The following is a 138709-nucleotide window of genomic DNA, read 5'->3' on the forward strand; positions in this document are numbered from 1 at the left end:
AGGTGCTGTAGAGGAGCAACCCACTCCCGAACTCCCCAGCAGGGAGACCAAGGACAGCCGGGGACAGTCACCCAGCCCTGCCTCCTCCCGCTGGTGTTCCTGGTGCAATTGAAGAGGAAACTGAAGAGCAGAATGTTATTACAGCTTTTCCATGACGCAGTGTCATCAGGAAGCCCTGGGCCTCTGGGCAGCACCCTGGCAGGTCCCATCACTCTTCCCAGCTGCACGGAGCCTTGTAGCCCGTTCTGGAAAGGGCAGGAAGCAGTCTCATAAAATAAATGGCAAGGCAGGACCACTCATCAGCAGCTCTTCAAAATGATCTAAACTTCTGACTTTTGATTTAAATCTGCATCCACTGTGGCCGAAAACATAAAACAGAAGACGAGGGAAAGAACTAAAATGAAGGCGTGGGTGCCAAGAACTAGAGGGGAAGGGAGGGAGGGAAAAGCAGCTCTGGGACAAAACCAAGTGGAGCACCGGCCAGGCGGGCTGACTTGCAGCCAGGTTGGGTCCTTTTCATTATGCACCGCTCAGAACTTTCTCCCTTCTGTTACTAGGCTGCCCTGAAATGGGACAGGAGCTTCGAGAGCTAATCCAAGTACCAAATCCGGAAATCTACCCGCTCCTGATTTTGCCCTTCACCTTTCTCCCTCAGACCTCTAGAGAGCAGTGTCTCACAGAGGCAGGTGTTTGATGGGGGGGCGGGGGGGGGGGATGGGAATGGGTAGGTGAGGAAACCCGGGTCCAGACTCTGATGTGGTCTGTTCTCCTCAGATTCATTGAGTGAGAGATGACTCTCTGTCAGGGCCTGCTGTCAGATAGTGACTAGTGTTTTGCAGGGATCCAGAATGGCAGGGCCACTCCTGAAATGGGGGCCAGGGAAGGCCTCTCTGAGGTGACATCAACTAGAGTGAAGGGAGGGAGGCAGGGCCCAGGGCAGATGACAGATGTCTCCACAGAGTGGAGGGGCTTTGGGTACATTGGGCTGCACTTTAGGACCCCATTAGCCTACCCCAGCACACCTTAAACACCTATGAGTCTTGAAAAGCAGCTCACCTCCAGAGAAAGGCAGCAACCTGCTACCAGCCTGCCCCTTCCAGTTCACCTTTACGCAGGGCACGAACTGACTGACTTCTCCCTTGCAAGTCCAGACCCACTTTTTATGGTAACATATCTGGGTATGGCAGCCAATCATTTCCTCCGGTTGAATAAGTTGAAAGAAGAAAAATCAGGCAATCGTGCCCCAAAATACAGCTAAGTATTTAATTCATTTTTAATGTTTACATTATTAACACCAGCATTACAAAACGATATTTTTACTTTCAAGCAATTTAAATGTACAATTAGGTATCTCAATTACTGGGATTGTTATAACTTGAAAAACTGAAGCAGCGCTCCCTCCCTCCTCTCCTCCCGCTCTGGTGCCGGTTTCTATAAAGAGCTACCAGGACTCCACGGAGCCCAAATACCCATTCCAAATGGTTCAGGAGGTACAGCCCTGGTGGGGGCTTGCAAGGAGCCAGGGGAGCTTGCATTCAGTGTGGAATGAGTGACAGTCAGCAGGTGGGTATTAAAATGGTCATCAACTCCCTGAGGACTGGCACTGCCAAGTCACATTCCAGGCGGTACCTATCAATGTGTCCAGAATGGCGCTGGATGACTGACAAGCCAACGGGCCCAGACTCTGGCTCTGACCACGCACAGGCATGAGAAGGTGTGGGGCACAGGTAACACAAGACTGGAGAGGATCCTAGACCCCCTTGGGAACTATAATGCATCCCAAAAGACCCACGCATGCAGCTCCTGATAACGCCGAAGGAGCATCCTGATGGGGAGTGGAGCGGGGACAGCGTGGGCTCTGGAGTCAGTCAGCTGGGGTTCAAGTCCAGGTTCCGCCACTTACCAGCTAGTGACCTTGGCAAGTTCTCATCCTCTCTGTACCTGAGTCTCCACCTCTGTAAAATGGGGATAATAGCAGTACTTATCTCTGAAAGCCATTAGGAGCACTAAATGAGTCACTATTGTATAAGGCATTTAGACCAGTGCCTGACACAGAGCAAACAGTCAGTTAGGTGTTACTTTATCATTAGAATTCCCATTTTAAGATGAAGAACTGAAGCTCAGAGAGATTAAATAACCCACCCAAGGTAGGCTGCTCTGAGGACTTCTGGTGGTCCCCCTGCCGGGAAGCCACTCTTGCCCCTTGTGTGACTCAGGTCGCTCTCCTACACAGGCCTCCTCGACACCACCCAGACCCACCCCTGCCCCAATTGCTGCGGACCCAGCACCCTGCCTTGAATCTCTCCCTAGCACTTACTATATCTGAAATTATCTTGTTCACTTACTACACGACTTAATATATATAAAGCACTATTATTAGCATCATCGTATGTCTATTCGGTTGTTGTCCGTCTCCACTCAATTAAATGTAAAACCCACAGGATCAGGGCCCTCGCCTGTCCTGTCCACCACCGGGAAGGAGCTCAGGGCTGCTTCGTGGGTGTGTGACCTCTGAGGTCACACAGAGCCCTGCACTCCAAAGAGCCTCATACTTGGTTTAATGCTCTGCTGTTACTGTCTTGAAATTCCTCTTTTTTTTTTTCAAAGATTTTATTTGAGAAAGAGAGAGCACTCAAGCAAGCACGAGTCGGGGGGAGGGGCAGAGGGAGAGGGAGAAGCAGACTCCCCACTGATCAGAGAAGCCGACGTGGGGCGCTATCCCAGGACGCCGAGATCATGACCTGAGCTGAAGGCAGGTGCTTGACCAAGCAACCGGGCCATCCAGGCGCCCCTGTCTTGAAATTCTTAGTATTTTAACAAGGAACTTTCTATTTGACCTTGCACTGGGCCTCCACAAATTACACAGATAGTCCTAAATGAATGAATGAATGAATAAATGAATGAATGAATGAATAAATGAAAGAGCAAGCCCACGTTACAACCCAGGTCTGTATGACTCCAAGCCTCACTACTGAACCACCAAACCAAACAAGCCTCCAGTGGGGGTAAGAGAGGTGGGCAAGGCAGCCTGAACGAGGGACAACCACAACCCACCTAGAAGACGTTGTGCTGGGGAAGGGAGAGCCTTAGGAGACACTGGTTTGAGTTCTCTGGATGTCTAGTTGTTCTTCTCAACCTCTCACTCCACTTGTGCCTCAAGTGGGGTGAAAACCATTTGTTGCCACCTCATGCTACTAGTCCTCTCACTGAAGACAGAGGGACCTCAGTCCCTGCGTCCTAGGAACACTGTCAGCCAGCCAGGTGCTCGCGAAAGCCACAGCTGTGGTCAGGCCTCAGGCAGAATGACAAGGCCTCTAGGCACCCAGCACAGCCCTAGGCGCCTGGGACTTGACAGAAAACAGATACAATCCTTGACCTTTAGGCCTCATGGCAGCCATCAAAACTATGTGGCTATAAATACAGCTGATGAGGAGGACAGAGCTGGGAGGTACTGTTGGACTGGGAACAAGATGGGGGTGCCCCTGAAAGCCTCATTTTCCACTCCTCCTGAGCTCTCCTAACCTCAGGCAGGCACTCCCTGAACTCACTTACCTCAAGTGGACACCGCACACCCCAGGTCCCCAGAGGTTCTCATTCAATAGGTCTCTTAAGGCCTTCAGAACAGTTCAAAGCTGTTCCTTGTTAAAACCACCCATTGATCTTTCCTCAGATTAAACACCTCCCTCCTCTTCTCGCTCCCATTCCTGCCCCAGGCCTGGCTCTTGCGGCTCAGGAACATTGCATTCCCACTTATCCAAATCCTAACCATCCTTCAAGGTCCAGCCCAAATGCCATCTCCTTCAGAAGCCATCTCTGATCTTTCTCCCCTTATTCCCCTGAACAGCTAGAAGTAGTATTTCTTTCTCCAAACTCCCCAGCATTCTCTAACATTTCAATTAAAGCCCCTGTCACTTTGAACTTGTGTTCGGGTTGTGTATCCACTACTCAACCGTCTACTCCTTGAAGGCAACAGTCTCCCGGATTTACCTTTACAAAGTAGGCGAGGGAGAAGGAAGAGGCTTGGGGGAAGCTGGGTGTTGTATGCATGGGATGGTCCTGGCTAAATGCAGGACCGTGAAGACAAGAGCCCGGCTCAGCAAAGGCAGGCTGAGGATTTCTTAAGGAAACTGGTGGGGGTATCTTGAAAAGAAAAATTATGACAGTCCACATGATGCTGCAGCTGGAGATGTATAAGAAAAGACTTGGTAAAACAAGTTTCCCAGGCTGAATCAACCCAGCTGACTTTGCTCAAGCTGGGAAATCTGTGCCGCCCAGGGACACGTGCCCCGTTTGGGGAGGGGAGCTCTGAAGGGATACAAACAGGGGCTGGGGAGAGAGCAACAAGAGCTAAAGAGCACTACCAAGTGGTAGTGGCAAGGACAGGGGCTGTGAAAGGAGAGAAGGGGAGGCGAACAACCTGCGCGCGCGTGCTATGTGATTAAATTCATACACATCTTCATCGAATAACCACCTGAATTTACATGCAAATGTATTCGTTTATGCAAATTAGCAGAGGTCTCCGAGGAAGTCTGCTAGTCTGGAGCTTGTGCAGTCATTGAAGAGAAGCAAACCTGTCCCTCGAGTACTCCGCGTCTGACTGGCCCCTGGGAGCTGGGTCCGGTCCAGGAGGAGGACACTGAATTAACCTCGCTCCCAGAGACAGGAGAGCAGCGCCCCTACCTGGAGAGCGCCGGGCCGCCCGCGAACTCGCGCACGCTCATTCCTCCCTCCCTTCCCCCCCCCGCCACCTCCCCGGGAAGCTGGAGAGCCTAAGTGCGCAAGCGCCCTCTGTCGCGCCGACTCCTCCCTCAAGGGCGCGGACAAACGGGGCCCAAAATGGCGGCCAGCCGCTACCGGCGTTTCCTTAAGCTGTGTGAGGAATGGCCAGTGGACGAGACCAAACGGGGCCGGGACTTGGGCGCTTACCTGCGGCAGCGGGTGGCACAGGCCTTTCGGGAGGGAGAGAACACCCAGGTGACCGGATTGTGGGGTCCGCCTGCAGCGGGGTGGCGGTTGGGGCGAGGGGCGGAAAGGACGAGGCACGGGTGGGGCCCACGAGCGGGCGAGCCGTGGGGTCCACGCATGCGCGAGCCTTGCCTCCCTGGCCGCACGTGCGCGCGGACCCTCCTGTACCCCCACCCCTCCCGGAACTGCAGAGAACGACGACCCCAACTTCGCCTTAGTGCTCTCATCTGGCTGCACTTTGGAATTACTGAAGAAACTTTTTGAAAAAATCTAGGTGTCCGGAACCATTCAGCCTTAATTGAATCAGAACCTCTGGGGTTGGGGCCTTGGCCTCGGTATTTTGTAACTTTCACCAGACGATTCTAGGTGCAGCCGGGGTTGAGACGCACAGCAGTCGTAGATGGTGACAGTCTCAGGCTTATAGCTTCCCTGACACGGTGCTGTTACCTCGCAGTGACTGAGCTGAACCTCAAGGACCTCTGCAGGGCCCCAGCTAAGCCTTTGCTACCTGGGCCCCTGTAAGCCCGTGCAGCAGGTTTGGGACCTCAACCCCTGCCCCTGTGTGAGTAGTAGACCTACGTTCTTGCTTTCCTCCAGGTTGGTGCTAGGGCGGCTCTGGGACTCATTCATACACAGCATATATTCACTGAGCATCCACCATGTGCTGGGAACTGTGCTAGGTGCTGGGGAGACAGTAGTGAATTAGACAGCAGAAGTCCTGTCCACCTGAAGTTGAAGTTTACATTCTCGTCTGGGACACAGTAAGCAAGTAGACGTATGTAAGGTAGTCCAGATCAGTCCTGCGCTGGGTGTAAAATAGTAGCATGATACAAGGGTAATACTAGTTCTGAGAAGGCCTGGCTCAGGAGGTGACACATAGACGAGACATAAGGGAAGAAGATGAGCTGACTGTATACTTGGTGGGAAGGGCATTCCAGGCAGAGGTCCTACACAGGAAACAGATTGGCGTGTTGGGGAACAGAAAGGAAGCCAGAGTGGCTGAAGGGGAGTGAGTGAGATGGAGTTTGCTAAGAGTTGAGGTCAGAGGACGACAAGGGCCAGGTGCAGTAGGGTCTTACAGGCTCTGGTTGGGAGTTGGATTTTATCATAAGGCCAGCAAGAAGCCATTGGGGAATTTGTGAAGACTGACGTGACCTATTTTATTTGTCTTATTTATTTTTATTTTATTTACTTATTTGACAGCGAGGGAGAGACAGTGAGAGAGGGAACACAAGCAGGGAGAGTGGGAGAGGGGAGAAGCAGGCTTTTGCTGAGCAGGGAGCCCAGCGCAGGCCTCGATCCCAGGACCCTGGGATGATGGATAACCTCAGCCAAAGGCAGACGCTTAACGACTGAGCCACCCAGGCGCCCCCAATTTACTTGTTTTAAAAGATCATTCTGATTGCATGTGGTGAATGGATTATAGGGGCGAGGATAGGAACAAGGAGGCTGGAGAAAAGGCTACTCTGGCAGGAAATAATGGTTTGGATGAGGGAGGCAGCACAGGAGACGGAGTGGCTAGATTCGGGTTGCACTGTGAAGGTTGCTTCAACGGGACTTGCTAATATAGTGGATGTGACGTAAAGGGAAAAAAAGAAACCAATGAGAACACCTAGATTTTTTTGGCCTGAGCAACTGGGTGGGAGGAGGTGCCGTTTACTGAGATGGGAAAGACTAGATGAGGAGCAGGTGGGGTGTGGGAAGAACATCTTGAGTTCAGTGTTAGACGTGTTAAATTTGAGATGCCAAGTGGACTTACCTCCAAGTGGAAATGTCAAGTAGGCAGTGAGATATTTGAGCCTGGGGCTCAGGCAAGAGGTCAGAGATAGGAAATTGATACATAAACACACAACCTGAAGAAATGACTTTTGCCAGACTTGGCCATGACCCTGTCAAAGCAGGAACATATTTTTTTTTGCAACCTAGCCCAACAAAGAGCCAAGCCAGCCCACCTAATGGAGCAAGAACATGCCCAGGGGTGTCCTGGAAACCAGATTTCAGATGGGGTGGCGGGCATGGATGAAGTGTCTGGCTCGGGGCTTGGGGGATGCAGGGGCTGGGGTGCTACACGTACGCACCTCTTACAGTGGTCTTCACTGGTCCAGCATACCAAGATCTCGAAGGCAGGAATTGCATCTAGTCCCAACTCTACAAACTCCGTAGACTTTTCTAGGGCTCTGCTCCCTACGTATTTTTAGTGTGAGCCTCCTGAGAATAGAGAGGGTGCCATTTATTTTCTCCCCCCAGTGTCTAGCATAGTTCTTGGCACATAAAGGACAACCAGTAAATGTCTGGATGAAGCGATTAAATGATCGGTTATGACTCATGAGACAAAAATCATTTGAATACAGTTGCAGGTGTGGCAGAAGTAGGTGGCGAGAAGTAGCGAAGAGTGAGAAGGAATATTTCTGTGTCCTGAGTGGTGAGAATTTGAGAGCTTGCACTGTGGGGGGAACTTTAGGAACTCCAGAAGAGGGAAATAGCCTTGTCCTTACTGTCAAGAAACTTAACAGTCGGGTAGACGTGCAGTTTAGTCTACTGAAATTCAGGTGGTGAAAGCAGCCAGCGAGGAGGCTGACAGAGGCTGGAGCCTTGGGGAGGTGAGAGAGTGTGACATTCGCCTACTTGGCTTAGCGTAAGAGGGCCCAGAAAAGGAGGGTATAGCTTTCTCTTTTGGAGTTGTCATCCTTTGTCGTCACCTGGGGAGATAGTTCTAATCAGTCGAAGGCCTGCACAGATTTGAGTCGTGGTTTTAGATGCAAGTCATGGCTCTGATGATGGTTCTGGAGCTGCTGATGAATGCATCCCTGGTAGAGTGAACCAGTATATCATGGTGGCAGCAAGCACATTACTCAGGACCACTGTCATGGTGCCTCATCCTGATGGCACCTGAGAATGCCCCTGGGCTTAGTAAATCTTGGTGATAATTTTTAGAGGGAGCATCCCCTTGCTAGAATTGAGAACAGCACTGTGAGTCACTCCCACTGACACCCTGGATCATTTATAAACCTTGAGAAAGGTGGTTCCGGTAGACTCTTCATTAAGCCGGCAGCAGGCAGCGAGCATTAGACCCAGTTGGGTGATGGGTGGGGAGCTCCCCCTTGGTTACGTCAGTGGCCAGAAAGACCCGACTAGACGGAGAGGCAGTTCGGCTCCACAGCCTCCTTGTTCCTGTAGAGGAGAGAGGCAGGCAGTCTTGGCCTCTTGACCTCCTGGATCTTAACAATAACACTGAACAGTGCTCCGGCACGCTTTTGCATGCATACTCTCATTTAGTTTAGTCCTTAGCGCAGCTGAGGAAGGTGGCCATCACTTATTCCCATTTTACAGATGAGGAAACAGAAACCTAAAACAACTTACTTGGGGTCCCCTGGGGAGTCAGTGGTAAGACAAGTAAGCAACAGGCCCAGCTGTCCTGGTCCTGATCTGGCGTTGCCTCCTTGGTGCCTCATCTCTCCTCAGCTGCCATTTCTTCCACGTTCTTTCTTGCTAAAAAGGCCTCTTGTTCCATGAACATCAAGCCACCCCTTTTCCCTCTTGCCCTGCTCAAACGAGTGACAGTTTTGCCAAAGAAGTAAATGTGTGTTTACCCACCTGCTTTTCTTTGCCCCAGCCATGACCCCCTAGTACAGATCGGAAGAAAGATGACCCTCAGGTGGGATACCAGTGCAGAAGGGCCGTACTCACTAGAAAGCAAATCAGGCATTCAGACTTCAAGGCGGAGTACAGAAACCCCTGCCTCCATTGATTCCACTTCAGATTGCCCTTTGGGGAGTCTCATGGTCCACCCAGAACCCACTAAGAGGGAGGTGATGGTGGGAAGCAGGAGCACACTTACCACCTCTTCTACCCTCCATCCTTTTGTGCAGTTTTTTGCAAGTTAATGGTTATGGGTTTTGCCCCCGCTGAATACAGTCTCTTCAAGAAAACACATCTGCAGCACCAAGAGCTTAATAAAAGAATCACATCATGGGGGAAGGTGGCAAAACAACTCTAATTGTTGACTTAAGTACAGGGAAAGGGGCCAGTCCTTCTATTGAGTTCTCTAGGTGCACGAGCAGCTTCCTGAAAGATCCCTGACTGCACACCGGCACCTACTAATCTAGCACAGTCACAGCTCTGAGGAGTAGCCTGGAAACGCGGCCACCCAGGAAGGGGCTCACCCACCAGTGAGTTCTTGCATTATACCCGGGTTTAAATCCTCTCAGCCTCTTTTGAAAATAGTTGAACTGCATCTTGGGTTTGCAGTAATGTAAATGATATTTCCAGTTCTCAGGGGAGAATGTAAGGGTTGTATATAATTCTGTTTTCTCGGTCATCTGGCGGAGCTCCGGTCTTTAGGCTTCCTCACTGTGGCAGGGAGCCACACTGCCTGGCCTGTGCTGATTGCGGGGACACCACCTCAGCGGTGCCCACCACCATATGCGGGCCCCTAGAAGGCCAGTTTCTGAGGCACGGCCTAAGGACAGATTATGCTATTTTTAGCTATAATATTGAACCCGCTGCGAAACAGGAGTTGTGAGGAGAATCATCTCTGAGAGGGAATCTTTCTTTTTTCTTTTTTCTCGTCTCCCAGTTCCAGGCGGACCTAGAGCGAGTTAAGGTAGTGTTTAGACCACGGGATGGCAGCTTTCTGTGCTTGGTTAAAGATTGAAGTGCTCATCCTGCTAGAGTGATAAATTATGGACCACTTTCAGTGGGTCTTCACTTTACTCGGAGCCCTGTGGGTCTGCCTGTTGCCTCCTGGATGAGTGGCAGGCAGGTGTGTGACCGCCCTCCGATCCTTGGTGCCAGCCTGTTTTGCCTCTCACCGCACCGCAGCACGTGCCCTGGCCCCTCATTGCCTCCTAAATTGGCCATAATTAAGTGGTTCTTAACCTTTGAGAATCTAGTGCACTGTGGACACCACCCCGCAGACACACATGGCTTGCCAAGATTTGCTGCCTTCCCAGGCCCTTGAAGCACTCCTCGGCTCAGCTTAAGACCCTGCTTTGCCTAAAACATCCTTGTCCCCTGCTTTTTCATGCATGCTTGCAGCTACTCTGATCCCCATTCTACCCAGGCCCAGCTCCTTGCGGCCGAACTCCCGCAGTGCGGGACTCTGGCTCCCCCTCTCTGTGAACTGTCACTGCAGTGAAACTCAAGACCCCTGCCACGTCTGCCCTGTCAGCCAGGCCTGGTGACCCACTCCCACCCCTGATTTCCTGTAATCTGGCACTCAGTTACACACTGCCCCGGGGCTGTGTTTGATTTTTAATACGCGCCTGTCTTGTCCCCTCGGCTTGATTACCATTTTCTCCAAGGCCGAGGCTGGGTCTTTATGTCCCCTCACAGCCCACTCACAGAGCACTCTGCATAGTAGGTGCTCAAGAAATAGATTTGCAATAGAATTGAAGGGAACAGGCTCCCGTAACGGAATGAACTCATTTCAGAAGTTCATTACCAAGCATGAAAACCTTTTCTCATAGATCCTCCTGGACCGAATCCAGCTCTACCTTAATTAGCAAAGCAATTTGCAACACCCTTCCCCAAAAGTGCTTATGCGTCCCCTTGTGTCCCTTTGTGTGACTAGAATCAGGGCCGCTGTGTGTACCAATTGCAGTCACCACCCAAAATTCAATTTTGAAAATCAAAATCAGTGCCTGCGGCACTGATGTAGATTTGTATGTTTAAAAGTTTAATATGGTAAAGAGAAATTTACTGACGACTGAGCAGGGGAAATGCAAAAGGAGCAAAAATAGGGCCATAAAGGACACTATGTCAGTTGAACATCTATTTTATTCACATTTAGGGAGCAGAGCTGAATTTTTCATAATGTCCTACTGCTGCCTTTTTCAAACCCAGAGCTGCTGTTAGTCCTAAAATGCCTGTAATCTCATTAGGTGTGAATGCAAAATCAGGTAATTTAAAGCTTGTGTATAAGAATATTTCTAAAAGTGCACAGTACGTTTCATCAGGAGAACTGTGTTTTTCCAAATTCAGACACACTTGTGCTGGAATCTGTGAATAAAGTATAGGATATAGGAGTGTGGCAAGGCTTCTGGAATCAGACAGATTTTTTTTTTTTTAAGATTTTATTTATTTATTTGACAGAGATAGAGAGAGCACAAGTAGGCAGAGAGGCAGGCAGAGGAAGAGGGAGAAGCAGGCTCTCTGCCGAGCAGGGAGCCCGATGCGGGACTCGATCCCAGTACCCTGGGATCATGACCCGAGCTGAGGGCAGCTGCCCAACCAACTGAGCCACCCAGGCGCCCCAGACAGATACTTCTATTGATAATCCTTTTAAGTGGTAAGTAAGACTTTTTTCCTTGCGGAGCTTAGGTTGGATGTGCCCCGGACCCAGAATTGGCCCGGACTGCTTCTGCCCTTCGGCAGTCACAACTGGCTAGAAGTTGGCATGCCTGCTTCTCATCACCTCCTCCGAGCTGCTCTTACAGCCTCATACACACACCTTCTGGCCTCAAATAAGAAGTTGGGTGACAAGTTCATTTTTGGGGGATTGGTTCTTGTTAGGTGTTTGGTTCCTTCTCGGATCGTTAGTGGAGCACCAGGCATTATGTAAAATATCTAGGAGGCTGTGTCATTAATACTGGAGGAATTTTAAGAGGTTGAGGGAGCTCGGATGATCCCATTGTTTTTGCATTCAGACCCTATGCTCTTTGCCCTCCTGGGGGCAGTGCTCTGCAAGGTGACCCCGGCCTCGCTCTGGGCCCATCCTCTGCCCTGCTGCCCCTGCAGAGACGGTAAAGACAGGAAGAAAGAGGACTATACCTCGAGGGTAGAGTAGGAGGTGGCTGAGTAGCCCCATGGCAAAGTCTCACCGTTAGAGAAGTCGGAGGAGAGGCAGGAGGGGAACCCGCGTGGGCAAGATTTCCAAGGGTGAGGACCAGGTCACATTGGGGGTTTGGTCAGGAAGCGCCGTTGTCGGTGACCTTCAGCAGCGGTGGGAGCCCAGGAGAGCTGTGAGGAGGGCGTGAACGCCTTTGCTAAGGGCTCAGTTGGGAAGGTGGCCGGATGGTGGGAGGAGGGGAAGGTCCAGATGAGCGGCCATCGGGCAAAGAGGTGCTGCAGATGAGTGCTCACTGGGCGGAGACCAGGGGTCAGTGTCTCATCCCCGCCGAGCTGACCGTGGGGTGCCTGGTGGCCACTGGGAGCCAACAGCGTCAGAGGCGGTGGCATGGTCAGGTGGGGCGATCCTGTCCGCCTTCGATACTTCCATCCCTGGCCACACCCCGGCAGTCACACGGGCAACACTGATCCACTCAGAATGCCCTCGCTCGCTGCCTCTTCCCCGGGCATGTGCTTTAGCTGGCCCTGTGCCTGGAGAGTCCCCACTTCCTTCTGGTAGCCGCTGCTCGTCCTCAGCCATGGCCCTCCGGCCGGCCGGTCTCCCCAGCCAGGGTCCACGGCAGCCCTCGTTGTGCTGTCGCCAGGATTACCCATCTCGGGGGTTGTCCTGAACGCTCTGCTCTTTTCCCTTGTAGTTTGTGAGGTGGAGGCCTGCGTTTCCTGCTACAACTGTTCACTACCAATAATACTAAGAAAAGCAAATCACTCACATTGATCAGTGTTCCAGGCCCCAACTTCAGAGCAATGTCGGCATTACCTCATTTTTCCTCACACCGCCCTCAGAAATAGGGACTATTATTATCTTTTCTTTTTAAAAGAAAGGTTAAGTTGGCGGGTACGCTTCAAAAATGTCAGTGCTTGAAAGACAAAGAAAGGCCAGGGAACTGTCCCAGCTGAAAGGAGAAAGCTACACGACAGATAAATGCCGTAAGTGATCCCAGGCCAAAAGGATTTTTTTTTTTTTAATATAAGGATTATAACTGAGACAATTGACAGAATTGGAATATGGATGATGAACTAGATAAAAGTGTTGCATCAATGTCAGGTGTCCTGAATTTGATCACTGAACCATGGTTATATAAGAGAATGCCCTTATTCTTAGGAAACATACTGAAATATTAAGGCATGAAGGAGCATCACGCTCCAACTTACTCTCAAATGGATCAGAAGGAAAATATGTATATATAGAGAGAGTGATAAAGCAAATGTGGCAAATTTTTTCTGAAGTGTGGGGGACAGGGGGAGATTGCATGATTTGCCCAGCATCCCGTGTCTGATAAGTGAAGGAGCCAGGATTCCGAGCCAGGCAGTGTGACTCCGCCGCTCTCCACAGCCACAGACACCTGCTCACACACAGGGCCAAGCACACTGCAGGTTCTTGGTGCGTGACTTTTTTTTAAAAGGGTTTTATTTATTTATTTGAGAGACAGAGAGAGAACAAGTAGGGGAAGGGGCAGAGGGAGAAGCAGGCTTCCCACTGAGCAGGAAGCCCAATGCGGAGCTTGATCCCAGGACCCCGGGATCGTGACCTGAGCTGAAGGCAGATTCTTCACCAACTGAGCCACTCTGGCGCCCCTCACCCCTTGGTGTGTGATTTTTAAATTTGTAAGTGAACCCATCCACACAAGAATGAAGACCGCAAGCAAAAGATGAAATAGACGATTTTCTTTTGATAATCGACATAATATTTAAAACTTGGTGCTGGTGTTATTCTGTTTCCTTTTGTGTCTCTTAGCCTCTGTTCTCCTACCTTCCATGTTGGCTCGTGGTTATGCATGCTCCGCTGAAGCCATAATGTTGGAAATGCTTTCCTCCGAAGCGCATGCTGCAGAATTCGGTTCCAGCTGGACTTCCCCACCCGCCCCTAGAATGCTGCCCTACAGGGGTCAGAACCCAGTCCTGGTCTTACATTTTTCCATCCCTTCTTTCTGTTCAGCCCTCAGTGCCAGTCCACCCAAGTAATGCCTTTGATTATTATTCAGCGAACACTGGCTACCTCCTCAGCCCAGAATCCTCTCTCTTCTGATGTGGCTACCTGAGCATTCTCGTGATGAGTGGCCTGAACCCAGGGACAGATCAAGTAAGACTACATGACGGGTCGTATTTTTTTTGTTGGCTGTGAAGTGGGGATCTCATTTGACACGCACAGAGGCAGAAGCAGAGCTGCCTTATTAAAACACTTAACTACTGATTTATTTATGCTTTGCCTCCTTCGAGAAAGGATTTAAGTTGGAAAAATCCATCATTTGAATTCTGGGGAAAACATAAAAGAAAGTTTTTTTTCTGGAGAGCTTTCAGAATTCTTGACAGAATCACGCAAGGAACCGTAGACAAGTGATAGCAAGAGCAGAAGGAAGGCATAACTAAAAAGAGGGATGAACGGGGACAAACCACCTCGCATCTGCATGTGTCCAACTTTCCAACAGTTTCCAGCAAGGACACCAGGGTGTGTCTTGATTTCCACCCCCTCTATTCGCAAGACCTCAGTGTTCAGGCCCTGTCCTTTCTAGCAGGACTTAATTGGACTCTTCCCTCTGGATTCTCCCCAAGTCAACCATCTCATCTTAAACCACTGCCTTCTTCATGTTGCTTTCCTTGTGAAATTGTAACTGCTCACCACAGATGAAAGCTCAGCCAATTTATTTTTTGCCTTTCATAAAAGAGTATTTAATACATTTCATATTGAAGGTTTAACTCAAAAGCTCTTGTTCTTTCTCCCACCCAGGCTCTTCCCTGCATATTCAGGCCCTCGGCCAGACTGGTCTGGTCTGAAACATAGACAGCGTCCATGCCTCCTCCTGCTCGCACCGTACCCTGACCGAGAAGGCCTCTCCACTCTCCCTTCTGCTCCCCAACTCCTGCGCATCCTTCAGCACCCAGCTTAGGCTCACTTGCGCCGTATGCTGAGCACGGGAATCCCCCCTCCCCGGTTTCTTGCAGCCCACCCTGCCCTGAGGTTCACCCCTCTGATACTATATTTTCATTGTGGTGGCTTCCACTGCAGCTGGTGTGGTGGTCCACAAGTCACAGATGCTCAGCAAATGTTTGTTTGCCAGTTGATTGATGGAGTTTTTCTGCAGGTTGAGGAGTTAATGAGGTGGAACCATTACAGAAAGGTGATTTCTAGTAGCTTTCTAATAACTGGAGCTGTAGGCCAAGTTTGCTTCCCACGGAGTGGAGAGGCTAGTGCTAAGCTGCAGGCTGCTTCATTTGGATGCCTTGTGTAAGTGGGGTCCTTCCTGGCGGTACAGACAGGCGTGGGAGACGGGCTTGTTTGCTTACTTCCTTGGGGGGTTCTTTGTTTTTCAGATTGCAGAGCCTGAGGCCTGTGATCAGATGTATGAGAGCCTAGCACGACTCCATTCAAACTATTACAAACACAAGGTGAGTGGGCCAGTCTTTTTTATATCCCCAGCCCTTCGACTGGAAATGACCAATGAGAGTGAGTGAAAATCTGATTATACAGTGCTTTGTAAAGAATTGTGGTTTTGCTACTTTCAAATGTAACCAGTAATTTCAACCAAGCCAACAAAGGCTCCTGGTAGAGGCTTTTAGGTCACCTAAATAAAAGCTATTTATGATTTTGAATAAAAGCCATGTGTTTTATAGACCAGTGTGTGCTCGGGGTGTATCTGACAACTCTTGGGCCTTACATGTATTTTCCCATCTACTCTGATGGAGCTGGCATTTCCCCACACTCCGGTGATAAAGATGGGTGCTTTGGGAAAGTCCTGCCAGACAAAGTTGGGCTTTTCCTCAGCCCTGATGTGATTACTGTCAAATTCCATTTAGTGTGGTTTTCCCCAAGTTTGAACAATGTGTTCAATGTGTTCAGTAACTCCAGAGATACAGCCAAATGCCTAGCCTACAGGGAAAAGGGATTTCTTCTAAATCCTCGCAACCCAAAGTGGGGTCCCTGAGCAGCTGAGCGGCCATCCCCCTGGGAGCTGGTTAGAAATGCAGAATGGGGGAGGGGGGCACACCCAGACCTCCTGAATCACAAAGCCTACTTTTTGGGAGTATTCCTGGGTCCCGTCAAGCAAGGCCAAGTCTTTGGCCTCTAGGTGGCACTGCTCTTCTAGCTGGGCCTCTGGCTTGAAGAGGCCTCCCCCCCCCCGCCCCCCGCAACTGGTGAACTGTGCGGGGAGAGCAAGGCTTCTCCAGGATCGTCAGGTGTCTGATGTTATGCTGCAGAACTAATCCCTCCCCATCCTCTCTTGTCCTCTCTGCCCCGTGTGACCAGTACCCTCGCCCCAGAGACACGAGCTTCAGTGGCCTGTCCGTGGAAGAATACAAGCTGATCCTGTCCACAGGTATTGACAGCCCAGCTGCCCTTTCCGGTCAGTTTGCAAATGATTCTTTGAGTTTGAGCAGCCAAGGGGAATTGTCTGCTAACACCGCTCTGCTTGATGGAAAGTCTTGTGGAATAGCCCAGAGGAAATTCTGAAGCTTCGGGGCTCATGCTTTTTGGCCATAGAATATGGAGAAAGTCAAAGGCATTATTTAAAAAAAGAAAATCCATCTTTAGAGCTTTTAAATTCAAGGCTGGGCAGCAGGGAACAGGGGAATACATATTTGCCAAATGGAAGTAGTTGAAATCAGGATGGAAGGAAAATAATTTTATTTTTATGGTCCTAAGGGGGCTTTATAAACAATGAGGGTTTTAAATAAAACAAAAAGCCATTCAATAAACTTGTATGGGGATATCCATCGAAGAGTTATCTGACCCAGGGGACATGGTTTGTGGGTTAGATATCGGTTTAACTAGGTACGTTTGGGAGTTGTTGATGGACCTCAATTAACAGGAAAGGAAATACTCTGCCTAGCCATCCCCTGCCTACTTCCCCATCTCCATTGTCACCAAAGGGGGAGTTGGGGGTACTGGCAAGGGGAGCCTGGGTTGAAGTAGGCAAGTTCTGGAAAATCACTATTTTTATTGCCAAGGATATGGTATACAAAAATAGGCTAACCTTTTCTGCAAGGGCATGGCCCTGAAACATTCGCCTTCTGGTACTCTAGAAATTTCTCTTTCCTATTCCTCTGGCAGCCTTTCAGCAACTAAGTTTTGGAGATTTGGAATCCAGAGAATTCTTACCTTCTGAACAGATTGAAACCTGGTGGTGTCACCGCTATTGTATGTCAACTCTGAACCTATTTTTGTTACAGTACTCTGGAAAACTGGGGTAACGATATTTTGGCGAGGCAGAATTACTTTATCAACAGTTTTTAAAAATATGTATCGAAATGTATTCCCCTGTCCCTAGGCCCATGCAATTACCAGCATTGATGTACCGTGTCACTCTGAGGGCCCCAGAGGGTTTGAACAAAGTTTGAACTTGAAATTAGAATGGAAATACGTTCCAGGGGCCCAGCTTCCACCCTCTTTGTTAGCCCCTGGACACCTCTGCAAGTTGCGGGGGGCGGTGTGTGTGACAGACTGCAGCAAAGCACGGGGAGTTGGAAGACTTCCCACAACTGGCCTGTGGCTGTAGCTTGTTCTGGCCGGGAGCTCAGCTCTGGGAAATTTGCTGATAATTTGTTTTCACAATAAGCCTTGTGTTTTTATTGCGACTCTGTGGCACAAGCTTACGGACTGTTTCCTCTGACAAGGCAAGAATACACACCTTACAGTGTTTGAGGGCCTGGCGAGTCTGACATGTGGCCAAGGTCTGGGGCCCAAGTGTGTTCCCCTGGGCTTAGGGTCATAGGAGACTCTGAAGGAGGCGTCGTGGCTTGCAAGTGGGCGGGGACCCCTCAGCATCCCACTTTGGGGCCCACAAGAAAACCTAGACTTCTGGAAAGGTTTCAGGGTGGGATGTTGGGCTCATGGCTGAAGTAGAGTGTGTGTCCTCATTTAGTCGAGCCCACTGACGATAAATAGAAGTTGCCTTTTTGTTCAGAAAAGCTCTTCTTTTTCTCTAGAAGTTTTGTTAACCAAGGAAAATCTAGGCTATGAAATTTAAACAATACTATGTGAAAATCTAAATTTAAAATACGATAAAATTAGGCAGCATAGAACTCTAGCCCTGGAGAGCCTTTAGACCGGTGGTTCTCCACGCGGAGTGGGGGTGGGGGGGGACTGCCACATTGCCCTGTGACAACGTCTGGAGACATGTTTAGATGTCACAGCTAGGAGCCGGGTAGGAGGGCTGCTACTGACATCTAGTGGGTAGAGGCCAAGTTGCTGCTAAACATCCTACAGTGAGCAGGTCAGCCTCACAACAAGGATTATCTGGCCCAAAATGTCAAGAGTGCCGAGACTGAGGAAGCTGGGTTTGGTTCCTGTGGGGCGTGTGCATGTGTGCGCGTGTGTTCTTAAACAAGGGCCCCACTGGCTCTCACCAGCCGACCCCCTGCTGCCTTCATAGCTACGAAGGTGGCTTTTCTTGAGTGCCAGCCGGGTGCCAAGCAGATTCTTCTATTATTTCCTTTAGTCCACAACTTTGGAGGCAGGCGTTTTGATCTCCACCTTACAGATGAGGAACCTGAGGCTAACAGAGTTAAATCATTTGTTTCCCAGTGAGGAGATTGGTAGGGATCCCAGGTCCCACCGCCGTAAGGCACAGGGTGCTGAGCGTGGGGCCTGCTGCACAGGTGCTCCCTCCACGCGAGCAGTTATTTTTCTGCAAGTGCATCTGATTTGCTCATCAGAAGTTGGGGTCACGCTTCCCTCTCTCAGGCCCACACTGTGTAAAAGTCAAGGTGTGCTCGGATGGCAAAAGCCTGTGGGGCCAATTTACATAGTCAAATTGCCGACTTCAGTCTCTTTATTTATTTATTGTCCTCCCCTCTCGCAGACACCTTGGAAGAGTTTAAGGAAATGAATAAAGGCATGTGGAAGAAGCTGCAGGAGAAGTTTGCCCCCAGGAATCCCGAGGAGAAGCAGAAGGCCTGGGCTCGGTCCTTATCTCGCCCGCGCACCTAAGAGTGGAGTCTTGTACGTTGCCATCATAAATAAAACCGCCCTGATTTCCCCATCCTCACGGTTTGGGAATCTCCTCCAGCCTTCGCAAAAAGGAAGCCCTTGCTTCTCTAAAGGAAGCTTCTGCCTGAGAAAGGGTGCCATCGAGCGTCCACCCCGCCCACCAGTCAGGGTGGGGAAGTGTCCAGAGGAGAGGAAATGCGGGTCTCCATCTGGACCTGGGAAGGGAAGGTGATGGGGCCTCTGGGCAAGGTGCTTCCTGCATAGCCACAGGAGCCCCACCTGCCAGTGGGGGTCTGGCTGGCTCCTGGCAAGATTCTGAGGCTCCCTTTTGTTGTAGGAGCTCCTGGGGGAGAGCCAAAAATAGCGGTAAATATTGAAGAAGGCATCCTGTTGCAAACAGAGAGCAGCAGGAGGTGGTGTGGCGGAGAGATGAGAAGAGACTGCTTGGCCCTCATTCCCACTGACTCAGAAGGACGGAGCCCAGTCCTCTGCCCCTGACCTTGCAGAAAACCCGTGTTCCAGGTTGGCTTAAGGTCCTGAGTAGAGCTACGGACGGGCCTTGGCCAGGCGGGGCCTCGGGTTGCAGTCGGCTTCAGCACGCTGCGCGGGTTGTGTGGGAGGTCACGGGACGAAAGCCCCCTGGCCAGGGCCACACACAGGGTCACCTTCTTATTCCCTGGAACCTTAGCTCTTTTGTAAATGTTCATGTTCCCCACTTGAGCTTTCTTCCAGCAAGCGCAGAACCGAGAGAAGGGGTGGGTAGGGCAGGGGCTGACGGCACCCCTTGTGGGGAAGAAGCGAATGTGAGCTCTTAACCTCATCTGTACCTGGACTCCTCAGTATGTGTTGAAGTACATACAATAAAACAGAAACCACTTCTGTCCAGGCATCGCTGTGAGATGGGACGCACTCAGCCATCTACCAAGAGCCCGAAGCAAGGCCGGGCTGGTGGGCAAGGGCTTGAATTCTGTCCCCCATCCGTGTGCCACAGGAACCCCCACAGCCCCTGGGGAGCATAGGAAACAGCATCCCTTTCTCACGGACTAGAGTTCTATTAATTTATTTAAGGCAATTAACATATTAGTTCTCAGGCCAAAGGATTTGTAAAATGTTACACCAAGAGATCAAACAAGCAGTCAAAAACCAGCCACTCGAACACACCCGGGCCCTGTCATCTGGGCCAGCGACTGTTGTCAGCAGGCCTGCTAGGAAGGGGCAGGTCCCAGGAGCAAGGCTCTTTGTCCTCGGGTCACAGTCTCCCTGGGGCCGAGCCAGAGGGGTGGCCTGGACAGTGAGGTCTCCGTGCTGTCCACAGCAGATCCAAGGCCCGGCGGCGGAGGGGGGTCCGTGCAGCCATGGCCAGGGCTGGGCACTGCACCCTTGAATAAGTTAAGTAACAGAGCACTAAAATCACTAGTAACAACAGCATTACTGCACCTTCCCCGGGCGCGGGCGGAGGCCAAATTGTAGTGCTTAGAAGAGAAAGGCGACCCCACTCCTAACGACCCGCAAGGAGGAACACAGGGGAATGTCAGTTACTGCTGAAGGACAAAGCAATTGTCCTTCAAGATGACGTTTCCTCCTCTAAGGCATTAAGGTAAGCTGAGTCCCAGTGACTTTCTGAGTCCTCGATAACGGCTCTAGGCAGGACTGTCAGCTCTGTGGGTCCCCACGCCACGCTGGCCAGAACCTGGGACGGCTCCGGGGTGTCCGGCAGAGTAGGGGCTGGAGGCCAAGCGGGCCCCTGGCCTAGAGAGGCTGGCGGGCTGGCTGGGCCACCTGACCCACGGGAAGGGGCAGCCTTCCAGTCACAGCTGTCCGTGGTGACCATCCCCTGTTGGGGCCTCCAGTGGCTCTCCTCAGCGGCTCATGCAGTTCTGGACATCCACAAAGCCCAGGCGTTGCCTGCGTTTCCGCTGCTCTGTCATCTAGGATTAAATGGGGGCCCACACGTCCGGTCAGGCCGCCCGGCACCCTCCCTCCGTGGGCACTGGGGAGGGGCTGGTGCCCGCCCCCGGCCCCCTGCCCCATGGGCCCAGCTGCTGTTTAGCGCTGGCAGCAGGCCAAGGCCCCCCAGGGTGCATTGAGGATGTCAGCCCCAAACCCTTGTCCTCGATTAGTGCGTCACAAACCCCTGATGCGGTGCAGCTGGGGAACCACCCCACCTAAAAGAGGGGCTGCCTAACCTCATTTGGCCACTGCCAGATGGCAGAGGAGGATGCTCTGGGCAACAGGGGGACTTGAGAAGTGGAAGGATGCCTTGACCTCCCCTAACACCACTGAACCCCTCAGACAGCCTCCCTAGCAGCTGCTGGGGGGGGGGGAGCGAGGGGGAGGACCCCTCACACCTCTACCAAGGGTCCACTTGGCCCTGTCTTTCGGGGGGCTCACAGACAGGGGCTGCCAACCTCTGTCTAGCTTTCCATGGCAGGGGGAGAGTGTCTCCGGAACCTGTCTTCCACCCCAGACCCAAGAAGGAAAGGAAGGAGCATGAAGGCCCCAGCACCCTCCCCCACTCCCCTGTGGCAGGCTGGGCTGTGACCTCTAGTGACGGTCTGAAGCTGCCCAGTACGGGACCCCAAGGGTGAGGCCAGGATAGGCCTGGGTACACACCTGCTCCTTGAGCTCATTGAGCTGGGCAGTGAGGTGGGACACCAGCTTCATGGTGGAGTTGAGCTTGTCCTGAAGAATCCGGATCTCATTCTGCTCCCCTTCCCCCTCGTTGCTCACTAGGGACATGGCTCTCATCCGGGGGAACCAATCCAGGTTCTTGTTCTGAAAAAGATCCCCGGCGGGATGAGCAAGCTGGGGCCCAGCCTAGGAAGGCCTCATTTAGAAAAGCAGTAAAGGATGGGGAGCCTGCTGTCACAGCCTGGACAGATTACTCCCCAAGGATGTGTCAGGGAAAATCTGAACCGACTGGGGTCCTCCTGGAGCGAGAGGGCGGGCAGTGAACCCTCGGCAGGGCGTCAAGAGGCCAGTGCCCTGGGACAGGCTAACTTCCGTTAGACGGCCTTAAGTCTCACTGATACCAGCACCATCTGTTTACTGTCCTGACACCCTGCGAGAGGTGGAGGGCCTCTGCACCAGACCCTGAAGCTCCTTCCTTCCTTCCTTCTGCCCCGCCCCACACACCCCGCACCCCAGGAAGATGCGAGTCAGACACATGGCGCGTTGGGGGAGGGGAGGCTCTGCTGAGGACGGCTGGGAGCTGATGTGTGTCTGAGAGGCAAGGCCACGTTGCCCGGGACGGGGGCGGGGGGGATCGGGAGGGGGCCACCAGGTTTCTAGCTCCTCGTCACAAGCTGTGAGTTCTCAGACCAACAGATAAACCTGTACTCAAAGATCAGTTCAAATTATAGACTTAAGAAACCAATAGAACTCCCCCTCCCCCCCCCACTAAATAGGTCTTTCCTTTATCCTGCAATTTATCTGTTGTGCAGTAATCTGAAGATGCACTACATTTGATGGAACGGATGGGCTTCTTTTTCCCGAAACACTACAAGACCTTTTTTTTTTTTATTACTATTCACTGCCTTCACTCCCTTCACACTACAGAAATTGGACAGATTAACTCTGATTCCTCCTAAGTCTGACAGTTGCAAGCTTTTCCAGGCCCCCTCTCAGCCTGGGCCATCCAAAGCTTTGGGAAGCTGCCCTTCCTCTTGCCGAGCTGGACAAGGCTCCCTCCGAATGGTCCACTGAGCAGCCACCAGGGGCAGCGTCTGCCCTGCTCTCCCGATTCCTCAGTGTCGTGCGCCCGCAGGCCCCGGGGACACCACGCACGTCCTTGGCTTTTCCTGACAACAGAGCCCACGCAGAAGAGCTGAGAGGCCCCTCCGCAGCTCGGGCAGCTGGCAGGGCTCCGGTGAGGCCGCCCTTTCCACAGGTGTCCACGGGTGTCCCCAGCTGTCCCCCGCTGTCCCTCCCCGGCAGCCACGGCCGCTCCTCCCTGGGGCCACACCTTGATCATCTGGGCCACGTAGCTCTCGGGCCCCGTGTAGTCCGTCTTGTTTTTCACACGGACCAGCACAATGAAGTACAGGTAGTTCCACATGTTGTGTTCGAACTTGATGTGCTCCTCAAAGGACACTGTCTTGTTATCAAACTTGTCCCTCTCCAGACCTGCGGGTGCGGGGGGTGAGGACAAAACCATCAGCCTCCCAGAGCCACCGTGGGGCCACCTGGCCGAGCAGACACGGCCTCTCAGTGCAGTGGGGGCATCTGGTCTCAGGCTGATGGGCCTGGTGAACACGTGTGACAGCCCACCCCGGCCCATTTAGGTCAGTTCTATTTAAGGCGCCCCACCCCTTGGCCATGGAGGCCCTGGCTGCCCGAGCTGCAGCCCTGCACCACGGAGGCTGGGGACCGGCAGCTGGGGACCGCGGCAGCGGCCAGCCTTCCGAGCCCGGGGGAAGCAGGAATCGTTGAGAAGGGTTTTGTCCTGCAGGTGCTGCCTGCTGCTTAGCCTGTGGCGAGGGGACTAGCACCTCATACCGGGAGTGGGAAGAGCTCTGGACGGAGACCGAGAGTTTGGTCTCTCCCCTGTAAACCGAGAGGGTTTGGAGGAATGGTTCTGAGGCTCTTTCCCACTCCCTTCTATTACCCCAAGCTCAGGCAGAGTCCTGTTCTCCCCAAGTGTAGGATGAGCAAACAGCCACAGAGCCGTCAGCCCCAGGGGCCATGGGGACCAGGGAAGGGCCAAATGGCAGCTGCCCCGGCCCCGCCTCGGCCCCTGAGGGGCAAGAATGGTGGCCTCACCGCAGATGAAGCATGTGGTCTTGAGAATCTCTTCCTTCTTCTGCTTCTCGCTGCGCAGGTCGGCAAAGGTGTCGATGATCACCCCAAAGATGAGGTTCAGCACGATGATGATGACAATGAAGAAGAACAGGAGGTCGTAGACCACACGGGCTGGGAAGAGAGACTCCTGCAGGGGTGAGGCAGGGGTGGTGAGGCAGGGAGGCTGGGCCCAGTTCACCCAGGCAGGCCAGACTCAGGCAGGGGTCAGGGCCATGACTGAGGAGGCCTGGCCCTCAGCACAGGGGAAGGACGGCATCTGGCTCCTAGGGCCCTGAGGGCGGCAAAGCCGACCCAGCCTCACTCCGGGCAGGGCAGGCCCTGACTGGGGGTGAGGAAAAGAGTGGACTCAGGACACCAGCTGGGCCTGAGCCCTGTGGGAGGAGTTTGGCGTGGGGCACTAAAGCTGCAGGTGGAAGCTTGTCTCTGCCCCTGACTTTTGGCTGGGGGCACAGCCAGCTCTGCACTCCTCTGCCCTGCCCTGGGGATGCCGGGCCTCACACATCCTAGAAACTTTGGCCAGGAAGCGGCTCCTCGCCCCCATGTGACTGAGAACAGACCGACTACTGGGAACGCCTGGCTGCCTGAGTCAAATCCCAAGGCCTCCTCGTGGAGCCGACTCAGCTTCCGCACCCTGCGCACCCTTACTGTGGGCGAGGGCTCTGCCTCCCAGATGAAGCCGGTGTAGCCGGGGATCCGCCCAACGTCTGACTCACGCCTTCCCTAGCCTGGACAAAGCTTGGTTGCCAAAGTCTTTCCTTAGAGCAACTTACGGTGAGCTGGTGGGGATGTGTGAGCGGAGTGCGGTGGGAAACTCAACAACCACATGACTGCGCGTTGACTTGTGGGAGAGCAGGGGAAGGGGGTGCAGAGTGGGGGCTTGCGACACTGAAGACTGGGTGGGGGGGCAAGCCGCTCTGCCAGGCGGGACCTCACAGTGGCTGACTCGGCCAGGGCCGGGGAGCGAGGCAGGCGATGCTCACGTCTTTGGAGGGCTTGCGGAGAATATCGCCCACGCCACCACCGTTGCGCAGCCCGTGGTTCATGACAGTGACAATGCACATCAGCAGAGTGTCACAGGCCCGCTCCGTGCTCTCCAGTTCTTCGTTCCCTACACGCGGAGTGTGTGCTCAGACCCAGGCCAGGCCCCTGCCTCCACGCCCCCTCTCCCAGGTCCCCGAGACACACTGCCCTCACCTTCCAGGACCTCAGGCACCGAGACCCCTGAGACACAATTCAGCTTGTCCCCACTGCACGTGCCCACGAATGTGGCAGCTCCATGTGGCATCCCCAGGGGGCTGGCTAGAGAGGACACAGAGGAGGTCACCAGAATAAGGACATGGCAGGCCTTATCATTCCCCTGGTTGTGTCCCCAGCATCACATCCCCCACGAAGCCTTCCCCTATCCTGCAAGCTCCCGACTCTGCCGGGCTACAAGTGAGGGGTCTTCGTGCCCTTGCCCCCACCAGGCTGTGCAGGAAGGACAGGAAGGGGGGGTCTGCACCCCTGAGCCTAGCACACAGGCAGCCCCAGCAAATACCGAGTTTAACATGAATGCCGGGGTCTGCAAGCAAGAGGCTCCTTAGGGAGCCAAAGACCAAGGCTCTCCCACCCCCTCAGTCTGTGCCAGGGAAAAGGGAGGCAGATCGGTGTGAGCTGGACCTCCCCGGAACCCAAGAGGAGAAACTGAGGCAGGGAGCACTCCCAGGGCCTGGTCCAGACACAGGTCATCTGTTCAGCACCCCCTCAGCCAAGGAGAGGGGACGCCAGACCTCCAGAGTGATTGCCGGGCAGCCGGTCGACCTCAAGGATGAAGTCATCCTTGAGGAAGAGGAAGCCAACGATGGAGAAGAGGTAGACTAAGATGAGGGCCAGCAGGGCGGTCAGCAGGATGGAGCGGCCGTTGCGAGTCACGCTCTTGATGACGTTGAACAGCGTCTCCTCACGGTAGATGAGGTCAAAGAGCTGCAGGGGAGGGACAGGGCCATGAGGGACCGCAGGTACCACTGGATCCTAGGGCTGCCCCGCTCCCAGTGGTTTCCCACAGGCTCCTCCAGAAGGGTCTGTGTTAGGCACATGGAACCAGCCTAGTGGGCCTGTCGGGGAGGCTGCTCAGAGGAAGCGGAGTTCTAAGGCCAAGAGAAGGGAGTGTGGCCCAGGAGAAGGTGTAAGGGTGAATGGGCAGGCAAATCCACACATGCGGGGGGAGAAAGATGACCAACTCTTAAAGTGTGCTTGCTACCTGCCAGGATGCATTCTACATGATTTTTGTGTATTAAGCTCATGTCAATCTCACAATTATTCTAGAAGGCAGGTGCTGTTAATTATCCTTGTTTCATAGATACAGAAATGGAGGCATGGGGCAGTCAAGAAAACTTGCCCAAAATTACAGAGCTAGTAGTGTCCGAGCTGGGACACAAACCCAGGTAGTCTGGTTCCAGGGGAGATGGGCCAGATGGGGGTCAGGAGTGGCTAGCAGGGCCCTGAAGGTCAGGCTGAGGTCAGGTAGAGGAGGACTCTGGAAATCCATCCCTCCAAGCCCAGCAGCAAGAGGACTGGACAGAGACTGGTGCTGGGAACCACTAGCAGCCTGAGGGGAGCCCCAGTCTTCCCCACACCCCTGCCAGCCCCAGCCCCAGCCCCCACCACGCTCACCAGAATGCTGTAGAAGAGCTCATGGACAAAGAGACCCAGGACACTAGTCAGGATGTAGCCCACATGGTAGAGGAACTCCATGTCCATGACCATGGCCTTATAGCCCCGGATGAAGGTGCCTCGGTTGCCCACGAAGCTCACCACAAAGACGATCTTGTTGGTCAGCTGGGGGCAAGTACAGGGCATGGGGATCAGGGTCCCACCACCCGCCCCGGATCTCCACTCCCTGTTGCTTTGCCTGCCCAGTGCCCAGCTCAGAGGTCAGCCCTTCTGTGGAGCGGATCTGAGCCGGTCCTGCTCAGCCTGGCAGGCTCGGCATTAATGAACATGCTTCCAGAAATGTATCTGAGCTCCTGGGATAGAACGGGGAAAAGCCCCTGGGGTCCCTGGCTCCAGGAAGAAAGTGAGATACAGGTAAAGGAGGATGGAGTGGGACAGACCAACCTTAGCCTTTACGGTGACTTGGTAAGTTAGGGAAAGGTGCCTGCCCCCATTCCCCTTGCTCCAGATACATTTTATTTCCAGCTGTCAGGAACTGTCATAACATACAAATCCTTGACGTCTACAGTGTGGACAGTGCCTCTGGGCAATGCCCCACTACCGCGTACAGAGCAGCCCCGAAGCTGGTGCCCCGAAGTGCCTCCTGGCTGGCTGGCTCTGAGTGCCAGTTGCCCCAGGGTGTCTAGGGAGACAGAGGAGGCACAGAACAGCCCTGAGCGCTGGTCTTTAACAAGCTTTGCCCCATCACAAGGACAAGGGGGATAGGGCAGAGCAGTGGCTGCTGGGAGGTGGCCGGCCAGTGTGAGGTCCTACCGCGCCACAAGCGCAGGGGTGGCATGGGGGCTCCCTCCGGCACTCACGTTGAGGGCGCCCAGGATGTTGAGTGTGGGCCCAATGCCCAGGTAGTAGATGGAGCGCAGGATGAGTGCCACAATGAGGGGGCGGATGCTGTAGCGCTTGGTGAACAGGGCCGCAATGGAGAAGCAGATGAGGATCCAGAAGAGCAGGGAGATGAGTGGGGAGCCCAGCACGCCTGGGGGCCAGGGTGCAGGGGTGAGCACTGGTCAGCGAAGCCCACCACAGCCCCAGCCCCTACACACCCCAAGAAGCCACCCCCTCCTGGAAACCTTCCCTATAAAGTTCTCAGTCACCTGGTATTAGGGCCCCTCCTGCACCATCACACCTGCTGTCTAGGCTTAAGGCAGGAGGCCCTATTCAGCTGCTGCTACCATATCTGACCTCTGGCTCATGTTTGTGTGTGAGAGAGAGAGAGACAGAGAGGCAGAGAGGCAGAGCGAGAGACATGCACTGTCTCCAGAAGTCAAGGACATTGTCTGTCCCACGGGACCACATCTGTGTCTCCCCAGGATGAGGTGCAGAGCCCAAGAGCAGCGCAGGGGTGCTTTTCCCCATTCTGCATCTGGTCCCCGAAGAGCCTGGCTGGCCCCAAGGCTCTGCCCAAACCCAGGGAGGGGGCATGGTGGGCTCCAGGGCCTCAGTCTGCCAGTCTTGTGTCCCCACCTGTGGACGCGCCCTCCATGTAGGGATAGAAGAAGGCAATGATGATGTTGATAAAAACTGCCAGGTTGAAGGAAATACTGCCCCACAGGGTCATGCGGCGGGAGAACCAGTAGATCAGTGGCATGCCTGGGGGAGGAGGGTGATGGCAGGCTGGTGTGAGTGGGGCCTCTCGTTCACATTGTCCACCCACCCCGCACGGGCCCCCAGCGCCGGCACAAGCTCCAGGCCCCACTTCAGAAAACGTCACTGGAGCCCTCCTAGGGGTGGGGTGGGTGAGGCAACTACCAGCAGGTAAGGGGCGTCCCCAAGGGGCATCACCGAGCAGCTGCAGGCCTGGCCTTGCCCTCCCGCCCCGCTGGGGTCCTCACTGCGGAGCTTGCGCTGCCATTCCATTTCGTTGTGCAGGAAGGAGGACTGGTCGAAGAAGTCGCTCACTTTGCTGCCCTGCTCATCCTGCTCTGTGGTGGTGAAGAGCCGGTGCTTGGTCTCCTCTGTCAGGAACTGGCAGATGCCAGGCACCGGGAACACGATCTGCTCCATGCTGCGGTCCTGCCGCACGATCTGGGCGCACACAGGCACAGGGTCACACCTAGGCCACCACCACCAAGGACCAGGGTCACGGCCCTCACTCACGGCACCCCTATTGCCCTCCGGCCCCACCTCTATCTGGGACGTGTGGTTCTCGTAGTAGGCCAGGGGGTCCTCCTCCTCCTCCTGGGCGGGCGCTGAGGACTTGAGCATCTGGGACAGCTGCTTGTTGTTGAGGCTGAGCTGGGGGTAGAGGGGCCGCTGAGGTCAGGCCCCGCAATTCCCCACTGCTAGACCTGCCACCCAGCCCTACCTGCTCGAGGGTTCCCCAAACAGACCAGACCCAGCCCGGCCCAACTAGGATGCAGCCCCAAATTGAGAGGGTGTAGTGGGAGAGCCATGTCCAGACAATCCCAGAGGACAGGCACCACCCTCTGCTGTCCGGCTCCAGGCTTCCAGACCCGCCCCAGAGCTTCACTCCCATTTACACGTCTAGGTTTCACCCAGGCCACCAGTCTGGCTCTTCCCGCCCTGAGCCCCGCCCCCGACCCCCCAGCCCCCAGCCCCCAGTTCGAGCTCTTTACTCAGGTTCAGGCCCCGCCCCCGGTCCCGCTCCGCCCAGAGCTCCTGCCCCGCCCCCCCCGGCCTCATCCCGATTCCCACCGGCCCTCGGATCTCCGCTCTGCCCTCTTCCCCGCCCTCAATCCCTAGCCCCACCCCCAGATACCAGCCCATCCAGTCTCTCGCCCAGCCCCGCCCCTGCATCTAAGCCCCGCTCCACATCCAGCCTAGTCCCCGGGCCCCCACCATGGAAGAGATGCCCTCGGCCTCCTCCTCTTGGATGCGCTTCACCGGCTTCAGCAGGTGCTGCAGCTGTTTGTTGTGCCTGGAGAGCTGCGTGAGAGGGCGGTGCGGGGTCACGGGGCGGGGCCACGGGGGGGCAGGGCCGCCGGGGGCGGGGCCACGGGGCGGGGCTGGTACCTGCAGCGCCAGGATGTAGATGTTGTGGCCCACTTCCCGTGGGCTCACCTCCGAGTTCTCACGCTCCTCCTCCTGCAGGTAGGCCTTCTTGATGACGTCCACCTGGCGGGGCAGTGCCTGTCTGAACGCCGTCTTCCTGGGGCGTAGGGAATCCCCGCCTCCTGCACCCCACCGACTCACGCCTTCCCACCTGACCCCTGACCCAGCCTCACCAGCTCCTGGGGCCGCAGGCTGATGAGGATTCGCTCCGCGTTTTCACTGTCGTGCCGGCTCTCCATCAGAGCCAAGAGCAGCTTGGAGGCATTGTCCTGCGGAGAGGTGGGGAAAGGGGGACAGGCCACAGTCTGAGGGCCCCCACCATGCCCCCCAACAACCCCTTCCTCTGTCTACTCCACAGTAGCCTCTCCCAGCCCGGACGATGCGCCACGGCCTTCCCGTTCCCCGCTGTCCCCCAGGACTTGCTGAGAAGCGTCCTGCAAAGCCAGCCACCACCCCCACCCCCCTGCCTTCACCCCCACCCCGCGGCAGGTGCACACAATCCCCCAGAGAGCAGACACACACACACACACACACACACACACACACACACACACACACACACACACACACACAAGGCCCTCAGGTAAACCCAGAACTCGTTTGCTCCCGGAGTGTACATGCAGTCCGTTTGCTCACACACTCATTTGTATGTGTGTATTAAACCCATCACCACACCCCAGTATGCACACTCAACACACATGTCGCATGGGTATGTGCACACCCATCGCATGCACACTCACGTGGGCTGCCACGGGCCCCACCTTGAGCTGCAGCACCAGATCCATACGGTACTTGCACAGGGGACTGATGTCATTGAGAATCAGCGCCGTGATGATGTCTATGCCATTGGACTCGTGCGTCACGATGCAAGTCTGGCAGGAGGCAGAGGGGGGACACGGGGCCCGGGCCCCTCAGCACTCTGGCTGCTCCGGAGGCCTCCATCTCTCCCCTGCCCAGCCTGCCCCCTGCACCGGCGTGGCCACACGCCCTGTCGGCTGCTGGCGCCGCCGCGACAGCTCACCTGGTTCTCGTGGCAGGGGCCCTGGCAGTACTCAGTGAGGGTCTCCAGGGTCTGGATGACCAGGCCCACGTTGTCCTCGTTGATGTAAAGGCCCAGCAGCCCCAGGCCGCCGGTGGTGCTGCCGCACATGATGTCCAGAAACTGGAGCGTCTCGCACACCAGGTTGTAGTTGGTCTTGTTGTTCTGAGAGCGCAGGAAGTTCTGCAGGGCACAGGAGGGTGGGCATGGCACAGCTCTCGCAGGGGAGGAGAGGCCAGCCCTGGGGGACTGTGCCCTCTGCCACCAGCTGCAGAGCAGTGGCCCACGGGCAGAGGGCAGGGGGTCCACGTGCTGACCGGGTGGCGGGGCAGGGGCAGGCACTCACCTGCAGGTCCCGGTTGTGATTCTCACACAGCAGCTGCAGAAAGCGCAGGATGGGCTGCATGATGAGCACAGACGTGCCCATCTCGTTGCTCTGTACGCGCTCGCCCACCTCGTGGCCCCGGCGCAGGCTGGGGCCCAGCGAATAGCGGGATGGGGAGCCTGGCATCGAGAAGGAAGCTACGCGGCCTGCAGGGGGGGGGGCCTGGTGAGGCTGAGGCTGCTGGAAGGGACCGGACCCTCACCCTGCACCCTCTGACCCGGGCCCAGCACCCCCATCCTGTACTGCTGTGACCTCTGACCTTTGGTGGTGGGGTCTGCCGCCTCCCGGTCCTCGCGCGGCTGGCTGCCCAGGTCGTTCATGTTGACGGCCACCGTGGACTTGGTCTCCTGCTGGGCCCGCTTCATGCGGTCATGCAACACTTTGAAGAAGCGCTCTGACTTCTTGTCACTTGTCATCAGGTTGTAGAAGGATTTCTGGGGGGTACGGTGACATGGGGGACAGCCTCAGCCCTGGGCCTGGTGCTAAGCAGCCCTTGGTGAGTCCCTGGAGCACTCTCTCCATGCTGCTGGGACAAGGCTGGGCCGCAGACAGGTCCCTAGGTGTGCCCTGGGACTGCAGCTGGTGCAGGGGCGGTCAAGGCTATCAGAGGCAGTGGGGAAGGCTTGGTAACTGCCGTCGCTGCGATGCTGGGGGCCTGCACAAGCTTCCTCACACCATCTGCATCTGCCCACACAGCAGCGGAGCTGCCCCTCGGAAGTCTAAGCCTTGTCCCTCCTCTGCCTGACACCCTGCAGCGGCCCCGCCGCCCAGCACCCACGAGACCACCTGATGGCCTGCCACCTCTCTTGGCACTGCCGGTGCAGCCCGCCCCTCTTGTCCACAGGCTTACCTCTGGGCCCTCGCTGCACTGGTCCCTCTTCAGGGGCCTACCCCATCCCTGCCCCAGCACCCCCATGCCCCTCGCCTCCATTAGCACTGTCCAACACGCTCTCCAGGCCATGGAGAGATTATAGTCATTGGCTGTTGTCCCCACTAGGATACAGGACCAATTCATAGGATATATGGATTTTGTCTTTTCTGTTCACGGCTAAATCCTTAGTGCCTAGGCATTCGGGAGGCACTGAGCGTGGACTTATTAAAACAATGCATGAGGGGCACCTGGGTGGCTCAGTCGGTGAAGCGTCTGATTCTTGGTTCTGGCTCGGGTCATGATCTCAGGGTCGTGAGATCAAGCCTTGCACCAGGCTCTGCACCCAGCACAGAGTCTGCTTAAGACTCTCTCTCTTTCTCCCTCTGCCCTTTCCCACCTCTCTCTCAAAAAAATAAATCTTAAAAAAAAAAAAAAAAAAGCCATGAATGAAGGAATGAATGGGGATAAGGCAATCATAGGGGACTTTTCAGAGGAGGCAGTCCTTCGGTTGGGCACCAGAGGCCGAGGAGAGTGTGGAAGAGGAGGGAAGGAAGCCTGAGCAGAGACCGAGAGGCAGGAATGATGGACTTGACGTGAGCAGCGTGGTGGGGAGTCAGGCTCAGGCCTGGCTTGAGGGGGACGGTCAGCGTGGGTAGGAAGAGGCCAGGGGACACGGGGGCAGTTATGGGAGGTGGAGCCGCCCCCGCATAGCCAGACTAGTGCAGGCCACCAGCACCTAGCCCTGCAGCCAAGCCCGGCAGCCTCAGCAACGTGTCGCACTGTGCTGAGCAGGAGGCACCACCCTCCCCAGGAGGTGAGCCCCCAGCACCCCCCACCACTCCACACCTGGATCTCAGTGTTGCCACCGTCCAGCAGGCGGATGGCCAGGCCAATGCTCTCCTGGAAGATCTTCTCATTCTTGGTGCTGGTGATCAGGTCACATACCAGCTTGGTGGCCCCCTCCTTGTCCAGCCGGCACTGGGTGGCCGCAATTGCTGACCAGTCTTGGTCCAGGCCTGGAGTTGGGGAACCCATGTGAGGGGAGCTGGGGGGGCAGGGGAACAGAAGGGAGGGCCCAGGGCTTGGGCACGTGGGCCACGCAGAGGCACTGCGGCGGGGAGGCGGTACTGACCAATGCCCATGGGGTCTGGAAGGTCCCCCCTCGAGCTGGACTTCCGGTTCTGGAGGTAGTTTTGTAGCAGCATCTTGCGCAGCTGATTGCCCTGCGGGGGAGGAGCAAGGCCCCGCAGTGGCGCGTTTCACCCCTGGACCACTGGCCCACCCACGCTGGCCCCGAGCCCCCGGGCCTGCCGGCTGGGCTCCCAGGGCATCCAGCTCCCCCGGGTACTCACCCGGTCCCCGTACTTGGTCTTCTTGAGCAGCATCTGCTGCAGGGTCCGCAGCACCTTGACACACAGCTTCTCCTCCGACTCCATGAGGTCCTTGGTGTGCTGGATCAGCCTGGCCCGTGAGGAAGGAGGGCACGCTGGGGGCAGCCTCGGCTGCCTCCCTCCAGCCACTTCCCCTGCCCCAGCCCTCCGCCCTGTGGGCTGTCCGGTCCTGCCTTGTCCCCGGCGGCCTCGCCCCCGCCACCCCCCTCCCTGGCCCAGCGTCCGGCTCACTTGGACAGGAAGCCCCCACTCTCGCAGCGCTGGTAGGCCTCACTGCCCTCCAGGAAGAGCAGCTCGGGCCAGTGCAGGACGTCTACCAGCACCGACAGCTCGGCCTGTACCAGGGGCCTCAGTCGCTCCTCCAGGGCCGTGATGATGTCCTGGGGTGGGCACGGCACAGTCACTACCAGGCCAGGTGCAGGCCGCCCAGGCCCAAGAGATGAGTGGGGCTGGACTACCATTCCACCCACCCCAACACTGAATGGCCCCACCGATTTCTCCAAGCCTGTCTGAGGGGCCCTGCGTCCACAGAACCACCCTGAACAGTGCAGGTCATCTGTCCACTCAGAGCCCCTGGCTGGGAGCCACAAGCCCTAGCTTTTCTCCCAGCCCCTCCTCCAGCTGTGTGACCTGGGGCAAACCGCTTCCCCTCTCTGGGCCTCGGCCTCCTGCCATGTGGGGATAGTGAGCCACCACAGCCCCTCAGAAGTGTGTAGACAGTGGCCAGGAGCGTGTCGCATAAACAAGAAGGCGCTGTCAGGACTGAGAGGTGTCCCACCCCGTTTCATGAGCACCAACCCTACTAGCAGAGGCCTGGGTTCTCCTGGCTTCCCCTGGAACGATGCCCCTCGGTCCCCTTCCCGGGGCCTGCCCTTAGCAGGGGCCTCTTTCCTGGGGAGTGCGGGCAGCACAGGAAGGGACCACTTCCCCAGAACCACCCTTCCGAAGCAGCTCCCATGGCCGACACCGGGCAGCCCCGCACTCACCTGCAGCTTCTCGATGATGTTCTTGTAGTCCCACTGGTTGGCGGCAGGCGGGACGCGCGGGAAGGCCCGTGTGGTGGCCTTGTAGTTAGAAGCGCTGCGCTGGGCGGCGGCTAAACAGGTGGCACCACTGCTGAGCAGCGAGCTGATGTGCGCGTCCAGGTCCATGGGCAGTGAGATGGCCCGGCCTTTGGCTGGGGGGGGGGGCGCGGAGACAAGGGGGTGCTGGAGGGCAGGTGGGGGGTGGGGAGGGCCCGGCCAGCCAGAGTGGCTAGGCTCTGGGCTGCCGTACTGGGGGACAGGGTGAACTCACCGAGATTCTGGGGTATGTGCTGGCCCCCACTTGGACTGGGGTGCCCTCTTCCCCTTTTGGGGTAAAAAGAGGGAGTTTCTGCCTCTCTGATTCTACCCTGGCTCCACCCTGAGCCCTCCCCTCCTCTCTCCCACCTTCTCTCTCCTCTTCCCCAGCGCTCCCTAACCACCTACAGGCCTCCCTTCTGCCTGAAACCATCTGCAAGCAAAAGAAACTTTGGTTGCGGGCTGTCACCCGGCATTCTCCTCTGGGGAAATGACTCAAAGCTCAAAGGAGAAAACAGCTTTTCTCGATTGCTAAGATGCCAGTTAGACACTGAGAAGAACTTGCTGAGAACTACTTGGGAGCAGATGATGGGCGAGCTTAGGAATAACGTGTTTATTTTGAGGGCAGGCGTTCCTGCAGTGAAGGGAGGGGAGGGGTGGTTGGAGCTAGCCAGTGCCCCTGGCACACTCACCCACCATGGCGAGGGTCCGGATGCAGGCCTCCACGGAGCCCTTGTGCTGCTGCTGCAGCCACGGACACTCAAGCAGCCGTGTGCTGGACTGCAGCAGCTGCACCACGATGGTCTGGTGTGTCTGCAAGAGGCAACAAGCCTACTGCTACAGCCTGGCCCACCCTCCACCCTGGGCAGCCCCAGGCCCAGGGACCAGGCCCCACTGAGAATGGGCATGATGGAGGAACATGCTTCCAATAGTTACCATGTGTCTTTGTGCCAAAGGGAAAAGGCACCCCCTTTCCTCTCAGCAGTGCACAACCTGCCCAACTGTACGTGGCAGCCCTATGAGAATTCCCCAAGGTCCAGACCTGGGGCTTAGAGTCCTATTGCTGACCCCTTCCTTCCTTTAAAAACAATTTTTTAAATAAAGTACTATTGTGAAAAAGTGATACACTTCCATGGTTCAAAACCCAAAGTATGCTACAAAAAGGCTTACTTTGAGGAGTCTCACCCCAAGCTTGATCCCATCAGCCCATTTTCCCACCTCTGCCCTGGGACTGATGAGAGGTGGAAAAAGCTGATACAAATTACTCATAGTCCCAAAGAGATCCCAGGGCCCAAACGCATGTGTGTCAAAATGAGCCCACCCTTGCTGAGAGACCAGGACCTCAGTCCCTCTACCTATAAGTAACCCCTTTGTTGGGTTCTTGTGTCCATCCAGTGATTTATGGTATTATGATTTAGGTATTGTCGCTCCCCCCTCCAGGGAACCTGCCTCTTTTGCCTTCAAGGGGCCCTGGGCTAGGAAGTCTGGGAATCTGGGAATCGACTGAGGGGCCATGACTCTTCCAGTGATTTAAGACAAACTTCTGTTCCCTAGCCTAGAGCTTTTCTGCTGTTGCAGGTAAGACTTCAGTCCCAGGGGCACCAGACTGACTAAGCCGACAGCAAAGATCTCTGGGCATTGGGCCCTCTGGATTACCGCTCGGGCTCTGCTATCCACCATGGTAGGCATGACCATCTTGTCTTCGGGGGGTACGTGCTGCCAGCCGTCCCCTGCCACCCTGGGACCCATCACACCAAGTCAATTTAGGAATTCCCGTTCTAGGGTACTGTCCCCATGGTAATCCCTGGCCCACAGAAGTTATAGGAGATTAAATGTTTGTTGTTTTAAACCACTAACTTCGGGGGTAATTTGTTACATAGCATATGTGACTAACGCACTTGTCTATGTCCTTCTGCTACGTCTTTATGCGCCACAAGCAAACGTGAATATATATTCTCCTTCCCCCTTCCCAGCACAAGAGCTGTGCACGCAGGAGAGCCTCACCTGCAGGGAGGTGCTGTTCTCAGAGAACGGAGAGCTAAAGAACGCGTTGATGGTGTCCAGCACGACGGTCAGCACGTACTTCTCCAGCGTGGGGTCAGCCAGGCGCTTCTCCCGCTTACTGCACACCTGGGGCAGGAGAGAGAGATGCCCTGGGGGCCCCTCCACGCCCAGCCCCTGGAAGGCTGCCCAGGCTCCCAACTACACCCCTGCCCAGCACGGGGTGCCCACAAGCCCACGCCCCACCCCCCGGGGGACAGACCCGAGCCATGTCCAGGGTGAAGTTCTCAAAGAGTGTCCAGATGTGGTTGCTCGTGTAGATCTCCTTCATCTCCACCTCCGTGTCCACATAGCAGTGATTCACGAAGTTCACATAAGCCATTTTCACCTGCGCAGGCGGAAGCAAGGTCAGGGGCCTGAGCAGGGCCACCGGCCCAGGCTCTCCTCCTCTGTACTCCACCAATTCTCCCCTGACCTCCCCCTTGTTCCTCAGCCCACGTCCCTCCTACCCGCCCCCACTTTCCTTACCTCCCCCTTCCTGCCCTGCCATGCAAGACTGACGGCTGCCCAGGCCTGGCTCCACCACCCCTTCTCCCCCGCCAGCAGTCCCAGGGCCCAGACCTCGGTGATGCAGTCCTCATGTGTCACCACAGACACCACGTCCTCCAGGGGCAGCAGGGAGGTGCACTTGATCTCCGTGTAGACGTTCTTGCCCTCAGCGCAGGCAGCCAGTAAGTCCACCAGGGAGATGTGGTACATGAGGGGGCTGTGGTCCTCCACGCCATCCCGGGCGGCCTTCATCATGTCTAGCAGGTGGGCCAGTGAGGCCTTGTCATTGTAGAACACGACCACGTCATCACCCGCATTGGTCAGCTGTGGGCAGGAGGGGTGCCCGATCAGATGACCCAGTCCAGCAGGCCCCGGGGGTACCAGGGAGAGATTGGGACTCTGACCCCAGCCCTCACGTGACACTCAGGAAAACCCTCCCCTGCCTGGCCCTCAGGGCTGTAGGCTGATGTCTCGGGCCACCTGCCATCAGGGCCGAACCCTGGACCCAGAAAAAGTGCCCCCTCCTCCCCTAAAGAAAGAAACCCCACTCGGGCTTGTTTCGGAGGTGCCTCCTCCAGGAAGCCCTTTCTAATCCCATGCCCCCTCCCTCCCCTGGGCTCCCAGTGTGGAATTTAAAGCTCCCAGAGCACACGCTGCATCCTCTCGTGTCAGTGATTATGTTATTCACAGTAATAATAATAACAGCAATCAATAATCCGCACTGTACAGCACTTCCGGTGCAGGGCACCTCATTCATCAGGTCCCTCATCTCCCTTTACTGTGCTCCCCCCGCCCCCCCACCCCCATACCGCGCTGTAAGATGCTCCTGGGCAGAGACCACGTCTGTTCCAGATTTAGACTCGGCCCTTCCTACTTCATGCCTTCGGCCAACAGGTCTACCGGGCACCTGCAGGGTGCCAGACGCCGGGGCCCGTGCAGAAACACACAGGATGTGGTCCCCGCCCCGAGTTTACACCCCACTGATGTCCCCCGGTACATCATGCTCCTTGGCCCACAGCAGGCGCCTCATGATTTTTAAATCCGTGAAAATACAAGGATAAATAGTGGAATGAGCGTGTGAGTTCTTTCAGGCCTGTTATCGGAGATCTCCTAGACCTGCCTCTGTGGCCTTAGTCCTCCCTCCACCGGCCAGGTCCCTCTCGTGACCCCCTGTCTGACTTAACTCTGGTCCCACCGCCTGAGCCCCCACATGTCCCCCGGCCCCATCCTCACCTCGGTCATGATCATGTCCTGGCACTTCTTGACATACTTGCCCTCGGCCTTGATGACGGTGTGCAGGAAGTCCAGGTACTGCACGTGCCGCCCGTGGGTGGCCAGCAGGTGCACGAAGTGCTGCAGCACGGGCTCACTGATTTCCGAGCACAGCTGGTAGTTGTTCAGGAAGATGTGCTGCATGGTCTCTGCCTCCAGGAGCTGGGGGCAGGCAGGCGGGTGGCTGTCACCAAGGGGGATCCGGGGCCCGCTCCCCACCGCCGCCACCACCCCCCCCACCTCGTGCCCTTACCCCCGGCGTGAGGAAGAGGTGCAGGTGCTTATGCAGCAGGGCCTGGTTGCCCGGGTTCCCCGCGCAGAACTTCTGCAGGAACTGGTGCGTGTAGCGCAGGATCTCCATCATCTTGGCATCACCCTGGGCACCGGGACAGGAGGAGGAAGGTGAGGCTGGGCCTTGCGCCTGAGCTCCAGCAGCTGTGGCCGGGGGTCCGGGCTTGAGATTGGGACCACAAGGAGGCCAGGTTCAAGGTGAAAGCTGCGCCTCCAGGTCAGGAGAAGGAAATGTGTGTTGGGCACTGGTGAAGCGTCTGCCTTCGGCTCAGGTCATGATCCCAGGGTCCTGAGATCAAGCCCCGCATCGGGCTCCCTGCTCCGCGGGAAGCCTGCTTCTCCCCCTCCCCCTCCCCCTGCTGTGCTCTCTCTCAAAAAAAAAAAAAAAAGGAAATGTGTGAAGGGCTGAGGGGCAGAGGCTGAGGTGAGGCCAGTGTGGGGGAGCAAGGTTGAGGGGTCGGGGTCAGGTGAATGGCTGGGTGTCAGGCTCAAGAGCCAGTGTGTCAGTTGAGGGGAGGCGTGGAGGGTCAAAGGTCGAAATGATGCTCAATTTGGAGTCCGGGACCAGGGTGTGCCCGGGGTTAGGTCAGGGTAAGAGGTCAGAGTGAGGCTAGGGTATGGAATCAAAGTCAGGGGTCAGTATGCGGTCTGAGTTGACATCATGAGTCAAAGAGAGGCTGGGGTCAGATAAGGCTCAACATGGATCAAGACAAGGAGGCGATGGGGCACCTGGGTGGCCTAGTCAGTTAAGCATCCGCCTTCGGCGCAGGTCATGATCCCAGGGCTCTAGGATGGAGCCCCACGCGTGGGGCTCCCTGCTCAGCGGGGAGCCTGCTTCTCCCTCTACCCCTCCCCCCTGCTCGTGATCTCTCTCTCTCTCTCTCTCAAGCTCTTTCTCTCTCAAATAAATAAATAAATAAAATCTTTGGGGAAAAAAAAGATATACAATGAACCTGAAATGATCAGGAAGAGGCCAGAGAGGGAAATAGAAGCTAGGGTCAGGGTCAAGAATCAGGGGTGAGGCTGGGTTAGGTCAGCATTTGGGATTAGTGCGTGGTTTGGGTTAGGTCAGGGTTCAGGGGGGAAGCTGCCCCGGGGAGTCAGAGGTCAGAAGTCAAAGGCCACCTTATCATAGGGGATCTGCAGCAGGTCCAGCATGACCTTGTGGGCATCCATGTTCTTGAGCAGCCTCTGCTGCTTCTTCCTCATCTGCTCCCCCACGCCGCACATCTTGTTCAGCCGCTCCAGGATCTGGGGAGGGTGGGGGGTGAGCCCAGAACCCCTGCCCTCTTCCTCCAGCTTCCCCGCCACCCGGCTCCCCGCCCCCAACTCAGGCTGGTCGAAGTCCCCAGCCAAGTCTGGCCAAGCCCCAGCTCACATCCAGGACAGGAAGGGGGAAGGAGGCCACATTCACTGAGTCAGATCGCCGCAACAAGGTAGGGAAGCACTTTTAAAAACCTAATTCCACCCATAAAAGTAAATAGAACAATATGACTGTGAAATGGAATTTCATTAAATTCCTTCAGCTTTAAAATAATTCCATCTGGACCTGGGCAGGGTTGTCTTTAATGTGCAGGCAAAGCAGAAGATGTGTATTTTGAGGGCCAGTGGCTGGTAGAGTGGGGAGGCAGGAGAGGCCAGGCCCCGGAGCCTCCGGGGCGGGGGGGCCTCAGGGCCCCAGGCCACTCACGCCCTTGACGATCTGGTAGTTCTCACTGCTCTTCTCCCCGGGTGGGTGCAGAAAACCCTCCTCGTCTGTGGGCCGCTGGGGACACAGGGAACCGAGCAGGGGTCAGCCGGGCCCAGCCCTCACTGGGAACCCTGGTCTTCCAGCTCCCTGCCACCCCACTCACCTCTTTCTTGTCTTTGGCAGCACCTGTGTCCACCTCCTCGCCCTTGCTGCTGCCCTTCTTGTCCACCCACAGCTCTGACTTCTCCACCATGGTCCGCAGCCGGTCCAGCTCTGACTTGATCACCTTGTAGTTCTCCACATCCTGAGCGGAGATCAGCAGCTGCACCTGAAGGTTGACCATGGGCATGCCTGGTGAGACGGGCACCTCAGGTCCACTGCCTCGTAGAGACCCCCCGGTGCCTGCCCTCTTCCAGGCCTCTGCTCCTCCTCAATGCTGCTGCCGGCCACGGTCCGCCACCTCCAGGAAGCCTGCCCAGATGGCCGAAGGCCTCCCCGCACTGTTTGTCATGAGCTGCCCCATTGGCTGGCTTCAGTTGCTCATTGACTAGTGCCGCTAAGGCCTATCACTTGGCCACTCCAACCCCAAACAGGGCAGGGCAAAGAATACTGGCAGCACTGACCTGTAGCGCCTGCTGCAGGACAGCCATGTCCCTTGGCTCCCACTTCACTCGCTCTGGTCAGGGTAAGGGAGGAAAGCCCCCCAAGCCTCAATGCCCCCCTCCATAAAACGGGGATGAGAGGAGTAACCATGTTGCCAGGGGCCGCTGCGAGAAGTCCACTAATGCGAGGCCAAGGCTCAGTGCCTGGCACATGCTCGAAAAATGGCAGCGCCTTTCACAGGGAGCTGTCGAGATCACATGACATCACGGTCACAGAACCAGTCACCTTAGTGAAGGCTGACTGCGTGCCAGGAGTGATTTGAAGCACTTAGCAAAGGCGCACATGGTATCGTTTGTAAACTCTAAAGTGCTGTCTGCCTCATAAAAAGTGACAAGCCGGGGCACCTGGGTGGCTCAGCCAGTTAAGCATCTGCCTTCGGCTCAGGTCATGATCCCAGGGTCCTGGGATCGAGCCCCGCATTGGGCTCCCTGCTCCGCAGGGAGCCTGCTTCTCCCTCTCCCTCTGCTGCTCCCCCTGCCTGAGCTCTCTGCCCCCCTCAAGTCAATAAATAAAAAATCTTAAAAAAAAAAAAAAAGCGACAAGCCTTGAGTCAGACTGAGAGGTCATAAAGGTGACCAACACTTGGCCTTCACCTTTCAGGAGTTCAGCAAGGCCGAGAACCCCCAAAGAAGTATCTTGAGCTCCCCTGAGCTGCAAGCTCTCTGCTCATGGTTAACCCCCCAGTGCCCGGGCCAGGAGGTCCTCAGGGTAGTCCCCCCGCCCCGGGAAGCCCCCTGGGGCCTCCCTCCTGCTCCCCAAGGGCTGACCAGGGGCTCAGACAGGAGCAGCACCTGCTTGAAGGTGTGCACGGCCTCCTGGCGCTGGCTGAAGTGCTTGAAGAGCAACTGCAGGGCCCCCGAGACGAGCGGCGCGTAGTCGTGCATGGTGAGGTGGATGAGCACACGCAGGAACGTGCGGCCGCCCTCGTCGTCCACCTCCAGCATGCTGCTGGTCTTCCTGTGGCGCCAGGGGAGTGCACGCTGGGCACCGAGCTCCCCGCTGCCCAAAGGGAACGGCGCACGCCCAGCCACCCACTAGCGGATGCCGCACCAGGTGTCAGACTTGCTCCAAATAGTGAGGACTTCTCCCCAGGGTGTCACCAACCACTGCCCTGAGCTCCCCGAGGGATCCCGTGTTTCCTGAGGTCCCGCAGGACTCCCCTTGCTGATGCAGCTGAAGCAGGGACTCTTCACAGGGGACCCACACGCAAACCGCCCCCCACCACCACCCCAAGAAATCGTAGAGATTCGTGGAGATTGGCTGGGGCCAGGAACGGGGGTGGGGAAAGTTCCCATCTTTGGCTGTACCAACCTCTAACTAGAATGCAGCATTTCCTTCAGTGAGGAGAAATTAGCGGTACCTGTGATTTTGTCACCAATACCAATCACAGATGTTCTCCCATCACCTTACCGTTGTTACAGAAATTGTGAATCCTGTTCACATGCGTCGCGCCTTCGAAATCACGGTACTAATTACACCCCCGGCCCAGCTCATTACTTAATATGTTAATAAAGAGCCGCATAGCTAACTGTCACTTCAAATTTGTTTTCTTCAATATTTTGATAACTGCATCTCAAAGCTCTTGGTTTCCTTTGTAATTTACGTGCTTTATTTTATGAATTTAAAAATGCCCTTCTGAGCCCAGGTCCCAGGGCTTCACTAGATGCCAAGGGCGTGGCACAGAAATGGTGAAGAGCCCCCAGCTCCCAGGGCGACCCCTCCCCACCCTAGCCCTGTGTACAGCGGGCTCTCCCCCACACCTCCCCCTGCTCCCCTCCAGCCCAAGTCCAGATGCACAAATAGAGCCACAACTGCCCTGAGTGAGGGCAGGGGAATGACCAAGATGACACGAGGGCCCAAGTGGCCCCTATATCACCAGGGCATGAGAGGGCAAAAGCACAGAGCCAAGGAGACCCCCGCCCCAGAGCCTGGTAAGGGTCCTGCAGACCCAGGAGGAGGAACCAGCCCCAGCCCAGCCGTGGAGACCCCAAGGAGGGGGGGTTCTCACACCTGCATCAGCATTGCCCACCCAACCCCACACACCACCCCCCCACCTCATCCCTGGCCTCACCCCACTCCGAACATGGCCTCCGCCTGCTCCCCGATGCGGTCCAGGTTCATGTTGGCAGCTGTGGGGAGCAAGAGTGGGTGGGTGGGGGCAGATAGCAGGTCCGTGCCCAGGAAAGATGAGGAGCACAGGGGTGAGGGAGCACTGGTTGGGTGGCAGCCCCGCTTGCACGCTCCTTCCCAGAGTGGGGGTGGAGCCAGCCAGGGCAGGGACCAGAGCAGCTCCACTGCCCCACGGGGGCGAGCAGAGTTCTGAGCTGGGCACCAGGGCACCTGGGTCCCGGTCTGGTTCAGCCTCTCATTGGCTGTGACCTCGGGCAAGTCCCCGCCCCTCTCTGGGCCTCAGTTTCTCCATTTAGGAGATGGAGAGAATGATGTCTGCCTTCGCCTCTTCCCCATGGCAATCAAATGGGCTGGGAAACAGAGGCAGGGCTGGGGAGCTGGCTCCGGGGCGTCCCCCAGCCTCCGCCCCACTAATGTGTACCCCTGACGAGTCACACAGCCTCAGCCTGAAGGCAGGGGAAGGCGGGGCGCGGGGGCTCACTGGTGGAGTCGAAGGCCGGGGCGGTGCCATCAGCCCCGCTGTCCTGCATGGGAAACACTTCCACAAACTCCTTCTTGAAGACGGACAGCAGGTAGGAGATGCGGTAGTCCAGGCGGACGTTAAGGATGAACTGGAGAAGCGGGGAGGGATGGGGTGAGGACTGGGCTGAGGTCGGAAGGCCAGTCGTGCCCCAGGAGAGGGGAGGGGGAACCCAGAATGAGCTCTAGCACTCAGGGGTGGGTCTATGGTAAAGATGTTCCAGCTACTACAGGACATCACAACCTAAAAAATCAAGACTCCTCTCCCCGGGGAGGTCCAGAGTGCCCTCTCCTCCACTCCTGCCCCAGTGATGAGGGATGACACCTCCTCTGCAAATGAGGCAGAGACCCTCAGTCCCTCCTTCCCAGGGAGGCCACTGACAGGAAAGAGAATGAAGCTCCCCAGGCCCAGAGGCCAACTCTTGTCCTCCCATCCTGCTCTGCCCGGGGCTGGAGGGCAGGGGCGTGTGGAACTGAAGACTGGGGGCAGCAGGAGAGGCCAGTGTGGGGGGCGGTGAGGACAGAGGGTTCCCAGAGACCCTTGACTGGCCTCTATCCTTACGGGGCACAGAGCTTCTGGCCACACCCCAGGATGCCGATCTGGAAGCCCGGAGCTCCTAGAATGAGTCAGAATGGTCTGACTCCCCTGACCAGGCCCTGCCCAGACTGGGTCCCCACGGAGGCCACTGCATTACCCTTCCCATCCTCTGGTGGCAGCTAAGCAAAAGCAAGCATTCTTACCACTCCCGGGGGCCTACCAGCCCCTTCTCCAAGTGTTGCTAGGGGGTCTCAGACAAGACCCGGAACAGGAAAGACCATGTCTGCCTCACCAGGAAATGGGCCCTCAAAGCTCTAGCTCTGCTCCAAAATCTCTGTAGGATGGCGGTACAGTGCCCTCCCCGCCTTCCCTTCCTCATCTGTACAATGGAGGGACGGAGCTAGGCTTTAGTGCACACCAGAATCACGTGGGAGGCTTGTCACAGCAGACCGTGGGCCTGCCTCGGGTGCCTCAGTTCCATACAGAGGTCTGGGGCGGGGCCCAAGAACATGCATTTCTGAGTTCCCTGGTGAGGCCGATGCTGCTGGTCCAAGGACCACACTTCGGAAACCACTGGGCTACACAACCAATCACCGTGGAAGCCCTCCAGTACTGGATACTGTGATCTGAGCAGGGGTTCACCCCCCCAGCCTCCCTGCCCTGGGCCCCACTCTCCTGCCCTATTCCCAACACCTCTCAGCGCTGTCCTGGCCCAGCCACCTGCAAGATTTCCAGAATCTTCAGCTTGGTCTCCATCACCACAATGTCTTCATTGTCCTCGAACTTGCTTCTGTCCAGCGACTCGGTGGTACCAGCGCTGGCAGACAGGCTGGGGGCACCAAAGACAGACTGCTTGCGGCTCAGCACCATGGTGGACATCATGTGGCCCACGCCCTGGATGGACCGCCGCACGTTCTTGCCTGCAGAGTGCGAAGCACCAGGGGGTCATGGGGGTGCACAGCAGGACCCCTGGGTCTGACTCTGACTCTCTGTCTGTCAGAGGCAGGGCTCACCCAGAAAGGCTTCTGGGGGAGGTGAGCTTTAAGCCAAATCTGGGCAAAGAGGGGCTGGCCAGAGCAAAGGTAAACTGTGTGGGGAGATCAGTGAGAATTCTCCTGTGGGGCATCCTGAGATGCTGCTACAGAGCATGGGGGACAGAGGACACCGTGTGGGGAGCACTACACACCAGGTGTCAGACTATGCGCTTTTTGATTAGAGGAGTTTATGCCCACTCCTCTGTCTGACTGGGAGCTCCTCAGGCAGGGCCTGGGTCTCCCCTCCTCCCTCATTATCTCCCCTCAGGGCCAAGCTGTGTTGCAAGGCAACTCCCCCAGACCCCGGGGTCTCCACAGCGCCTGGACCTCTGGTCCAGCAGGGGCCAGGAGACAGGCTGCACAGGGGGTTGATCAGAGAGGACACTGGCACTAGGAGGAGACCGAGGAAGGCCAGGGCTGGGGCGGGGGGGAGTGGCCTTGGCCACTAAGCCTCACCGCCTGAGTCATCGTAGGCCTGCAGCATGGCCGAGGGGCCCTGCACGCAGTCGATGATGCCCAGCAGCGTGCGAGTGAGCCGCAGCAGCTCACTGAAGCTGTAGAAGCCGAAGTAGATGAGATTGTGCGCCAGGCTGACCACCTGCGGGGAGGGGGCGGGGCCGAGATGAGCAGGGCGGGGCCAAAAAGGGAAAGTAGGGCCAAGCGGGTGTTAGGAGGAGGTGACGAAGGCCCTTGGAAAACGCAGGGCCTCTGGGCGCGCAGGGCAGTGAGGACGCAGCCGCACCATTCAGCTAATGAGGAAGCAAGGCCGGCAAGGAAGGCTACTGGGGGGCGGGGGCGGGATAGGGCGGAAATGCAGGAAGGGGGGGGTGCTCCCCGCAGGGGTCTGCGACCCATGAGGGCCTGCAGCGGTGAGTGGACCAACGGGAGGCAACCCTCTCCCAGGTAGCAGGGGAGGAGCTTTCCACTTGGGGAGTCCCGGCAGTCTATGCGGGCTCCTTGAACTGGCGGGGGCACGGAGGGAAGTGAGGTCATGGAGCTCCCAAAGCGCCCCTCGGGGCAGCTGAGGGGGCCAATCAGAGCTCCCCCAGCGCCAGCCCCTCGCTGCCCACCCTGCCCAGCAACCTCGAAGGTGAGCTTGTTCTTCTCCTCATTGGCAAAGGGCACGGCCTCGCTGACCACGTTGTTGAGGTAGTCTTCCACGAAGTCCATGGTGCTGGCAAACTTGTTCTTCTTGTCGTCGCGAGAGGCGTTTAGGTTGGAATCATAGCTGCGGGGGTAGGCAGTGAGGCGTGAGGGTCGCTGAGATCCTGCCACCCTGGCCTCGCCTGGCCCACCCTCTGCTCCCCATCTCACTCCTTGATGGTGATGGCTGTGGGGATCTCGGTCCAGAGGCGGGCGAACTTGACCGGCGTGACCAGCTCCTGGGGGTCCCTGTCCACGTGCACGTGCAGCATCAGGTGGCAGAAGGAGGCGCGCAGGTCAAAGGGCAGCATTTCGTCTGCCATGCACAGGAAGATGAGGTCAACGCCCAGCTGCTGGGAGATCTCGTCGATGGCCAGGTACTGGCGGTCCAGGCACATGCGGGCAAAGAGCTTCAGCTGGTACCTGCAAGGGCGCGGCGGAGGGTAAGCCCGCGGCAGGTGCAGGCCAGCGTGGGCCACCAGCACCTGGGCCTGGGCTGGCAGAGGCCTTGGGAAAGTGGCAAAGGGACTTAGGTCAAACCAGGCACCCGCCAGCGTAACAGAAAAGACGCAACTTTGAGTGAGCATCTGCAGCTCTCCCCTCCTTGCAAAGGAAGAAACCACTTCTGGCTCAGCCAGGACAGGTCTTCACGGGAGGAAGGCTGGCTGAGCATGAGGCTGGGAGAGTCAGGGGAGGGAAGTGTAGTAGGGGGACGGGCCTCTGCAGAGCAGCGGATGCAGGGGTGAGCCCGGATGGAAGAGCAGCTGAAAGGAGGCCCGCAGAGAGCCCTGCTCTGCATGGGGTGCTGGCCTACACTCGGCTTCCTGCTCAGAGCCCTGCCTTACCTGCCATGGCCCTGGCGCCAGACGGCCTGGGTTTGACCCGTGGCCCACCACTAAGGAGGTGTGACCTTGGGCAAGTCCTTTCACCTCCCTGTGCCTGTCTCCCCAGCTCTGAGGGTGACAGTAGTCACGAGGCTATGGTGAGGCGTCAGTGAGTGGCCAGGTGAAACACTTCGAACAGGGCCTGGTATATGGCCAGCATTGGATAAGTGTTATCTAGTAATCTTATTTTTTTTAAGTAACTATGTGTGGAGACAGGTTTGGGGTTCATTCAGGCCCGTCCCTGGGCTGAGCTCAGCCTCCCCAGTGAAGGCTGCATAGCCGCTGGGGACTGGCTGATGGCTTCTGAGGAGGCCCAAGGGCACCGGAAGCGCTAAGGATGGGAAGGAGCTGGGCCCAGAGGCACCTGTAGTAGCTGAGCACATTCTCGTCATGGGCATTGCCCGCCCGCGCCTCCTGGGCTAGCTGCCGCACGCTCTTCTCGTGGTGCTCATTATTCTTGTCGGTCCAAGTGAGCCACACCTCCTCCTCTGAGTACTCGATGCTCAGGTACTCGTGGGACTGGGCCATCTCCTTCACTGGCCGAAGCCTGTGAACCAGGGTCAGCCGTCATAGGGAGTGGGGGGCCGGGGCAGGACGCCATGCCCAGAGCCCTCCATGAGCATGTGCCGCCACGAAGACCCCTCTGGGAGCTTGGCTGAGTGCCAGCTCAAACACACTCCTCAGACCACGAGCTTCTCAAGGACAGAGGTTCTGGCTCATTCCCCGAGGGCTCCTTGCTCACACGGAGCCAGCACAGAGCTGGGCATGCAGCAGGCAGGGGCGCCAGTTCCAGCCTGAACGCACACGGGGCCCAAGCTCTAAGGAGCCTGAGGAGGAGGGGAGCAGGGCGGAGGCCGGGCTGTGGCCAGGGGACAGCGCAATGGCTCACTCGGTCTGGATGAGAATGTCGCTGTTCTTGGGGTCCAGCACACACTTGCAGATGAGCTCCTGGGTGACGGGGATGGCGATGTGGTTGGACACACATAGGTCAGAGAGGTAGTCCAGGAACCTGGGGTGGTGGCCGCAGGGGTGGGGAGGGGACTCAGAGGCTGCTCCCTGGTGGGGATGAAGCCCACCCTCCCCCTTCCCCAGCTGGCAGACCCAGCTCCCCAGAACCAGTTACTGCTTGGGAGATGGGCCCCGCTGCCCAGGGACGGACAAGTCATGGGCGTCTCGCTGATCACCCCGGGGCAGGGGGAGGCTGCCTAGGGTTCCCGGGGATCAGGGTAAAGGGGGCACAAGGACAACTGGTTCAACACAGGCATCGACTTTGTCACCAGAGGAGGGTCTTGGGGCTTCTGCTGAACCGGGCATCAACCCCCTGGCTGCAAGATTGGGCCACATTTGGGAAGGGTCCCAGGGAGGGGCTGCAGAGGCCAGGCCCTCAGACACGTGACACTTTACCGCTGGAGGCAATGGTTTTTCACTATTTTAACCAGCAGTACCCGCCGCCTCTGTACCCTGGGAGGACCACCGGGAAGGAGAAAGGAGCGGGCACAGCAGGGGAGGCGGGCGGGCTCACCTGGGCTCCCGGTTCTTGCGCACAAGGCTGACGAAGGTCTCCACCTCGGTCTTGGTGATGTGCTTCTCTAGGAGCTTGCGGTTGTTGTGCAGTAGGGCGGTGATGGTGTCTTCCGCCAGGATGTCATAGCCGATCTGGGACTGCATCATCCCAAACTGCTTGGCAATGTGCTCCTGGAGAACAGACGAGCTGAGTGGTGGGGAGCCCGGCTCTGCTCCAGCACACCGCCCCAGACCTGGGGATGGGGACCCACATCCCAGGCAGGGGACTCCGACTAGCCGGGTGGAGGTCTGGGAGAGGAAACTCGCTCTGGGCAGCTGAGTGGGTTTCCACAACAGAGTTCTTCAGCTCATAGCCTGTCTCCCAACCAGAGTGAAGCCTCTGTGAGGGAGGATATTGTCTGGCTGGACCGGCTGCATAATTTGTGGGGCCCTGTGCAAAATGAGACAGCAGGACCCTTCTTCAAAAGCCAAGACTTTCAAGATGGCCACAGCAGAGCATCAAACCCAGCTCAAGGCCCTTCCGAGCACGGAGCCCGACTGCACACCCACGAAGCTGGCCCTACTGTCTGGTTCCCTGCTGTATCCGCGGGGCCAAAAACAGTGCCTGGCACACAGCGGCTGTGCACGTCCGAAACTACTTGCTGAGTGAACAAAAGCAGGAGTGAGGGGGTGAGCAAGCCGGTGAGCGGGTGAGTGGGGCCGCCAGGGCCTGGAAGGCTCCGGCGGGTTGAGGCAGCGCACCTGGTTCTTGCGGTAATCCTCCTGGGAATGCCTCAGCACCCGGTAGCACAGACGGAACATGTGCTGGTAGGGGGCGTTCTTCTGGTCTGACAGCTCCTCCAGCCGCACCAGGGGGCCCTCACCCCCCTTGTCACGGAAAGGGGCCTTCAGAATGCCAAAGATCTGGGGGAGAACACGAGCAGCGATCCCCCTATACCCGCCTGCACTCCTCATTATCCCAGGAACCCTCGGCCCCAAAGTCACCCTGCCCCAAAGCCACACCGACATGAACCCCAAGCTGATTCTAAGCTGGACTGAGACCCCAGCCCATCCACCATCGGCCCCACCTCCAGCCCCCACTCCCTTCTTTGGGCTGGGATCCCACCGTGGGCCTCAGCCACCCGTCCCCACATGACTAATCCCAGCTCAGATCCTGGGCCTGGCTCAGCGTCCGGGGGAAGAGCTCGGGGCTGCCACAGCTCAGGGGTCTGAAGTTAAGAGAAAAAAGGCAGGCCGGGCTGGTGTGGCCAGAGCCCGAGAGACCAGACGCAAGCCTGTCTCATCAGAAAAACGTTAATGTGGGGCGCCTGGGTGGCTCAGTCAGTTAAGCGGCTGCCTTCCGCTAAGGTCATGATCCCGAGGTCCTGGGATGGAGTCCCGCATCGGGCTCCCTATTCCTCGGGGAGCCTGCTTCTCCCTCTCCCTCTGCCTGCCACTCCCCCTGCTTATGCTCTCTCTCTCTCTCTCGCTCTGTCAAATAAATAAATAAAATCGTAAAAAAAAAAAAAAGTTTCACAATCAAAACTTAGAAAAAATATTTTTTTAAGTAATCTCCACACCCAGCACGGGGCTGAGATCAAGAGTCACACACCACAGACTGGCTCAGCCAGCCAGGCGCCCCAGAAAAAATATTTTTTTTAATTTTATTTATTTATTTGAGAGAGAGAGAGAGAGAGAGAGCAGGAACAGCGGGGAAGGGCAGAGGGAGAGGGAGAAGCAAACTCTCCGCTGAGCAGGGAGCAGGATGCAGGACTCAGTCCCAGGACCCTGAAATCATGACCTGAGCTAAAGGCAGACGCTTAACTGATTGGGCCACCCAGGTGCCCCCTATTTTTTTTTTAAGATTTTATTTATTTATTCAACAGATAGAGAGAGAGCACAAGTAGGCAGAGTGGCAGGCAGAGGGAGAGGGAGAAGCAGGCTCTCCACTGAGCAGGGAGCCGGACGTGGGGCTCGATCCCAGGACCCCAGGATCATGACCAGAGCCGAAGGCAGCCGCTTAACCAACTGAGCCACCCAGGCGCCCCTACCCTATTTTAAAACTTAAAGCACAAGTTCTAGGGCACCTGGCTGGATCAATCTGTAGAGCATGCGACTCTTGGTCTCCAGGTTGGAGTTCAAGCCCCACATGGGCGTAAAGCTTACTTTAAAAAAAAAAAGGCATAACTTCTCAACCCGACATCCTGAGTTCAAATCCTGCCCTGGTACTTCCTAGCTGCATACTCAGGGTCAAGTTACTCCAACCTCTATGCGTTAGTCCCCTCACAGGTAACATGGGGGTAATAACAGTACCTCCCCCGGTGGAGAGGATCCACCAAGCCAGTACGTGTAGGGCGCTTAGGGTAGTGCCTGGCATGTGGTCAGTGCTCAACAAATACTCATTTTCTAAAAAGGGGTGAAGAGAAGCTGCAGAGAGACGGAAGCTCCAGGGCAGATGGGAAAAGGCTCCTGTTCTGGACACCCGGCCCCTCCCCCACACATGTGCACACGCACCTGTTTGAGGATATTCTGCTCCCTCATCAACTTCTGCCGTTCCCGGTTGGGCTTGGTGACCATGATGTCCAGCACATTCTGCCCATTGTTTGGGACGTCGCTGACGAAGAACACCAGGTCCTCCAGCAGCTGGATGACAAACCTTCATGAAGGGACACCAGTGATGACAAGTGTGAGGCACCGACACTGGGAAACGCCCCCTCACGGGCAACCAGCCCTGCCCCAAACATGCTCTCATCAGGTCACTCGCCCACCCTGCTATCCAAAGCACAGAGCCTGTCATCGGCCTTCAACTTCTCTCCTCAGCTTTACCCCAAAAGGCTCTCAAAACACACACCTCACCCCACCCACCCTGGATTCTAAAATGCCCCCGAGACAAAGATTCTCAGTATACTCCGATCTGGAAAGGAACAACAGGGCACAAGGTGTTCGGGGTGAAGGGCTCTGCATTTCCGTCCTGACCCTGCCACTTACTAGCCGTGTGACCGTGGACAAGTCTCTTAACCTCTGTGAGCCTCAACCCATCATCACGGTGAGTTCTGGGAGTACATGAGCAATACATGAGGTAAGGGCCCCAGGGTCCACCAGAACCTGCCGGAACAAGTCCCCACCTCTGTCTCCCCGACCCCAGCCAGCCAAGCCTGCCCGGCTTCTGCTTTGTGACTCTTGGGTTCATGAAATGCAGACCCCTTGAGGACCCTGCCGTGCGGCCCACCTGCGGTCATTCTGGCTGATGAAGCCCTCGTTGAGTTTCTCCACGGCACTGGCCAGCATGGAGCTGGCATCGTTGGCAAAGTCCAGGTCTCGGATCTCGGACACTGGCACAGACACAATGGCAAAGGCCTCCTTGTCCTCCTTGGTGGGGCAGGTGCCCAGCTGCAGGGAAAAGAGGTCAGCAGGGCATCTGGGGACAAGCCAAGGCCCTAGCCCCGCAGCCCCGGCCGGCTCGCACCATGAGCCGAATGGGCCGCTCCTCCTCGATGTCGATGGGCACATTGGTGCTCTGGATCCACGTGTTGGTGCACAGGTGCCGCAGACGGACGTAGGAGTTCCTGCAGGTGGGACCGGGGGCAGGGCACAGGGGGCGGGCCTCAGAGCGCATCCCCGCTGTCGGCCTGCCCTGCCCCACACTGGCGCCACATCTCCACCCAACTCCACGGCCATGGGACAGGGGAACCGGTCCCCTCCGGGCGAGGAGCCCAAGCCCGAGGAGAGTGGCCAGCAAGCAGCCCTCAGGCTCTGTGCTGTTCCGACCCATGTGCCTCGCCTGCGCTCCCAAACCCAGAGCGCTCCGAAAGCCCAGGCTTGTTTGTAAACTTGAAACCAAGATTCATTTGGACAAATGAGACTATTTAGACTATTGATCCCACTTCGCGTCATGACGCATGTGTCTCAGAGCAGAAACACTCTTATCTCTGATTATGAAATGTAATTACCTTTCTGAAATGAAAAACAATCTGAATCTCAAAAGGCACCTGGCCCCAAGAGCTTCAGGTAAGGGCTGGTGGGCCTACACTGAATGACTCCATTACGTCTCCCATCAGCCCTGTTATGGGTAACTTGATATGCCCACTTGACAGATCAGGCAGTCAGGGCAAAGGGACTGAGGTCAGAGAGCTAGTAAATGCCAAAGCCCGACTGACACCCGGGAATCTTGATGTTACATCCTAGCATCTAGGGTTGGGGAGCCTTAAAGACCAGGGAGCCCAGGTCCCTCCCCTCCGCCCCGCCGTGTGCCGTGGACAAACTCATGCAGCCTGTGCTTGAGTGTGCAGAGAGACGGGGACAGGTGCCTGATAAAGAACGCTGGAGAGAAGGCGTTTTGAACCCAGGGCCCGGCACATGGCATGTGTTTGGTGGTGGTCAGCTGCCCACAGCTCTGAGAGCTCGGTCCCCAGAGGCACGGGACAGGCAGGTCCTGAGGCCAGAGGAGCTCGGGAGGACAGAGGAGTGTGGGATGCAGGCAGCCCAGGGCTAGGACGGCACAGCCTGGGCGCCCCCATCAGCCCCCAGGCACACGGCACCTACTCACCGGGGCACAAAGGAGTCGGTTTTCTGCAACGTGGTTGGGTCCAGCTCAAAGAGGGAGGCGATGTCGTTGCCGTGGGGCACAGCCACCAGGCGGTACTTGATCTTCTCCCCAGCGTTCCGGCGACCTACACGACTCTGAGCACCCTGGGATAAGGACCCCAGCTCAGGCAGAATCACCTCCCTCCTCTCGGGCCCCCCGAAACCAGCTGGGATCCCACCTGAGAGGCCTTCTCCCTCCAGCTCACTTCCCAGGGTTTCCTGGCCAACCCCCACCGCTCCCTCTTCCCCAGGCCCTGGAGCCCTGCTCTGGTCCTCACCATTCCTGCTGCCTTGGGATCACAGGCATCACCCTTGTAGCTGGGGTTCTCCTGGACAGAGACACAAGATGGGGGCAGCTACTGGACACTGAGCTATGCTCACATGACCCCCAGCCCAAAACAAGGTCCACATAGGGAGCCCCCACCCTCCCAGGGGTGCCCACCCCAGCACTAATAGAGCCCAAGTCGCTCCTGAAGAAGCCACCAATGAGAGCCCCCAGGTCCTGCCCTTCATGCCCCTCTTCATGGACCCACAGATCAACACACACACACACACACACACACACACACACACACACACACAAAATATGCCCTAGTATACACAAGCCTGCATTCTGTGGACAGACAGACACGCGGAACGTAAGTTATACGAGGAGTGGGAACCTGGCTCGCTGGTGATTCCCCAGTGCCCAGAATAGCTCATGGCACATAGTAGGGGTACAGTAATGTTCATGAGGCTTATTTGCAGGCACGCGCTTATTTGATAGTATTTGTTTAATGCAAGAGTGCAGATAAGCCAGGGTCCACAGACACGTGTGTCTATGTGTGCAGACGTGCACCGGCTCACAGGCTCCTGTGCACCCACGTGCCCACGCAGCCCGAGCTCCCAGGGCACCCTCTACCTCCCCACTCACCTCGGCGGCCAGGTAGTTGCCTGTGGCCAGGTGCTTGAAGCGGTACAGGCCGTTCCAGTGGCCAGCTCCCCCACGGCAGGGGTCATGGTGGACCACCTGTGGGGTGCAGGGGTGAGGCAGGAAAGGGAGACTGGCCAGGGAGCGGTAGCTCGGGCCCTGGGGAGGCCTGGAGAGCTCTGGGTAAGAAGCACCCGGAACTCCCCGCCCCCCCCCGCCCCCCACCCCCTGGCCCCGACTCTATACCTCCTACCCTCCAGGGTGACGGGAAAAGAAGAGGGGGCAGGGCCCAGGGCTGGTGAGGAGGGCTGGGTCCTGGGTAAGAAGCAAGCTCTGACCTCCACCTCCCAGAGGGCGTTGGAGCTGGTGGCCGAGGTGGCGGACTGGCGCAGCGTGGTGCGCAGGAACACCTGCAGCTTGCCCTTGTACTCGTCACACGTCAGGAACTTCTCCTGCTCCGCGTGGAACAGCCGCACCACATCTCCCTGCAGCCATGGGTCACGGGCTCAGGACGGGCCGGGACCTTACTGGGGGGCCAGTCCCCTGCCGCCGCCCCCGCCCCACCCCCCACGCCCCCAGCCCTCAGATGCAGGCACGGCTGGCGCGGCCCCTCCTGCTCCTTTCAGAGCAGCAAGCAGAGGGCAAGATGCGTGCTGAGCCCCACCAGAGGGTGGCCAGGGCCAGGGGCCAGCCCCTCAGCCAGGCGCTCTGCCCACACCCCAAATCCAGAGCCTCTAGACGACTGGGGCGGGACATGCTCTTATCCAGAACCTTCCCCAGCCTCCGATGTCAAGCCCACCCTTGGCTATCTCCTTCCCTGATTCGTACCTCTAGTAACCCCACCTGACCTCTGAAGGCCAATCTCAAGTCACCCCCTCTATGAACGCAGGAGGGGTATAACCTCCTGGGGTCCCCTCAGGGGCATGGCTGCACCTCCCTAGGGCCCCTTCTGCCTGAATATGGGTAATTCTTGCCCATTTCCTCTGCTCCCACAGGCCTGGAACAGCTGGAGTGCAGAGATTGTGGCCTATTCATCTCCGGAGCTTTGGACACAGAGATCAAGTTTGGACCCTGGTTCTGCTTCCCAAGCTGTGTGACCTTGGATAAGTCCCTTACCATCTCTGAGCCTCAGGCTCCTCTTGTGCAAAGTGGGGATACTTGCAGAAATTGCGAGGGCTATAATTTGTATAATGAAACACTGCACGTTTCCCACGTGCTAGCCGCTGCATGAGCCCTTTACGTGGACTTCCTCACCTCATCCTCACACGACTGCCCGGGTACCTATATCACTATCCCCATTTTACAGGTGGAGAGACCCAGGCAGAGAAGCTAAGTGTCCTGCCGAGGGTCACACAGCTAGTGGCAAAGGGGACATGAATCCGTGGTGCAGCTCCGGAGCTCTCACCTTTCCACCACACTTCCTACCCTGTGCCCACCTGTGGAGTGAATGTGCGAGCGAGCGAGCAAGCGAAGATACATAGATTAAGCCAGTTACTTTGGCAGAACCTCATGACCTCTGTATCCACGCAGTACAGGGCGAGAGCCAAAAAAGGGGTGAGCTCTGCACACTCAAATCTCACTTCCAGGTTGCCTGGCCTCTAACATCAAAGCCATGACAGTCACCGAAACCAGTCCAGGCCGCACCATGGGGTTCGGCCCAATGATGGTTCATTTTCTAAGGTCCACACAGATTTGGGAGCGGGAATGTGTAATCAGAGAAGTCTTCCGGGAGGAGGTGGCACACAGGCTGAGGCTTGATTGCTATGTGGATGATGTGCAGGCTTCAGGGAGGGAGAGAAAGGCATTTGGACAGAGCATGGGCAGACGGAAATAGCCTGGGAGGTGGGAGGGGGCTGCGGCAGCCTGCGGGGGCAGTACAGTCTGACAGAGCAGCCCGCCTGGGAGCAGAGGGTAAGGGGGAACACTGCAGGCTTCTCGGCAGGGGAAGATGCAATGAACACAGGGCAGCCAGCCTCCTCAGGTGGCTGCTCTCAGACCTGTCACCTGTCCCTATATGTCCCTTTCATGGCCAGGTGCCTGCCAATTCCCCTAGCTGAGGAGTCCCACCCTCTCTGCTACCCCCCAAATCTGCCCTTCTATATACGACCTACCCCCCAATAGGCTCGTTCTACCCCCTGAAACCCCACTTAAACCTCTGAGCCCCCCTCTCTCCCCCACATCTTGTTTTAAGGGCTTGTCTAGCGGTCTCTCCAGCCCTCCTTGCCCCTCGCTCTGCTCCCTCCCTAAGTCATTACCATGGTATTTCCCCAGCAGTACTGTGTCCGGCAGGCTGAACCCCTCAGCGCCTGCCAACCCCTATGTCCTAGCACCCACGCCAGTGGGTCTGGAACCAGGGCGCAGGCCCTGACTCAGCAGCCTCAGGCCCTTGCCTAAGAGGCCACAGGGCAAAGGGCAGGGCACCTGGCCTGGGGCCACGGAGCCAGTGTGGGGGAAGGGACAGGGTGCTCAAAGGATCTTGGCCCCCAAGGTGAGGGGACGGGGACCCCTAGTCCACTGGCACACCCTTAGTAAGAGAAAAAAACGGAGGCTAGCCAGGACCCAGAAAGGATGGAGAGGGAGGCTATGAGTCCAGAGACAAGAGAAGGGGTAGTCCAGCTTGTGGGGGAGGGCGGGGGTCTGGGGTGCTGGGGTGCTGGGGGGTGGAGGGAGGCTGAAGAGGGTGCAGAGCCAGAGAAGGGGGCGCATGGAAGGGAGGGTCAGGCAAGGAGCAGAGCTGGGTACAGGGAGGTGGGGGAAGGGGGCCCTGCGGGGGAGGGGCTGGGCAGCCAGCAGACAGGTGGCAGCTGTGGGGGTGGGAGGTCCTTACCCCTTTCAACACCTCCTCCAGGTGGTCTCGGAACTGCATGAACAGGTTGATCTTCCAGCTGGTGTTGCAGTTCACGGAGTTGACCTGCGGAAGGGCCGAGAGAACCCTGATGCCTGCCAGACCCCCAAGCAGTTGGAGGCTGTGGGGAAAGGCCTGGGGTGAGGGGCGGACCAGCCCAGCTCCCGTCAGAGCACGAGGAGGCACGTCTGCATGGGGCAGAAGCAGAGCACCTGAGGACCGAGGACCGGAGCAGGGCGAGGAGGGGATGTCTGTGCCCTCAGGGGCCCCGGCGGCCACTCACCTCCTTGCAGCCCGCGTTGTCACTGAGCTCATAGTTGCTGGCGTGCAGAGGCTGCCCCGCGTTGACAGGATTCAGGATCACCTTGTCCCCCACCACCACCTACGGGCGTGGGCAGAACAGGGCACAGATGGGAAGGGCCAGACCTGCAGGCCTCTCTCTGATCTCAGTCTGCCCCTCTAAGAAATGGGCACAACCTCAGCCAGTCCCCACATCGGAGACCCTATAGAAGCCACTCTGGAGCTGCAGCCTGGTCCCCCCGGCAGCTGACCCCTCCAGCCCTGGCCGGTCCTTACATTGTCGCCGTTGCTCCGCAGCTTCCAGAAGGGCTGGATGAAGAGCCAGGAGCCCTCGTTGCCCGTTCCGTCCAGAGTCACCCGCATGGCGTTCTTCTCCAGCAGGGCCGGAAGCCGCTTGTTCACTGTCAGATACTTGTTGCTCTTCATGTGCAGGAGCTGTGGGCAGGGTGTGGGTGAGGGCGCCAGGCCCCCCGAGGCCAGCCCAGCAGGGAGGGGGGCTCTGGGGGATGGACAGGGTGCGGGTGAGGGTGCCGGGCCCCCCGAGGCCAGCCCAGCAGGGAAGGGGGCTCTGGGGGGCGGGCAGGGTGCGGGTGAGGGCACCGGGCCCTCCGAGGCAAGCCCAGCAGGGAGGGGGCCTCTGGGGGGCGGGTGGGGTGCAGGTGAGGGCGCTGGGCCCTCCAAGGCCAGCCCAGCAGGGAAGGGGACTCTGGGGGCGGGGGGGCAGGTGAGGGCGCCAGGCCCCCTGAGGCCAGCCCAGCAGAGAGGGGGGCTCTGGGGGGCGGGTGAAGGCTCCAGGCCCTCTGAGGCCAGCCCAGCAAAGAGGGGGGCTCTGGGGGGCCCACTGGACCTTGGTCACAACTGGACACACCTACAGTGTCAGATACACAGACATAAACACACAAATTGAGATGCACGCAACCACACACACAAACACACGCCCCCAGTCAGGCACCCGGGTGATCACAAAAGAAGTAAACCAGCATTTCTAAATACTTTGTATTAATTCATGTCATCTTACAACGACCAAAAAGGAAGTACTATCACCAGCCTGATTTTACAGATGGGGAATCAGAGGCACCCGAGGTCCCAGAGCCAAAACTGGAACTCGGGCTCCAGGATCTGTGCTGGTGACCAGTGTGCTGAGAACGTGCGCATGGGCACAACTACTCGGGGCAGGAGGCACACACAGAAGCAGTATACGGTCACGGAGACAGTCCCCAGGCCACCTGCTTGGGACACAAGCCCCAGAGGGCATGCCAACTGCCGCCCGCCCCCACACCAGCCCAGCGTCTCCAGGGGGCGATTGCCAGTGGGTCTCACCTGGATCACACTGCCGTACTTCACCACGTCCCCGTGCACCTTCTTGTTCTCCGTGTCGTTCTGCTTCTGCTCCATCTGGGCTGCATGCTGTGCAGACGCACGCAGACAGGTGGAAGGCAGGCTCGGAAGGAGCAGTCCTGCGGGGCCACGTCCCCTACCCCACACGTGCGTACGCATACACACACACACACACACACACACACACACACACACACACACACACACAGCTCTTGGCACTGTACCCAGGGTGACCCCCCCCCAGAGGCCATGTGGCCTATCCCCTCCCCGTCTGTTGATGAGGGACTTATACTCAAGAGTGTGGAGTACGCAGCCCAGGGGAACCCTGATCCCCTGCCCCTCCCCCCCCACCTCCTCGGGAGGGGACATGCCAGCAGGCCCTTGAGCTCCCTATGCCCTTTGACACCACCAACCGACAACCTAAGCTGTGCCTCACTACCCCCATCATAGCAGAGTCCTGATGCCCCCAACACAGGACCCCTGCCCCAGCCCAAACCCTGACAGATGTGCCTGGTGCTCCTTCCTCCTCTTCCTCCTCCACCTCCTCCTCCCAAAACTGTATGGGCTCCTAGCCACTGCCTTCAGGGAGCCCTCACTGGTGGGCCACACCCAGATCTGACAGATCCTACCCTAGTGGCCCTCAGGGTTTGGTTGACTTCCCATTAAGGGCCCTTTTCAGGCACTTCTGTCACATTAGCCTGGAAGCTGCCTAAGGACAGACTGACTATCTCCTCCATCAGATTGGGAGTTCCTGGAAACAGGGTTCTGTCTCCTCCATCAGAATGGCACTCCCTGAAAGTACTGGCTCCTCTGCCCCATTACCCAGGTCTCATGACCGAGGCTGGGGCGAGGGTGGCTGTTGGGGAAACTCGCCCCATACCACGTGACTTCCCACAAATCTACAGTGTGTGACCATATGACCACATGTGTGTGTGTCTGCGCACATGGAAACACCCTACACCCAGGCCAGATCCCCAGTTCAGCCTTGGCCTATGTCGGCAGCAGGAAGGACGCCTGTGACAGCCCCAGCCCAGGAAGAAAGATGGGGTACTTATAACAGAGCTCAGGCGGTCCTCTCTTTCCAGCCCAGTTCACAGCTCTGGGGTTAGGCCTGCCCCTCCCCCATTTCACACCCACCTCCTCAGGGAAGGGAACACGAGGAAGCAAGGTTTACATGACAGGGAGAGGCACACCAGGCCTGAGGGAGGGCCTCAGAAACAGGCTGCCAAGCTGTTGAGCACGGCCAAAGCCTCCTACTTTCTTTTCCATGGGGACTGGGCTTGAGGCCCTGAGGTCTGTCCAGAGAGGATTATCTAGGATGTCAAGTGAGCCACTGCCCCCAAGAGGCCCACGAGCAACCACCCAGGCCCTTACATTGTGCACTGTCCAGGTGTCCAACGAGCCCAAGGTGGATCAGAGACCGGGGGCCATTCAGGCCCTACCACAAACTCACTGGATAAGCATGGACAGCCCAGCCCCCTCTAAGGGCCCCAGGATCCAACTCTATAAAATGAGGGAGGAGGTTAAGACTGGTTCTCAAGTCAGGTTCCCTGGAACCACTGTCACCAGGAACTACTCGTAACTCCATGGACAGCTGTACAGGTTGTTCACTGCACCATGGTGCCCAGCTAAAGGGCTGGGTGGGAGCTGAAATCTAGTCCACATTTCACTCACTGAGCCATGTGCCCTGGGCAGAGGGCTACACCAGCCTGGAGGAAGGAGCACCTCCTTCTAATTGGCACAAAGGGTCATATAGACGAGTGGATCACTGGGAAGGCACTCTACTTCCCCTCTCTCATCTCATTCACAACCGCACACACCGATTTGGACTCAGCCACGGGGCCCCTTTGGCTCTGATAAGCAGAGATCCCTGACGCACCCAGATCCCTGACGCACATACACAGGTGCTCACCTGCACACATACCCACCTGCAACTTCTGGAGCAGCACCACATCGGCAATCTTCTCCTTGTCCTGCTTGGTCTGTTTGGCCTTCCAGTACTGCTTCTGGGCCGAGTAGCGGTTCATGGGACACACCTTGAAGAGGCAGTCTGTGGGAGGGCAGGCAAAGGAGGGGAGATCAGTTCGTGCGGCGCTCGGCCTGCCACCTGGCCCCCAAATCCCACCTCCGCTCTCTCCATCCCTCTCCACCCTCCTGCCCCACTTGGATGGAGAGGTAGTGGTTGGAAGAACCCCGAAGAACTTGGGAGAAGGCATGAGGGCAGGATCTCACCTGGGAGGCAGACACATGCCCTCTTCCCCATGAGAGATTTATCAGAGGCCTTTGGACCCCCACCCATGCCCCGTCTGTGCCCGCTTTTGTGGACATTGGTGGCTGACAGCTAATACCTGCATCCTTCTCTGACCCACTGCCATCTTGCCCACAGATGCCTGGGAAGTTACATCCCCCCCTCCCCGGCCCCCCAGGAGCATCTCAGAATCGTCTGGCCTCTGGGGGTGACCTCTGCGAGGTGCTGGTCACTCCCCAGCTGCCGGCAGCATCGCCCTGAAACCACATCCTTGCTTGGCTCTTCCTCTGCCCTGAATGAGCAAGCCTCCCTCACTATGTCCTCCAGAGACCCCTCCTCCATTGGCTCTGCTTCCAGGGACCTTGACCTAAGACCGGGCCCCTCAAAATTCCACAAACAGGTTCACTATTCCGATTTTTATTTTGGAAAGCAGACAAAACACCTATGATTTTCGTAAGCCCAAACTCCAGAGAGGGTGCCGATGTTTCTACTTATCCGAAGGAAGCATGAGTTGGAAAACCCTATTCTGAAGTGTGGCGGCAGGGGATGGAGGATTCTGGGTCACGGTGAAGGGCTGGCTCAAGTGGCTGGGCCGGGTTACCAATGGCATGGGCTACGCTGCGAGGCAATGAGTTCCCCGTCACAGGAGGGAATCACAGCCTGGACAAGGGGTCGGGTTCGTGGCCTCTAAGACCCCCCTCATGCTGCAGGGCTGGGCCTCCACGCCTGCACAGGCTCCAGCCGCACGGCGCCCAGAAGGGCGGATGGCTATGCTGTGGTGCCCTTCCTTCTGGCCCTTTTCTTCTGCCCTCCAAAGGAAGGCTAGGTGCCTGCTCTGGTCAAAGCTGGTCATCCAGCCACCAGGAACTAAAAGCAAAGCTGGGGGCTCCTGGGTGGCTCCGTCGGTTAAGCGTCTGCCCTCAGCTCAGCTCAGCTCATGATCCCAGGGTCCCAGGATCGAGCCCCAAGTTGGGCTCCCTGCTCAGCAGGGAGTCTGCTTCTCCTTCTCCCTCTCCCTCTGACCCTCCTCCCCACTTGTGCCCTCTCTCTCTCTCTGTCTCAAATAAATTAATAAAATCTTTAAAAAAACAAAACAAAACAAAATAAAGGCAAAACTGGATTTTCTATCCAGCCCATGAGCACGCAGCCCCCTGGTGCCATCCGGAAAAGAGACTAAGTCAAGTTCAGAGAAACTTCCTTGAAGGGAGCGGGGGAAATAACAATTCCATAAGTGGATAGGGTAACCAAGGCCTGCCCTGCCTGGCCCACCTTGACACCACCAGCAGGAGCGGGCATTGATTCTGGAAATAAGCACTCATTTCGTTGGACAGAGTAGGTCTTCACAAGCATCTGCTTAGCCCTCAAGAAGAAGCTCAGGTGTCACCCCCTCCAAGAAGTCCTCCTGCTTCTTCAGGCTGGGCTGGCGCACCCAGGCCTCCCCAGGGCCCCCCAGGGCCCCCCACTTACCACCTCGAGGCCACCGGTTTCCAGCCGGTCAGAGCAGTGACCCACGCCAGGGATTGTTTGGCAAAGCGGGGAAGGGGGGTGGTCCCGAGAGAGGTAACAGCCAGCATTTAGTGGGCAGGACAGGGATGCTGGACACCGGCACCATAAAGATCATCCGGCACGACGCCTGCAGGAACATCCTGCCACACACTCACCGGTGGACCACTGCGGGCAGTGCTCTGGGCCCAAAGCGGCACACAGAAACACAAAGGATTTTTTGCCTGGTTTTAGCAAACAGGGAATTTTTCAGAAATGCAACTCAGATATAAGCTGAGGGAATCTGTGTTGTCCTTTGTGTTGTTCAAACTTTACCAGGAGTTGGTTTTTTCTTTTCCTTTCTTTTTTTTTTTTTTTTTCCTGTTTCGGAGAACGCATCACTGGTGGCCGTGCCAGATGCTTGTGTTTGTGGTTGCCCTAGTCATGATTCACAGGCAAGCTCCGACTGCGTCTTTGGGCCTTCTAGTTGTGCCTGACATCCACTTCTGAGACGCGTATTACTTCATTAGAAATTGCCTTCCTTTTATGTCTCTTTTTTCTCGCCCTTAGGACATTATATTGGCCTCGCTCCCTCCCCCCAGCTCCAGGCTCCCTCAGACCCTGGTCCTGGACCCCCCCATTTTATTTGACATAAATATAGATATGCATCGGTTGTATTATTTTTGAATTCCACTTATTAATATTAAAGCACGCTCTGGTTCTGACAGGCTCATCTGCAGGTGGGCAGGGCCACGTGGGGCTCATCACCGTGTCCCCAGCGCCTAGCCCGGGGCTCAGCGAATTCCTGCTGGATGAACACATGAATCTAGAAACGCCTCTCCTCCCGTGTGGATGAGATGGGACCTGAATTTATAGCCAAGGAGGGAGGAGAGGGATGAGGCACTGCAGGTGGAGGGAAGGGCAAGAGGGCGCCACGTGGAGGGGACAGTGAAGTGAGAGCAGCAAGTCACACTGTGGGTCTGGCGAGCTGGGAAGGGAGGGGGCAGGCCAGGACCCTGGGTCTGCGTGAGCCTGGAGCCCACAGGCCTGGGGGATCGTGAGCTCCCTGGTCTCCCTGCACCCCCACCCAACCACTCCCAATCCAGAAAGGAGAACAGAAGAAAAGAGAGATGCTGCCCCAGGTCGCCCTAGAGCAGAAGTTCTCAAGCTTTTCTGAACTGACTCACCGAGGAAAGACATTTCTGGATCACCATTTCATGAAACAACATGGGGGCTTGCTTCTGTCCCTGGTAAGCAGGGCAGGCTCTGACGGGGCTGAGAACCGTGGTTATAATATCTTTGACCAATCCAACCAGAAGACAACTCACACAACCGGATTTTTCCAATGGATATTATTTTAAGACTTCTGAGAGAACTGAAAAATAGTGAAGAATTACTGGGCCCGAGCCGAAGATCAAAGGGAAGTTAGAAAGATGTAGAAACACCCAAGCTACTTTCACCCTGAGGATATTCACTGATTCCAGAAAACAGGCTTTTTTTTTTTTTTTTTTAGATTTTATTTATTTATTCGACAGAGACAGACACAGTGAGAGAGGGAACACAAGCAGGGGGAGAGGGAGAAGGAGAAGCAGGCTTCCCGCTGAGCAAGGAGCCCAACGCGGGGCTCGATCCCAGGCCCCTGGGATCATGACCTGAGCCGAAGGCAGACGCTTAACGACTGAGCCACCCAGGCGCCCCAGAAAACAGACTTTTTATGTGGATGGCTTCATCAGGTGACAGGAGGCAGAAATCCAAGGCCAGGCCCATGGAAGGTAGGAGTCTATCAGGAGACCCTCCGTTCAGTAAGCTGGGACCCCAAAGGATTACACCCCCAAGTGAAGGCTGAACCCGAGGCAGAACACCTCCTTCCAGAAACTAGAACCCTGTTGGAATCCCCTGGATGGTGCAGGAAACCCCAAATCCAAGTCTGGCTTCGGGCAGTCTTGGACAGGCGGAGCCCCACGGGTCTGGTAACAGGATATGCACACCTTCTTCCGAGGAAGGTACCTTCCTCCTGGTCCACAACCACTCATACCAACTTTTTCATATGCAGTAGCAAGCATACAGTCAAAGCTAGCCAGGAAGTCTCGGGAACTAGCTGTCATGAGAGAGAACCAACCCACCAAACAGACAGTAGAAACAGACAGGAAGAGACTCCAGGCACAGACAACATCTGTAGAACAGTATGCCTACCCTGCTTAAATCCATGAAAGCTTGAGGATCCCTGCAGAGAAGAGGAAACTATAAAGAGTAACATCACAGACTGAAAAAGAACGAAATGGAATCTCTAGAAATAAGAAAGCTTCAATAACCACATTTAAAACTCACTGAACTCATTTAACAGGAAGGAAGGAGTTGAAGGAACAATGAATGAAACAGGAACGACCCCTACTATGGTGACGCATTCAAATTCTATTCTGGTCTTTAAAGGATGGTGGAGCCCCACTAAAGGGATTTCCCACAGCCACTAATGGGTCAGAGCCTGTGTTTGAATGAAACACACTGCTCTGGAGCATCCCAGGACTGGGAAGGAAGCTAGACGTGACCCCTCCCAGCTCCCAACTCTTCTATCTCTGTCTTGGAAACCGACTCCTTAGGACTTGTTGAATTTGTCTTTTTCTCTCTCACACAGATCCTCCCTTAGAGCCTGGCCCATAGTACGTGTCAGGAAATGTTTGTTGAATGAATAAATGACTTGAGTCCTCTACAATGTTTGTGGCACACCTCCATACTTCTATGGTGCTTTTGGCCCAAAGGCAGCCCTGTCAGAACCCCAGAAGGGGCTGGAACCTTTCTTCTCACCAAACCCCAGGGCAGGAGGGCAGAGAGGAAGAAGGATGGGAGGGTGGCCAGGAGACCGGGCCCAGGGAGGTTTCCAACAGTCAGGGCTATGTGTGCTGGGCGACATGCACTCTGCTGAGGGGGCACAAGGCTTGTGGGGTTGCAGACAAGAAGATATTCACGTTGTAAACAAAGTCCAGTGACCTTCCCTGAAACTAAAGTTCCCTAACACTTCAAAAGCCACTGCCACTGGGGGAGCTTTAAAAAACACAAACTCCTAGGGCACCTGGGTGGCTCAGTCGGCTGTGCGTCCAGCTGTTGGTTTCAGCTCAGGTCATGATCTCAGGGTCATGAGGTGGAGCTCCGTGTCTGGCTCTGCGCTCAGCGGGGAGTCTGCTTGAGATTCTCTCTCCGTCTCCCTTTGCCCCTCCCCCCACTGGTGCTCCTTCTCTTTAAAATAACAGGTCCCGCATCTATTCAGCAGGCTGGAGTGAGGGTGGGGGTGGGGGTGGGGGTGGGGGGCGGGGGAATATGAATCTATAAAGGCACCCCCAAATAGTTCCGCCGCTCCAACAAGGTTGAAAGGCACCAGTGCCGAAGACTGGAGGTGAGAACGGAGCCCAGGGAATAAAGTTCTACAGTCACAGTAAGGTCCAAGCTCTGTGTAAATCGTGTAAACATCTGCTTCTAATCATTTTCAACATTTATTTTTTTTTAAGATTTTTTATTTATTCATTTGACAGAGAGAGAGACAGCAAGAGAGGGAACAGAAGCGGGGGGAGTGGGAGAGGGAGAAGCAGGCTCCCCGCTGAGCAGGGAGCCCGATGCGGGGCTCAATCCCAGGGACCCGAGCCGAAGGCAGACACTTAACGACTGAGCCACCCTGGCGCCCCATCATTTTCAACATTTAGACGCAACCTACTGAACAAAACACAGAAGACTCCCTTGTGGTTCCAGAAGAGAAGGCAAGGATATTGGGTCTTGATGTAAACCTGAGAGTGCGTCTGGCAGCAGAGGGAGGGGCGCGGGGGCTGCCGGCTGCTGAGAAACCAAGGTGGAACCATGCGTGACACCCGGGTTTATGCAGGTGACAATGGAGAATCGCGACCGCGCCCTGGGGAGGATGGGGCAGAGGAAGTGGAGGAGTGGCCCAGGGGAGCTACATTCTCCTGGAATAAGCAACACGCGGTGAGACCTGGGAGCGCTGAAGAAACAATGAAGAGCTCAAAGGGACCGCATTCTCCTAGGACATTGATCTCAGCCACCCCCGCCCCCTCCACTCAGCGACCTTGCCGCTGGTCCGACCTTCCAGAGAGCACACCAGCGTTTGTACAAAATGTCAAGGGACAAGGGTCTTCGCTGCAGCAGCCTCGGGAAAGAGGGAGATTAGGAAGAGCCCAAGCGCCCATCAGAGGGGACTGGTGAAATACATTCCAAGCGAGTCGCATAACGGAACGCTCTGCAGCCCTAAGAGAGACACACGCTACATGTGAGTCAACCTTGAGGCCATTATGCTAAGTGAAAGAAGCCAGTTGCAAAAGGACAAGTACTGGATGATTCCACTCGTGTGGGTACTTAGAATAGTCAAATTGATGGAGATGGAAAGTAGCATGGTGGTTGGGGAGGGGCCGGCGGGGGTGATTATTTAACCGGCTTAGAGTTTCAGTGTTACAGGAAGACAAAATTCTACGGCTGGATGGTGGCGGCGGCTGTCTATCGGTGACAAGGTGCTTAATGCCACTGAACTGTACACCTAAAAATGGTTAAAGATGGGAAACTTTCTGTTAGAGATCTTTACCACAGTTTAAAGATAAATAAATACTTTACTGGGGCGCCTGGGTGGCTCAGTTGGTAAGCGACTGCCTTCCGCTCAGGTCATGATCCTGGAGTCCCGGGATCGAGTCCCGCACCGGGCTTCCTGCTCAGCAGGGAGCCTGCTTCTCCCTCTAACACTCCCCCCTCTCATGTACTCTCTCTCTCTCTCTCTCTCATTCTTGCTCTCTCAAATAAATAAATTAATTAAAAAAATAAAGATAAATAAATACTTTCTAAATGTTTCAAACCCGCTAAGTTGTAGAAACACTATTTTCACACAGTTGTCCGGGATACGGAACAAAAATGGGTGTCTAAATGAAAGAAAAAACAGAGAGAGCACAAGATCTCTATATGCTAATATGAAAAGGTCTCCAGTAGGATCCGTAGTAAGACTTATAAAGTAAAAACAACAAAAAACAGAAGAGCGTATATAGAATGCTACCTTTGTGTAAGAAAAGTGGGGGGAAGCCCTGAATATACGTTCGTATTTGCAAACCCTGGGGGATGCATAAGGAACTCAGGAAAGTGGTCACCTGAAGGGATGACCAAAGAGCAGGGGAGCGGGGGGGGCGGGGACCAGGCAGGTGGGAGCAGACCCTCTCCACCTATTTGTACAATGTTTTGATGTTTTAATCATATGAATAAATTACCTAGTCTGTTTTTCTATATGGTTGCCCCTGGAAAGGGGGGAGAGAAGGTGCCAGAGGGTGAGGTGGGCCACCACGGCTTTCACCTTGAACCTGGAGTCTGTATTTGCATTACTTTTATAAAACGGGGTGGGGGGTGGGGGGGGGTGGGGGGAATGAGAACAAAATTTTAAGGGGCCAGTAAACACACGGAAAGAAGCTCCATTTCACTAGTCGTCAGAGGAATGCAAATTAAAACCACAGTGAGATGCCATTTCACACCCAGCAGGCTGGAAGAAATTTAAGTGGGACAGACCCAAGTGTGGCAAGAATGTGGAGGCAGGGGGGACGCACCCACAGGCTGTGGGGGTTGGGCTCGCACAGCCCTGGAGGAAGGCTCAGAAGAGCTTCCTCGCACCAGGACTCCCCCTCCCTCGGAACACGCCCGGGAGCCCAAGGAGACGTGGATGGGAACGCTCAGCCCAGCATGGCCGGCAACTGCCAGAGGCTGGAGAAGAGCTAAGGGTCCATCAACAGGAGAACCGATAAATGGCTTGCAGTTTATTCACCCAATGGAATATTACATAGCAATTAACCAGATGAACTAGAGGCACATGTGTCAACGTGGAGAAATCTCAAAAATGGTGCAGAACGAAAACTGTGCAGAAAGATTTTAATATACGGGGTTATAAAAACAGGAGTAATACCCTGTATTGTTCGTGACTATGGCCCTATGGATTAACAGCAAAAGTATAAAAACAGGCTCCTGAAATACACACCAATTTCTGATGAGCATTTGCCTCTGGAGAGGAAAGGGATCAGGGAGAAGACCCAGAGGGCTTCAGCTACAGGCATAAGAGGCTTTAAAAATGACAAGGTCTGGGGGTGCCTGGGTGACTCGGTCGGTTGATCATCCAACTCTTGGTTTTGGCTCAGGTCATGATCTCAGGGTGGTGGGATGTGGGATTGAGCCCCACATCAGGCTCTGTGCTCTGGGCAGAGTCTGCTGGAGATTGTCTCCCTCTCCCTCTCCCTCCCCCTCTGCTCCTCCCCCTGCCTGCACGGGAGCTCTTTCTCTCTCTCTCTCATTAAGGTAAATGAATAAAATATTTTTAAAAAAATGACAAGTTCTGAAATGAACATGACAAAAAGGATTTGACAGAGCTCTCTTTACTTCTGTGTAGAGCTGAAATATGTCTTAATAATAACAACAACAACAACAAAAACCCAAACCAATAAACTGGGCTTGGAAGGCGGGACAGGTAGAGCAGAAGCATAGGCTTGGGGGAGTTGGGGGGCACCCAGACATATAAACACAGGGAGGCCACTTGATCGGCCTCCTCCCCCGGCACCACCCCCCCACACCAGTCTGGGTGGGTAAGTGGCCCCTACGTACATTCCTGGGGTCACTATAGCTGGGGGTATGGGCTCTGAGCTTCCCTAAGGTAGACTGGGAGGTGAGAGCTGTCCAAGCCCTTCACTGGGTCTCCCCATGCCCCGCATGGAAGAGGAGATAGAGAAAGGGCTCATGGGAGGGAATATGCCCAGACCCTGGGGCCTGGTCAGCAGCGCATAACCCCAAGATTCCTACAGTGAAGCAGAGGTCAGAGATGGTGGGCTGGAAAGGAATGCCCCACACATTGGGGGCCCACCCAGGCCCTGCAGACTCAGGAAAGAATTCCCAGAACATATCAGGGCTTGGAATGGCCTCAGAAGATGGCTAAAGCTGAAACCACAAATGAGTACCCAGTCAGGGGCTGATAAGCAGGCTGGGCGCTTCACTGGGCTTTGCCAGCTCAGCCTGGGGGCCTCCAGGGTCAGCATGTGAGGACACCCAAGCTACAGCGGGAGAGAGGGACAAGCCAAAGTTCCCAGCAATGGCTGGGCCCACCCCAGGATGGCAGGACAGCCCTCGGGGGGCCTCGGGACATGGCCATCTCTGACAACATCTAGCCCACTTCTAACATGCTGCCATGGCCCCCACGCCTTTGCTGGGCCCTCCTTCCGGTGCCAGGGTATTTACAGGAGAGAACCAGGACTCCCAGGCAGGAGGCCAAGCTCCGCTTTTCTTTTCTCTTGTCTCAAAATGAAGAAGTTGGAGGCCATGTCTCTTGTCCCAAGTTCTAACACTCCAACTGTACCCACCAGCCGCTGGGCGGCACAGAGACCTGGTCCTGTCCCAGAAGGTCAACTCTTCTCAGGTCCAAATAGGGCCCCAGGGAGTTCAGAGGGGCCTCTGCCTGCCTCATCAAGACACCACAGGCCAGGATCTGGGGCGGAGAGGGCAGGGAGGAGGCTGGAGGCTGAGTCCCCTCCTCCACATCTCTGAGCCGGCTGAGAGCTCTCAGAGAGGGACCACAGGTCAACCCCCCGATCTTGGGGAGGGCCTCACTCACAGGCTTTGGGAAAATGGAGAGGAAGAGAAAGAAGAGAGTGGGAAGGAGCAATGCGAGAGGAGGATGAGAAGTCAAAGGAGCATTTGTTCTACTAAGTGGCTTTTCTGTTGTCAAAAATTGGCCCCAAACTCTGTCCACTGGAACTCTAGGGCAAATCTTCCTCTGCCACACTCACCTCCCTGTCACCACCTGTCACACCACAAAGCTGACCGCACACACTTTGACACATGCACACACCTTCCCTTTTCAGCCCCAGTCCACTGTCTGCCCTGACTCAGCCCACCCTGGGGACCCTCACCCTTACTAACTTCCTCCCAAGAATGTACCTAAATCCCCTGGCTAGAGTGGAAATCTGCCCCTCCATCAGCGGCTTCAAAGCTCTCCTACTTCGAAAGAGGCCCATGCTTGGTCTCCGCCTTCAGGACCCAGGGGGCAGGCATGGTCAGAGCTGGACCTCCAAGCAGGAGGCCCGCACGAGCACCCTGAAACCCCTGAAGCCCGGGCCCAATGCCTTGGAGGCTGGATTCAACTGAGGGACTCTGGATGGGTCACATCAATGGGAACTAGAGCAGCTAGGCCTGAGAGGGGCGGCAGGGGCGGGAGGAAGCCTGAGGAGGGGCTGACGCCTGCGTTTATTCCTCAGATGTGTACCAGGCCCCCACTACGTGGCAGACACTGCAAATAAAACAGTGAACAAAGCAACCAGAATCCCTGCCCCAGTGGAGGCAGGGGTAGGGGATGAGGTGAGAGAGGCAGCGAGGCCCGACGGTGCAGGGCTGAGGGGTCTACGGAGGTGAGGGAAGTCCAGTGCCAGAGGCTGTTCCCACAGATCCGGGCACAGCCCGACCTAAGACCCCACACAAAGCCCCACACAGAGGCCCATGACAGAAGCAGAACAGCCAGCCTGGGGCCCCTCTGCGGGCTGGGAGGGCCCCCCCCCCCGTCTCCTCCACCCTCCCATGGACGGGGCAAGGCCCCTGCAGACAGACGGCCAGGGATGCCACAGGATTATCTTAAACCCCGCTTCCCTCCCAGCATCCCCCTCGAGCACAATCCCAGCTAATCCCTCCCCAGACGAGCAGCCACGTGGGCAGACAAGGTGGAAGCAGCCCGGCATGTTCCTGCCTGCTCCCACCCTGCCCACCGCACCCAGGATCTGTCTGATTGTCTGCCTCAGCCTCCAGGTCATCACAACAATAACACCTTACCCCGGCTGGGCACAGTGACAGCAGGACAGCATTTAATTCCCTCAGCACCCCGGGGCCTGTGGGAAGGGGCTGAGGAGCCCACTGACCACAGAGCACACGGAGGCCCTGCGAGCCAAGGCCCTTGCCCAAAGTCACTCAGCAGAGCCAGGTTGGGGCTCCACAAACTCCCCTAGGGCCGGAGTCATCCACACAGCCCGGACCAGGGCTGGGAACACAGTGGGGGTCAGGAGAAGGGACCCGGGGATCATGGGTTCCAATCCCCTCACCACGCAGATGAAGAGACAGAAGCATAAGGAAGAGCCCTCACCCCGGGCCTCCTAAAGCCTGAGGAAATTCTCTTTCCCTCCCCTGCTCCCTCAGAAAATGCCCCGTCATGCAGACAAAGAAGGCCTTGTGGCTGGCGGGGAGTTGCGGGGAGAACGGCTCCCAGCCAGGAGTGGGTGCGCCCCTGAGAAATGGGGTGCGGTCCCCCAGAAAATGAACGCAGGGGCCATCTGTGCCAAGATGGTAGTGCAAGCCTATGGGGGGTTCCACAGAAAGCAGTGCGAGGGCTGCAGGGCGGCGCCTCGTCTAACCCGGCCCGTGGGCGCTGGACGGGGTTGAATGAGTTCTGTCCCAGTCCCAGGACCCAGCAACCTGGGAGGAAGGCTGGTGTGGGGATGGAGGTCTCACCTCGGAACTTCTTGGGCGGGTTGTCCAGGTCCCCCGCCGCGGGCTCCACCACACAGCGGTCATCCACCAACCTGAGGGACAAGGCAGCCCAGTCAGTGCGAGAGAAGAGACCATCTCCCCAGGCGTCCCTCCCTTGGGGCAGGGGGTTCGGGGCACCAGGGAGGCCTCCAAAAAACCCCTCTCCATTGCTGTCAAACTGCCCCCAACCCATCAAGTCTTTCCCTTTCCTGGCACCACCGTTTAAAGGGATGGGGGGGGCCCCAGGAAAAGTGCAGAGATACATGAAGGCAGGACAATGAACCTTGCACCTTCTCAACCTCAGTCAGGCCCCATTCCGTACCCTCCTTTTTGGCCTACCCTAGGGCCCTAAATCCCCCCTCTTAAGCCACAACTGGAATTAATCCTGAATCTCTGGAGGACATCCACCCACCCACCCACCCACCCACCCATTCATCCATCCATCCACCCACCCACCCAGCCACCAATCCATCCATCCACCCACCGAGCCATGAATCCATCCACCCACCCACCCAGCCACCTACCCATCCACCCATCCATCTACCCACCATCCACCCACCCACCAATCCATCCATCCATCCACTCCCACATTTAAGTCTTCAATGCCATCCCAGCCTCTAGGATACAGTGATGATGATGCTCCACCATTTCAGAGGCCAAGTCTATCTCAGCACTTCACAGCTGTTCCCTCTGAATTCTCACCAACTTCCCCACAGGGGCTAGTCATTAACACCATTTTACAGAGGAGGAAACTGAGTTTGAAGGTGAGATAATTTGCCTGAAGTCACAGAGCTGATTCCAAAACCTCCACCTCCCCTCCTTGGGTTCGCTAAGAAGGTCTTTTGTGGTCTGACCTCTACCCACCCCCTAACTAGCCTCACAACTCCCTGCTCCAACCATGATAAGCCCCCAGTTGATCCCAAGGTCCCTGGAGCTCTCCTCTCTACAGAGCTGACCACCTCTGCAGCAGCAGTCTGCTGCCCTTCATGCCCAGCCCACCCTGGCTCCCCACCAGGACCCAAGCTAGCAGACCTCATTTATTCTTCGGCCCTCAGCCCCTCTCTCTACTCTGTGAAACCTTCCTTGGCCAGTGCCCTCCCTCCCACTGGGCCTCCTGCCCCCATGTTCCCGCAGCACCTGGTGCTGGCCTCTCCTGCTGCCATGTCTCTTCCTACTGCCACTAGTTGCCATGCCTACACTATGAGTTCCTTGAGGACAGGCCGCTGTTTTTCCCTTTGGCATCACCAGCACTTTGCTCAATGTGATCCGTAAGAATAAGAAAGCCAGCAGGATTTTGTGTCTAATGTTTTCATATATTGTTATTTAACTTTCTAAATCTATTTTGTTATTATTTCCATTTGGCGGGCAGAGAAGCCAGAGTACAGAGAGGTAAACCATCTGGCCAGAGACACACAGCCAGCAAGCAGAAGGGCTGGGTTCTGACTCTGATGCTGAGCAGCATCAAAGCGGATGCTGTGCAGGACCTCTCAATGATGGGGAGGGGAGAGGCAGCTTGCTCTCCGGGGACACCCCCCTTGGCCTCCTTCTCTTTCCCTGGCCCCCAGCACTGGCTCAGCACTTGGCGCTCTCCCTCTCCCATCTGCTGGTGCTCCCTTGGGCATCTCAGCCACACCCATGGGTTCAAAGGACCACTTCGTCGCTCACCAATGACTCCCATATCCACCTCCCCTGCAAATTCCAGATCGTAGCTCTAAACACCTCCACTTGGATGTCCACAGGCACCTCAGACTCAGCAGGTTCAAAACTGAGCTCCTGGTCTGCACCTAACTGTGCTCCTCTGAAAGTCCTCCCTATCTCAGTTGATGGCAACTCCATCCTTCTCACTGCTTGGGCTGAAAACCTGGGGCCAATCTCTGGCTCCTCTTCCACCCGCCTATCACACCCCATCTGTGAGGGAACCCTATGGGCTCTAGCTTCACGATACGTGCAGAATCCAACCACTTCTCATCTTTGCCACCACCCCCTGGCCCGAGCCCCCACCAGCTGTCACCTGGATGTGGGTAACCGCCTCCTCAGCCATCTCCTGATGTCCCCTCTCATCTCCCTGAGACCTGTTCCCCACACAGCAGACACACACCTTTACTTTAAAAGGTGGGTAAATCAGGGCAGTCCCCTGCTCAGAACCCTCCAGAACTACTCATCTCCGTGTAAAAGCCAAAAATTCACAATGGCCTGAACCCACACGATCCAGCCCTCACCTCTCTGACCTCATCTCCTCCCCCTGCCCCTTGTCCACTCTGCTCCAGCCCACAGCCCCCCTCCAGGCTCCTCAAGCCTTCCAGGAGACTTGGCGCTGGTTCCTTCATCTGCCCCCAGACACCCTCCTAGCTCCCTCCCTCACCTCCTTCAGATCCCTGCTCAAATGGCCCATTCCCCTGAACACCCTCCCTTCCTATCCTTTTTAAAACTTGGAACTGCTCCTTCTCAAACTCCTTATCATCCTCCCTGCGTCACTGTTCCCACAGTACTTCTCACCACCTGGCCTACTGTGTATTTTACTTATTTATTTTGGTTACAAGCCCCCCACTTGGGATGGAAGAGCCGTGAGGACAGGGATACATCTGTTTTGCTTCCTGCTGTATCCCCAGCATCTAGACCACTGCCTGGCACAGAGCACGCACACACGGAATACACCGTGAGTAAATTAATTCATTTTACTAGCTTCTAAGGAAAGTATATGAGAAGCAAAAGGTAAGGTCCTTGCCTCAAGGAGTTCAGAATCTCATTGGGAAGACAAGTCACACATTCAGAAGACTTAATGATACAAAGAATATGTATTAGTGGTACTGGTGGTACCAGCTGTGGATTTTGTCCAAGTTCAGGGAAGGAACAGGTCAGAGCCTGGCCAATCAGAGAAGGTGTGAAAGAAGAGCCAGGGGCTGTACAGAGCCTTGAATAATTCATAGAATTTCCTGTAAGACATTAGTGAATCAGATTAGCTGCTTGTCTCTCAGCAAAGCCCTGAAGGGAGGGGACACTGGATGGATGTGTTTCGATGGGGGAGGGGAAGAAGCACCGGCCAGGGCCTGTGACCCCGCACTGCTCAGGCTGCTGGACAGCCATAGGGCATCATGGAAGTCAGTGTGGTTGAGGACAGGCTGGGGTAGCCCCCAACAGCCCCTATCTTGTCCAGCGCTCAAGGCCTTGGGGAGGCCACCTCCTCAGAGACTCTCTGAGGGAAAACCCATCCTCACCCTGACACCACCAAGCTCCCCTGGGAACTCCTTGTCTGGGCTGCACGTGCAGGAAAAACACACGCAAATTCGGGTGCCTGGCATGCTTTTCCTAATCCCCCTGGCACAAATCTGTCTGGTCATTATGCGGATGTCCATCTGTCCCCTCCCACTCTGGCACAGCTTCTGAAGCCCTGATGTCTCCAACTCAGCCCCTCCCCAGTGCCCCGTGGTGTACAAGCAGGGCATATTTTGGGAGTGCGAGTTGAAACCACATAGGGAAAGGGAGGGATTGATCAGGAGGGGAGCATGGCCTCCAGGAGAACTGTAAACAAGGTTGGGAAGGAAAACATCCCGGACCTGCAGCTGAGAGAGATAGGAACGGTCTGTAGGAGAGACCAGAGCAAAGAAGCCAGCCAGGTGGGAGGAGAAAAGAGGCAGGGGTGTTCCCCGAAGGTATCAGGGAAACAAGATCAGGAGATGGGCCTTTCAGAGGTTCCTCCTGGCTCTAACATTCCACACCCTTGTCCTCCAAGTGTGGGTCCCCGACTAGCAGAATCAACATCGCCTGGGAACGCTGGGCTACATTCCGTACACCCTCCCAGGAACGTCTGAGGGGTGGCACCTTGCCCTACTCATCGTTTTACTTCCCATCTGGTGCTTAGGACAGCTCCCCACCTAACCTGTAAGCAAAGAAGCCATCGGCCGGATGTTTAGAGTCCCAACTGTCCCCACGCGCCCCCGCGAAAGCCTCCCTCCATTCCTCTGTGTGTACTCATTAGGACTGTGGCAACCCACGAAGGTGCTATCGGACGGGAGGGACGGGAGGGGCGGGAGGGGTGCCGCGAGAAACCATGAACAGATAAGCAGGGAAGCTCTTATCAGATGGGCTGCAGGGACACCTGAGGCCAGAAGGAGGCTCGAGGGCCGGGACCCACGACAGGTTAAGTTCTGATGGAGGGCGCCCCTCAGGTGGCAGCCCGGGTCGGGGTAGCGGCCGAGCGCGAGCCCGCTGGAGCCGGCCGACTGCGGGTCCGCAGTGCGCTCTCAGCCGCCCGGCCCCGGCCCCGCCCCCGGCCCCGCCCCCTGCCCCACTGCCCAGCGAAACTCGCCGCCCCACGTGCAGCCGCCCCGCCGCCGCGCCCCGGCCTGTCTCGACTGCAGGCCCGCGCGGGGGCGGGAGGGTGACGTGCGCCGCGTCCGTGCTTTCTTCCCCTCCGCCACTCGACCTCTCTCCCCGCCCCGTGGCACCCATGTCCCGGGCTGTATTCCCCCCACCCTCCCTCACGGGGGGCATCTGTGTTTATTAAACTAGCCGGACATGGGTCACAGGTGCCTGGCTTCGGGTGCGCCCCTGGCGGTGTAACCAGAGCCGAGCCACCCGGACCCCTCCCGGGCGCCTCTGTCTCCTCCCAAGGTCCCGGGAAGGGCCGACTCCCACCCTCTGCCAGCCCGCTGATCTCATCGTTCCACCTCCAGGCGTTTGCACACCAGAAGCCCTGTCTGAGTCCTGCCAAGTCCTGCCATCTTCAAGGCCGTGCTTAGGCTTCTGCAGAGTTCCCTGCCTGGTCCCACCACGGACATCTCCCCCTCCTCTGAAAGCAGGTAGCACCCCAGCCACGACCACAGTAGAAAAACCAACTTTCCAAAGTGCTGAACATATTTTAATTTATAAGCTGTTTTTACATCCAATACCTAATTCTATTCTCACTACAGTTCAGCATGAGGTTCACTGAGTAAAATTAAACGCGGCCCCCCACCTCAGCCCACAGAGCTGGTCAGCGGATGGCACGTGTACAAGCTAGGTCTCCATCTATTCAACAAAACCTTACCGCGAAGCCATTATGTGCTGGGTGGGATCAGGAAGCTCATACCCACCACGCTGAGTGCCCTGAGGACAGGAGCCATGTCCTAGACCCTTGCATCTCGCCACCCCAGGGCCAGCCTAGAGGACACTCCCGGCTAGGAGCCGTCCATCTGCTGGGAGGCACAAAGCCAGTTTGAGCCTGGACTATGCAGGGCCCAACAGGGAATCAGCAAAGTAGGCAGTTGGATAAGGATAAGTGGCAAGGGGTCTAGCAGGAGGCCTGTGGGCAGGGCTGCCCTGGGCCCTTTGAAGAGGCAATGGTTGACAACTCGGCTCTACAAAGTTGAGGAGAAGGGTGCTGTCCCCGAAATGCTCACGGGGTCTGCATCCCAAGCCCTTGATCTGAGGGAAAAGAGGAAGGCAAATGCATCCAGGGTCCTGCATTGGCCCCATTCTGCCCTGGCTGGACTTTGAGATCCGGGTGGGCATGATAGAAAAGGCAGTGGGGCGGGTCAATGCTGTCTGGAAAGATTAGATAAGGAAGAGGAAGAAGGGAGCTGGAAGTGGGGCAAGTGACCCTCAGAAGAGCCTGAATCAAAGCCTGCACCCACCACCAGAGCAGCCACAGAACAGGGAACCACAAACTGGGAAATGCCTGAGGGACTCTAGACAGCCCCCCTCCCCAATCTAGCTTGGAAACTGAGGCATGGAGGGGAAACTGACCAGCTCAGCTCACACAACAAGTTAAAGGAACAGCCAGTTCCAGACCCCAGACCTCTGACTCCCAGCCCAGGACACTGGCTACCACCCCATAAATCTAGGCCAGACCCAAGGACGGCCACTCCCAATGTGGGCACTGTTAGAATACTGGGATTGGCTGGTGGTGGGTGCAGGCCCTGGAGTCCCTTTCTCCAAATACCCAAAGTCACACCCATCAGATGGGGGTGGGGAGGGGTGTTGGGACAGGAACCCTGGCTCACTGGCTGGGATCCCTGGCTCATCAGAGAAAAAGAAATTCATTTCTGCATCCCTGCAGAAACATCCGTTTCCTTAACCTCTACATATCTTTCTGTACCAAAGATCCACCATTTGCCACCAGAGGGACCAGTATATGGAACTTAAATGAGCATGGATCAATAAATGTTTGTTGAATGACTTCATGAAGTCTGATGAAGGCTAAGAGATAGACTCTCTGGACCAAGGGGCAGGCAGGCAGGCTTCCTCTTCAGAGAGCTTATGCCTAAAAAGGGCAGGAAGCCACACACTCAGAGAACTCTGAGAATCTCTCCTGTGAGGTACGGAGGTGGCAAAAATGAATTTTTGGCCCAATAGAAATAAGGATCCCTGGCTAATGGGCGAGCCTTCAGGGTGCTGCCTCTGCCCACAGGCCTCGGGATTTTGGCTCTCGGGATCGGTGGGCTCTGGCAAGCTCTGGGGTCTCAACAGTGCTGCTGGGAGGATGCACCTGTTAGGCTAAGAAGAGGGACAAGGAGCTGGAGAGACAAGAGGAAAAGCCGAGAAGGGACAGAGAAGGTGCGAGCAGGGGCCGGCCAGCTGGCCGGCCCTCACCTCACCCACTGGCCCTGCCCGGCTCGGGCCTTTCTCCTGCTCTCCATAACCCGGAGCCGGATTCAGCCTGTCCTGCTCGACGGATTAACTGAGGCCTCAGGACTCAGCAGGGCAGGCCCTGAGGCCCGGCCCACCCAGCTGGACTCTCTGGAAGCAGAGCTCTCTGGAAAACAGCAGCAAAAGCAGCCCCGACAAATCCAGAAAGTGAGACAGTCGATAGCATAACCAGCCCTGTCTTGTCAGGAACTCAGTATCACCGTGGGAAAGAAAGAGGTGGGGGACGAAGAATCAAATGTAACATGTGGACCTTGAGTAGACCTGAGTCTCAGTCTCTCAAGACAGACCGAGAGGGGCACCTGGGTGGCTCAGTCGGTTAAGCGTCTGCCTTCCGCTCAGGTCATGATCCCAGGGTCCTGGGATCGAGCCCCACATCGGGCTCCCTGCTCGGCGGGAAGCCTGCTTCTCCCTCTCCCGCTCCCCCTGCTTGTGTTCCCTCTCGCTGTCTCTCTCTCTGTCAAAAAAATAAAAAATCTTAAAAACAAACAAAAAAGTTAAAAGCAAACACAAAGAAAGACTGAGGACAATGGGGCACATCTGAGTGCAGACAGGGCATCAGATGCCATTGGGAAGTTACTAAAGGGTCTGATGGCAGTACTATGGTTACACAGGAACATATCCTTATTCCTTACAGCTGTGTAATGATTTAGAGGTGAAAATATGTAATGTACCGTAAAATACTTCAGCAAAAATATAGATGCATCATATATGGTGAAATGGGGACACTTATTAAAGCCAGGTAGTGGGCATATGGCTGTTTTAAACGGTTCTTTCTACTTTCCTTGGGTTATACGTATGCCTCAGGCCAGTGGTGAGGGGCCAAAGTGACAGGTAAAGGCCAGAGCCACCAACCATAAAATCTCAGTGAAGTCTACCCGTTGCCATCTGCCTTCCCTGACCTAGATCACCCCCGTCACCCATTTCTAAGCTCAGAGCCTGGACAGGACGGAAGGGGGTGCTGGCTGGCTGGCTGAGGGAAGGGAGGCATTTGCGAACCAAATACACACAGGTGTCTGCCCCAGCACCTGCAGCTGCCCCCCCACCCCTCCCCCCGGGGGGGGCGGAGATTTATGTTCACTACCTCTTCTGGCTCTGCCCACCTGCCAGCCCCCAAATACCTACGTTTATACAGCACCACTGGGATCATTTTACTCCCCTGCAGAGTCCCTCCTGCCTGTCTCCCCAAGTGTCCCCACCCATACCCTGGGCTCGCTGTGTTGTCAAGGCCTAGACTCTTCTCTGAGCCCACCATCCCTGGTGTGAAAGACCCTGCAGGCTCCTCTCCAGGGGCCCCTGCTATGTGACCCTGGGCAAGTCCTTTAGTCTCGCTACGCCAGCTGTCTCCACTGCAGGGAACCTTGACTCCGGATGCAAACGCTGGGTGCCATGGTCAGCACGACCAACGTGACATACTCAGGGCAGCTCAGGGCTCACACTTGGAGGCCTGTGATGAACTTACTGGAGATCTGGGCTCTGCCCTCCTCCCCTCTCCCAGACCTCCCCCTCTCTCACAGCCCCCACTTCCAGGGAGGAGCCCCCTAGCTCCACATGGGGGGGCAACATGGACCACAGGTCTGAGGTAGACTATAGGGCAATCGAAACCCAGACACCTCCCCCCAAGCTGAGAGCAGAAAGCTGGTGTGGCCCCACCCGAAAATCCAGCACAACACCCCACCCCCAACCCAAGCCACTGCCCCACCCACCCCACAGCCCCCCTGGGGCCCAGTCAGGGAGGGGACATGGGGTCAGGAATGTAGGGCAGGGCAGAATGTGAGCAAGTGGCTACAGCAAGGTTCTTTGGGGCCAGGGAGCTGGATGCAGCCTGGGGCTCCTGGGTCCCATGGTGGAAGCCTGGGGCTGACTGTGTCCTCAGGCAACCCCCACCCAGCTCCTCTCCCCAAGTCACCCCCTCTCCGTCACAGCCACCACGCCCAGCTTCGAGGGTGGAGGCTGGTGTTTCCCCCCACACCCCCTAGTACAACACTCTCAAACTCAGGATGTGAAACGGGGTCAGGCCCCCTGGGGCGCAGGGTCACCTTGGCAGCACCTCTACCACCACAGAACACAGAAACCAGCAGAGCTAGAGCCCGTGAGGGGAACAGGCTCCCACTTCTGGGAATTTAGCCTGAGAGGGTAACTGGACAAGCGTTCGGCCATGTATAGACTAGGATGCTCTGTGCAGATTGTTTATAACGCAAAAATTTAGAAACACCCTGAATGCCCAATACTAGAGTCGCTTGAATAAATTAGGATACGTCATACCGTGGGATGCCATGCGGCCGTAACAATGGTGTGTTGGCATAGGAAAATACAGCCTAAGGTAACCCCCCAAAATGACAGGATACAAAGCTGTATGTGCAGTTTGACATCGTTTTCTAAATGTTTATTTGTGCAGATAAAGGCTAAAAAAAAAAAAAGGCTAGAAGATCCACATACAGAATGTTCACATAAGTCACAAAAGTATCACACATAATTTTTTATTTGAGGTTTTTCAGTTTTCTCTGTGGGACATACATTATTTTTGAACCAAAATATATATATATATATATTTTTTAAGATTTTATTTATTTTTTGACAGAGAGAGAGAGAGACACAGCGAGAGAGGGAACACAAGCAGGGAGAGTGAGAGAGGGAGAAGCAGGCCTCCCGCGGAGCAGGGAGCCCGATGCGGGGCTCGATCCCAGGGCCCTGGGATCATGACCTGAGCCGAAGGCAGACGCTTAACGACTGAGCCACCCAGGTGCCCCCAAATATATATATATATATTTTTTTAAGTATGTGTTTTTTGTTTTTGTGTTTTAAGTAGGGTCCACGCCCCACATGGAGCCCAACACAGGGCTTGAACTCACGACCCTGAGATCAAGACCTGAGCTGAGATGAAGAGTCAGACGCCCCCCAAAAAGACGTATTTTTAAAAAGCAAGTTGCGTGAATTGGCCTAGCTGAGGCCAAGACCCTGCCTTGGGGCACAGGACGGGGGAGTTCCAGCATCTCCAAGGAAATCACAATTAAATGAAAGCCAAGGGCAGGTCTGAAATCTGCCCCAGGAATGCAGTCTGCATGGGAGGGACAGTGCCCTCCCCCCTGGAATTACATGTGTCTCAGAGGCTTAAGGCTGCAAGGGCCCTTACAGACCACCTCACGCAGCTCCCCTGTGTAAAGACTAGAATGGGCTGGAATTCTATCTTGGTTACCATGGATTCCCCAGTGACTAGAACAGTGCCTGGCACAAAGTAGGTGCTCAATTAGTGTTTGTTGAATGACTTACTAAAGTCTGATGAGGGCAAAGAGATGGGCTCTCTGGACCAAAGGGGCTGGTGGATCCAACAGGTAGGCCTCCTCACAGCTTGTCAGCCGAGGAGGACCCTTAGATCAGGGATCCCGACCCCAGGTAAAATTACTGGGGAGCTTTTAAAAAACCCAACCCTCAGACCACAGCCCTAGAAATATTGATACAGTTGGTCAGACCTGGGACTCAGACGCTGAAATTTTTTTTTAAAGATCCCAGGGGAATTCTCAGGTGCAAACAGAGCACCTCTAGAGGACATCCAGGCTGACAGAAACACACTCTGAGAAGGCAGGGCCTTGCCAAAATCACCCAGCGAGTTAGTGACAAAGCAGGAGAAAGCCGTGCCCCTGGGGCTACTGACCCAAGGGTCCTGACCCTGGGGACCTGAGGCTTCCTCCACATTTACGTCCATGTTTCTTGGGTGCTGACCTCCAGTGCCCATCCTCCTGGGAAGTGAATCAGGCTGGAAGGTGGACGGGGAACCCCAAGGGGGGGCCCCTTCTGACCCTACACCCTATGATCACCCAGCCCTGGGTGATACAGGCCCAGCGGCCCTGAGAGCCCCCAAATGGTGCTCCAAGGCACTTTGACAAATGTTGGGAGCTCAGCCTCAAGACCCAGGTCACCTACACTCCCCAACTTACACCCTGTGGGCTGGGGCCTACCCCTCTGGCCACTCAGAGAAAGTGGGCTTGAAGAGACATCCTCAAGGAACTGGATCTCAGACTCTGAGGAGCCCAGCCTGCCCACTCAGGGCCGGTTCCCCACAGCCACTGGCCAGAAGCCACATTAAATCCTCCACCTTTCACTGGCCCTGATCAGTCCCTCCAGCCTGGGCCTCCGCTGCCTTCCACCCAGGGTGAGGTGCGAGGTAGTGGCCCTGGCCACACTCTCCTGCCAAGGACAGGTGTGGGCCTGCTTTCCCTTCCCTGCCGGGGTCTTGACCTGCTCCAGGATCTACTGCCCAGACCCCTCCCATCCTCCCAACCCAGAGTTAATGTACAGTCTTCACCGGGAGCTCTAATTATTCAGGCTGTCCTAATAGGCCTCCTCCACTTTGCCCGTAGAGTCCGGCCAGAATCTGAAGGCTGCCCGAGACTCCCTGCTCCACCAACCCTCCCCTCCCTATCTCCCAGCTGACCGGCCCCTCTGCCCACCAAGGCTACCCCTGTCTTCAACAAATTCATTGCATCCAGCCCCTACTGGGCACCTCTTGGACAGCAAGTATTGGGCTAGTCTGGGAACTCAGTCAAATCAGCCTCTAGGGTTCACAGACACGGGCACCAAGGGCCAGGGTGAAGGCCGAAGGGGACCAGAGTTAAGGATAGAGGCAGAAAGATTCTGGCGAGGGGCCACCTGGGTGGCTCCGTCGGTTAAGCGTCTGACTTCGGCTCAGGTCATGATTCCAGGGTCCTGGGATCCAGCCCCGCAGGAGCAGGGAGCCTGCTTCTCCCTCTCCCTCTGCCTCTCTCCCTCCTGTGCTCTCTCTCTCAAATAAATAAATAAAATCTTTAAAAAAAGAAAGAAAGAAAAAGAAAGAAAGAAAGAAAAAGAAAGAAAGAAAGAAAAAAAGAAAGAAAGAAAAGAAAGAAACAAACAAAGAAAGAAAGAAAGAAAGAAAGAAACAAAGAAAGAAAGAAAGAAAGAAAGAAAGAGAAAGAAAGAAAAAAAGAAAGAAAGAGAAAGAAAGAAATGCTGGCAGGGATGGGGCAGAGTTTGACTTAGAGCAAAGCAGCTCACACTTTAAGACACCAAATCCCACAGGGATCAGCATGCAGATTCTGAGGGACAGGCAGAGGTCTGAGATCCTGTACTTCTAGCAAGCTTCTAGGTGATGCTGATGCTGCTGAGGGGATGAATGGTGTAATTAATTAGTTAATCCTGGCAAATTGCCCAGCATTAGATGGCCCTACAGAGAAACCTCCAACTAACCGTGAAACCACACAATACCAGGGAGGAATCTGTGCAAAGCCGGGCAAAGCACAGAGGAAGAAGGGTTAATTCTGCCCGGATGTGGGAGGAGGAGGTGGATCTCTCAGAAGAGGTCACTTCGCACTAGGTCTTAGAGGGTGGGTCAGATTTACCCAGGTGGAGGCTGGCTGAAGGGCGGGGGCAACGCAGGAGCAAAGGTAAAATGACCTAGAGCGTGGGTTAGGTTCCAGGAATCAGAGCAGTGTCATGCACCTTAGAGCTTCAGAGGCTGTGAAAGGGGAGGTGCGGGGGGGGGGGGGGGAAGAAAAAGAAAAAAAATTAAGTTAGGGTGCTAGACCGCCAAGCTGGGGGGTGGGCATCCATTGGTGGAAAGTTGGGAGCTGCTGGAGGTGTTTGTTTGCACAGGGAAGAGGCGCCCCGGAGAGAAGCCCCATCAGAGGTCACCAGGTCCTGCCCCAGGGTCAAAATGGACTGGAGGAAGCAGCTTCCGGGGGCAGGAAGGGCCAAGGCAGGAGGAAGCTATATTGGGAGGCGACAGAATCTCTTGTTCGGGGATGAGGCCCGTGTGGAGGGCAGAAGAGGATGCTTCTCCTGATGCTGACAGGTCTCACAGGTACTTAAAAACCACCCACTTTGTGCTCGGCCCTGACCCAGGCACTAAGCAACAGAGAAGCCGATCATTTCCCCAAAGCCCCCAATGCTGTTCAGACATTGGGGGGGGAGGGGGGCTTCCATCATCTGCCCCCATTTCCCCCACAGCTCCTCCCCCCAACTCTCTCCTGCTTCCCTCAGTATTGCCAGAAGGGTTTACTGTGTGCCTACTATGTGCAGGCTAGCCTCGAGCACAGCCCTGGCCAGAGGGGCAGCTGGGACCCCCTGGTCAGTGCTCTGTGGGAGGCCTGCACAGATGCTGGCCCAGATGTGGCTCCACCCCCATCCTCTGGGGAAATGAGCAGTATCAGTCAAATCCAGTAGGGGTAGGACCTGTGGCTGGGGATTCCACATCCCAATGGGGAGGGGAAGGAGAGAGTAGCAAGGATGCTGAGATAAAGGAGAGCAGGTATGAATCTCCCCAGGCAGAATCCCCTGCTGACAGAGCCGGGCCTCCAACCCCCACAGGCCTGCTGGATTCCCCTTCCAACAGGACCAGCCAAACTCCCAACAACCCTGGGAGACACCGAGAGAGCCAGGTGACTGACTCCCACTTCCCAGGCTCGGGGTGAGGCCAAGGCCAGGTCCAGAGTCAGACCTGGGTTGAGGGTTCCAGGGCTGTCTTCCAAAGCCAAACAGGAGGCACCTTGTTGCTGGCTGGTGTCCTGATGAGTGGGGGGGGGGGGCACAGAAGAGGATGGGTTTATCCTAAAGGACAGCTGGGTGTGGTGGAGAGGATGAGACAACACAAGTCCCCAGACTGAAAATGGGACAAAGGCAGCAGGCCCTGCCCTGGAGCCTGGCTGGAGAGGTGGAGAAACCACTCTACCCCCACCCCCAGGGACTCACCCAACTGCTCCTTTGAAGATAAACCTATTCGCTCTGCCTAATTCCTTTCCTGCCCTACGCCTGCTTCAGGCCTAGCCCTCTCCAGGGACTTGAATAGATTCCCTGCTATCCAGACCCTGGGGGGTGACGGCCAGAATTAATTAATGTTTGTAAAGTGCTCAGGAGATCCTGGGACCGGGGACCCAGGGGCGCCAGATGAGCCGCGCAGGAAATTGACAGGGAGAGGCGGGGAGAGGGGGCGGCCAGCCAGGACCTGGGACTCCTGGAAGGGGAGGGCTGGAGAACGCACGGGGCAGGGCAGGAGAGAGCTAGAAGGAAAGGTGCGACCGGACCTGACCGTAACTAGAGGAGCCGGGCTCCCGGCTGCCTTCCCCCACAGCTCCGCCCCACCGCCAGAGCCACTCACGTCCAGGCCCGGATGCCTTTCCCCAACTCAGGCCCCAGCCACCCACCTGCCCCGCCCCGGGACCACCTGCAGAGGAAGTCTCGGCCTCTCCTCCCGCTCGGAAGAAAGGCATCGCGCGCGAGGGTGGAGGCTTCGCCGAGGGGGCGCCTCCTACCAACTCCCACAGGGTCCCCGACTTCTACCTGGGCAAACATTTAACTTCCTTTCTCTAAAAGAAGGAGGCGAGCCGTTACCCCGCTCCTTGAAGCTGGGGACTTTCAGGTTCTCCGTCCGGGGGCGGCGGCAAGACGCACGCAAGTGGCACCAGGGCCCACGGCGCCCCCTCCCTGCCCGCGCCCACCTCCAACTCGGCTCACTCACCCCAAAGTGCTGATGAAGCCATTGACGGAGCCCTCGGCGTACAGGGAGACGATGTCCCCGATGTGGAGAAAGCTGGACATCTCGCTCATGGCTGCGGCCCGCCGGGGACCCGGGGCGGGGCGGGGGGGGGGGGGAGCGCCAAGGGGCGCGCGGTCACGCTCGGTGCAGAGGACGGAGATGACCGCGGAGGCCGGAGGGGCGCGCCCCCACCCGCGAGCAGGGCGGGCTAGCGGCCACCGGAGCGGAAGGCGGCGCGGCCCGGGAGCCGCTGCTGGCGTCCGGGTGAGGAGGTGCCCGCGTCTCGGCGCGCCCGCCCTGCCCGGCCCGGCCCGCGCGTACCTGCAGCGTAGAAGGAGCAGGAAGTCTGGGGCCGCCACACACACATGCAAATCCCGCCCGGGAGGCGGGGAAGCCACACCCCGCACCCCCCCCCCCGCACCCCGCCGCCGCCGGCCGGCCGGCACCCATGTGCGCTTGCCCGCCTCCCCGCGCCCTGCGCCCCTCGCGCGTCCGGGGCCAGGCCTCCCGGGCACAAACGAGCAGCCTGCCCCGCGCGACTCCGAGGAGTCCTGGGGCTCCAGCGAGCTCCCCGGTTCCGAGTTCCAGCTCCAGCGAGTTCCCAGACTCGAGGAACCGCCATCCGTGGGAGGCCCAGCCGTAGCGGGGGCTCTCTGCCCTCGGGGTTCCCCGGGCTTTCTACTCCTCTGCCCTCGGGTCGGCGAGAGCCAGTGCGGGCGCGCGCGGGAGGGGGTCCAGCCCCCCCGCAGGCGCTACCTTGAGCCGCGCGCGGAGGACCCGGGACCGTCCCAGCTGAGAGCCGCCTCGCACGGAGAGGCGCGCTCATTCCTTCGCAGCGCAAATCGGGATTCATTTTTCTCAACGTGAAAAGCCTTTTCATTGCACAATAGAAAGCGCTTGGGCTTGGAGGGGAAATGAAGCAATGGGGTGGGTTTTGTTTTTTTCTCTCCGCATTCCTGTGTACAAAGAGATCCAACTTCCGAATCAGTTCAGCCGCTCCCTCTCCAGGAGTTGGCTCCAAAACTCTTGGCTCCTTCTATCTTTCTTTTTAAAGGGGGGGTGGGGAGGTGGCGAAAGAGAAAGCTACCTTCGCTAGTTAATAGTGCACCGAGTGCCAACAATGACAAGGTCGGTACTGGCCCTCTGGGAGTGACCCGCTGCCGTGTCGCCGCGGAGCTCAGGCTCACGAAGTCCTGCCCTCAAACCCACGTCCCCAGCTCGCCTACTTTCTCTTCTGTTCCCTGGGTGCTTGGGTGTTTGCTTCTTGGTCCTTTTCTCCTAACTCCTGGGACGGAGTGCCCACGGCCACCCCCGCCGGATCACATTTAGTCTCTTCTGAAACCCCCACCCGGACTTCCTGGGAAGGGGGGGGCGGTTTGTCCCTGGGAGAAAGGGAGGAGGGGACTGGATTGAAGCAGGAAGAAGAGAGACCCAGGGAGGGATGGAGGCAGCTAAGAGCAAAGAGCAAAGAGACAGCTGCTGACCCAAGGGAATGAAAATGTGTGGCTTTTTCACAGAGACCCCTAGAAGGTGTGAGGGGGGCCACCTCCAGGATTGCTGAGCTCAGTGTTTTACAGTTACTTACCAGGACCCACAGTAATAAATACATTTTACATCTGAGCAGTCCACACCATCATCTATATATAATTGAAACAATAGTTGCACAAAACAATACTTACCCTTATGACCTGCGATGCACTCTGATATCGTGTTCTATTTCTGTATTTTGCTTGGTTTTTCAATACTGATTGTGACCCATTTAATTGCTTTTTTAAACATAGCAAACATTTAACTGCAGTTCAGAAAACCTCATCCAGATTTCTCTGCCAAAAAGAAATGACAAAAGCCCAGAGAAAACACACCAAACCTCAAGGTCACACCATATATTCATGGCAACTGGAGCCAGGGGCCCAGCCCCTGACTAGCAGCCCAGTACTCCCACACTGCCCTGGAGCTGGTGCCGTCCATCCCTGGAGCCCTGTGGGAACAGCTGTCTCTTGCTCCCAGAAGTCAAGCCTCCACTGATAGAAGGGAGACATCTGAATCCATTCCATAAGCATTTGTTGAGGGCCTACTATGTCAGCCCTCTGCTGAGCACCAGGCTCTGATGGAGCTGGAGCCCCGGCCCAGTTGCCTTTTCCCCTCCCCACACAGCAGGAATGAAGAGGAATGTGCTAGAAGAACCCTCTCTGGTGGCCACACTCAGGACATGTGCCTTTCTTGGCCCAGCCGCATCCAGGAATCCATGTCTTTCCACTCCTGAGATTCAGATAGATGGTTCCTTAGCTTAGCCAAAGTCTGAGAGCCAGGAAATGGGGGTCAGGCCTATCTCCCCCAGAAGCACATGCCACTGTTTCTCCCTCCACGCCCAGCCTGGGAGTACTCTGAACCTCTGCCCCTCCACCAACCAGGAGGACTGGGGGGAAGAGGGAGGAGAGCACAGTGCTCATGCAACTGAGGAGGGTTGCCACTGCCAGCCTCCTGCTATACACACTGCTTCTAGGTATTTTTCTGGAACATGGCATCTATGCTGTGTTCCCAGAGGAGCCGTCTCTGGGCTGTAGGCCCCCGTCACCTGCTTCTGCCAAATCAACTCCACTGTAAGCTCTTTTATTTTTTAAATGTTTTTTTCTTAAGCTTTTATTTATTTATTTGAGAGTGAGCACAAGTGGGGAGAGGGGCGGAGGGAGAGGGAGAAGCAAACTCCCCGCTGAGCAAGGAACCCAAAGCAGGACTCCACCCCAGGACCCCAGGATCATGATCTGAGCCGAAGGCAGACGCCCAACCAACTGAGCCACCCAGGTGCCCGGCACTATAAGCTCTTTTAGATTCTGGGTTCTGAGTTAGAGTTTGTTTAAAGAGAGGTTCAGATGCTACAGCTGCAATGAGTTCACTCCACCGCTGCGCTGCTTGAAATCCTCCTGAACCTCCTCATCACTGACAGAATCCGGTTACACATCTTAGCTCAGCACACCAGACCCTGTCTGTCTCCACCCCTCCCCACCCCTGCACCCTGGGCAGACACAAAGTTTGCTCCTTGAGGAGGAACCATGCTGCAGACTGCTCAAGAACACAAGCTCTGACTCACAGGCCTGGGTTCGAGTCCCAGCCTCTGTTTCCATCTGTTAAATAGGGAAGGTGTGGTGCCAACACGGGAGGGGAGTGGGATAAAGCCATCAGCACCATGTTCCCAGTTAGGAAGGACGAGGCGTTCATTCTCATTACCCAGGACCTCATCCACTCCTACCCCTGTGCCTGGACTCATGGGCTTCCCTCTACACTCCTCCCACTCTATTCCCACAGTCAGAAGAAAGTCTTCTTCCCTGAGGTTCTGGAACATCAGTCCCCTAAGTATTATTATGGAATATTTTAAGAAATAATAGAATTAAATAAAATATTAAAAATATAGTGAGGGCCTGGTACCTTTCCTCCAGCTTTGTTAAATGTTAATATTTTGCAAAAATGTGGTTCCAATATATATTTTTTAAGAACTGAACCTTGGGCGCCTGGGTGGCTCAGTTGGTTGAGCGACTGCCTTCGGCTCAGGTCATGATCCTGGAGTCCCGGGATTGAGTCCCGCATCGGACTCCCTGCTCGGCGGGGAGCCTGCTTCTTCCTCTGACCCTCTTCCCTCTCGTGCTCTCTATCTCTCATTCTCTCTCTCTCAAATAAATAAATAAAATCTTTAAAAAAAAAAAAAAAAAAGAACTGAATCTTAAGGGGCACCTGGGTGGCTCAGTCGGCTAAGCGTCTGCCTTCAGCTCAGGTTGTGATCTCAGGATCCTGGGATGGAGCCACATTGCTCAGCTGGGCGTCTGCTTCTTCCGCCCCCTCTGCCCCTCCTCCTCTGCCCTGCCCCCACCCGTCCTCAAGCTCTCTCTCTCTCACAAATAAATGACGAGAATCTTAAAAAAAAAAAAGGACCAAAACTTAAAACTCGAGTTGAAGTTCCTTATGCTACGCCCCCCCAACTCCATTCTCCTCCCTCTCCCTCCGGAGATAACCACTATCCTGATGTGGGTATCATTTTGTGCAGTTTTTATGCTTATGCCACATAGGGATGTATTCATAAACAATATGGATGTATCATAACCATAATCATAATATGCCACCATTCTGCAGGGCTTTCCATTCTAAATGGCTTTAGATGGTTTCACCCTGTGTGCATCCTTTAATACATGAGGCAGTGGTGTGACAGTGTGATAGTCCACTTCCTGACCATGTCACAATTTCTTTATCCACCTTGTTGGTAATCATGAAAGCCCCATTTCAGTTTTTGCTATGACAACAATGTTGCAGTAAGCCTTCTTGTCTCCTGGGCCTACACGTGGCCGCATTGTTCCAACTATGGCTTGAGACCTATCAGCGGGTCAAATCAATTTAGCGGGTGAAGGTCAGCGTTTTTAAAACTCAAAACTGATTAAAAAATAGCACGCATCACACGTAAAGGGTAACTATCAGGGTGAGAGTTGCATCAGTCGTGAGCATGCGGTGTATGCTTATTAATACTGTCAAAGTTTTTGAAAAACTCTATTTTAGAGTGAGAACTTAGAAAGTGGAATTGCTGGGTCACAGGGAAGGTCCTTCCTAGAATTGCCAAATTACTCTCCAAAGTGGCTGTTCTAACTCACCCTCTCATCAGCCACTAGCAGTGTGCCCACTGAACCACGCCCTCCCCATCACTTGGCATTGTCAGACTCTTTAATGTGGAATTTAGAATTCCCCCACTCCTACCAAGGCACATATCATGGGCTATCTGGAACTGGAATGATCTCTCTCCTTTCTTTTTTTTTTTTTTTTTTAAGATTTTATTTATTTATTTGAGAGAGAGAGAGAGAGAAAGCATGAGAGGAGAGAGTGTCCGAGGGAGAAGCAGACTCCCCACTGAGCCGGGAGCCTGATGCGGGACTCGATCCTGAGACTCCAGGATCATGACCTGAGCGGAAGGCAGTCGCTTAACCAACTGAGCCATCCAGGCACCCAGATCTCTCTCCTTTCTGGCCTCCCCTAGGCGACTGTGAGTCCTTCACTGGAGCGGGCTGTGTCCACTTCACTTTGTGTTTCCAGGCCAGCTCAGGCACATAGTAAGTGCTTAACAAGTCCGTGTGGATTTTTTTTTTTTAAGTAAATTCTACACCCAGTGTGGGGCTCAAACTCACGACCCCAAGATCAAGAGTCCCATGCTCTGCCAACTGAGCCAGCCAGGCGCCCCAAGTCTGTGTAGATTTGAACTGTCAAGGAGAAAAAGGGTGGCAAAAGTATATAAATTCCATCAAGAGATAAAAGGATACCGCAGGAGCCCCAGCTCAGGGTGTCAGGTGCCTGGGTCCCCTAGGTGGAGGGTAGGAAGCTTCCAGGGATGCTGCTGTAAGCAGTTGAAAAGGAGAAGCAATGGGCCCCACCTGTCCTGAGCGTCTCGAGCAGGATGCTGTTAAGCTGGGGCCAAGTTCAGACCCAGGAGGGAGGTCACCACCATCCCCAGGGCAAATGGGTGCCTGGTCCAGGCCCCAACATCAATGGTGGGGTATCTCCCTGTACCCACCTCCCATGGGAGCCTCTCCTAGAGGGAAAACAGGGGATGGGAAGCTCTGGTCAGAAATCCCAAACTCAGGATTCACAGGGAGCCAGTGACTGCAAGGGCCTCTAGAAGGGGGAGTGGAGGGCGTAGGGGCTACCCTGGGGGGAAATTACCTTTTGCCATCTCTTTTCTTAACTTCTGAATTTTGGACTATGTGAATATATGGCCTATAACCCAAAATAAATAAAAATGAAGATGTTCAAAGCATCACCCCCAAGTTCCAAGAGCCAGCAGGAAGACTTCCAGGAAACCCACCTCCATTCTCTGTCTGACTTGGGCCTGAAGAGGCGAGAGAAGAAAGGGTGCTGGTACTCAGACCCTCTCCCGGGGGGGGCTCAGAGGGAACACTACGGAGTTGGGGGACAGCAAGACAATTGGACATAGGAGGGGCTACCAGCTGTGACTCCTAGGTCTCCTTCACCAGTATGCCCCCACCCACACCTTAACTGCCTCCTGGCGACTCATTCCCAGCTCTGCTGTGTGACTTTGCACAGAGTATAGAGCTCTCTGGACCTCAGGTTACTTCTTGTAATCAGAGTTTGCATCCCCTTCCCAGATCTCACTCTTGGCTCTGACTGTTCTTTAACCTTTTCCTTTCTAGATGGCTTTAGATGGTTTCACCCTGTGTGTATCCTTTAATACATGAGGCAGTGGTGTGACAGTGTGATAGTCCACTTCCTGACCATGTCACAATTTCTTTATCCATCTTGTTGGTAATCACAAAAGCCCCATTTCAGTTTTTGCTATGACAACATTGTTGCAGTAAGCCTTCCTGGCCCTCCATGACTGCAGTTGGGAGAGGTAGGAACACCACCCCATGCTAGCTGTGCCATCTTGTGGTTTGAAGCAAATAACAGGTAGTTGTGAAGGGCTTCCTCAGCCCCTCACTCCTGATAGGGCAGCAGGGCCGGGAGGGGTGGAGTTGGGCCAGAAGGGCTGACTCAGTGCAGCAACCACCCAGCCGGGTCACCGGCCGTGGGTGGGGTGCCAGGCCAGGCCCTCTGGGGGTTCCCAGAGAATTCCTTCCCCATGCCATAAGCGGCCCTGGGCGGGCACCCCAGCCCACAGTAACCACTTAGCCACCACCAGCACTGCCACCTCAGGAGCCTCCGCTCACACTTGCACTCTCCCACACTCACACCAACACTCTCCTCACATACTCACACGTGCCACAGTCACACGCTCTCCCTCACACACCCACACCAACGCTCTCCCTCATATACTCATGTGCCCTCCCTCACACATGTTCCCTCACACACTTATACACTCTCCCGCACACACTTCCCCTCACACACTGTCTCACACACTCACTCTCTCACACACACACACGCACTCACACCAACTCTTTCCTACACATTCACATACTCTACCTCACACACTCTCTCCCTCACATTCTCACACACTCACACCAACCCTCCCTCACACTCTCCCTCACACACTCACACACTCTCCCTCACACATTCACGCTCTCACTCCTACACTCTCATCCACACCCTCACACCCACTCACCCTCTCAGGAAGCCTGAAAGGAAACAATACTCGTTCTGTTTGCCTTCACCCCACCCCCGCGCCCCAGTCATCGATGCCATATCTATTTATTTCAGACATGGCTAACCACCTTCACATGCAAGGGACCAAAGAGGAAACAGACTGTAAGAATGTGGCCAGCTAACTTTAACACGCACTCCTGGGCTGGTGAAGAGAGAGAGAAAAGAATTCCCTCTGGCCACAGAAGGAAGCGTGATTCCTTCTAATTTTGACCTCTTGAGAAAAAAGCACCCTGGTTCTGGAGTCCTGAAACAGGGGGGACCTACCCCAGGTCTTCCCTCCCCCTGTGCCCTGAGGTGTACGGGCAGGTAAGGTGTGAGCCCTCCACAGGCAGCTTCACAAACAGAAGTGGAAAGCAGATGTCCTGGAGCAGGACCACTGGAGTCCTGGTTCTGGACTGGAGACCACTAGCCAGCTGTACGGAGAAGCTGCCCAGCCCCTCTGGCCCTCCGTGTTCCTGTGTGTAAAATAAGGATCCAGCCCTGTGTTAGTGAGATCCTGGCAGGAAACTGCCAGCACACCTCCAACGAGGGTCTAAAGAGAGGTTAACGAGTGGGTCCACCCACAGAGGTGCAGGCAGGGTCAAGGGACCCCGAGAAGGGATGATGGTACAGCGCCCTGGAGCTAACAGCTGCGGAGAGCTGGTACCGCTCCAAGCCTAAAAAGTGGCCAATGGAACAAACCCCCGGACCTCTCTCTCCTCCTGCCCTCCAGTCTTACCAGGGCTTCTCCTTGCTCAGAGGGCAAGGGAGCCAAGGACTTCAGGCCACAGAGGTCAGCTCCCCAGGGCCCAGAGCAAGCCCAGAAGAGTAGACAATGGACCTGGAAGGGTGAGTGGAGAATGTCTAGCATCAGGAACTACTCTGTAAAGCCCTTAATTCATTCAGCAAATATTCTCTGTGATTGTCTTTATTTGCATAGTCCTGACGGGTCTGAATAAAGAGAAGTGCTTGTGGATCCAAAGAAATGACAATCTAATGGTGGATTTTGTTTTTACAGGATGACAAAGGAGGGCACACTGATAAGGCAGAAGGTTTTATCAAGCTCTCCACAAATCATGCCTGAGTCCCCTCCCCAGCTGAAGTTGTTCAGTGCCCATGACACCCACTGGCCAGGAGGAGGAAGTACAGGAGGCTGGACTGAGCTGCCAAACCCCCTGAATTCTGAGTCAGAGTCGGGAATGATGGAGGTTACAGTGGAGGCTGACTACAGTTCCCAGTCACTCTGGGAGGTCACCCCATCCTTTTATCCAGGTCAGCATGTTGGAGCCCCCAAGCTCCAGGGGCAGGCCTCTGGCAATTCTGCCTCTTTCCAGATTTGGGGAAAGGGCCTTGCACCATGAGGGGAAGCTGCCCAGGCCTCTGCACTTCACCTGCCAACAAGGGAGGCCTGTTAGAAGGAGAGGGGACATCATCCCAGTGGTCCTCTTGGGAAAGGGGACCAGCATGGGAAACCTCCCTGGGGCCAGGGCCTTTGTCTGGCAGGAGACCAAGACGATGACATCAAGTCCACCTGGGCTGGGTCCTGGCCTCCTGCCATGCCCCACACCCACCTTGGCAGGACTGAGGCCCTGTGAGCCGGCCCTTGCCTGGGCTGTCTGGCCAAAGCTGGGAATGGCTAAAATATAGGGGTCTCCCCACCAAACAGGACCTGCTCCTGTGCCAGCTTTGCCAGCCTCTGTTTGTGGATCATTCAGAAGGAAGAAGTCCTGCAGCAAGGGGTGTGCCATGCCCTTCCGAGGGGGCAGGGAAGGGTCACAGCTGAGGCACTCTGGAGAGGAGAGGGAGAGAAAAGGCCTGCTGTTTGCCCAGGAGCCGACAGACACTAGGGCCCTTGTCCTGGGGCAGTGGGGGAGGCTGCGGCCAGATGGAGAGCAGGGGAGGGGGGCGGGGAGGGACTCCCGGGCTGAGCAATCAGCCTCTTCCTCCCACACCCCCACCGAGCTCCTGGGGCTCTCTTCCTCTCCAGCCCAAGACGAAGAGAGGAGCCTTACTGAGGCCTGGTGAGGCCTAACCCCCAATCCCACCCCGACATCAGAAGCTCTGGAGGCAATCCCAGGGTACTCAGAAACACCCCCAAGTTGTTGAGCAAGGCGCTGCCTTCCTGAGGCCCCAGTGCCGTAAAGCCCTCTGGGTCTGGGCTGTCAAAGCTGGACAGGCTTTTCTCTGGAAGGGGCCCTCCTGGTCTGCAGTGAACAAACCCAGCCTCAGACCTTCAGGCCATTCTGGTGAGGAGGGCTGCGCTCAGCCATTTGACAGACACCTACTGAGTCTGTGCTGTGAGCTGGCCACTCTGCAGGGGCAGCAGGATGAGAGCTCCCCGAGGGCCTCAGCCTCCTGGTGGCCAGGGCACCCAGCTCCTGCCCAGCCCCTGACCCAGAGCAGACCTTTGACAAACATGGGTTGGGCCAAGCTGGACCTTAGCAGCTCCTTCTTTGGCCGGCCCTGCTGTCATTCTCTGCCCTCTTTCTCAACTTAGCCACACCCAGGAGCGGCCCCCAGCACATCAGCCAGCCCTCAGTATGGTCCGGGGTTCGCCAGGCGGCGGGGGTGGGGGTGGGGGGGTAGTACTAAGAGGAAGGCCCTCCAAGCCCTTGGAGCAGGAGCCCAGAAGGGGAAACTATTAATGACCGGCCACTGCCAATACCTGTTGCCCACCCCTAGGTGGTGCTGTGGCTGCATTAGCGCACTCAGTCTGGCCTCATCCCGGCCCCATTTTACAGAGGAGAAAACTAAGGCTTGCACCGCAGAGGAGACTTGAAAGCAATCAAATAGCTAATGGATCATTCCCATGCTACAGACGGAGTGGAACTCAGCTATCTAACAGGGTGGTGAAGATCGCACAGGTAGTACAGTGTCCCCAATTTTGCAGATAAGGAAAGCTCAGACAGGTGAAGGAACTTGTTCAGTGCCACACAGCTAATAAGTGACAGAGCTGGGACCCAAACTCAGACCTGCCTGACCCCCAGAGCCTGCTGGCTTAACCTTCCCTCTGCAGAAGGGTCGCAGACAGGGAATCTGGGAGGGGAATGTGTTCACCCATGAGTTACGCCCACCAGAGGGCAGTTCCTTTGCCTTCCCAGAACCTGCCTAGAACTCCTCTGTCAGTGGTGGCTGGGAGGAGCCTCTCGCCCTTGGGACAGGGCCTGTGCCTCCAGCCTCCATCTAGATCTTTCCTCTGACTTCAACTTCAGTGGGCCTGGCCTGGCTCCCTCCATCCTGAGCCAGGTAGGCCTCCACGCCCAGGATGGGTTCTTCTCTGGGTACCACAGTCTGTGGGCCACAAGCACGCTGCCCCTGCCTTGATTCCTGCAGACTCCAGCGCCAACCACCATGATCCATTAGCTCTCCCTTGGTCCCTACAGACAAAATGCACAGCAGGAGGAAAAGAAGTTGGACAGCAGGGAGGACTTCCAGGTTGTCAGGGATGGAAGACGCTGGGATGGGATGACAGAGGTTGTGGAGATCTTTAAGAGAGGAATACGCCAGGCCGCCCGAGTAAAAATCCAAATTCAGGGGTTCCAAACTAATTAGCTTCCTTTGGCTTCTCCAGCTCCCTCCCCTCGGGGCCTGAGTGCTGGGAGTGGGAGCTGGAAGGCTGCCTCCAGAACCTGTTCAGACCTCCAACCAGGACACACCCAGCAGCTCACACTGTTCCCATTCAGAGCCAAGAAGAATAGCACTTCCTGAGCCTTACTACAGTCCTTCCACATCTCTATCAACGCACCGAATCTTCAAACGGTCCTATGGCAGGGGCACTGCTATTATGTCCACCAAAACGTGAGGAAACCAAGACCCAAGGCCTTTCCCAGGACTCTCCATCAGTGTTTGGGGCCTTGGACGTGAGTCAGTGCTAGAACTGACTGGTGTGGGGAGGGTGCATCAGAGATGTCTGTCATCTCGTTGAATACTCAGCACCATCCCCTAGGGCTGGTAGTTCATTATCCCCATCTGACAGATACGGGAAGTGGGGTTTAGGGAAGTTATTTATTCAAGGGGAAGAGCTAGGAAGTGGCAAAATAAAAAACCATTTTATTTTGCTCAGAGTTTTAGGAGTCAGGAATTTGGGAAGGGCCTGCTAGGCAGCTCTCACCTGGGGTCCCATATGAGTGCTGTCAGATGTCACCTGGGGCTGGAGGCATCTGAAAGGCTTGACAGGCTGAATGCCCGAGACAGCTCCCTCCCATGGCTGGGAGCTCAGCTGAGGCTGTTTGGTGAGACCACCTCCACGTGGCCTCTCCAGCTTCGCAATCTTAGGGTAGTCTGACTTCTCACGTGGGGGCTGGCTTATCCCAGAGCAACTGTCCTAAGGGAAGCAAGAGGAGGCTATGTGGCCTTTTATAACTTAGCTTCCACAGTCTCATAGCATCACTTCCACTGTATATTACTGATGGAAGCAGCCACGGCCCTCCCAGATTCAAGGTGAGAAGGACATAGATCCTACCCCTCCCTGGAAAGAGTGCCAAAGGATATTGGGACCATGCTTTAGAACTACCACAGCTAACATCGTGGAACAGGTCTCTCCCCGTGCTAACTGGGACCTCACAGCTTATAGGCCCAAGGGATACCAAGAGACCTTAAGCCAGCACCCATCCTACAGATTTGAAGACAGGGGCCCTGAGAGTGCAGAGCTTGGTTCTCAGCACCTGCCCCTCCCCATCCTGCCTGTCCATGACAGTGAAGGCCAAGGAGTCCTCAGGCCCTGAGGCCCAGGGCCAGTCAGCGACTTGGAGAGGTATGTGGGGGGATGCGTATGCCAAAGGGGTAATCAAGTGTGTGCATGCATGTGTACAAGCACTGGCGTGTGTGGATGAACAGGGGAGGGTTACTCCACTCACTAGAAGATCCTGTGCCCCGTTGCCACACTCCCCTCTTGTAGGGCACAGATTTTGCAGCGTAGTAGGAAAGTTGAGGCAGGGCCATGGGGAGGATAGGGCTTCAAGAGGAAGGGGCTGAGTCAAGAGCGTGCGCTGAGCCAGAAAAAGGCCTATGGGTGTCGGAGGGGCTAGGACCCTGGGCCTGGGGTCTCGGGGTTCAGGGCTCCCAAGAAGCAACATCATCAGAATTAGCAACAGCTCATCATCAGAAACCGTTGACATTTCCCTGGCAGCACAGAGAAACCCCTGCAGAGGAGGGGTGGAGACTTGAGGGGTCAGGGAGGCCTGCAGAAAAGCAGGGTCCTCAGTCCCCGCCCTGAGGCCAAGAGGTGAGACACCTCTTCAGCACCCCGCCTGCCCCTGCAGCTGCCCTAGGCCTCCAGCCCAACCTCATAGCTCAGCAGCCACGGCAAGGCAGGCGAGGCAGGCCAGTGTCCCAGTGTGTGGCAGCCTTCACCTGGCTTCCCTCATCCCCTCCAGGGGCAGAGACCCGTTCCCAGCCATATTCCGGACAGGCTCTCAGTAGCGCTTTGTTGAATGAATGAGGAGTGGGTGCGGGCTAGAGTGGGTGCTGGGCTGGAGTCAGCCCTGGCCCCAGCCCCCTGCTCCTCTGCTCAGCCTCCAGGCCGGCCCCCTGCCCTCTCCAGAGGCCCACCCAGGCCCTCAGGCACTTCCTGAGCAGCAGGACATGTCCTGCCCTGCGTGCCCCTGGAAGGAGGCAGCTTATCAGAGGGGAAAGGACACTTTGTTCAGGCCTGGCCATCTGCCTGGGCTGGGGGTGCCCTGCTCAGGGCCTGGCAGGCAAAGCAGGCTGCTGCCTGCAGGAAGATCCCAGAGAGCCAATAGGGATGGAAAGCCTGGGCAGCGCAGATGAGCAAGGCTCTGTGCCCCGGGCCATGCCAGGACCTCCAGCCCCTCTCAGAGGTCCACTCGGACCCTCCGTTCCCCTCCACCATTCTACTGTCTCTCCATTTGTCTCCTACCTCTCTGACTCCTGATGGGGTTTTTTGGTCACTCACTCCATTCATTCATTTAAGCAATATTTAAGGAACACTTGGAATGTGCTATAAGGTTCTAGGCCCTGGGGACACAGCAGCAAGCAAAACAGGCAACAGTGCCTGCCCTCATGAAGCTTAAGTTCCAGTTGAGAGAAAATAAGCACATAAAAAATGAAACAGGGGGCGCCTGGGTGGCTCAGTGGGTTAAGCGTCTGCCTTCAGCTCAGGTCATGATCACATCAGACTCCCTGCTCAGCAGGGAGTCTGCTCCTCCCTCTTCCTTTTCTTCTGCCCCTTCCCCGGCTTGTGCTCTCTCGCTCACTCTCTCTCGCTCAAATAAATAAAATCTTTTAAAAAAATGAAATAGGTGCTATGTTAGATGATGAAAGTGCTCTGAAGAAAATAAAGCAGGTCAGGGGCACAGGGATAGAGCCATTTGCAGGGGATGAAGGAGAATAGATGCTTTCCCCCCCCCCAACATATACAGTGGTTAAGAAACACCCCCTGAGAAGGTGACAGCTAAGCAAAGACCTCAAGGGTGTAAGGAAGTGATTCACATAAATTCCTAGAGGCAGAGCCTCCAAGGCAGAGGGAACAGCAAGTGCAAAGGCCCTGAGGCAGGAGTGGGCGAAGTGTGTGCAAGGAACAGCAAAGAGGCTAGTGAGGCTCGAGCACACAGAGCAAGAAGGAGGGCAGGGGATGGGGTCAAAGATGGAGAGGCAACTGGATAAGGAGGGGCCTTGTCAGCTCTTGGAAGGACTTTGGCCCACATTTAGGTGATGGGGAGCCAGTGCAGGGCTCTGAACAGAGGATTTATGCTTTAAAAAATAACAAGCTCATGTTACATAGTGTTTAATATGTATCAGCCACTTTTCTAAACACCAAACATGTATTAACCCTTTTAATCGTCCTAATAACCTTTATCAAAGATGACGAAACTGAGCTAGAGAGGTCTCCAAGTACTAGATGTTAGTAGCAACCTCCCCTAACTTGTGACAAACCAAAAATGTCTTCAGACATTGCCAAATGGCTCCTGGCAGACAGAACAGCCCCCAGTTAAGAAAGACTACCCAAGGGGCACCTGGGTGGCTCAGCTGGTTAAGCGACTGCCTTCGGCTCAGGTGATTCTGGAGTCCCGGGATCGAGTCCCGCATCGGGCTCCCTGCTGAGCGGGGAGTCTGCTTCTCCCTCTGACCCTCCCCCCTCTCATGCTCTCTCTCTTTCATTCTCTCTCAAATAAATAAATAAAATAAAAAAGAATTTAAGAAAGACTACCCAAGTGTCCTCCTGTCCACCCCATCTGCCACTGTCCCAGCTTGGGCCCACAACCCTCTCACTATGACAGTTGTGACAGCCTCCTAATTGACCAATCGGCCCCCTGTCCTCTCCACTCCACCCTCCATGGTACACCTTACCACGCCACTCTCCTAGCTTTTAGCCCGCCCTCTATGGCTCCCAGGGCCCTGAGAATAAACACCAAGCCATTTAGGACGGTCTGAGTGGTCTTACACAATGTGGCCCCTGCCTTTTTCTCCAGCAATATCCTTGCCCACCCCGCCCCCCCAGTCTAGCATGTGTCGAGCCTACTATGTGGCAGCCACCACGGTGGACACAGCCGACAGGGAGACCAATCCCCCCCAGGGCCTGTCCTCACTATATCGTGTATCGGTCCAGGGCAGGGGAGAGCAGGTGAACTCGCAGATCCTGTTCATCTGGAGCCAGCGAGATGTGAGCGCTCCAGGAGGATAGGGGCTGGAGCTGAGATGTACAGGTTGGGCAGGAGTTATCCAGGGGGAGCGGGGAAGACCTGCAGTGGTGGGGTAGCATCTCTGAGAGGCCCGGGAAGCTGTGGCTCTGATTTCCGGCCCCAGGAAAGGCACGTGTGAAGAGGGATGGAGGGCAGGGAGCATAGGGCTACACGTGAACAGGTGGACTGAGCAGGAGGCCCAGGAGAGGAGTCCGGGGTGGTTCAGGGAGCTGGACCGTGGGGTTGCAGTGCCGACTGGACACTGTCCCATCACCACAGGGTTCTCCTGGCAGGCAGGCCCTACCCCCCTTTCTTCATCTGTCGAACTCCTCCTCCCCCCGCAAGCCCAAATCACAGATGGTGCCTCCTCCTTGAAGCCTTCTGGATTCCTCCCTGCTGGAATGACTGGCTCGGTCCAGTCCCCTACCAGTTTGGCGGGAACATCATCATCTGCTTTCATTGCAGGGGTGTGCTGTTACCCACACCCCGACCGTGAATTTCCTGTGGGCAGGGAGGTGTCTTTTACCCTCGGTCTGCTCACAAACTAAATCAGAGCGCCTCCAGCAGATGTAACCCCGACGGACCTCGAGGCCTCAGGGAGCGGAAACGGCCTGCGTCCGGCCCGCTCCCCTGCTCGCCCAGGTGTGCACGCTCTGCCGCCGCGGGGCCTGGCGGCGGGGGGCGGGGGGGGGGGGGGGTCGCGGCCAGGCCGCATTTGCCTCCCCTCGGTGCGCACGCGCCCGGGCCGGTGGCAGCTGCCTCCTCCCGCCCTCGCGCTGCAGTCGCCCACGCGCGCCCCTGCCACCCGCTGGCCTCCCCTCGCCCCGCACCCCCTCTGCCCTTCCCGGCGCCGCCCCTCTCCGCGCCCGGGGGCGAGGCTGGGAGGTTCCACTGGGGGAGGGGCGGGACTGGCTGACCACTGCACGGAGGTGCGGGGTCAGGGGGCGCTCCCTGGTGGGAGAGATCCCCCCCAGGAACCCCTCCCCCGGGTACCCTTGTACTAAATACAGCAGCCAGTGAGGCCCCTGCCTCGCCACCCCAGTAGCCTCCCTGCTCCCGTCCCTGCCCCTTCAGTCTCTTCGCCCCTCAGCAGCCAAGAAAGACTTTTGAACCGTAAACGACATCATGTCTCTCCTCCCTCGGATCAAATTAGCCTTAGAAAAAAACCAGCTGGGCGAAATACATGGCCTCTTCCTTCCCTCCTGACCTCACCTCCTATTCTTCCCCCTCCCACTCACTCCTCTCCCGCTGAGCCACGGGGGGGGGGGGGTCGTCTTCCGGTTCCTCACACAAGCGGTGCCTCAGGGCACTTGCCCTTGCTATTCCCTCTGTCACGATGCCCTTTCCGCGACACCCCCATGGCCCCCTCCCTCACTTCCTCCCATCCCTGCTTACACGTTATCTCCTTAGAGCTGCCTTCCCACCCCCATGGCTCTGTCTAAAACAGCATCCTGTTACCCAGCTTCATCTTTCATCACAGTACTTGTCACTCCCTGATGTATTACTGTTTATTGTCTATCCTTCTAGCAATATAATAAAATGCTAAAAAAAAATAAAAATAAAGTTCTGTACATCTTGTTCTCAGCTCTATTCCCCAGTGCCTAGAATAAGAACGGGATGTAGTCGATGCTTGATAAGTATTTGTTTGATGCCAAATAGCACTTCATTCAGCCCACATGAGAGGCCCCATGAGTTGCCCATTTCACGGATGTGGAAATTGAGATTCAGAGAGGTATGGGACCTGTCTGTGGTCACATGAGCTTGTTAGCGTTGGAGGTGGGGCTCCAACCCAATGAGTCTCTGCCCTCTGCCTCTCTGTTCTCCATTTCACTGCCCACCTGGAAAAGAATACAGGTGTTTTCACCCTTCCCTTGTCCCGGGATAGGAAAGACTGACAACTAGTGACTCTATACCTGGCCCGAGGCAGCATCTTCCTCAAAGGTCCTGCCGAGGAGCGTGCAGGGAAAGAGACCCCACCAGCTCCCCTGGTGGGCACATCCAGCTTTCACCCTGACCCCTTTTCCTTGGGACCATCTGCCCCCCACCCCCAGCCATTCCCCTTCCACTTCCTTTCAGCCACCTCTAGGTCCCAAAATGCCCGCAGAATAATCTGGGGGCTGCTTTTCTTACCTCTATCCCACCAGAGATACAGTGAGAAAGAGACAAAGACACAGAAAGAGAAGCATGGTGAGGGGTGGGGCAGCACGAAACAGAGACACACACATGAAGGGACAACACGGAAAGACAGAAGATGGAAGAGACAAGAAACCCAGAAAGGAGCCGAGACCTGGAAGTAATGGACACCGAGAAAGGAGCCGAGTTCCGGAAGTAATGGCTCCCCTCAAACCCGCAGGCCAGCCCAGGGCCACTGCCAACCCAACTGGCCCTTTGGAGTGAATTAGAGAAAGGCACCCTGGCTGGGTTCCAGAGCCCTCTGGCCTTTGAGCCAAGCGCACTGGTGCAGGGCCCAACCCAAGGGCAGCGACTGGCAGCCCTCCCCCGCTGTGTGCGCCCGGAGGAGGAGGGCCACTTTCAACGCCACCTGGTCCTCAGGTCTGACCCACAGATGCACCAACAGTGGTCCCTGGAAGCCTCTGGGAAATGCCCGGCTCTCTCCCTGAGGGCTGTGAGCCTGAGCCCAGCCCTCTGCACTCATGCATTGGGTCTTCCCCCACAGTAGGTCCTTGGGCCGTGTCACCCCTGCCTTCGTCACCCATGAGTGTCAAACCGGGCCCATGCACAGAAACCCACCGAGGACTCCAAGGGGCTGGGACGAGGCCCTCATGCCTGCACCAGTGCGCAGACCCCCTTCCTGCTCTTCCTGCTCCCACAGGCTACGTCCCGGCCTCCCAGACCTTCTTCTCTGTGGTTTACAGGCAATGCTGGGGGCATGGAGGGGGCAGGGAGGGACAAAGAGGTGGCATGACCCTCACTCTACAGAAAGAGAGAAGCAAAGAGGGGAGTGATCACCTCAGAGTCTCCGGTCCGAAATCCAGGGTCCTGCCCCCTCCCTCCCCAGCAGCCACACCCCACCCTCCTGGGGGCTGAGGATGAGGTCCTCCTTCCGCAGTGGCCACTTGGCTCACACAGGTTAGCCAAGGGGCCCAAGCTGCCAGCGGGGGCCCAGCCTACCCCAAGCCAATGTGGGACTGCCTGTGCACTCCACTGGCTGGCCCCACTCAGAGGGCAATGGGGGAGGGCAGAAGCTCTGTCCTGCAGTGCTCTGGGCCCTGGGATTTCCCACTCAAGCCTGGGCATGGCCTGGCCCAAGGTCATAGGCTTATTAGGATGCGGGAGAGAGAGCAGGTGTCCTCTCCACGGGGTCCATGGGCAGTGCTACATCTGTGCTGGGGGAGATCAAAGGGCCCAGGTGGAACCAGGGAACCCCCACAGGCCACTATCTGAGGCCCCCGCCCTTTCCAACAGCCAACACTGTGGGAGGAAATAATCAGGGCACAGGTGAGTCACAGTGTCACAAGGCTGCTTCCTGGCTGACTCAGGGGACAGTCAGATGGCCCTTCCACCAGCCCCTAGCCCAGAGCCTGAGTCAAGGATTCCAGGCAAACAACACCTCCTGGTGTCCAAACTGGGCCTGGCCTGCCCTCCCACCGGATCCCCGAAAAGTCAGGTATGAGGGTGCCCCCTTCAGTACAGGCATGGCATTGTGCTCCCCCCAGCCTCAAGCCTAACCTTGCTTCTGGGATTTAGAGTTGGGTCTTCTAGATGTCCGGACCTCCCTCTGACCAGGATCCCCCGAGGCACCTGGCATGGAGCAGTGCACAGAGGGCCTGTGACCAAGGGCAGCAGGATGGGGCCCTGCCCCCGTCCCTGTAAGCGGGGGCCCTCCTGCATCACCCTCCGGGGACCCTTTACCTGCCCGCAGCCCAGCCTTCCAAGCAGGTCCCCGCGGCCCCAAGGCCGCTTTCCTGGCTTTGTCCCTGTGCTGGCTGGGCAGGGACTTCCTGCTGGAGAATTCCCGGATCCTCCCCATGAGGTCCCGAGCCTGGCCTGGGAACTTAGGAGGGAGGGAAGTCAGGGATGCTCCCACTAACGCGGTCTGGTCTTGTGGTAGCAGGGGCTTTCCTGGCACTCTGAGCCCAGCCCTTCCCCACCCCCGGGTCAGGTGCACCAAACCTCTTGTCCTCCAGCTCAGATGCTCCGCTGTGGCCCCTCTACTGGAACTCGGGCTCTGCCATTGGGGCTGCCACTCTGGGGGCTAGACTGAGGCCCTGGATAAACTGAGCTTGCTCCTAGCTTGAGGCCGAGGGGTGGGGTCCAGAGAGAGCCAAGGAGGCCGAAGTCAAAGTGGGCTTTATTAATAACAGCACAGGCCTGAGTCTGATGAGTGGGGACATTCTGCTGGGCAGGCCCATCCTGCAGACACATGGATACCATTGATCTCAAGACCCCTTGGGCCCCGAGGCGCCTTGGATGTGCCCTCCTGAGAGGGAGGCTAAACCCCTACTCGGGCTGAAGGGATGCGGGAGCAGGGCAGACTCAGGGCCAGCACCAGCTTCACTCTGGAGGCCAGTTCCCCATCTCATCCATCTCCTCCAGGAGCAAGTGCTGAGGGCAGAAATGGGTGAAGAAAGAGGCCTCAGCACCTTTGGTCTCTCCCTTCCTGCTCTGCACCCCTAGAAGCGTCCCACCTACCCCACAGAGATAAGCACCCTGAGGCCATTCCAGACCCTCCCCCATGTCCCCACAGCCGGCCTAGTCCACCAACCCTGAGCCACCTCCCTCCTGCTAAATGAGGGACCCTTCTCCCTCCAACTTGGTCGGGGGGGGGTCCAGGTAAAGGGTCCCCGGGGGGTGATGCAGGAGGGCCCCCGCTACAGGGACGGGGGCAGGGCCCCATCCTGCTGCCCTTGGTCACAGGCCCTCTGTGCACTGCTCCGTGCCAGGTGCCTCGGGGGATCCCGGTCAGAGGGAGGTCCGGACATCTAGAAGACCCAACTCTAAATCCCAGAAGCAAGGTTAGGGCTTGAGTCAGGGGGAGCACAATGCCAAGCCCCAGGAGTCAGGCACCCAAGCCAAGCCCTCCCCTCCCTCACCTCTGTCCTGGACACCATATCAAGGGGGCTCTGCACCCTTCCCTCCAGCCTAGGGTGGTGCTTCAGCTGCCTCAGCGCCCCTCCCTTAGGTCCCCAGCATTCCCCAAAGGCTGGGGGGCGGCTACCTTCCCCCTCAGCTTGGTGTCCCTGAGGGCAGACAAGGAGAAAGTAGGGGGTAGTGATGAGATTAGGACCCTCGAAACACCCACAGCAGGAAGATATTCCCGAGGCAGCTCTGTCCCCCACGTGAGGCCTGAGCTGGGCCCCGACCTGCCACTACCCAGAAACTCTCTAGAGACCCCCGATGCTGCTCAGGCTACCCCAGGACTGTGACCCCTACCCCTGGGACAGGGGCAGACTGGCTCAGGGGTGGCTCTGGAGGGGAGGGGGGGAGAAGAGGGTGGAAGGGTAACGAGAGATCCCTTTAGTGTGAAAAGGCAAAAGCCAGGGCCCCTCCAGAGCTAGGGCCACCCCTGTGGTTTAGGATGCGGTGCACAGCCTTGTTCCCTAGGGTACAGAGGGGCCCAGTGACTCAGGCCTGTGGGCTCAGGACAATGAGAGGGCTGCCCCTCAGTGCCCAGGGGGCAGGCGATTCTGGTATTCACTCCCCCAGAGGGGTAAGTCCCATCCCTAACACTACAGTGCCCTTGACAGCTGGTGGGCATCCCCCTTCTTGTCTGATCCTTCAGTCACTTTGGCCTTTTGGCTAGGATCAAGTGCTGTCTGATCCTCCCACCAGGCTCCCTTTACAGGTAAAGAAGCCAAGGCCTGCATCCAAAGCCACAGAGCAAATCCAGGCCAGGGCAGGGCTTCAACGAAAGCCTTTGGCCTCTGAACCCTACGCTCTTTCCTTTACTTTACTACAAAAGGAAACTACATAGGCTGTCAGGGCCAAATGTCCACGGAAGGAAAGCATGAGTTGATGAATGAATGCAAAGTAACTTAAAAGGACATCGACACATTTTCCAACAACAGATCCATCCATGTGCGCTCAGAGAAGCTGGGACAGGCCTGACCTTGAAGGCCAATGTCAAGGAGGGTGGGCAGTGGGTGGTCTGTGGGGTGACACAGACGGGTAGCCTACGAGTGTTTGTGGGAGTAAGTGTGGCCAAGAATGGCAGAGAAAGGAGAAAAAGAGCAACATTATGGGGTCAAGTAAGAGACGGAGAGGCGGATGGACAAGTGTGTGGACGCAGGGGGTCAGGCTCCCACTTTCAGAAATACCACCGTGAAGAAGGGATTCTGCCTTCCCTAGCCAGGGCCAGGGGCCTATGGAGGCAGGAGGCCCCACTTTCTCCAGTGCCCTCAGGCAGGGGGTGGTGGTCTGGGACAGGCCGGGGCATACCTGGCCGTCCACAATGCCCGCCTCCTCCAGGGTGATCTCTGGCTGGGTCAGCAGCTCCCGGCCCTCATGGCTGCCCATCTTCCAGAGGCGGGACTCCCGTTGTACTGCCAGAAGCTTCTTTAACTCCGACTCCACGAAACCTGAGAGTCAGAGAGATGGGCATGGGGCAGGCAGGAGAGGGTGGAGCAACTTGCTGGGGATGGAAGGGAGATGAGGGGGCTCCGGCTCTCCGGGCTTCATCCCAGCCCTGGGCAGTCCCTGGTCACCCCCAGCCCCGGCCCCTACATTGCCATTACCTGGAGCCAGCCACAAACCACCTCCCTACCTCCCTGAATTCCCCAGGAAACTCACTGGCCAGTGGGCTCCCTCCTGCATGCTTGAGTGTGAGTTTCCTCACCTCCTGGGGAGAGCATGCAAGAGGCAGACATCGCCCCCCACCTTCCACCAGCCACGGACTCAAGAGCAAGGATCTGGGACTACCCCAGCTGCCAAGGTTCAAGTCACAGCTGTGCCACGTACTAGCTGTGTGACCCTGGACAAGTTACTTAACCTCTCTGTGCCTCTGCTTCCTCACTATGAGGTAGAGATTATAATAGAGGACCTACCTCAGAGTTGTGATATGGCATTTCATGAAAAATGCTCAGAAGAGGGTCTGGCCCATAGTTATGGCTACACAAATGTCAACAGGGATCACGCTTGTGTGATCACGTTAGGCTATTACCGTCCTTGCTCACCATGTCTGGGCAGCACAGGGGCACCGAACAAGTTAGAAGTCTGGGCTGGGAAAGGGTGATGTTCCTGGAGCGCAAGCCCTAGTCACCATCCCCACCTCATGGCCTCCCAAACCTGGAGAAAGGAGGACTAGCTAGTAGACTTCACCAGCCCAGCCACCCACGGGTCCCCCGCCCCCCCCCCCCCACCCGTTCAGTGGTCATCTTAGGTCCTCTGGTCCCACCTGGTGGTAAGAACTGGTATCACACCCATGAGCCGTAGCCAAGGGGAGCCCCCTGGTCTGAGGGCAGGTTGTGCCCCGCACTTACCCACTGTATCTGTTGACCTAAAAGTCTTATGCAGCGGTGACTGCAGGGTGACAATGCCTGGGACGCAGAGATTGAAGGAGCTGTTCTCTTCCTCCATTTCCTGTTCCTTGCCTTTCTCCTCATCAGGCAAGCCTTCCTTGAGAGGAAACTGAGGGCATGCCCCATCGCTGATCAGGTGAGGAGGACAGGGACCCAAGCCTGCAGCCCCACTCCCACCCCCAGATAAAACAAAAAGCAGGAGGGTACAGCTCCCCAAAGGTTAAGAGGCCCAGCCAAATGTGGGGAGGAGCCCCACCCAGGCTTCACCCCCGCCTACAGGCCAGCCTGGTTCCACAGACCTTGGCCGTGGCTGATTTCTGAAGCTGCTTGTACAAGGTGAGGAGGCGGTTCCAAGGAGTTGCCCCCACCTTCGCAGAGGCCAGCCTGAGGTCTCCTGTGAAAGGGCAGTGTCAGTGACAGGCTGATAGGAACAAGGGACAGCCCAGGCCTAACTAGGCCCAGCAGGGCAGGGGCACTGGGTGGGCTGAAGTGAGGGCGAGGTCCCTCGTTTCCTCAGCAAACAACTCCTATGTGCCAGGCACAGTACTAGGCACTCTACAAAGAGCATCTCATTGACTCCTTGCAACTGCACCTCTGAGGTAGATACGGTTCCATTCTCATTCTATCGATAAGGAAACAGAGATGCAGAATGGTTGAGCAACTTGCCCCCCTCCCACAGCTTGGCATAGTGCAATGGAATGGATTCACGTCCAGCCAGCCTGCCCCCAGCATTCCCTCAAACCCTTCTGTGTCCTTCCAGGCCCCACACCCCTGAGGAGTCTGAGGAAGAGGGCCTATTTCTGGCACTGCCCCAATGCCTGTGGCCGCCACACTCACCGTCAAGCAGACAATCCTTCTCCTCCTCCCTGGTGAAGTTCTTGGGGCTGACCTCCAGCGGCCCCATGGCCCTCTGTGGGCATCTTTGTTCCACCTCCAAGGCTTGGGCAAAGTGGTCCCTGACCCCAAAACATAGTCAGATGGGGGTGGCAGGTGGAGCCAGAGATGTGGCAAAGGCTCCCTAAATGCCCCTAGACCCCTCAAGGCCCACCCACAGGCCCTGTTCAGACCCCTCCCCCCTCCTGCCTCCAACAGTTCCCCGCTTGGTCCTCTGGGGTCTTCATCAGACAGGGGTGGGTGGGCCCCCGTCCTCACAAGGAGTGGCGCCAGGAGGGAGAGAGTGGGGAGGGAAGGCAGGGTGGAGAGGGGACCAGGAAGGAGCTGGGAAGCAACGCAGTCTGGTTCGCTCTGGCGCCCCCCCCCCCACCCAGTGCCCAGCCTGACCCTCTCTCATCTCTGGTGCCTCCACCCACAACTCCTGACTTGTGGGAAGACCCACCCCATCTCTGGTTCCCTCCCCCCAAACCCACCCCCACCCCCCCAGCCCACCGCCGGCCCGCAGGCTCCTTCCCACCCTTGATGCATCTGTCCCTTCCCGACCCAGGTAGGGAGGGGCCTTATTCCTACCCTCTACCCATCTGAAGACCCACATTCCTGGGCCCTCCTCAATTTGGGTCCTCCCATCTCAGCCCCATATCCTTGCCCCAGTACCCCCATCCCAGGCCCCTGCCCGCCACCCACACAGCCCAGTCCCTTACCTGTCTGAGATCCTCATATCCCCGGAGGCCTCCCCTACTGCCTCCTCCTTCTCAGACGGGCTGCCCAGCACCTCCTGGCTCCCCCTGGACAGGATGGGCTTCACCTCTCCACCCTGGGCCCCCACCCTCAGGACCTCCATGGGCGTGGGGGTCTGGGCCCCCACGTCCCCCATCCCTAGCCCTGAGGGATCGTGCTGTGGCAAGGCCACAGACAGTGTGTAGGGCAGTGTGGTGGGCAGCCTTGGCTCCTTCTTCCCCGCTCCTCCCTGGCGGTTCATCATCAGGGGGGTGGCATCTTGCTGTTGTGAGGAGCATGCCCGCCTCCGCAGCCGGGCCTTGTCAGAGCTCTTTGGGCTGCCCCTGCTCCCCACCAGGCTACGGAAAAAGCGGAACATGGAGGAGCGGCCCAAAATTCGGGACTGAGGGGTTGGAGCTGGGGCCTCCATCCTGAGAGAGACCCTGACTCAGAGGGAGGGGCCGCAGCAGCCACCCCCACCAACTGCTTAAGAACAGGAGGAGTTGGAAACTTCCAGGAGTTCTAGAAGGCAAAGGTCAGGTGGGGGGGGTGGTGATGGGGAGGCTGGGAGGAAGACATGGTACGGGGGTTAGCTGGGGGCAGAGAGGGCAGCGGGTCGATGAGGTAGGGGAAGGAGGTATGGGAGGCAGATTTGGGGTAGCTGATGAGGCTTCAGGAGGCATGGGGGCTGGGGGGCAGGCAGAGGAAGCTGGGGGGGTCCCTGGACTGAGAAGGGGGCAGGGGCTCTTGGGGCCTCTGCACACACCTCTCTCCAGCTGGCTTGTCCTTCCCTGGTCCCGGGGGCTGCCTCTGCCCTGGAGAACCATTCCCCACAGCCAGATAGTATCTGTCTTCCCTCTTTTCTCTCCTCTCGGCATCCACTGGCACGTGCCCAGGTGGTACCCAGACACCCCTGTTTTCATCTCTGTTTACCTGCCTATCACCTTCAGGATTTTGAATCTCCACCAAGGTGCCTTGTGCACGTTTTAATTGCATGTTGAGTCTCAATGTAGTATTATTATTCCCCATGGCATCTAGAGACTTGATTATATACCCAGCTTAGTGACCTTGGGAGTTTCTTAAACCCACTGAGCCTCAGTTTGTTCATCTGTAAAACAGGTGTAGTGGACAGCACCCACTTCCAAGGGTTACTGAAAAAATTCAACGGGACAACAGCCCATCGCCCAAGTGCAAGCCACACTGTAGTGCTTAAGACACTCTGCCATCCTGGCTTTTTTATTGGTTTTGACTGATGAAAGGGAGTGAAGATCAAATACCAGGAGTGGGAGAAGGGGAGCCATGCCACCTGACTGGGGCCTGACTGGGGCCAAGTGTGGGGGGTGGAGCGTCTCCTCTGCGGATGAGCCCAGACCGACCCTCAGGCTGTAGGCCCTGCATCCGCATCCGGCGGCTACACAGCAACTTCCTCTAGAGGGAGCTGATTGGAGCCGGGAGCTGCCGGCACCTCTAGGATCACCACAGCCTCGCGGGTCCCTAGGGCCCCGTGGGGACAAGCGGCGGCTGCATCCAGACGCCAGGACTGCGCTGACGCCTGTTCCTGGAAGCCGCGCCTGGGCACCCGACCCCCCCGGGAGCAGCCGCTGGCCTCTCAGGATCTCTGGCCTCGGCCCTGTGAGCCATCCGGGCCTGGGCTAGGGTCCCGGCAGGTAAGGTGGGAGGGTCTGGCCCATCCTCCCAGCTTTCGGCGTCCCCAGGCCCAAGGGGATACAGGGAGCCCGCAGGCAGCCGGGTGGGGAGGGGGAGGTCTGGAGGCTTGCCTGGGCAGCTTCGCCAACCCCTGCTGGGGGATTGATCCAGCCAGGGCTCCCTCTGGTTGTCCCTCACACAGCTTCCCCAGCACCCCGTCCCCGGCCCTGCCCTGGCCCTGGGCGCCAAAGAATTGGGTGCCAAAGAACCAGGTCCTTTAGCAGTCTGGGGGCTTGGGAGTGGAGGTCAGAGCCAAGGTCAAGGGCAGGGAGAGAACTTTCATCGTGCTTCCTGTGCCCCAGGAGCCTTAGACTGGCTCTGCTGCCCAACCAGGCATCTCCCCCTTGGGGAACATCCTAGGCCCAGCAAGTGGAGAGCAGGGGGCTCCCCTTACCAGGAAGTCTGGCCACTTGGATGAGGGCAGGGGTAGGCCCAGGGCGGCATAGGCCTCTGGCCCCGGGGGCCGCCCCACTTAATCCCCCGCAGCGAGCCCCTGGGGCAGCGGTGGTTGGAGCTGGTGGTGCAGTCCTGCCCTGCTGTCCTGGGGGTGCTGGTTTTGCTCGGGGACCAGGGGAGAGGGAAGGGCATCTTGTTCCGGAAGGAGCAGGAGGGATGGGGGGGTGCCAAGCAAAGGTCTCTTTCATGCTGGCACCCAGGGCTGGAGGAGGGGAGGGTCTGCCTTCCCCCTTATCCCTGCCCCCAGGAGGTGGAGGGGTGGAGAGCTCTCCCTCACCCCTTCCCTGAGAGCTCTCGCCTTGGGACACTTTCGAAAATGGCCCCGGGCCAGAGAGGCAGGAGGAAGGCAGGGAGGGTACTGAGGTCCTCCCTGGGAGAAGGCGGTGGCTGTGCTGGCCCGGGGTAGGACGGCACCTTCCACAGGGGCAGGAGGGGGGGCACTTCCCCAAAAGGCTGATGGAGGCAGCTTTCGGGGGGGTGGGTATGAAGAGGTGCAAATTGAAAGTGAAACAGCTCACGTCCAGGAAATACTCCCTGTGACGAGGGTTCACAGAGCAGATGAGGGCTGTGGCCAGGACTGAGCAAAGAGGAAAACAGGCTGGGGACAGGAGAGCAGGTATGTGGCGGGGTACATGTGTGAGGTGGGGGGGCAGGGGAGCTGTGGAGACGGCTTCCTCAGCTCACTGCAAGGCAGGAATGGGTAGAGCACAGGTGGCATGTCGACAGGTAACCACAAACTGAGAATAAATCTTAAATGAGTATTGAGGGTATGAACTGATGAAAATTCAGATCGCCAACCTGACTCCTGATTAGCTATGTGGCCCTCAGGCCCTAACTTCTTGGTACCTCACTTCCCCCCCACCCCCCCGTAAAATGGGTATGATGATGCTTGCCTTGCTGGGGTAATGTAACATTTCCAGTGTCTGACACCCCTGGAGGAGTGATCGAAGTAAGTAAGGCATAGATGCTCAGGAAACATTTGTGGCTAACAAGCCTGAGTTGGAAAACAGGCATGCTCTGACCAGCCAAGGGGAAGTGGGACCTTCGAGCACAGCTTTCATGGGTCATTGGCTAGAAGGTGGCAATCCTGTGGTAAGCGCGTGCTAGGTAGAGTGCAGGAGGCCCCAGGAGCAGCGGAAAGAACCCCCAGCATCTAAAACTCACCTCATTTGCCCAGGAGTGAGGTGAATTATGACTTGAGATCCCCCGGGCCGCTGCGGCCGTCACCCCTCCCCAGGGCCCTGGCTGCAGGCTCCAGGTCCCTAGGTATGAATCCCGACTGCCCTGCCTTTCTCCCCATCTCTTGAAGGATTGCTAGTGAAATGCTCAGGAAGTTCTGATTCTGCCAGTAGGCGCCACAGGGACCCAAGGTGGTGAAATGAGAGGCGGCTGGGGCTAGGACCACGGGGTCTTTGGGGAGTGGGGGACCCCCTCCTCTCTCTGTGGCTGTGGGACACTCTCCTCAACAGCCCCTGCCCGTCCCCATCTCTGCTCTTTCTCACCTATCGCCCCACAGGCTAACCCTGTCCTCCACTGGGACCTGAGAAATGGCATCTGGGCAAGGCCCAGGTCCTCCCAGGCAGGGGTGTGGAGAGCCGGCCCCGTCTTCTACTTCCGGTAAGGGTCTCTCTGCTCCTCGCCCATCCCGTAACGACCAGGGCTGTCTGAGAGGGTGGTGAGAGCAGAAGTGGACAGGGCCAGGCAGGACTTACAGGCAGGCTCTCCTGTCCCCGTTCACTTACCTTGGATAAAGGAGAAAAGCATCTCCCCACCTGGTGCAGGTGGGTGCAAGTGGCCTCAGAAGCTGGAGTGCAGTCCAGGTTAAGCCCTGGGAGTAGGGAGGAGGTTGGGCCTGGGGGGCAGGAGCAGAGGCTGGGAGAGGCCCGGGAGGGAGTGTGAGGTGGGCACAGCGCCATCCCAAGGAAGAAGAGCAGGAAGGGGTGAGGAGAGGCCAGAAGAGTGGGGTGTGGCTATTCTATTCCTACAGTAGGAGAAAGAAGGAAGTTCCTAGGCTTATCACCCCGTCAGGCCTGCTAACTGGCAAAAGCGATTGTTAAGACTTTGGGGAGGAAGTAAGATGGCTGCCCTTCTTTCCTCTTCCCAGGGGACCATCAGGGACGCCTGCAGTCCCCAGCCCACTACAGACTGCTCCCTGGGCTTTGGGTTCAGTGCCCCGTCTGTCACTATGTCCCTTTGTGACTTTTCTGGGCCCAAAGCTACAATTTCAAATTCTGTTTCCCACATTCCCTGAGCCATAAGGGCTGGGTACCTGTACACACTAAAACTCACACTAAAAATCCCACATGCCTGGCTTATGTCCTGGTTCTTTCTAACCGTGTGACCTCATACAAGTTATGTAAACACCCCGTGCCTTGGCTTCCCCATCTGTAAACTGGGGTTCACCTACTCCACAAGGCTGTTGTGAGGATGATCCTGTACCCAGTAAGCACTAACTGTTAACCAAGGGCTAGAGTTAGGGACACTTCTGTCCGGGGGGCAGGACGGCTGAGGCCTTGAGGAAGAGTGACCCATCCACAAAGCATGGGGCTGCCTGGTCCAGCCCTTCCTCCCTGACTCCTGGCTTTGATCCTCAGAGGAGCAGGTAGCCCGGGACACCGAGGAGGTTTTTCGCAGCTATGTTTTTTACCGCCATCGGCAGGAGCAGGAGGCTGAGGGGGCAGCTGCACCTGCTGACCCAGAAATGGTCTCCTTGTCCCTAGAACCTAGCAGGTGAGCAAGAGGCCCCTGGGCCCACAGGGCCATCTTCAGGGAAGTGGAGGCTCACATGGGGTCACTGCCCTGCAGGTCCGGGGAACTGGGGAGGCCTGGGGGGTGGGTGGGGGGGTCTTGTCCTTCTCCCATCATTGCCTTTTTCATTTTGGGCTTCCACCCGCATCTGGGACCTTGCACCCTTTATAGTGCATGCCTGTCCCGTGACCCTGGGCTCGGCCCTCATGTCTGAACACTGTCAGGAACCTCCAGGGAGGGGTCCACAGGGCTGGGGGCATCTTAGGCGGAACCCCTTCTCCGTGAGCCCAGGTCCCAGCCCTGCCTGCCCTGGGCCTGCTCACCTACCCGGCTCCCGTTCCTCCAGCACCATGGGGCAGGTGGGTCGCCAGCTCGCCATCATCGGGGACGACATCAACCAGCGCTACGACTCCGAGTTCCAGACCATGCTGCAGCACCTACAGCCGACAGTAGAGAACGCCTATGAGTATTTCACCAAGATTGCCTCGAGGTAGTCCTGGCCCCGGCCTCTCTGCTGTGCTCTCGCCCTCACACTGTGTCCTGCCCGCGGGATGGGAGAGCCACGCTTCTCTGTCAGCGTCAAGAGACGTGTGTGCCGTTCCCGTATCTGCTGTTAGCTCACGCGTGGTCTCGGGCCCCTGTCTTTCTCTCTTGGGCCCCAGACTCCTCCACTTCAGTGTAGAAGCTCACAGCTCCTGTGAGCTGGAGCACTGAGGACTTGACCGGGTAGATCGGGGACTAGAGAGGCGCCCAGGATGGGGCTGGCCCCAGAGCTCCCCAGCCCCGCTGACACACAGTTGTCCTTCCAATTCGGAATCCTATTCCTACCAAAGACGGTCAGGTTGCTCATGTCCTGGAAATGGCTTCCCTTTGCTACGATCTGGTGTCAGAGCGGCAGTCGGGTGTGGTGAGAGAGAGACCACGTGCCTGGGTCAAATCTTAGCTTTGCCGCTTACGGGCTTTGTGAAGCCCTCTGGCCCTCAGGCCCCGTGTCTATAAAATAGAGGAAGTGGGCTCAGAACAGTGGCCGTACTGATGGTGTTGTCTGCTGTTAAATCTGGGTCAGGAGTCGGCCTCAAGGTGACTGACACTGGGGTGAGGATGGGGGTTAGGTGACAGATTTAGGGTTAGCGTTCAGAGCCCAAACGGCCCGCCCCTGTCCTTCGAAGCCGCCCCCGCCCCACTTGGATTCTGGGACCTGTCCTAACTTCTTTGTCCTTCTCTCTCTGCTGTCTCTCGGGCTGCCAGGCCAGCAGCAACAGCCACAGGTAATCTCCCTGCTGCGTCTGTCTGCTTGCCGCCCTCCCTGCCCTCTGTCCCTCAGCGCCCACCATGCTGTGGCCACAACCCAGCGGCAGCATCGCCCTCGTATGCCCTCTTTCTCCTTTCACAGACATGCAGGCTCTTCCCAAACTGAGGCCAGGCTGGGGCAGCCTCTGCCACCTTGGTTCACAGCTCGGCCGTTCTGCTTTCCAGCTGGGAGCGGGGCGGGTGGTCAGCAGACAGTGGGAGAGCAAGAGCAGGCCGCAGGGCCTTCTGGGGGTCTCCACTGACAGGATCACCACTCTGCCTGCAGCCTGTTTGAGAGCGGCATCAACTGGGGCCGAGTGGTGGCTCTCCTGGGCTTCGGCTACCGCCTGGCCCTACACGTCTACCAGCATGGCCTGACCGGCTTCCTGGGCGAGGTGACCCGCTTCGTGGCCGACTTCATGCTGCAACACTGCATTGCCCAGTGGATTGCGCAGAGGGGCGGCTGGGTAAGTGCTGCCACTCTCCTGGCCCCGCCCTAGCCCTGGCCTGCCCGGATTTGCTCTCGGCCCCTCTGGACCACTCCGTCTCTCCTGGCAGGTGGCAGCCCTGAACTTGGGAAATGGCCCCATCCTGAACGTGCTGATAGTTCTGTCTGTGGTTCTGTTGGGCCAGTTTGTGGTACGAAGATTCTTCAAATCATGACTCCCAGAGGGGCCCTTTGGGGTCCTAGCAGACACCCCTGACTGGACTTCAGCCAAGCCTTTTCCCCTCACCCCCCCCCTGCAGGGGCCCTCCCTCAAGAACACAGAAGCTTTAGCAAGTGGGCACTCCAGCTTTCGGAGGACCCCTGCCCAGGGGTCAGTCAGGCTGCCGGGGTGCCCCAACATTGCATGGTGCTAATGGGCCCCCTCTCTGGGCCCCATCCTGTCAGAGAGGGGCTGTAGCCTTCTTCCTCAGCTCTCTGGGACTCCCTCAGCCCTGTCTATTGGACGCTGGGGAGATTGACAACTTGGGGAAGCAAGAGGCTGAAAGTCACTTCCCCCCAAATTTTTAATGGTTATATCTTTTTAGAATGCCCTTGGAAGGACTCTTCCCTGCACCCCATTCCCACCACTCTGCCCAAGTCAGGATGTCTGGGATGTGGGGGTTAGTAGGCCACTCTGTGTTCCCCAGGATTTAGCTGTTCTAGAAGGTCAGAGCTTGATTGCTGGGCCTGGAGCCCAGTCCTGGCCCTTCCTAAGCTCTCCCCTGGCTCCCACTCCCCCCACCCCATAATGCCTTTGCAGTAGACTCTCAGGGATTCTGGGCCTGGGTGTGGGATAGGAATGGAGACCAGAGCTGTCAGAACTTCATCAGTACCTCCCTGCCTCCCGAGATCCTCAGTGCTCTCCCTTCTCCTCACCTATTACCACTTAAACCCAACCTATTCACTACAAGTGAAGCTAACCCTGCCCCCATCACCCCAGATAAGAAAGGAGGGGTCTTGGGTAAGTGCATTGCTAAGGTCCCCTCCTTGCCCAGACTATAGACTTTAGGACTGGTTTGTTATTGTCAGGGAAAGGGGGTAAGGAGCTCATCTTGAGGTTTCTGAGTGAGAAAAGGGCTGTTAATGTCACTAGGAACCCCAGAGTTGGGCTCCTCCCTCATGGCCTGGGCACAGTGTAATCTGGGGGTGTGGATGGGGAAACTGTGAATACTTGAACTCTATCCCCCATCCCCACCCCCCACTCTCCACACTCCTCACCTGCCTAACCCCCTCCTGTGGGTGGGGGTGGGAATGTCTTGTCTATCTTGCACAGCCTAGAGGTTTGGGGTAAGGAGAGAGAAGTTCTTGATTAAGCCAAATGCAGGGAGGGGATGCAAATGGAGCCCACTGGCCAGCCCTTACCCTGAGTGTGTCTGAAAATAAACTGCAATCCCCTGATTCCTGTGTGGTAATTTTTGTATCCTCTGCTACCCCTCTCTCCACCAGGCTGGACTGGGGGAACCTGGCCATGCCTGGCATTCACACGGTTTATTACTGAATAAGAGCTCATAGTAGGCCTTCACAATCGTGTAGAAGGCTGGGTGTGGTTCTCCCAGGCCCCAGCTCCCTACAAGGCCTCGGCCCCTCCCCACATCTCCTAGACCCTTCTCCAGGCTCCTCCCTCATCTTTGTGTCCCAGGCAAGTTTCCTACCCCTTAGGAAGTTGGGGGACCCCAAACTGCTGGGCTCTGGCTGTGGATCTGGTAGAGCAGTTGTGCATGTCTGGGGACTCCCAGAGGCCACCTCAGGCCTGATTTGAAGGCCCCTCCCCGGAGCCACCACCCCTGAGGGCCCAAAAAGCCCTTCTCTCCCACACCTGGCTCTGCCTGGGACACAGTGTCTCAGCCCCCTCCTCCCCATGTTCCCCACAACTAGCACACACACAGGGCTTTTCATTCCAGGAATTCTGTGCTGCATCAGAGTCCCTACGGGAAGGCAACTAGGGGTGATAAAAATAACAAGCACGGAGGCGTTCAAATGTTCCAAAGCCTTTCCAGTCCTGGGCACCCGGGTCTTTGTTTCTGACACCCTTCCAAAATGGTCACATGCAAGTCCTAAAGGACTTAGGGGCTTCACTGACAGTGCCCTTAGGGCATCTTGCCAATCCCCTCTCCCTTTGGACTTGGGTCTTCAAAGAGTCCACATACAGACTGCAGTCTCGGCAAGCCTCCCCCGCCATCCCGCGCGCCCCGCCCCCGGCAACATAGGTGGCTGGAAGGGTGGTGGCTACAGGTCGCCCGGCAATCTGCAGGAAAAGCTCCTAGACAACCTACAGGGAACACACACTGCGTGCCAGGCCTCATGCTGAGAATTTATCATACACGCCCGATCGGTAGGTAGGTATTATAGCTGGTGACCTGGGGGGTTGGAAGGTGGGGCTGGGACTTAAGCTCCAACTTTACAGATAAAGGAAACTGAGGTACCTGCCCAGAGTCACCAGGTAGAAAGGGCGGGAGATGGCACTTGCCACCAGGATACTGGCTCGAGGTTTTATGTAGAGGCCGGCCAGGTGGGGACCGGGGCCGTTGGTCTCCAGCGCAGGACCGCCAAAGGCTCAGGCGGGGAGGGGGTGTAACTCGCCTGTCTGCCCACCGCGCGCAGCCGCCGCGCCACTGGCCCCACAAATCGGAAGATCGTGGAGATGGGCGGGCTGCCCGAGTCCAAGATGGCCGTCGCCGCACCGAGCGCGCCAGCGTGCCCTCTGGTGGGCGGGGCCTCCGGATGCCCCTCCCGCTCCCTCCCCGCGGGGCTTTGTGAACCGCTTGAGGACCTTCTTTGGAAGAGCGAGTATTTCCATGCCTGCGAGGAAGGCGGGCGGGCAGTGGCAGGAACTGTCCGGAAGGAGTTGGAACTCTATCCTGAAGGCGTGGGGAGCCCCAAAACGTTTGGCCTGAGTCTACCCCGGTCCCCTCCCCTCCGTCCTTTATTCTGCCAGAATGAAGTTTCCAAAACCGAAATCTCAGCGCATTCCGGGGTTGCCGAAAGCAGGGCGTGAGAAGTTGGGAGGCACAGAAAAGGGCAAAGGTCGTGGGGGTGCAGGGGAGCAGATGAATTCTGCAGGTATTAAGGAAGTTAAATTCTCAAAATTTTGGTTCCTCTGAAATTGTAGCCTCATTTCCATCAAAGAGGTCTAGATTCCTGTCTGTGGGGCCACTGAGCGGGAGTAGGTAGTACAGCCCCGGGAGAGAAGCGTGTTCAGGTGTCATCTGCTCAGTTGTGCAGTGTGAGTATAAAACCTGCCTTGCCTTGTACCCAGAGCCTCCCTGCCTCCCCGCCCCACCCCACAGTTTACCTTCATGTGTCTGCTGTTCTACCTCCTCCGAAAAAAGTTTATTTTAGGTCACTAGGTGTCCGTCCGAACAAGAAAGTCCTCCCTTTGCCCAAACCACTCAGTGGAACTGAATGTAAGTTTTTATGACCTAACCATCTGAATAGCATTAAAATAAATTAAAATTAATTCATTAGTTAGTTAAAATAAACCACCACCATATCCTGCTCCGTTGTACACACCTCAGATGTAAAGGCCCCTGATCAAAGACACTTGTAAAATATGGATTTAATTCACTCTAATCTCACGTGTGTGGGTGGTACGCGTGTGTAGGAGAGGGAGAGAGGAAGAGGGGAAGAGATGGAATGGAGTTACCAAAGATTGCTGGAAGTGTCCAAAGGAACCAGAAACCCAGCTTCTGGGAAATGTTCAACAATTGCTGGACATGTTAAAAAGGTGAACACCAGACTACTGGCATATTAAAAATGCCGGAAGGGGGGTGGTGGGGAGGATTCAGCCCACCAGATAATAAGGGAACAAAAACCAGTGATCTGGCCTATTGAGCACATGGCTGGTAGCAGATCCCCAGCAAATTGTGTGAACGAGCCAGTACAGGGGCAGCATCACAAGACTGAGACCAGGTGATGAACAAATGTGAGCAGAAACCGGATTTTTCTGAGAAGTCACTTAACAGCTGAAGGAACTGAAGCCACAGAATCTCCCTCCACCTGGAGTATGGGATTTGGCAACCAAATATATGCCTATGAGGATGTAAAGGCTAAATCAACAGACAAATCAGAACACTTCTCAGTTCCACTTAACTCTTGCTTTGCAATCTTGTAATCATTCCTGGTGCCTAATACCTTAACTTTTCCCAGCTTTGGCTAAGAACACAGCACGAAGACAGTTCTTCCAAGTTGCCTGCTGTATCGCATCCACAGTGAAACTCCTCTTACAAAGTTCAGACTTCTGTGATGATTGGCTGCCTGGGAGTGGCGCTCACCAACCTTCTCGTGTTTTGATCTGACCCCTGATCTCAGACCTTACTGAGGGCAACTTCTCCAATTCATTTCTGGCAGGAGGGTAGGCTTCCTCCAGAATGGGAACATTTTCTTGCTAAATTCTCAGGTGGACCCCACCAGGAAAAGGCAGGGTGAATTTGACACATTAAGCATCTCTGAATTGTGGATGTTGTGAATCAGAGTGCAAGGGAGGCTCTGGGTTGGGCTTAGAGGTGTGGGTTCCCATGTCTGCTGAAAAAGAACAAGATTTCCAGGAACCTGAATAACACTGCTACTGGGCCATGTAAGAGAAGGGCTGTGTGTAGGCTCAAAGCCAAGTGCTGTCCTGGTAAGGGTGTGGGGCAATCCTCCTGGGGGTATGGTGATATATAGTATAGTGTATAGTGTAATGGAACATATTGTCTTCACATGACCTTAAAATCCTTAACATATCCTTTAAATACAAGATACAAATATACACATTATGGTTTTTTTTTTAAGTAATCTCTATGCCCAACATGGGGTTTGAACCCATAACCCCGAGATCAAGAGTTGTATGCTCCACCAACTGAGCCAGGCAGGCACCCCTATTTTCTAATTTTTTAAGCAGGAAATCATCTCAAAGCCCCACTGTGGACAGTGGAGGGATGAGAGTGAGGAAGGGGGTGCCTCTCTGGAGAAAGTAATTTTTCTTCTGTTTCACAAAATTGCCCCCTAAATATGCCCCCAGCTCCTTACACTTAGAAGAAGGAGAGACCTTGGAATTTCTCCACTTTACTCTGAATTTTGGGGAAACATTGTGGTGCCAGAAAAGGAGAAAGGAGGAAATGAACATGTGTTGAGTTATTATGTTTAGGACAGACGTCTTGTTTGGCTACACAGCTTTCTAAGACAGAAATTACTATGCCCATTTTATAGAGGAAGCAAAAAAACCAGTATACTAAAGAAAGAACAGGATGGTATAAGATAATGGTTGGTTGCATCATTCACTCTATCGTAAGTGTTGTTTTTGTTCCTTTGCATCGATAAACAACATAAATTAATACACTGATTAGTTTTGTTTTAATCTAGGTTTACATATAGAAGGATAATTATCAGGGAAGCCTGGGTGATGCAGTCGAATAAACATCTGACTTGTGGTTTCGACTCAGGTTATGATCTCAGGGTTGTGAGATCGAGCCCTGTGTCAGGCTCTGTGCTCATCGCAGAGTCTGCTTGATTCTCTCTCTCTCAGCTCAGGCTCTCTCTCTCTCTCAAATAAAATAAATAAATCTTAAAAAAATAGAAGGTTAATTATCAGACTTTTCTTTAGTTGTAGGGACAAATTAATAAGATGGTTGTAGAATTGTGGCAAGAAAAATATGAACAGAAAACATTTTATTCTACCACCTTGGGAAGGAAAATAGAAATGACCATATAAAAAGAAGTCCATAATGTTACTTCATTTGTGTAAGATTAAGAAAAGATTTATTTTGATTTTTGATTTTATTTACTTATTTCAGACAGAAAGAGAGAGAGACAACATGAGCTGGGCGGAGGAGAGGCAGAGAGAGAAGCCGGCAGGGAGGCTAAGCAGGGAGCCCTATTTGGGACTCGAATCCAGGACTCCGGGATCATGACCTGAGCCAAAGGCAGCTGCTTACCTGACTGAGCCACCCAGGTGTCCTAAGATTTTTTTCTTTTTTAGAGATAGAGATAGAGAGCGTGAGTGAGGGGGAGGGGCAGAGGGAGAGAGAGAATCTTAAGCAGACTTCCTGGTCAGCACAGAGCCCAAGGGGTAGCTTTATCTCAAGACCCTGAGATCATGACCTGAGCCGAAATCAAGAGTCAGACCCTTAACTGACTGAGCCACTAGGGAAAAGACTTTTTTTTTTTTCTTTGAGATTTTTATAGAGAGTGAGAGCAGGGGGAGGAGCAGAGGGAGAGGGGCAAGCAGACTCCCTGCTGCTCGAGGAGCCCCAGGCAGGGCTCCATCCCCTAGAACACGACCTGAGCAGAAACTAAGAGTCAGGTGCTTAACAGGTGCCCCTTAGGGAAGAGATTTTTGAAGATTGAGATAGTCTGGGTGGTGCCTGGGTGGCTCAGTCGTTAAGCTTCTGCCTTCAGCTCAGGTCATGATCCCAGGGTCCTGGGATCTAGCCCCGCATCCAACTCCCTGCTCCTTGGGAAGCCTGCTTCTCCCTCTCCCACTCCCCCTGCTTGTGTTCCCTCTCTCACGGTGTCTCTCTCTCTGTCAAACAAACAAACAAACAAACAAACAAACAAAAAATAGTCTGTATGTGTGTTTTTAATGTGTGTATGATATGTAAGAGAAGTTGGCATAGTAGAGAATCTGACAGATTAGTCTTGTGATTTCAAATTGAATTGTGTAATTTATTTTAGACTTGTAATTTAAAGCTGAAACGTATAAGATAATTTGGTTATGTTTGTAAACAGTTTTGAAATCTTTAAGATAACTTGATTTGCCACATTTAAGACCTTGAAATATTAGGTTTATGAGAGTCATTTACATGCTTAAGATTTTTTTCTTGTTTGACATGTAAATCGGCCCTAGGAGGAATTTGAAGTGCTTAAAAAATTCAAGTATATTAAATCTGTAAATGTAGTTTAAATATGTAAGAGAATTTAATTAGCTAACTTCGTAAATGGCAAGAGTAATGTTCAAGCAAATTTAATATGTCAAGCCCATGGGCTAATTGAACATTAATCAAGGAACAAGTTATTACTTTTATTTTTATATGAAAATTACAAGATTTCTAAATAGAACATCAAAGTTATGCAAGTTAAACTTAAAAACTTAAGAAAATCAGTTTGTAAATTTACAACTTTAATTAATTGAAAACTGATTTACATAAGCAACTGCAAATAGTGTAAATGAACCCAAGTTCGTCTACCCAACGCGTAGCAAAGCCAATCACCGAGACGTCGAGTATGCAGCAGGGAAAAGATTTATTCAAGAGGCAGCAAAAAGAGGAGACAGAAGGCTGGCTCAAATCTCTTTCCCCCAAGTGAGATTAGAACAAATGTTTATAATCTTAGGGATGGGATTACATACATATTGATACAAAGGGCGGGGAAACTCATGACTATTCATGAAGAAAGATGGAGCATGTGCATTGAGCATGTAACGTACATCCATGTCCACTTTGGGGTGGAGATGTAACATTAAATGAGACAAAATTTGGCCCCTGATGTCAGGAGGTCATCTGTAGGACAAGAGGGGCTGGCTACACTCTGGAAGCCGGTATAAGCTGGATGGGATCTTGGGCTCATTATCTCAGGGAAGGACTGCCAGGCACTGCTGTTCACAGGTTGAAACCCTATCAGTGACCTTCATTTATGTGAGTCCAGGCCTCTGTGGAAACAGCTAGTGGGTTTGTTATGAGGTCTGAAAAGAAATAATAGCTGATTAGGGAGAGACAGGTCTCTGAAAAACAAGCGTTTCTTTGAGTCTTAATCTTATTAATCCTATGGGGCACATTTTCAATCCCCCCCAAATTATGATCATTCCTCAGTCTTGCAGGAACTGGGACAAGGGCTGCTCTGGCTACTTCCTGCTGGAAAGGGCGCAGTTTCAGGGTTTGAGGAATCAAACGACTTTGTTCTTTGTTGGAGATATTCCCTGGTCCCTGGCTTAACATATACACTCTGCATGACCAAGGTATTAGTTCCTTCTTTGGCCATTTTGGAGCAACACTGGAAAGCACGTTTGATTAGTACATATCCAATTAATGAAATGAAAAGCGTAGATAACCCAAATCTTAGTAGTCCTTGTAACATTGACCTAATCCCTTGGGGAATCCCGAAAAAGAATCCAGTAAACCAATCACTTTTTCCCAGCACCTCTGGGGAAATTTGCTATGGCCAAGTGGCTTGCTCTCTGGTTTTATCTAAATGAGATTTTAGTTTTTACTGCAGCGGAAGTGTTAATATAAACACAGCAAGTTATGTTCGCAATGGCATTCTACCCTGCTCTGCAAGAATATAGTGCAAAGCGGTGTGATTATCAAGCATTACCTTGGCTAACGAATTTACTTTCTTTTTGTTGGGCAACAATGGCAAGAGCAGTTTTGTTGACCAGCTAAAAATGTTCTCCCAAGATCCATCCTCTTGATAACCAGGCAAGTAATCCCCATCTGGTGTTGATTCCCTTTTTGCTCAATAAAAAGTTGACAAGTTCACTGGAACTGTGAACAGAGAAAGGGGTAACCAAGTTCCCTAGTAAGTAGACCCCTCCTATTCAACTGTCAAGAGCTAGATAAGCCCAGGGTTGGTTAGAAGTAATGGGAAGATCCCCCTTTTGACCAAGATTTTTTCTTATAAAAACATCACAGATCAACATTGTTCCCTCGTAGGCAGAGTTTCAGTGTTCAGCTCTGGACAGGTGCAAAGTCGGCTCCATGTAAGAATAGGTCAGTTCAGTGAAAGAACTGTCTCATCTCAGGAGGTGGGCCTGCAGGTTGGCTCTCAGGCTTATATTGGAGAGGCAATCAGATAATGAATAAAAAACATTTTCATGGCCAGGGCGCCTAGGTGGCTCAGTCGGTTAAGCATCTGATTCTTGGTTTCTGCTCAGGTCATGGTCTTGGGGTCCTGGGATCAAGCACTGCCTCTAACTCTGTGCTCAGCCGTGGAGTCTGCCTGTCCCTCTCCCTCCCCCTCTGCTCCCCTTCTGCTCCTCACTCATATGCACTCACTCTCAAGTAAAATAAAATAAAATAAAATAATAAAATATTTCTATGGAAACGAAAGAAAAACACAGGTTAGTGGTTGGGGCAAATTATAAACCCAGTGTCTGAGTCCTGAGGGGCATCAGCGAGATTTCTAGATGTCAGGCTTCAAGCATCTTCAGATGGAGTGAGGGCAGGCAGCGACAATCTGCGAGATTTTCCTGGTTTGCAGTTCGAATGTCTCTGGTCATCTTCTATTTTTTTTTTTAATTAACATATAATGTATTATTTGTTTCAGGGGTACAGGTCTGTGCTTCATCAGCTTTACACAATTCACAGCACTCACCATAGCACATACCCTCCCCAATGTCCATCACCCAGCCACCCCATCCCTCCCACCCCCCCTCCCCTCCAGGAACCCTGTTTGTTTCCTGAGATTAAGAGTCTCTTATGGTTTCTGTCCCTCTCTGGTTTCGTCTTGTTTCATTTTTCCCTCTCTTCCCCTATGCTCCTCTGCCTTGTTCTGATCATCTTCTTGAGTGGCCCATACAGCAACAGGCACTAAGTTTGTGTACACATGGCCGTTGTGACAATTTCTCTAAAATTTATGTCAAATTGTTCAGCTTCAGTTTACAGGACTTTAGGAAAAAGGGCAGTTTTAGTTCTAAATGATTCCAAGTCAAGAGAATGGGGAAAAATTGGAAACTCTAGTTTGGAGAGTCGTAGTCAGAGATTTGAGGAAACCAGAAGAAGTCAGTATCCAGCCCAGTCGTTTAACACTCAAAGACAATCAGAACTGGAATCTAATATCCACAAAGGTGTGTTACTGAAACAGAATTTTTCTCTCTAAAATCACCCTCATTTCCACTAAAGATAGCCAAAATTAAGACTATTTGTAAAATTAGTCCAGTTTTAACAAATCTGGCCTAATTATTTACATAAGCACAGCAAGATTAGTGATTGGCCATATAGGTTCTTTTAAAATCTGCTTTGCTGGAACTTTTCATAAGGAATTTCAGATTGAAATTGGCTAAGAAGTGAAGCTAAATACTTGCCATCAGACTTTGCCTGCAATACCTATAGGTTTGGGTGAATTCCTCTCTTCTCCAGGTCCCCAAAATACCCTGAGATTCCTGAGTCTTCCAGGAAGTGACCTTCCTTACTTCCCTGGTCGGGCTACTAGGAACCCTCTAAGCAAGGTACCAGGCTGATTTTTTCAAAGGGGCTTCACTGGCTCCATAAAGTCAATCTTAGTTCCTTAAAGCTGTCTGGTCATATCCGAGTCTACGCATGTCTCCCTCAGATATGACATTCCAGTCAAACCCTTAGTAATATGAACAGTGTTTCCAATGGTGTCCTCTTACAAGGAGAACAAATTCTCAGAGAACTTATGCAGATAGCTAATCTCCAGGAAAGGGGTGCCTGGGTGGCTCAATCAGTTAAGCGTCTGCCTTTGGCTCAGGTCATGATCCCAGGGTCCTGGGACTGAGTCCTGCATCAGGCTCCCTGATCAAAAGGGAGTCTGCTTCTCCTTCTCCCTCTGCCCCTCCCCGCCCCTGCCCCCCCACTCATGTTCTTTGGCTCTCTGTCTGAAATAAATAAATAACATAAAATCTTAAAAACAAAACAAAACAAAACAACTAATCACCATGAAAGTAAGAATACTCACTGAGAGTTTCCAAATTCTGGGGGGAATCAGATAGGGAGAAAAATGTTCCATATTTGTTTACTAAAGAATATTTCACCAAATATCTGTAAGTCATAGACAACTTAAGAGAAAAAATTCCTTAAATCCAGAAGAGCAAACATTAGAAAATCAGCAATGTTACAAGTAAGAGTCATAAAAAAATAATCATCTTTTCTCAATTCATTCAATCTCATGTTATTAATTCTTGTTCTGTTTGAGTGCAGTTTCCCCATTAGTTCTGGAAGTTTTTACTTAGCTTAGTTTTATGATCTTAAAGTATCAAAAACCTGTATTCATCAAAAGTCCTTTCCATGAATCTCCTTGAAGCGGAAACCCATTTGCAAGAGTATCAGATTAAAACAATAATTGTAAATGACAAAAGACTCAGAAATGGCCATGGTTAAAAAGATCTGATGAGAGTTCAGGTGGCAAGGAAATCTGGTTATTTCTGTGACACATAACACATCAATAATTAGAATTACAAGTGATGGCTTTATACCAGGACATATCAAAACCTTAGGAATTTTATATAATTTCTACAGCAATTAGAGCATTCACTCTGATAGTATAACCTAAGAAGGTTTATTACCATGTCTGACAATGCTTCCCATGTAATTTGCCATGCCAAATAAATAAGCCTAATTCGTCAAGACTTCATTTAAAATTTGAATTTTGGGAAATGTCTCAGTATCAGAAGGGTTTGCTTTTTTTTTTTAGATTTATTTATTTATTTTAGAGAGAGATACTGCTCCAGTGACGGCAGAGGGAGAGGGAGAGAGAGAATCTCAAGCAGACTCCGCACTGAGTGTGGAGCCCGACGTGGGATTCAATCTCATGACTCTGAGATCATGACCTAAGGCAAAATCAAGAGTCAGATGCTTAACCAAGTGGGCCACCCAGGTGCCCCCAAAATATCAGAAGGTTTTAAAGCACACGCCTACATGGGATTACAAACCATTACAAAACTTAATTACCTATTTAACCAAGGTGGCCATAAGAGATTCTAAAAGCAAATACAGAGGGTTACATTGTTGTTAGCAAAACAGCTCTTTTAATATTGAGAAGATTCAACTTTCTTAAGTGATCAAAGACCTAACACAGAAGACAAAATATAGAAACTTTGTTTTTCTAGGCCGATTACATTAAAGATCTTCCGGTGTGGAGCTTACTTAAGATTCTCTCTCCCTCTCCTTCTGCCCCTCCCCATGGCTCACTGGCTCGCTCTCTCTCTTAAAACAAAATCCTTAACTCTTAACCCTTAGAAACCTTAATTTCGGGGTGCCTGGGTGGCTCAGTCATTTAGCATCTGCCTTCAGCTCAGGTCATGATCCCAGGGTTCTGGGATCGAGTCCCGCATCTGGCTCCCTGCTCAGCCGGAAGCCTGCTTCTCCCTCTCCCACTCCCCCTGCTTGTGTTCCCTCTCTCGCTGTGTCTCTCTCTGTCAAATAAATAAATAAAAATCTTAAAACAAAAAAAAAAGGAAGACAGCTTCTTTAAAAAGAAAAAAGAAAAAGAAACCTTAATTTCTAGTGAGAGCAAAGAAGGAAGCAATTGTGAACTGATATACCAACATTCTTTAGATTGGCTAATTTATTAATACATTTCATAATTTTTAGAAACATGCACCTTCTCATAGTAAATTTCTCAGCATGACACAAAACATGTTTATTAATAAACCCAACTATCTTTAGTTTTTCTGTAATAGGGAGCCAAAAGCAGACAAACTATATTTTAGTAAAACTATGTTTTATTAATTTATCTCATTTAGAAATGATCTGGGGCACCTGGGTGGCTCAGTCAGTTAAGCATCTACCTTTGGCTCAGGTCATGATCTCAGGATCCTGGGATTGAGCCCCACATTGGGCTCCCTGCTCAGTGGGGAGTCTGCTTCTCCCTCTGCCCCCCCACCACTCATGCTCTCTCTCTTTCTCAAATAAATAAATAAAATCTTTATTTTTTTATTTTTAAAGATTTTATTTATTTATTTGAGAGAGAGAATGAGAGAGAGAGAGAGCACATGAGAGGCGGGAGGGTCAGAGGGAGAAGCAGACTCCCCACTGAGCAGGGAGCCCGATGCGGGACTTGATCCCGGGACTCCAGGATCATGACCTGAGCCGAAGGCAGTCGCTTAACCAACTGAGCCACCCAGGCGCCCTAAATAAAATCTTTAAAAAAATTATCTGGATATTAATGAATCCAACTTTGTTTATCATTTAATTGAGCAAAACCTTAAAGTTTCAGGTTATCAAAGATTTTTAAAGCTATTTAAAAGTTTACCTATAAACCTTTTTATCTTATTTACATCTGTTCATTTGTTCTCAACAATTATGTTTAGATTACCCATTAAACTTTATGAGGCATTAGACAAAGTCAACCATTATTCTAGGTTTTTTCTTTCTTTTCTGACAAGTTTTACAATGGAGATAACACAAACTTATTTGACTTTCAGTAAACACAGCAGAATAAAAGTTTTATATTTAATGCTGATAACTCTAAGATATGTCTACTTTAATTAAACCAGCAACCCTAAATTAGCCTTAATACCGAATATTTTCCCAGATCATACAAACTTGAAAAACATTTGGGTTAGTTACTATCTTTCTGTGTTTTAGAATGCCCAATTCTTATAAGCGCTCGCCTTCAAACCAACTAAATAGAGTTCTTTTACAAATTAATTTTAGTAATACCATCTAGAGGTAGAGAAAATATCTCACATTTACAACATACAGGGACACACACACAGATACATAACCAAGATGGAAACAAAATCTTATAGTTTTTGTTTTACTAATATTTATGAAGAGGACATTAAAAACCCAATTTCCAAATACCTCATATATATTTTTTTTTTCATTTTTATTTTTTTGAGAGAGAGAGCATGCACACACATGCATGGATGGGGTGGGACGGGTGAGGGGGCAGAGGGAGAGGAGAGAGTCTTAACCAGGCTTCACTCCCAGTGCGCAGAACTCCACACAGGGCTCAATCCCACAACCCTGAGTTCATGACCTGAGCCAAAAGCAAGAGTCAGACACTTAACCACCTGAACCCCTGGGCATCCCAATACCTCCCTTTTATAAAACAAATCTAGTTGCAAGATGGTATTATAATTCAAGGATCTGTTTTCAGGTCATTTTTCTCCAGAATCTGAAGAATACTGTGTCCAAACAGTGTTGCAAAAAAAATAATCTTTTTCTTTTTCATAGGTTCATAACTAAACATTGTCCAGTTTTGGAGACTATAGCCCAAAGGGCTGCATGTGGGGATCAGTTGTCATTTCCCATCTTCCAATTAGAACATGGCCACTTTTATTCAAAGAAACCAAAATTGCAGCAACAAACAAAACAAATGAAGCCCAGACTACTCCTGCAAGGGCTAGCTCCTCCCTAAAAGTCAGAGCTCCACTCGCTGAACCAAATGGCTTCCTAGTCAACCTTTTCTTAAGCAAGAAAAAAAAAGGCTAAGAGAGCCAAACCAAATGGGAGGCAAAAGTAAAAATCTAAGAGAGCCAAATAGTTAGACTTACGAGTCCCATTAACCCTGTTGTTACTGATTTCAATACCCACTATCTCTTGATCATTCCTCATTCTTAAGGGAATTGGGATAATACCATTCTAGCTACTTCTTGCTAAAATGGTGCAGAGGTCAGGGTTAGAAGAGTAGAAACTTTTGCCTTCATTTGAAATATTCCTGGGGCACCTGGGTGGCTCAGTTGGCTAAGCATCCAACTCTTTTTTTTTTTTTTCTGGGTTTCATTCTCTTCTTTTTTTTTATTTTTTTTTAAATTTTTTATTGTTATGTTAATCACCATACATTACACCATTAGTTTTGGATGTAGTGTTCCATGATTCATTGTTTGCGTATAACACCCAGTGCTCCATTCAGTACGTGCCCTCTTTAATACCCATCACCAGGCTAACCCATCCCCCCACGCCCCTCCCCTCTAGAACCCTCAGTTTGTTTTTCAGAGTCCATCGTCTCTCATGGTTGGTCTTCCCCTCTGATTTCCCCCTTCATTCTTCCCCTCCTGCTATCTTCTTCTTCTTCTTTTTTTTCTTAACATATATTGCATTATTTGTTTCAGAGGTACAGATCTGTGATTCAACAGTCTTGCACAATTCACAGCACTCACCATAGCACATACCTTCCCCAATGTCTATCACCCAGCCACCCCATCCCTCCCACCCCCCACCACTCCAGCAACCCTCAGTTTGTTTCCTGAGATTAAGAATTCCTCCTATCAGTGAGGTCATATGATACATGTCTTTCTCTGATTGACTTATTTCACTCAGCATAACACCCTCCAGTTCCATCCATGTCGTTGCAAATGGCAAGATCTCATTCCTTTTGATGGCTGCATAATATTCCATTGTGTATATATACCACATCTTCTTTATCCATTCATCTGTCGATGGACATCTTGGCTCTTTCCACAGTTTGGCTATTGTGGACATTGCTGCTATAAACATTGGGGTGCACGTACCCCTTCGGATCCCTACATTGGTATCTTTGTGGTAAATATCCGGTAGTGCAATTGCTGGATCGTATGGTAGCTCTAAGCATCCAACTCTTGATCTCAGCTCAGATCAGGAGTTTAAGCCCCACGTTGGGCCCCACGCTGGCATAGAACCTACTTTAAAAAAAATAATAATACTCCTGGGGCGCCTGGGTGGCTCAGTTGGTTAAGCGACTGCCTTCGGCTCAGGTCATGATCCTGGAGTCCCAGGATCGAGTCCCGCATCGGGCTCCCTGCTTGGCGAGGAGCCTGCTTCTCCCTCTGACCCTCTCCCCTCTCATATACTCTCTCTCTCTCATTCTCGCTCTCTCAAATAAATAAATCTTTAAAAAAAATAATAATAATACTCCTTAGTTTCAGGTTGAAACTCAACATTCTACATTACCAGAATTTTTGTACTTTGGTTAATAGTTCTTGTACAACATGCTATACCCTACTTTATGATAAAGTAGCAAAGAAGGAGAAGTAGAAATATGGACAATCCATGTTTGAGTAATCCTTGTAAAACTGATCTAACTCCTTGGGGGATCTGAGAAAATAACCCTGAAAACCAGTCAAAATCTGAGTCTGGGACTTGAGGGGAGATTTGTCGTAGCCAGGGATCTTGTTTTATTTTGTCAAGATGAACTTCAACTTCCAAGGAGGTATGATGAATTAGCTAGCACATAAACACCTCCTTGTTTTGTTAAAATATAATCTAAAGCAATTCTATTATCTAAGATTACTGTTGCCAAAGGGTCTAAGGCTTTTTCTTGGGCTGTTACGGCTTGGGCAGTTTCATTCGATATGATTCCTAAAGTTACTGAAAGGATTCCAATCATATGCTCATGTGATGCCACTCCCCACCATGGCAATAATGTTCTCCCAAACATGTACCAGATTACATCTTCCTGATTTCTAGGCAGATAATCAGAATTCTTGTGGCTTCTCTTTTTAACCTATAGAACAGTTTGAAAGAACTAGTCCAATAACTAACTTTATTGGAATTATATATGGAAAAAAGAGGTGACCAAAAGTCCTAAAAGACATGCCTCTCATGCTCCAGCCATTCAAACATTCATATCCCCAGGGGAAATGGTGATATCTACAACAAAAAAATAACCTAGGGGGTATACATAGTACTTCTGTTAATGTATGGGAGTCAGTACTTTCATTTTGAGGGATCACTGAAGGCACTGTTTGAAACCGAGAAGTATGGTTAAGTTTAGTGTAATTGGTAAGAAGGCATTGAGAAAGAAGTGTGGTGGCCCCAAGTGGCCAAGTTCTTTCTGTTCTCAGTGTTGTACAGAGAGGAGCAGAGTAAGACAAGTAACTGTTGTTAAAACAGCATATTTCCCAAAGGTCTCTGGAAGGTGGTGAAAGGAAAAAAGTTCTATTAATTTTACAAGAGGTGAATTGTCAAGTGTTCTGGTTATATTGTAAGCATAAGGAGAATTGCAAGCTTCTTGGGGTGGATTCCGATCATTGAATGTGAGAGACTCGTGCTTTGGGATAGGTAAGAAGAAACAGGGGATGGGAGCAGTGAGCGAGGCCGAACTGATTAACCAAACTCTATAAGCTACTGGAGTGAGTTGATTTAGATATATTGAAAAATTAATGACCAGAGAAAGGTTGGCTATAGGCATTTCTACTGGGTTGCCGTGGTCTTGCACTGAATGGGGCTTAGGGTGACACCTTGAGCAGTGAGAAAGACTGCCAGCCTTGGCCAACGTTTAAGAGATCCTAATCATGGAATTATCATTTCAAGTTTGAGAGGTTGTGAACAAGAGAAAAATGCAAAGGGAAAAGGAATAACATTCATAGTATATAAGCTATTAGTAGGTCACAGGCTATTTGTTCCTTATCGATTGGTTTCTTGGACTACTTCTTCTAAGTAGCAGTTTCCGGTCCATTGGAGACTTGATGGTCCAAGTAGGGTTCTTCTCTATGTTCTCCTTGCCAACAGGGTATAGAGGAGCTGTGGATTCTTGTGGAACCAGCTTAATTGGAGTGTGGCGAATCTACAGTTGAATACCCTTCAGTTTCACTGAAGGGTGGTCAACAGCACATCATAGGGTCCCGTCCAATGAAGATGGAATTGATCCTCCAGGTGCTTGCTCTTCCAGGTTTTTAACAACACCAAGTCTCCAGGATTTGGGTGGTATAAGGGCATATCTGTGGGATACATCAACCTGCCGGAAGCAAACTTCTATATAGCAGTTAGAATATTTCCCAAAGCTTGAACATACCTAATAGTATCCAATTCCTTACTCTGAGCTCCATCAGGAACTCCTAAGCCATAAAAAGAGTATAGAAAGGGTCTTCCATATAACATTCCATAGGGGCTAAAACCAAGGCCATTTCTAGGGGTCACTCTTAACCGAAGTAGGGCAACCAACAAAGTTTCTTCCCAAGTTAAGCTGGTCTCTTGGCAGATCTTTGCTAAAGTCTTTTAAAGTGTGTGGTTCATTTTTCTGTTTTTCCAGTTGATTGAGGTCTCCAGGAAATACATAATTTCCATTGAAAGCCCAAGGCATTGAACACTGCTTGTGTGACTTTTGCCATAAATGCCACTCCATGGTCACTCTGAATTGTTAGTGGCAATCCAAACCTACGAATGATTTTGCTTAAAAGCGTCTTGACAGGGGGCCCCTGGCTGACTTAATGGGTAGAACATATGACTTTTGATCTCAGGGTCGTGAGTTCAAAACCAATGTTGAGTGTAGAGATTATTTAAATAAATTAAAAAAAAAACTAAAAAAAAAAGTGTTTTGACAACTTCTGAAGCCTTCTCTGAACAGCATGGGGAGGGCTCAACCTAACTTGTAAAGTTCTATAAAAATATAAAATATTAAAAATTATCTGTTACTCTCCATGTCATGGTAAAGACTATCTGCTGATCCTCTCCAGGTTCGGTGCTTCTAAGTTGTTTGTTTGTATGTATTATATATGTATGTATGTATGTATATATGTATGTATGTATGAATGTGTGTGTTTAAAGTAATGTCTACACCCAACATGGGACTTGAACTCACAACCCCAAGGTCAGGTGTTGGATGCTTTACTGATTGGCGCCCCCAAGTCTTATACCTTTTAGAACTGGTCGGGGCCCAGTCCTAGGATTGTTCTTAGCACAAATGTCACATTTCTGGACAATCTTTTAGATAATTCTCTGGAGTTTGGGGCCCACAATATACGTTTGGACCCACTGAAGAGTAGCATCTCACTCATAATGATGCTTTGGTGAATATGACTATTTCTCCATAAGATGTTCTGGAATAAGGAATATTCCTTATTCATTATATTTCCAGTTGACTTTAATGACAGCATTATGCCCAAATCCCAATTCCTCAGCTCTTCTTAGGTCTTCCAAGGAATATTTGGGTTGGTATTTAGTTAAGTCTATGTCTGCCACTAAAGGCATCATAGAGGATTTTGGAGTCTTCATATAGGCTGTCACCTTGGTGGCCTGATCAGCCTGATTATTTCTTTGAGCTATATAATTATTAGGCTTCTGATGTTCTGGGCCATGAACTCCTACCAGTTCCTTTCAGTTTCATTACTGCAGTTAATAAGTTTAGAACTTCTTGGGTGTGTCTGATTTATTTCCTGTAGTTAATAATCCCCTTTCTTTCCATATGGCCCCATGTGCATGAATCACTGAGAAAGCGTATTTAGAGTCAGTATATACCGTTATCCTTTTTCCTTTACCTAAATGAAGGGTCCTTGTGAGGGCAATGAGTTCTGCCTTTTGAGTGGAGGTCTCTGGTGGAAGAGCTCCCACCTACAAAGTTCCTTGGCTGGTAATCTCTGCATATCCAGTTTTCTGTTGTCCTTGGTCCATGAAGCTGCTTCCATCAGTGAACATTTCCATGTCAGGATCCTACAATGGCACATCAGTTTGGTCTGAACAGCTGGAATGAGCTTGTTCAACTATTTGAATACAATCATAAATAGGTTCCTCGGAGCTAACAAGTAGCAAAGTAGCAGGATTTAAAGTGGAGACAGCCTTCAAAGTAATATTGGGGTTATCTAGTAAAATGGCTTGACATTTGCCCAATCTTCTAGATATTAATCAATATTCCCCTTTTTGCTCTAGTAAGGGAAGCACACAGTGGGGGGAGTCTAGACAGTGATGCGTTGGCCCAAAGTAAAATTTTCTGCCTCTTGTACCAGATCACAGGTGGCAGCGACAGCCCTTAAGCAGACAGGCCATCCCTTGGTAACAGTGGCCAAGTGTTTTGAGAAATAAGCAACGAATCTTCTGGTATAGCCATGATTTTGGGTTAAGACTCCAAAGCTAATTCCTTGTCATTCGTGAACAAACAGATCAAAAGGTTTCTTAATATCCAGGAGGCCCAACACAGGGACAGTTAACAACTTTTCTTTGATAATCCAAAAGGCCTTGTGACATTCTCCAGTCCAGTGAAGAGGCTTATTATCTCTCCCTTTTCGTGCTTCATAAAGGAGCTTAGCTATCACGCCAAACACAGTTATGTATCCAGATTCAACAAAGCCCAGTCAGTCATTCCTAGAAAGCTGCATGACTGTCTACTAGGTGGAAGGCACTGCCACTCAGGCTAGAGTCTCCCTTCTATCAAGGAGCGGATTTCTTTGTCCCGTTGAAAGCTTGAAATCCCGGTATTTAATTGTGGGTTGGGAGATTTGGGCCTTTTTCCTTGAAACTTTGTAACCTCCCTCAGCCAAAAAGTCTGGAGTCAAAATAGTATTGAAGTGTGAAGGCTATTTTGTTTTACCTAGCAATTAATATGTCATCCACATATTGGAGTAGAGTCCCCATCTCCAATTAGAGGTTTCTCAGATCTTTAGCTTAGGACGTGCCCAAAAATGGTGAGGGAGTTTTTAAAACCTTGGGGAAGGGTTTTCCAGCAATGTTGTTGCTTACTATTAGTCTCAACGGTCTTCCCATTCAAATGTAAACAGTTCACAGGAATCTGAACTGAGAAGGATGCAAAAGAAAGCGTCCTTTAGATCCAGAACAGTGAACCATCTAAAGGCCCCAAACCTGGGGCACCTGGGTGGCTCAGTTGGTTAAGTGTCTGCCTTCCGCTCAGGTCATGATCCCGGGGTCCTGGGATAGAGCCCCATGTTGGGTTCCCAGCTCAGCGGGAAGTCTGCTTCTCCCTCTCCCTCTGCCTCTCCCTCTGCCACTCCCCCTACTTGTGCTCTCTTTGTCTCTCTCTCTCTCTCTTAAATGAATAAATAAAATCTTAAAAAAAAAAATAAAGGCCCCAGACAAGGTTGTTAAGAGAGTATATAGATTGGGAAGCACCTAGTGGATATATTCTACAATCTGGTTAATGGCCCTTAAGTTTTGGGTGCCTGATTTTTGTAGAGGCAAAGTAGGTGAATTGTAAGGGGATTTCCCGGGGGGTGATGAGGCCAAAGTCCAAGAAGGCAGAGAGAATGGGCTGAATGACCCTTTTTGCTTGTTCCTTTGATAAGTAATGCTGAGATTCATAACCTTTACCCCAGCATGAAGTTTTTTTTGATTTTAAAAATTTTTATTTGTTTATTTGTCAGGGAGAGAAAGAGCACAAGCAGGGGGAGTGGCAGGGAGAGGGAGAAGCAGGTTCCCTGCTGAGCAAGGAGGCCAGAACTTGATCCCAGGACCCTGGAATCATGACCTGAGCCGAAGGCAGATGCTTAACCGACTCAGCCACCCAGGCGCCCCTCCACCACAAAGTTTAACATGCATGAGTGTCACCGATTGTGCTCGCCCTCGCTTCCCATTTACCCAAACATCTGATCTTATTTTGGATAACTTCTTCAGACAGCTCTGATAGGGTTTCTCCCCCTTGATGTAGTAGCATTGTTTGAAAGACACAAGCTTGCTCTGGTATCCAGGCAACCAGGTGCAAAAGTAGCTTCAGCATTCCATTTAGTTAATAGGTCACATCCCTGTAAAAGGATGGGACATTCAGGCATATACAGAAAGCTGTGTTTAAGGTGAATTTGTTCTCTCTGGTGGGCTAGTGGTTGTAAGAAGGTTTTAGTCAACACTTCCCCAGAGACTCCCACTACAGCCATGGTTTGATTTGATAGCAGAGAGAGCCGGGAGTTCAGTACCGAATCTGTGGCCCCAGTATCAATGAAAAAGTCTCTAAGTTTGTTTTCTAACTCCATTGTTACTGGGGGTTCCTTATGGGACCTGATAAGAGGCTTTGCAAGGTTGAAAGGAAACCCTGGGCCCCTTCATTCCAGGTCACTCTCAGCCAATTCAGGCATCTGGTGGGGAGTCTGTTGCTTTGTCTCTTCAATTTATTTGAGAGAGAGAGAGTGAGCAGGGGGAGGGACAGAGGGAGAGAATCTCAAGCAGACTCCCTGCTGAGTGTGGAGCCCCATGCAGGGCTCAATCTCACCACCCTAAGATTATGACCTGAGCCAAAATCAGGAGTCGGATGCTTAAATGAACGAGCAACCCAGGCTCCCCTTGCTTTATTTCTAAAAACTTATTCAAACTCCTTTGCTTAGGGACTGCTTTTCTTTTTCCTTTTTTTAAATTCAAGTATAATTAATATACAGTGTTATTTTAGTTTCAGGTGTATGATATAATGATTAAACAATTTTATACATTTTTAATGCTCATCAAGATAAGTGTATTTTTTTTTTAAGTAATCTTTATGCCCAACGTGGGGCTCAAACGCATGACCCAGAGATCAAGAGTTACACGCTCCACCAACTGAGCCAGCCAGCTGCTGGCTGTGAAATCAAATGGTATTTGTCCTTCTCTGACACATTTACTTATTTCACTTAGCATCATACCCTCTAGGTCCATCTCTGTTGTTGCAAATGGTGAGATGTCATTCTTTTTATGGCTGAGTAATATTCCATTGTATAAATATACCATATCTTCTTTCCTTTAAAAAATTTTTTTTAATTTATTTATGTGAGAGAGAGAGAGAGCATGACAGGGGGGAGGGTCATAGGGAGAAGCAGACTCCCTGATAAGCAGGGAGCCCAGTGTGGGACTCGATCCTGGGACTCCAGGATCATGACCTGAGCCGAAGGTAGTCACTTAACCAACTGAGCCACCCAGGAGCCAAAAAAGATTTATTTATTTATGAGAAAGAGAAAGAGCACGTGTGGGATGGGCAGAGGAAGAGGAAGAGAGAATCTCAAGCAGACTCTTTGCTGAGGGCAGAGCCCGATTCAGGGTTCAGTACCACAACCCTGAGATCATGACCTGAGCCAAAACCAAGAGTCAGATGTTTAATTGACTGCCCCACACAAGTGCTCCCATATCTTCTCTATCTTTTCATCTATTTATGGACACTCGGCTTGCTTCCATATCTTGGCTATTGTAAATAATGCTGCAATAAACATAGAGGTGCATATACCTTTTTGAATTAGTGTTTTCATTTTCTTTGGATAAATACCCAGTAGTGGAATTACTGGATCATATGGTAATTTTATTTTAAATTTTTTGAGGAACATCCATACTGTTTTCCACAGTGGCTTCACT

The 138709-nt window shown here is 54.5% G+C and overlaps 4 protein-coding genes across 16 annotated transcripts; 2 read left to right on the forward strand and 2 right to left on the reverse strand.

The window, feature by feature from the left end:
* Nucleotides 1–4795: 4795 nt before the first annotated feature.
* Nucleotides 4796–19622, forward strand: LOC113926311 (ubiquinol-cytochrome-c reductase complex assembly factor 2). Of its 2 annotated transcripts, XM_027600989.2 has the most exons (5): nt 4798–4974; nt 15124–15198; nt 16058–16127; nt 18612–18751; nt 19077–19622. In XM_027600989.2, exons 1-4 carry the CDS (start codon nt 4837–4839, stop codon nt 18737–18739), a joined length of 411 nt encoding a protein of 136 aa, XP_027456790.1. In that variant the 5' UTR covers nt 4798–4836; the 3' UTR covers nt 18740–18751; nt 19077–19622. The 2 variants fall into 2 exon arrangements, with proteins under 2 accessions (XP_027456789.1, XP_027456790.1); XM_027600988.2 differs by lacking the exons at nt 18612–18751; nt 19077–19622 and adding an exon at nt 16862–17016 and having other exon boundaries at nt 4796–4974.
* Nucleotides 19623–19789: 167 nt separating this feature from the next.
* On the reverse strand, nt 19790–86441 carry ITPR3 (inositol 1,4,5-trisphosphate receptor type 3). 3 transcript variants are annotated; one of them, XM_035728560.1, is made up of 59 exons: nt 86335–86441; nt 85561–85899; nt 71430–71500; nt 60130–60251; nt 58184–58270; nt 57140–57298; nt 56847–56945; nt 56546–56629; nt 54057–54203; nt 53722–53817; nt 53087–53137; nt 52771–52913; nt 51691–51790; nt 51454–51614; nt 50739–50880; nt 48987–49148; nt 48244–48416; nt 47611–47730; nt 47086–47268; nt 46009–46260; nt 45778–45922; nt 45151–45292; nt 44381–44580; nt 43085–43214; nt 42545–42602; nt 41265–41430; nt 39974–40138; nt 39811–39885; nt 39246–39371; nt 38083–38205; nt 37791–37991; nt 36630–36881; nt 36271–36396; nt 36012–36137; nt 34700–34820; nt 33933–34123; nt 33178–33326; nt 32908–33016; nt 32688–32778; nt 32402–32571; nt 30944–31118; nt 30646–30830; nt 30282–30482; nt 30022–30132; nt 29434–29529; nt 29222–29323; nt 29048–29134; nt 28373–28483; nt 28081–28273; nt 27713–27838; nt 27052–27224; nt 26192–26356; nt 25309–25501; nt 24734–24838; nt 24520–24647; nt 23501–23666; nt 22704–22864; nt 21353–21514; nt 19790–20667 (listed from the first exon to the last, which is right to left on the reverse strand). In XM_035728560.1, the coding sequence occupies exons 2-59, from the start codon at nt 85647–85649 to the stop codon at nt 20599–20601; spliced, it is 8016 nt and encodes a 2671-aa protein (XP_035584453.1). In that variant the 5' UTR covers nt 85650–85899; nt 86335–86441; the 3' UTR covers nt 19790–20598. The 3 variants fall into 3 exon arrangements, 2 of the variants coding, with proteins under 2 accessions (XP_035584453.1, XP_035584454.1); XM_035728561.1 differs by having other exon boundaries at nt 20378–20667; nt 52771–52904; XR_004820211.1 differs by lacking the exons at nt 19790–20667; nt 21353–21514; nt 22704–22864; ... (2 more) ...; nt 24734–24838; nt 27052–27224 and having other exon boundaries at nt 25364–25501.
* Nucleotides 86442–101825: 15384 nt separating this feature from the next.
* Nucleotides 101826–118767, reverse strand: LOC113927364 (putative gametogenetin-binding protein 1). 8 transcript variants are annotated; one of them, XM_027603160.1, is made up of 8 exons: nt 118683–118767; nt 114649–114762; nt 108641–108759; nt 108103–108197; nt 107765–107912; nt 106725–106864; nt 105380–105526; nt 104624–104891 (listed from the first exon to the last, which is right to left on the reverse strand). In XM_027603160.1, exons 2-8 carry the CDS (start codon nt 114717–114719, stop codon nt 104841–104843), a joined length of 771 nt encoding a protein of 256 aa, XP_027458961.1. In that variant the 5' UTR covers nt 114720–114762; nt 118683–118767; the 3' UTR covers nt 104624–104840. The 8 variants fall into 8 exon arrangements, with proteins under 8 accessions (XP_027458958.1, XP_027458956.1, XP_027458961.1 ...); XM_027603162.1 differs by having other exon boundaries at nt 114653–114762; nt 118683–118761; XM_027603161.2 differs by lacking the exon at nt 118683–118767 and adding an exon at nt 118526–118676 and having other exon boundaries at nt 114653–114762.
* BAK1 (BCL2 antagonist/killer 1) lies at nt 110517–117500 on the forward strand. 3 transcript variants are annotated; one of them, XM_027603163.2, is made up of 6 exons: nt 110558–111081; nt 113094–113194; nt 114172–114307; nt 114672–114815; nt 115902–116082; nt 116174–117500. In XM_027603163.2, the coding sequence occupies exons 2-6, from the start codon at nt 113125–113127 to the stop codon at nt 116276–116278; spliced, it is 636 nt and encodes a 211-aa protein (XP_027458964.1). In that variant the 5' UTR covers nt 110558–111081; nt 113094–113124; the 3' UTR covers nt 116279–117500. The 3 variants fall into 3 exon arrangements, with proteins under 3 accessions (XP_027458966.1, XP_027458964.1, XP_027458965.1); XM_027603164.2 differs by lacking the exon at nt 110558–111081 and adding an exon at nt 111154–112193; XM_027603165.2 differs by lacking the exons at nt 115902–116082; nt 116174–117500 and adding an exon at nt 115574–115882 and having other exon boundaries at nt 110517–111081.
* Nucleotides 118768–138709: the final 19942 nt, after the last annotated feature.

This window comes from Zalophus californianus, chromosome 7 (genome assembly GCF_009762305.2).
Source record: "Zalophus californianus isolate mZalCal1 chromosome 7, mZalCal1.pri.v2, whole genome shotgun sequence".
Lineage (NCBI taxonomy): Eukaryota > Metazoa > Chordata > Mammalia > Carnivora > Otariidae > Zalophus > Zalophus californianus.

Coding starts and splice junctions, on each gene's coding strand:
- LOC113926311 (XM_027600988.2), top strand. CDS start 4,837: ATGGCGGCCAGCCGCTACCGGCGTTTCCTTAAGCTGTGTGAGGAATGG. Junction 4,975..15,123: donor GGGAGGGAGAGAACACCCAG/GTGACCGGATTG, acceptor TTTGTTTTTCAG/ATTGCAGAGCCTGAGGCCTG. Junction 16,128..16,861: donor CAAGCTGATCCTGTCCACAG/GTATTGACAGCC, acceptor TTCCTCTGGCAG/CCTTTCAGCAACTAAGTTTT.
- ITPR3 (XM_035728560.1), bottom strand. CDS start 85,649: ATGAGCGAGATGTCCAGCTTTCTCCACATCGGGGACATCGTCTCCCTG. Junction 33,327..33,932: donor ACATCATCGAGAAGCTGCAG/GTGAGTGCGGGG, acceptor TGCCCACCCCAG/GACATCATCACGGCCCTGGA. Junction 28,274..28,372: donor ACCACACGTCCCAGATAGAG/GTGGGGCCGGAG, acceptor GTGTGCGCCCAG/ATCGTGCGGCAGGACCGCAG.
- LOC113927364 (XM_027603154.2), bottom strand. CDS start 109,844: ATGGAGGCCCCAGCTCCAACCCCTCAGTCCCGAATTTTGGGCCGCTCC. Junction 107,913..108,102: donor AGAAATCAGCCACGGCCAAG/GTCTGTGGAACC, acceptor GCATGCCCTCAG/TTTCCTCTCAAGGAAGGCTT. Junction 104,892..105,379: donor ATATGGTGTCCAGGACAGAG/GTGAGGGAGGGG, acceptor TTCTGCCCTCAG/CACTTGCTCCTGGAGGAGAT.
- BAK1 (XM_027603163.2), top strand. CDS start 113,125: ATGGCATCTGGGCAAGGCCCAGGTCCTCCCAGGCAGGGGTGTGGAGAG. Junction 114,308..114,671: donor TTGTCCCTAGAACCTAGCAG/GTGAGCAAGAGG, acceptor CCGTTCCTCCAG/CACCATGGGGCAGGTGGGTC. Junction 114,816..115,901: donor TTCACCAAGATTGCCTCGAG/GTAGTCCTGGCC, acceptor CTCTGCCTGCAG/CCTGTTTGAGAGCGGCATCA.